This window comes from Corylus avellana, chromosome ca3, assembly GCF_901000735.1.
Source record: "Corylus avellana chromosome ca3, CavTom2PMs-1.0".
Taxonomy (NCBI): Eukaryota; Viridiplantae; Streptophyta; class Magnoliopsida; order Fagales; family Betulaceae; genus Corylus; species Corylus avellana.
Window position 1 is genome coordinate 14,386,148 of NC_081543.1, and position 144,179 is coordinate 14,530,326.

Consider the following 144,179-nt stretch of genomic DNA (forward strand, 5'->3'; position numbering starts at 1 on the left):
AAATTAATTCCACATTGATGAATTGTAAATATATGTGTGCTAAATCCTACATGAATTATATACAAGGTGAAACTAAATTAATTAATTGTAAATATTATGTAAATTAGCTTATAAAAATTAATATAAATAATGGGTGCTAATGTGCACCAAACTTATTTGGGTTCTCTTCCAAATTTGGACTCAATCTTGGGTATCATACAAGTGGATTTGGAGTAATCAAAATACGTTATAAACCAAAAATTAGAAATCAAATTTGTTTGGGCTTTGTTTTAGTGAGTTGTATTAAGCTACGGTTGGGTTGTTGGTTGGGCTACTTAATCTTGATTTTCTTTTTTAATGGAATTTAAAGGAATTTTCACAGGGATCCGGCTAAGTTAAATTATTATACAATTTGATTTTAATTTTAGGGTTGAATTTCTGTAAGAATACATTGTAACTATCATAAGAATAATAAAAATAAAGAAAGAATAAAAAATAAATTCAAATGAAGTAAATATATATTTAGAAAGTTAGATGTGTGGTGTTTTTGGAAAGTGATTAGTTAAAATAGCAAAAGTGAGGTTTTTAGATTAAATTTAGCTAAACTTTGGTTAATTCAATAGCTTATTCTTTCTAATTAATGGATAAATTCTCCTTTTCTTTTCTATTAGCAGCCACGTAATTTCATACCGTATGCGCATTTCACATAATCCTTTGGTTAAGTTGCAATTGAAGCCTCGTAGTCTTAGCTAGAGGTGGTTAAGCCACCCTCCATTTGGTCAAAGCAGGTGGCATGACTACCCTAGCAATTTTTGTTTTCTTTATGTATTTTTTGAACATATTTTATTTCAAATATTTGTTGGTCATTTTTTGGGAGAAGTCCACATATCTCCCTTAAACTACAATTCACTTGATAATGCCACTAACATTTTCAATTATGACAATATTTCTCCCCAAACTACGAAAAAGTTGTCAATATTCCTCATAATGATGAAAATACGCTTAATAAAATTAAAATAAAAAGAAATCAAAACATAAAAAACTAAAACTAACTTTAAAAAAAAAAAAGAAAGAAAGAAAATGAAGTGGAAAAAAAAAATCGATTTTGTTAGAGAAATTTTGTTTTTTTTTCCTCGAATTTATAAAGATATTTGTCTTATTGACAAAAAATTAGGGTTATTTTTATTTTTTTGCTGGCCTTTAGAGATATTGTCAATTTTTTGATAGTTTGGAAGGACATTGTTTATAATTGAAAGTTTGTAGAACATTGTCAATTGAGTAGTAATTTGAGAGAGATGTTTGGGAGACAAGTTGATTGGTGATAATGTGACACTTGTCAAAATAGCAAACTACATTGGCCAAAAATAAATTTATCCCTTGCTTTTTGAAAATAATTTTGTGATTTATTATAAAACAATGTATTGAAAGTTGGTCATTTGATCATATCTGAAAATTTATTTAATATTTAAGAGGAATTTTTCGGTGTTTAAAAAGTGAAAACAATTTTTTTTTCAAAAAAATATTCTATATCAATTATAAGTGAAAAAAGAAAAAGAAAAAGTGACAAGCAGTAGGGGTAAAATAGCGGTTGCGGTTAGCGGTTTAGTGGCTAAAATCGCTAACTGCAACCGCCTAGGCGGTTATTGCTACCCGGTTAGCGGTTAACCGCTTTGGGATAACCGTTTTTTAAGTCTTTTTTTGGCTTTTTTTTTGACCGATTTTGAGCTCACTTTAAACATTTTTTTTTGCTAATTTTAAACGTTTTTTTGGGAATTAAAACCGGGAATCCTGGGTGAAAGAGGGGCATAATTACCACTATGCAAACAACAACTTTTATATATATATATATATAAAAGCGGTTAGCGGATTTTCAAAACCTACTAACCGCAATCGCTTAGGTAGTTAGCGATTTTTACTAACCGCTTTTAAAATGATTAGGCTATTAACTGTTATAGCAGTTAGCAATTAGCAATTGCGGTTAGGGGTTTTAAATCTCACCAAAAAAAAAAAAAAATGCATTGACATTTGACAACATGGCGAAGGACTCGACGAATCGCACCTCCAACAACCGTCTTTCAATCCCAATCTCCAGCACGAGCTTCACACGTGACACGCCCAATGACATTTTTCAAGCGCAAACCCCCTTCCACGGTGCCACTCAATACGGGCCCTACACTCTGGTTTTCGCCCACACCCACCTACAGCCAATCAAATTAGCGCGTGAAGAACGTGAAAAATGACGTAAGCATTTCCCACGATTTGTACATATTCTTCACGCGCTCTCACCCTGCATGACGTCCACACACACACCCACACGCTCAAACCCATAACTCACTCTCCCTCTCACCTCTGTCTCTGTCTTTCTCTCTCCCTCTCTCTCTCTCTGTCGCTCTTTCCCCAAACCTCTCGCTTCTCTCTCGCTTTTAATTCTCTCACCAAACCCTAACCCTAACCCTAATCCCCTGCTTACTCCCAAACCCAAGCGTCCAACCCTTTTCCCCCAAAAACCCTAACCTTAATTCCACCTTGAATTCGAATTCTTCAACTCGGTGTACCGCCTGGTTGTCTTCAATTTCTCACAATGGATTCTCAGCCGAACAACCTCTTCGAAACGGCGTCGCAGCCGGACACGGCCAACGACGCCTACACCTTCCTCGAGTTCAACACCCAGGGCGAGGACTTCGACTACCCAGAGTTCCGCGACCCGATTCGCTCGTGGCCCACGCCCTCCGACTCCTTGTCCGACCCCACCGACCGCGGCCCCGGGTCGGACCACCCTTCCGACTCGTCTCCCGTATCTGCTGCTCCGGGCGGCGCCACCAAGGCCCGGGCAGGAGCCTTGGGCAGCACCAGTAATACTAATACTAACAACATCAACAATAACAACAGTAATAGTCATAGTAATAGCAATAATCAGGTGGTTGAAGCCCTAGCGGCCGGTATGGGAGGGCTGAACTTCGAGGAGACAGGAGATGATGACGGATACGAGTACGGGAAAGGGGATTTCACGGAGCACGCTTGCCGGTACTGCGGAGTGTCCAACCCGTCCTGCGTGGTGCGCTGCAACGTCCCGTCGTGCCGCAAGTGGTTCTGCAATTCCAGGGGGAACACTTCCGGCTCGCACATCGTCAATCACCTGGTGAGTGATGTGATTAGATAATTTGGAAATGTTATGTATTATGTATGTGAATAGGATTTTGTTTTTGTTAGTTTGTAATGTTGATCTTTGTTTAGCGATGCAAATGTTTGGAAGTTCGTAAATTTTAATGTTAAAATTGTAAACTGTATGTTGAATCGGAAATTGAGGGTTAGTAGGAAGTATTTTGGGTCTGAATTCATTAATATAGTGAGATAGTGCGCTGGTCATACGTGGTTGTATCCACAAAAGTGATTGTTACCTTAATGTGGGCCTGAGGTTTTCTGAATGGTTAACATGCATAAGATATGCTCGGGCTTAGTGTGGTTTGCATATTTTACTGACCGGCATAATGACTCTTATTAGAAACATGACGATCTGGAATATGTCTTTGATATTTTCCTACTAATTTTGTAGATTTTTTTTGGGTCTCTTAGTCTCAGTTCAAATTTTTCTTATTTGGTCATCATTTCTAATTTTCTATGTATGACACCTCAATTAGGACATTAAGAAATCAAAGATTCCTCGAGGATGCTCTAGGTTGTGTTGGAGTTGTAGCCTTCTGTGGATACAGTGAGGGTTTGTGATATAGTTCTTAGCTTCAATGGCAAACTTCAGCTATGAAGAATCAGTTTGATTATCAGTAATTGTGTGTGTGTATATATATATGAAGTTAGATTGATAACGATCTCTCTTTTTGAAGGGCTAAAATGGGTGATTTTATTGCACTAGTTTTAGTTAATATTGGAATATTGTAATTCATTGTAGTTTCTGGCCTTTAGATTCTTAAGAATTCAAAGCTTACTCTATAATGATGTCAATTTCTTGCCCAGAGAATGGTGATTTCACCTAAATCTATGTTCCTCTGGTCCTAAAGTAAAGGAGCATGTTGAGACATAGTTCTGTTATGGAGCTATGTGTATACCACAACATAAAGGCTTTCTTTTGAAGTTAGAATTTGAGTGTATGGTTTTTATTTTAGCAGTTTGCTTTCCCAGTTGCATTTTTTTTTCTTCATATATAATTATAGGACAAAGCTTACCTCCAAAGTTTATTAAACTGATATTTGGCTTTGAGCATGTGATTCCCATATGCATTTTTCCCACATGGATTTTTAATAAACTTTGTTCCCTATTAAAAATGCATGTCAGACTTGCATGCTTTAAGGACAAATGCCAGCTCAATAGACTGGACTAGAAGAATTCCTCCAACCCACTTTGGAAAAAAGCTTTGTCCATAATTATTTGCTATCTTCTATATGCGTATATAATCTTTCAGTTTTGTCTACCTACTTAGATGACTACTTAGTTGAATAATTTATAGGCATGTTTTCTTTTAATTATAGGTATTGTTAATAATTATTCAATTTGGGTGAAAAATAGTTGAATTTGCTTGATCATCTATTTTTGCTCCATTTGATTTGCAAGATATACCATTTTTGCAATTGGACAGGCATAACTGATATCTTTTCTTGTTACAATTGTAATGTTGGTTCTGTAGGTTCGAGCAAAGCACAAGGAAGTCTGTCTTCATAAAGATAGCCCTCTGGGAGAAACTATCCTTGAATGCTATAATTGTGGATGCCGCAATGTGTTCTTGCTTGGATTTATTTCGGCGAAGACAGAGAGTGTGGTTGTTCTTCTTTGTAGAGAACCTTGCCTAAGTGTTAATGCATTGAAGGACATGAATTGGGATCTGAGTCAGTGGTGTCCCCTGATTGATGATCGGTGTTTTTTGCAGTGGCTTGTCAAGGTTACTGTTTTTATATATTGTTTTCTGTTTTGTATATGAGGTGATTTATCTTTGTTGGACTTTGCTAAACTGTTGCACTTTTGCAGATCCCATCTGAACAGGAGCAGTTGAGGGCACGGCAGATCAGTGCTCAACAGATAAACAAGGTAGAAGAACTGTGGAAGACAAATCCTGATGCTTCTCTTGAAGATCTTGAGAAGCCTGGTGTGGACGATGAACCTCAGCCTGTAGTCTTGAAGTATGAAGATGCGTATCAGGTGTCTAAGTTTGCAAGATTGCTAATAACATGCTTGGTTTGCAACATTAGAAGGCTGTTGAAGTTACTGTTTATACATGGATATTTACTAATAAGTGGATGGTTTTGCCTTTCTTTTGCAGTATCAAAATGTATTTGCACCACTAATTAAGCTTGAGGCTGACTACGATAAGGTATGCTTCATATCTCTCTAGATCTTCTACTAGTTCTCTTTCTGGTTATAAGTTCCCATTATTCTATTATAATAGTGCTAAAGAAGATAAAACCTAGCTTAATTTTGCTGCTGTTCTTGAGTGATTTATTCTGCTTTCCTGAACAAAACATTTGCTTGATGCATGATTTTATGTAGAATATTTTGTCACATCTTATAATCTCAATGTTGTTGTAGATGATGAAAGAATCTCAAAGCAAGGACAATGTCACAATCCGGTGGGATGTTGGTCTTAACAAGAAGCGTGTTGCATATTTTGTTTTCCCAAAGGTGTGCCACTCTCGTTTTGCCACTTTAATTGTGACTATTTTCACATTGCCGTTAAATTATTGTATTGTTTTCCTGATTAGCTCAATTTTTTATGAGCATGCGTGGTTTTTTATTTTTCAAAAATTAAGCTACATATTTTGTTGTTGTAGGAAGACAATGAGTTGCGTCTTGTTCCTGGAGATGAGTTGCGGCTACGATATTCTGGGGATGCAGCACACCCAGCATGGCAGTCTGTGGGGCATGTGGTATGTCTCTTCTTTTGAGGGACATCTTAGTTAAATGCTATTTCTTTGTTTCTTTCAAGCATGCAATGATACATAGCTACAATATATGAATGATATGCATACTATTTTTGTTGTTTCAGATCAAGCTGACTGCTCAAGAAGAGGTTGCACTGGAACTCCGTGCTAGTCAGGTAGTTAAAAGTATTATGGATTTAGTTTTTTTTCTTCTTTATTGAGTTTGTCATTATTGGTATGCTTATTGTCAATATTCCATGCAGGGAGTTCCAGTTGATATAAACCATGGTTTCAGTGTTGATTTTGTATGGAAAAGTACAAGCTTTGATCGCATGCAGGGAGCAATGAAAACATTTGCGGTGGATGAGACTAGTGTTAGCGGGTAGGCTGGCTTGTAATACATTTGTTTATGTAGGTAATAGGTTCTTGGAAGAAGTCTTGAATGTTGGGTATGTTATTTTGTTAGCTTATTTTATCCAATAATTTTCTCAAAATATGATGGAAAGGTAATATAACGATGCTAATGCAGATGACCTTTTTTATTATTATTATTATATATTGTTTAGATATGTTTGACTTGTCATTGCTATAGTATTGACTCATTTCAGGGTTTGTGTTGGACATTATAGTATCCTGGTTTAATTTGTTTATGGTTAGTTTAGATTTGATTGGGCCAAGATGTGCCAAGCTCAGATCCTCCATCTAATATGATTACTTTCCGATTGAACTATTGTGATCATTTATATGCCCTGATGTAATCATCAATAGTGCCTAAATATCTCTATTTTGAACTGGCTTACAAAGGCCTGCCACAACCTGCTGTGGGCCTAAAAAATTTTATCCTGGGCTAAACCCACTGCTCAGTTGTGGCTCAGTCTGCCAGTATTCTGGATGCAGTGGACAAATATTATATCAGCCTATTCTAGGCAGTAGGCAGCCACGTAAAGAGACCTTGTATGTTTTGCACTTGAATTGTTTTCTTTTTAAATCTAAATGGCATCTTCCATGCAGTTACATTTACCACCACTTATTGGGCCATGAAGTTGAAGTTCAGATGGTTCGCAATACTTTGCCTAAACGTTTTGGTGCACCTGGTCTTCCTGAGCTCAATGCATCTCAAGTATGCTGTTCTGAGCATTCACGCTTTAAGTTTATCTTGAACTTGTTTTATTGATGTGTGCTATCTATGTTATTGTTTGAATGTTTTAGTCATGGAAAAATTTCAAAAAAGTAGTGAGGCTGTACACTTAGAATAGAGTGAGGTTATTTCAGCTACTAGTGTGAGTAGAACCCTATGAGAATGCACATCTTAATTAAATGGGGGAAAAGAAACAGGCATTACCCTATAGCAGTAGGCCTTCTCGACAGGCCTATTGTGTAAATACTCTTGCCTAGCTTTCCAAACTTCGTAATAATGAAGAAATCTACATTTTTTCACCAGCTGAGATTCTGTTGGACCATTTTTGTCTCCACATATGGGCCATCAGGCAAGGGAACATCACTTATATCAAGTGTTCCCAGTGTATATTTTTCTACATTTGACATGTGTATCATGTGACCTAGTTTGTTTACCTTCATTTCCTTCTTTTTTTATTATTATTAATTTTCTTCTCAAAGTTGCATTGCTCAGTGATTATTACTCTTTTGATAGGTGTTTGCCGTAAAGAGCGTCCTTCAGAAACCTATAAGCTTGATTCAAGGCCCACCTGGCACAGGGAAAACTGTTACTTCCGCAGCGATTGTATATCACATGGCTAAACAAGGCCAGGGGCAAGTAGGTCTAATTTCATATTTCCTATCATTAGCATCTCATTTGTTACTACACTTCTTATGATAATAAGTTCTTTTGTCAGGTTTTGGTTTGTGCCCCTAGTAATGTGGCTGTAGACCAACTAGCTGAAAAGATAAGTGCGACTGGGTTAAAGGTGATGAAGAGCTTTGCTTGCAGCTATGCTAACATTATTAAATTTATTTATTTGTTCTATCTTTTTGTTGTATGGTTTATATTGTCATTTCTGGCCATTATCTTTTCTTTTGTGCCTTACTTCATTTCTTTTTGTTTATCAGGGTCATTTAAAAAAAAAAAAGGTTAACCATGATATTTTCTCAAGATGTTTTTGATATTTTTTGTTAATTGTTCAAGAGACTATATACTAAAGTTGTGGATTTTTAATTATCAAAATTTATTTAGAGTATCCTATGTATCTGAGTGAATAAATCTTCAACTAATCTATATATAATTCTGAGGAGAGGTATCTTTTAAAACATGTTTTTGGTTAATTTGTTTTGCGGATGGAACTTTCTACTTCTTTCAAAGTTTATTTTGTGCTTGTCTGAAAAATTGTTGAAATTTCATAAACTTCTGCAGAATCTTAGGCATCAATAGACATGTAAGGCTTGTTATGGTCAGATTTATAAGTTGCTAAGGACTTGATTTTAATTCCTTGAGGGTCTGCTGATGCTTGAATATATAATTATACCCACAATTATGCATCATTATCTTTTGGGCTTAAATCAAGTGACTTGCAATGTTATTGTTTATTTCTTTTATTTAGTTGTTTTTAACTTTGCATTTAATTTGGATGTCTGTTTTTTTTTTGGCCGGGGGGATGTGATTTCAGGTTGTTAGGCTTTGTGCAAAGTCGAGGGAAGCTGTGAGTTCTCCGGTTGAGCATTTAACCCTTCACTATCAGGTTTGTTAGTTGTGACATCATTAAATACGGTCTCGTATTCCTCTTTTGTTCTACAATCTTAGCATGATTTACATGCTTACAGGTTCGACATCTTGACACATCTGAAAAGAGTGAACTTCACAAGTTACAACTACTGAAAGATGAACAAGGTCAAGCTTATTCTCTTATATTGCTTTATTATTTCTTTCCAATTTTTTTATTGTTAATGTCGGATATTCAATTTGGGATGTAATAGGATCAAGATTCCTTAGAATTCCTAGGGTATTCTATTGAGTAGATTTCCGCATATCGCAACCATTATTTTCTTTTTTTGATAAGTACACGTAATTTATTAAACAGCGTGGAAGGCATAACCTAAGTAGATTGGAAGTATACAAAAGATACACCTAACTAGAAGAAGAAAAAACATCAAGAAAAATATAGAAACTAGAAATATTTGAGTCAAAGGCAGTTGTGCAGAGGTAAAGAGTCTTAAAGAAAATAATCCTTTAGATCCCCCCATCATCCGCTCACGGTCTTCAAAACATCGATCATTTCTTTCCCTCCAAATACACCACATAATTTTCAAATTAAATTAATATTGTAATTATTCATCAAAAAATAATTTCCAAATTAAATGATAGGTCAATAATGAAGTGATAAATGCTAGTATGGCAAAATCTCCACCATTTAATTTGAAAACAATGGTAAGATTTGAAGAAATCTACTTGATAGAATACCCTAGGAATTACTTATCAAAAAAAAAGAATACCCTAGGAATTCTGAGGAATCCTAATCTGTCATGTAGAATGTCCATTTCTTCTAGATTGTAAATTAGAGCAGTTAGATTTGAAGGTTGACTAGCTTGGTTTGGCTTTTAATATCTTTTGGGAGGTGATGCACTCATGTCTGGATCTAAATCTTTATGGTCATCTTCTTTAGTGGCTTTAATTCTGCTTTAAGTTTTGTAAGTTCAGAATTGTTAGATCATTCAGAAATAAGTTATACAAGAGAATGATGTGCAAGCTGTAGTATGGTTCTTGTGAACATATGCAACTAGGCCAAGCCCAATGAAGTTTGAATTTTATGTTGTGTGCGTGTCAATATGCATATTCTGTTTAGTTAGGTTGAAACAACTAACTAGGGGATTAGCTTTCCATGGTTACCCATAGAGGAGCTAAGATACTGGGAGGCTCAAGGGAAAAAAGAAGAGGTGGCTAGTCAATTCAAGTTCCTCTGTGCGCTCCTTTATAGTGTCTTAGAACTAAGTACATGACATTGTTATATACTTGGGCACATGTTACACAGGGAACTGTAGGCATGAAATTAATTCATTTTTCTTAATCAACAATTTTTTTTTACCATTTCATTAAGTTTTAAAAAAATAATTTTTTCTTGAATTTATGGCTATGTGCCTAATCTCGGTGTCCAATCAAAAACCTGCAAGCTTTGAATTGAAAGTAGTTATTTGTTAATGGCAATTGTTTTTCATATTTCTTTTTCCAAATGTGTACAGGAGAACTGTCTAGCAGTGATGAGAAAAAATATAAGGCACTGAAGCGGGCAACTGAGAGGGAGATTTCTCAGAGTGCTGATGTCATTTGTTGCACATGTGTTGGTGCTGGAGATCCTCGATTGGCAAATTTTAGGTTCCGCCAGGTTGAAATGCATCTTGCATGTGGATGTTTGTCTAGGATTCACAACTTAAAAGCTTACACTTCATGCCCTTTTTGTTCAGGTGCTTATTGATGAGTCTACTCAGGCAACAGAACCTGAATGCCTAATTCCTTTGGTTCTTGGAGCAAAGCAGGTATGCGGTGATCAAATTTCAGTTTGCCATTTTACTCTACCATTTCATGATTGGTCTTCTGACAGGAAATTATATGTTAGGTTGTTCTTGTTGGTGACCATTGTCAGCTTGGTCCAGTCATTATGTGCAAGAAAGCAGCTCGTGCTGGCTTAGCCCAGTCTCTCTTTGAACGTCTTGTTCTACTTGGTGTGAAACCAATTAGATTGCAGGTAATTATAGAGTGTAGATTTGTGCTTTGTAGTTGTTAAAGTTTACCATATTCCCTTCTCAGATGATGGAGTCTGATTACTTTTTTTTTTTTTTTTTAAAGTTTTTTTTTCTGTATGAATGTATGTATTCCATTAGTTTTCTTCATAAATCTTCATAAATTAGCAGGGGCAGAGGCGACTTGTTTGTGCCATACTTGAACAACACCATGGTGTCATTTTTAAATTGATCTCTTAAATTATTTATCATAGAAAATAATGGCAAAATGAGTTACAATAATCTTAGAACTCACAAACAAAATATAAAATAATTAAGCAATGAAATAAATTAATTACAGAACTTAGAAACAAAACCCAAAATCACAAACATAGCAGGCCAATACCTTGAGTAGATAACACAAACATGAAATCCTCCATGATCCCGCCTTTATCTAGGGGTGGCAATTCGGGTAATCGGGTAGACCCGATTAAGACCTGCGACCCGATTACCCAGGACACGAACACGACCTGATTAGTTAATCGGGTTAACGGGTTTGACACGATTCTGACACGGAAAATACCCGGGTAACCCGACACGACCCGTTTAACATTACCGGGTGATATCGGGTAAACCCGACCCGACCCGAGAGTCAAACAGGTAATTTGACCCGACCTGACCCGAAAAATATGCAGAAAACTAAGAAAAGTCATTTGAGCAACTGACGTGCTTGTTTTGTTGAGCATGTAAAGAACTACAAAGGGGAATGGAGAAAGACTGAAACTGAAAGAGTGACCGTGAGAGAGGGAGATAGAGCCGAGAGGGAGAGAGGAGAGACAGTCTGGTGAGTGGTGACCGATCGCCGGTTTGGGTGGGGGGAGCTGGCGGATGCAGGGGAGATAGAGCCGAGAGGGAGAGAGGCGTCGCCGGTGGGGGGGGCTGGCGGCTGGCGGGGTAGTGGGCTGAGCTCGTGAGGCTATGACCGTGAGGGCGTGAGGGACGAGGGTGAGCGACGGGAGTGTCTGAGAGGGAGGGAGTTCGGGTTTAGGGAATTAGGAAATTTTGATTTTTTAGGTTTCACTTTCCCGTTTTATTTGTTATTCACTGAATGTCACTTATTCTTATTTTTTTAGTTGCACTTGCGGGTTGGCCAGTTTGGTTGGGCACTTGGGCAGCTGGGCTTACGCTTGGGGTGGGTTTTTTTTCTTTTTTTTTTTGGTAATAAGTTAACGGGTCTGGCGGGTCACCCGAGACCCGCCAGACCCGTTAACTTAAATGTGTCTGGTGGGTCGACCCGTCAGACACGATTTTTATCCGGGTCTTAATCGGGTAGACCCGATTAAGACCCGAACCCGATAACCCCAAACCCATTACCTACTAACTTCGTGTCGGATTCGCGGGTCGTGTCCAAATTGCCGGCCCTACCTTTATCCATAATATTCTTCAATGTTGTTCAATGGGTCAGCAACTATTTTCAGCAGCCTATTGCAGAAATGGCCCACGTCTGCGATTAACCATGGTAATGATGTGGGAGTTGTTTTAGAATCCTGTAAAAAGATTATTGTGGGAGCACCTTTTTTTTTTTGGTTAAAAAAGTGAAAGCAGTGCAGTTGTAGTTGGAAGAGATACAGGGGAATTTTTTTGATGTTACAAAGAAAAGGAAAAGGGAAAAAGGTTGGGGGGGGGGGGGGTGTTGGATTTCATATTTTTTTACTGGAAGATAACCTTTTGAATGCGACATGTTCAGGATTGGGAGATGGATTTGGTTGCTCCTTTTTTTGAGCGGTTGTACTCGTGCAAGATCTCTGTAGGTACGGTGGATCGTATTTGCTGGGCCTCGTCTAGGAAAGGTAAGTTCGAGGTTAAGTCGCTCTTCAAGGCCTTGTCTAATTTTGGCCAAGAGATGTTTCCTTGGAAGAGTATTTGGTGCACTAAGGTGCCTTTGAGAGTGGCTTTTTTTGGGTGGTCCGCGGCCCTTGGCAAAATTTTGACTCATAATAATCTGCGGAAGAGGAACCTTGTGGTGGTGGAGTGGTGTTGTATGTGCAAAAAATCAGGAGAGTCAGTAGATCATCTTCTTCTCCATTGCGAAACCGCAAGAGCTCTTTGGCACACTATTTTTACTCGGTTTGGGTTGCATTGGGTTATGCCTTGCAGAGTAAGGGATTTGTTATATTGTTGGTGGTCGGGAGGTCGTGCTAGAAGTGCGGTAGTGTGGAAGATGATTCTTTTATGTCTTATGTGGTGTATATGGATTGAAAGAAATGCTAGATGTTTTGAGAATTCTACTAGGACTATAGAGGAACTGACTCATCTTTTCTTCTTTACTCTTTACTCTTGGACAGTCGCTTGGCTAGCTCCTTTAGTAATTAGCTTCTCTGATTTCCTCTTTCATTTCTCTCCCTCTTAGGCGCTCTCTTTTATAATTCCCGTGTATATGAGTTGCGCCCTTCTGCGCTTTTGATATAAATTTATTACTTATCAAAAAAAAAAAAGATAACCTTTTGAATGCGGTAAGGTTTGGTAGTCAACAAAGATTACTCTAAAGGAGGAATTCCATTTACATGAACTTCATATCGTCATGGTCAGTATAATGAGTTGCATTAGCATTTGTTGCAGCTGGCCAGAAGCCCATATTATTGATTTTCAGATTGCATATCAATCCTTCTTATGGGTTGTGTGTGTGTGTGCATGTGTCGGAGCGTGTGTGCGTGCATGTGGGATTGGGGGGTGGGTGGGTGGGTGGCCGGATGTATTTGATATCAGATGCTGATTGCTGACATGATGTCTTACTCTTAATGATCATATAATTGGGAATATATATGGTTGTCCTGTGCTGATGATAGCTGTAACCTTTTATTTTCCTTTGGAAAGTTGTGTATGTTGTTCTGCATCATTGACGCTATTTGGTCTTGTGAGGAAATTTTTTAAGAGTTGCGACTTCGATGTGCCAAAGTATTTATGGAGTTATTCAATGTCATTGCCCAATATACAATGTTGCAAGACTGATTTGTTACTTTCTGTTTTAAATCCTAGGTTCAATACCGTATGCACCCATCTCTTTCAGAATTCCCATCCAACAGCTTCTATGAGGGCACACTACAGAATGGGGTAACTGTAAATGAAAGACAATCATCGGGCATCGACTTTCCTTGGCCTGTGCCCAATCGTCCCATGTTCTTTTACGTTCAGGTATTACAACTGCCATCAACTCTTTATTGTTAGATTTTGGTCACTCTTCATTCATAAAATAAAATAAAAAAAAGATAGATTTTAGTCACTGAGCATAAATATAATCGAGTGATGGAATAGCTAGTGCATTAGTTGATTTGATATCTAGCTTGGGTGTCCAATAATTGTTTTTATTCTCAGAAACATCATAAATTGATTTTGATGCTCCAACAGGTTGAGCTCAGTTTTTCCTTCTTTTTTGGTGCATGTGATTTCAATATCATGGCCTTATTTTCCCTACTACTGTTTTGATAACAAATAGTTTTTTTTTTTTTTTTGTAGATGGGACAAGAGGAGATAAGCGCCAGCGGAACATCCTATTTAAATAGGACTGAGGCTGCTAATGTTGAAAAGATTGTAACCACTTTCTTAAGGAGTGGTGTAGTCCCTAGTCAGGTAATTCTATGGATCTTTGCTTCTGAATTTCCATAGGTCTAGTTTTTTTGTTTGCTCAGTGATTGATTATGTCCCATATCTTACAGATTGGGGTGATAACACCATATGAAGGGCAAAGAGCATATATTGTGAACTATATGTCAAGAAACGGTGCTCTCAGGCAACAACTTTACAAGGAGATTGAGGTAATATTTAGATTTTTCTCACCAGATATAGGGTCCTGTTGATTTTTTCTTGCAGTTATGAGAAAATTGTGTTTATTACAGGTTGCAAGTGTAGATTCATTTCAGGGAAGGGAAAAAGACTACATCATTCTATCATGTGTGAGGAGTAATGAACATCAGGTTAGTTAATTTAACATGTACTCTATTTTCAGTGTGCAACGTCTGAATACATGAGATTATATTCCTGCCCTAAAGACTCAACATAATGTTTACCTAGACACATCTGTGTTTTTGGTGATTGTAGATTCTGAATGTTTGCAAAAGATATACCCAGTTCTGCTTTTATTATTTGGCAAAAATAACTTTGCATCTTATTGCTCGACTGCTGGACCCTTCTTTTCAGGGAATTGGATTCCTTAATGATCCTCGTAGACTCAATGTTGCTTTAACACGTGCTCGATATGGTATTGTCATTCTGGGGAATCCTAAAGTCCTGAGCAAACAGCCACTGTGGAATAGCTTATTGACACACTACAAGGTATTTCTCTGTTCTTCTATGTTACTTTTTTTATGCAATTGTGGGTTTTCTAAGCCTCTGTTTAATTGAACTTTCTATGTGCTGGAATTGTTTTTTTTTTTTTCTCCTTTTAGCATTTAAGGGACTCTTTGTATACATCTTGTGTATTAGGGTTGTACCCCTCTGCACTTATCAATGAAATGAGTTATTCATCAAAAAAAAAGTGCTGGAATTGTTTTTGGTGTGTTTGAAGCTAGCCAACTAATATTATCTCACAGTTGGCAGCGTTGTTTGTGCTAATGTTGCATGCATATTATGTTAATATTGCCTAATTAAGTCAAATGGTATTCTTCTTGGTCATCTTCCCTCAAATTTTGGACCTTGTGACAAATGAAGTGATTTAGTGGTTTTTGGTTGATAGTTCATGGTTTTGACTTGCTATTACTATTCCCTTCTTTGTTACTGAACAACTAGCCTTCTTTCTTTTTTGTCATAATGTTTCAACAGGAGCATGAATGCTTGGTTGAAGGGCCTCTGAATAACTTGAAGCAGAGTATGGTTCAATTTCAGAAGCCCAAAAAGGTAGGGCTACGACTGAAAAAAAAAAAAAAAAACCACACAAGTTGATCTAAGTTCTTATTTTTATTTTTTTTGGTCTTTGGGGTTGTCAATTATGAAGCATTTATGTGGATAAAAGCTGATGTTATGGTTGTTATTGTTTTGGCACAGATCTACAATGATAGGAGACTTTTCTTTGGAGGTGCACCTGGAGTTGGGTCTACTGATACTTTTGGTTCTGTTGCCTCATCTGGCCCAAATGCTGATAGAAGAAGCATTCGTGGTAGGGGTATGTTACTGCTATCATATATTAAATTTAAATTATTCCTCACATAAGTTCTGGAGTTCTCCTAGGTGCTTAGGATATGTATGTGTTTAGGAGTCCTATAATGACACTTTAGATCCAGAAGAGGATATGGCTTCAGTGTGCTCATTTTTCACTGTTAATATTATATCTTTAAGTAGTACATGATTGAGATACTACTTTGTTCCAATTGCAGGTACTTTTGTGTCTCCTGGTCCTCCTAATGGTACCCATAAGCCTGGGGTGCATCCTGCTGGGTATCCAATGCCTCGGGTTCCCCTTCCACCATTTCATGGCAGTCCCCATTCTCAGCCATATGCTATTCCAACTCGTGGAGCTGTACATGGACCAGTTGGAGCTGTTCCTCACGTCCCTCCACCAGGAAGTCGCGGATTCGGGGCTGGGCGTGGCAGTGCTGGTGCTCCTATTGGCAGTCATCTTCCACACCACCAGGGCACCCAGCAAGCTATCGGAAGTATTGGCTCTACTTTCAACTTTCCTGCCTTGGAGAATCCAAACAGCCAGCCATCTGTGGGTGGTCCATTATCTCAACCTGGGTTTGTTAATAATGTCTGTAATCTTTCTTTCTTTTTTCCATTTTCATGCCCAATTTCTATATTCTATCTCATGATAATGTTGTGCCCTGAGTATCTTTTTCTGTTTGTCAGATGCCAGTTCAAGGGCCAAGCCAAACATTTCGTGATGGATTTTCCATGGCGGGAATGTCTCAGGTACTTATTGTACTTTGCATAGATAACTATATATTCATTTATTTGTTTGTTTATGTGTTTATTCTTGACTTTTTGAATTTGTCTTTCATCTATTGTCAGGACTTCTTGGGTGATGACTTCAAAAGCCAAGGATCACATGTTCCTTATAATGTTGCTGATTTCTCCACTCAGGTACACATCAAGGAAATCCCGGTCTTATTATGTAATCGAGCATATGTCCTGAACATTGGCGAAATGTGTGTTTGGATATATTTGATGTTGGAAACGTATTGGAAACTCTTTACTTGGTTGCTATCAACTCAAATCTAGCTTCGTTTATCTTTTGGAATTTTTTCTTCTTGCATTAAATGTGTCTATTATAAGAGAGGTTCAGATGAAGCTTACAAGCAGTAGATGTGTATAATGTAATACTAGATATTTCTTTGGATGAGAGTTGTGTTTTTAGGGATTAGGTGTATTGATTAAGGAGGATGTTTTAGAAATGTTATTTTTCACAATATTTTCAATTTATTGTTTTCTATTTTTCTTTCAAAGTAATTGAAGTTTTATTTGTTGGGTGGCTTTTAAATGATGCCACTTTATTGTTTATCATGTTGTCATCTTGCTGGCATGTTATGCAGGCTTCTCAAAGTGGATATGGGGTTGATTATGTAACCCAAGGAGGACAAGGTGGGTTTCCAGGGAACTTTCTAAACCAGAATTCTCAAGCTGGATACTCTCGCTTTGGTTCAGGGAATGATTTCATGTCTCAGGTTTGCTCTAGTTGACATCATCAGATTATTTTTATACCTTCAACTTTCATATTTCCTGTGTTTTGGGGGAATCTTTTGTTTTAATAGCTGCTCTTTCCCAGGACTACATGCCTCATGGATCGCAAGGTCTATTTACTCAGGTTGGCTTCAATGACCCCTCGCAAGATGATGCATCGCAGAGCCACTTTGGTGTGGCTAATGCTAACTCTCTTCAGTCTCAGGTTTTTTTCCTAACACTGGGCTGTTTATTAGGGGGCTTTTATAGGTAGAATTATTAAAATGCCAAGGTGTAAGAAACATTTTGCCACAGAGTAGTTTGCCAAACACCTTGCTACCTGTTCTGCAAAGAGTTTGATGCGCTGTTCTTTTGGATGAATGTTTCTGCATCCTTTGGCTCGGTGACGGGCTGTTGTCTCATGTGAAGCGACTTATTTGCAGGGCATGATGAATTCTCTCTACTCTCAGCCCTTTGCCCACTACAACACACAACCACCACTGAACTTGCAGGCTCCACAGCAGCAGCCTCCACAGGGTCAGAGCTCCTCTCAAAACCAGAAAATCCATTATAATGGTTGAGAGACGCTGGGATTTATGGCTTTGATGGGTTATAGTCCTTGGCATTCAGCAACTTGGTTTGTGCTCTCATGTGTGCCCAAGCATATCTGCTGCCCTAGGTTGCGGAGGGGTCTGCATTTTGGGGGGAGGGGGTCCGTTTGATTATCTCCACAGCCCATGGTTGATTATTTTGGGGGTTGTGAATAAGATTTGAATTGGGCAAGATGACAAACACACTGGCGGCACATCCAGGGCTGAGAGAGAAAAGGATAAACCCCAATTACCTGCTTGAAGTTTTGTGTTGTTTTGAGAGAAGGCGAAAAAAAAAAAATTGTTCCCAAGAAAAGGAGCATTACATTACATGGTATGGTTTGGTGGAAAGGGTTTGGATGTTGAAGAAGCGTGAAGCAGCGGGGCCATTTATTTACCCACATACAGGGAAACCCATTATTTTATACAGGAGAAAAAAGTAACCACTGAATTTTTATACAATCAGCCGGGGAAAAAAGTAAGCCTAACCCTTTCAGCTCTTCCTGACATGTAATTAAACTCCACATTATTATTGAGTAGTCGATGACGATATTTAGGAGTGTCTACGGGTGCAAAATACTGCTGCCAGATTGAAAGATTGTGGTATATAAGAAAGGTGTGATGCTGGTTTCAATGTGTAATTTTATTTTATTATTTCTTTTTTATTTGTGTAGATTTCAATGTGTAATTTGGTTTGCCTTAATTATTGCCTTGCGTGTGGTTCACATGATGGATGGGTTTAGCTAAACTCACATTTTTCCAACCCAATTAAAATAATTGCTTCTTAAAAACAACACATTTGTAAGTGTCCGTTTGTTTTAGTGGCAAAAATAATGTTTTCAAAAATGCAGTTAAATAAAAACAGTTGTGGTCGAGTGTTTTGGTAAAATATGTGAAAGTGCTATTTTGTCGGTGTTTGGGGTGACATAATAATAACTATTTTTGAATTAAAAAAAAATAATAATAAAAATTATTCCGACATGCAAATGAAATCAAACTACTTGAACTTAAGGTAATCGGACTGTCACATCATTAATTTTTCTAATTTTTCACATCATTGAACTTAAGTTTTCTAATTGCTAATAAGAAATTAGATATTAGCATAATCGAACTGTTATGCTAATATCTAATTTCCACCCAAGTACATTATTATGGTCGATGTGGCTAATATCTATAAGTTGACTGTAGTTGATAAATTGCATCTTCCGGTTACTATTACTACCCATACACTAGAAATTTTTTACTTACAAAAAAACAAAAATTTCATTGTTCTTCACAAAAGCCCGAGAGTGGCAGGCCAGGTAGGACAACTTATCTGATTTTCTATGGCTCCGAAGCTTCCTCAGTCTTTTCCTAGAAAATCTCTTCAAGACTTTTTAGAACAAGGCCCAACCAAACCAAAAAAAAAAAAAAAAAAAAAGTAAAAAGAAAAAGCAGAATTATGTATTTTACTGAAAAAGGACAAAAGGTGAAAACTACAAGAATAAGGCGGGACCCATGCCTGCCACTTCCGTACCCTCATTCTGTGGAATCAGATGGAAAGCGGCAAAACAAATCCAAACTTTCTTATCGACCAAGTCGATTCGGCAACTCAACGATTCTAAAACCGTGACTCGTCAACACGCTGAGGCACTCAGCAGTCCATGGACGAACCTCGTACGCCGCCCAAACAACGGTCTCTTTCCCACACACTCTTTTCAGCGTCTTCGCCAGCGCTGCCATCTCCTCGGCGTCGTAGAACACGTCGGACATCAAAACCAAGTCGAATTCGCCCAACTCTCCGGGTCGACTCGGAAACTCGTCCGATCCCCAGACCAGTTCTCTCACTTCGACTCGGTCCTGGAGTCCGTTAGCTTCCACGTTCTTCACCAGCGCAGGGAGGAGCGGCGCAATGTCGGTGAGCACGACTCGGCTCGCGCCGAGCAGAGCCGTCGTCAAGCCGGGGAGACCCGCGCCGGCGCCGAGCTCGAGGACGGTCTTGTCCTGAAAGTGGAAAAGGAATCGGCCCTGAGTGGCCATCCACTCGGACAAGACGAGTGCGGAGCCCCATACCCATGACCCGGTGAGTGCCCGGCCCGTGACAGAGTCGTACACGTCATCGAGTTCGTTGATTACAAGGGAATTGTCTGCGACTTGGATTTCCCTGACTCTCATTGTCTCCGGAAAATGTAAGAAGGGTCGCTTTCCACTTATAAACGACTTTTAATTAAAAACAAAATCAATAAAATAAAATAAAAAAATAAAAAGAAAACTGTAGTTGAGAATATTTTGTATGCTAAATTGTGCTTATATTCTCTCGATCGAGCATAAATGCTTGTGATCAAATCCATCTAGATATGGCATATGTGGTTTCCCACTACATAAATTAAATGCGTGGATTTGAGCGTTGTAACCAAAAAAAAAAAAAACAAAAAAGCTACACTTATTCTCGTTCTTAATCTCATTATTTGAATGTGACAATAAAAATTACTATTGAATTCAACTTTTTATAGTGATTCATTTAAAATTTAATTATGATTTTCACTATTACATTAAAAAAAATTACACTTTCAAATGTAGGAGTGAGTTTCAAATGTAAGAGCGAGTGAATCTGTCACATTGAAAGAATGAGAACGAGAGCATATGTAGCATTTTTGGTTTTTAAAAAAACTATACCGTCAGTCGGTGATGTGATTTTTTCAATGGCCTAAAATGAAAATTTTAAATTAACAATAAAATAAAAAATGAAAGATGAATAATTCATCTATGAAAAGTGAAAACCATTGATATGATCATTCTTTGAATCTTTGGGTTTGCTCTTTCTTTTTTCTTTCTTCCCCCTTTAAAAAAGTGAAGAGAAGTAGATAGACATGAAAGGGAAAAGAAGCTTTTCTTTTCTTTTTTCTCATCATATTTTCGTTTCTCCCACTTATTTTTTAAAAAATATTAATGACATATTTTTTACGTAAATTATTAACATATATTTATTTATCTAATTTTTTATTTTTCTTCAAATTAGGTTGAAGTAGTCTATAAAAGTGATATGTGTTCATTAAACATGTGAGATGCACATATTTTTTTAATAGCAGGAACAAAGTTAAAATAAATTTTATTAAAAATGTATGTACATCCCATATGTTATTAAATAAATTTTTATCCTTTTTCATATTAAACAATTTTAAACACATTTGTTTAATAAAAATATCATCTATGTAAGAGAGTGGGGAGTGGGGTGTGGGGGCTACATGTGGAAAGGTCATATGTATTCAAACAACTTTTGAAAAGATGAAGAAGGCCATGGCCCCTGCTTTACTTGTCCTCCGCTACTGTCTATGTCTGTACCACACTCTTCTTCAACATTTGTTAATTAAATATTTGTTTGTTTGTTTGTGTTTTTTTCAAAATAAAGCTTGCATGATTTGATACCATTACAATGATATAGAGTATTTATTCCAGGGATAATAAAAAGTAGAAGGTATTCATATATAGAATTATAAAAAGAAAAGAATTACTATATATCGAAATTATCTTCAACATTCATGTGGTATTTATCCAAAATAATCCCAACTATTAAAAAAAGAAAAAAAGAAAACAGTTAGACACACAGTATATCCACCTCATGATTAATCACCTATTGTGTATATCAAATAGAGATGCTATAATGTAATAAAATGACCATTTTTTGCCCATAAAAGTCTTAGGTGGCAAGAGGTTACAGGATCCATCAATAGGTGGAGCCACAACAACTATGAATGGGACCTGTGATCTCTTGCTACCTAAAATTTTTATAGGCAAAAAATAATATTTCATTATACTATAGCATTTCTGTATCAAATAAATCATGTTGCTTTATTAAGTTGACGTGACAATATCTATCTGTTTTATTATTATTATTATTATTATTATTATTTTATGATAGAAGGGAAGTTTTTAGCATGAGAAATGTTAGGCTCACTCTCATTTTGACACACTTACTCTTACATATTACTTTTTAAAATTATTATTTGACCAAAATTTAATATTAATTCATCTCATATTTAATATTAATTTTAAAACCCAAGTAAGGAGAGTTAAAATATGTTTTAGCGTTAATCTTTTACATCCCTTAAAAAGTCCACTTTGTTAAAAAAAAAAATGACACGCCAACATCTTGCCTTCAACCAAAATGACACGTCCTCATGTAACAATTGATGCCGCAAAATCTTAAAAAAAAATTAATTTAACAAGAGAAATAATTAGTGTCAATAAATTGTCCATATTTTTTTACAAATTTAATAGATCAACTATTAGATTTGTGGGGTCTACTATTAACTTTTGTGAGGTTCAAGAGTGTTAAGTAAGCGAAACTCTCGCGAGTGAGCTCGAGCTCGGTTCGATTATTAAATAAGGTGTTTCTTGAACACAAATATTGGTTCGAATACCAAACGAAGCAAGCTCCGCTCAACTTGGTTAAGCTCATGAAAAGCTCGTATAATGCTTAAATTGGTAGTTGTTCACATAATTACAAATTGATGATTTTTTTTTTCTTCTAATAGCATTTTTTTATTATAAAAGGATGCATATCCTCTCTTTGAAACTAAGTGCTTTACTATATTGACTCAGACTTCATACTCGGTTTGCCAGGCTAAGCAAATGCTCATATGCAAGCTGGCTTCTTGAGCTGTTTAAGAGTACTTGAAATTTAAATTTATAATAAAAAAATTAATTTAAATTAAATATAAGAGTCAGCTCGCGAACTGGCTTGGCTTGATTTATTATGAGCTCGAGTGCGATTTTTTGGATCGTCCTTGAGTTCGAATAAAATTTAGACGAGTCGAGTCTAAACGAGCTCCAAACAAGGGAAGCTCGTTTACACCCCATATAAGTTCACAAATTTAATAGTTGATTTATAAAATGATATGGACAAAATATTGACACCAATATATATATATATATATATATATATATATATATTTCTTATTTTGAAAATATTTATCTCATCAAATATATTATTTAAAAATATATGATAATATATTTGTGGAAATCAACAGATTTGTCCAAGCAAACATAGCACACCCGGAACGTGGGGCCCAACTTTCAAAGCAAAAGGAGAATAAAAACGGTTGAGAACTTGAGATTGAGTTTGTTGGATCTTGGATGAAGGTCCACTCAAATGCATGTCCCTATCTCCACGTGAATTACCGTTTCAACCTCATACCCTTTCTTCTTTTTTTTTTTATTTATTTATTTATTTTTTTTTAAATGCCTATTACAATCGATCTTTGGTAATATATCAATATATATTTTTTAAAAAGTAAAAAAAAATGTAGCACTTATTTCTCGCTTAGTTTTTAAAAAATAATATCTATCTAGGACCAAGAGAACACTTAACACTTTCATTTTTTCAATATATCAATATATATTTTTATACCTATTATATATAAAATTCAAACTAAGGATCGATTCATGCAAACATTTTTTCTTTAGCTACCTTTGGTATACAAAAATACAAATGGTTGGAAATGGTTATTTCAAGTGTTAATATATAATATATTTTAACTCCAAAGTTATTTTGTTCCACCATATTCTATTCTTAATAAAAGCTATTTTTGTTCTTGAGGAATAGCTGAATCGGCTGTGATTACGCTTTACAGATGTTACTAGTTCGATTTCTCATTTTCCCTTCTTATGCGGATATGTGTAAAAAAAAAAAAAAGCTACGTTTTTTCTTAATAAAATAATCATTTTGCTTACCAAACATATGCTTAGTCTTTTTAATCCTGTGATTTCATAACTCAAAAGGGCATTTGTAAATAAAATAGAAAAAGTATTTAGTTTGAAAATGCAGTTTTAAAATGTAATAATTTGAAAACTTAAAAAAAAAAAAAATCCTTTTTTTTTAAAAAAAAAAAATCACAAGCGAATGAGTGCATTATTTATTTATTTTTTTAAAATGCCAATGTTAAAAGTTTTTTACCAAACATTTATTAACTACATTTAAAAAAAAAAAATCACGTTTTAAAAATATGATATTATGAAATTACACGTTTTAAAAGGAGATCACGCAATTTGAAACGGCAAAAACAAAAGGACGCTTATCCCAAACCATATTATAGGAAACGCGCGTCAATCTCCATCAGAGTCCAGGCTCCAGCTATGCAAAAACGTAGCTTGGACTCGTAAAGAATCTCGCACTTCGCTGGCTTTTCTCTGCTCATTGCTGTATATTTGATATAAAGAACGAAAAGCAACGAAAAGCAAAGAGACAAAGCACAGACCGTTTCTGACCCCCGCAGATGAGTCTTAAAGTTTCTGAGAGAGAGAGAGAGAGAGAGAGAGAGAAAAGCGAAGCTTCCTGTAGATTCAGTGGAATTTTCCAGTGATTGCTCTCCGTTTCTCGCTGGCCAAAAGGTGAAGTCTCTTACTCTCAGTCTCAAGATTTTGGAATTTGATCTTTGCTGCGGATGTTTTGTTTTTTCTCTCAAGTGCGCGAGATTTTGGTGTGTTCGTTGGAATTCCGTGTAGTGGTTCTTTATTTTCCGTGGTCGAAACGTGAAATTGGTAATTGAAATGGAAAATCGATTACCAATTGCTCTATTTCTTTTTTTTGTTGGAGGAACTGTGATTTGAGCTTTCAGTGAGAAAATTATAATTGAGCTTATATATATATATGTGTGTGTGTGTGTGTGTGTGTGTGTGTGTGTGTATGTATGTATGTATCATGTATGTATATGCATGTATGTATTTTGCCTTTAGAAAGATCAACATTGGCTTTTGAATGTAGGTCATTGCATGAGTGATTGACTAATTATTTAATACAGTTATGCGCGACTCTTTCTCTTCCCTTCTGGTGATTTTTTTTTTTTTTTATTTTTTTTAAATCACTAGTGTCTTAGCGATCAAAACTGAAAATTATTAAATAAAAGTGTTATAAATATTGAATTGTGGTTGATTCTCGTAAATTCTGATTGAAAAGCAAAGAAAATGCAGAAAACATTTGGCCAAAAGAATGATTGATTATATATATATATATATATAAAATGATCACTTATTGAAATATGGTTCTGCAAAATGATTCACAATCTCATGCTTTGTACTGGTTGCAAGTTATATTCTCTAGACCAGATAGTGAGATTATATTGTTCAGTTTACTGCTTGATTTTTCATATTCTCATTTGCAAAGTTATTTCTTGTTGATGGTATTGGTGCCAGGATTGAACGCATTGGATTGTAGGAGTGGTAGTGTCAAGAAACAATCCCTGTTTCTGAACAACTGGGAGATTTAATGAATGCTGAAGATGGTTTGAAGTAACTTGATATTTTACTGATAAATGCATGATGACCTGCTGAGACTGAGTTGGAAACCAAGATTAATGTGAAGTTTTATAAGAGTTTGACAGGAATTCTGATTTTTACTTGTCTTGAGTGGTGATGCATCCTTTGCTAATGCATGGTTACCTTTGTTGGTGCATTCTGTTGGGGCATCTTTATGTGTCCGCCCTTAGTCTTGGTTCAGGGCAGTATAGAGTAAGGGGAACTGGGACAGAAAACCAGTTGCGTGATTTTGGTTCGGCTTTAGATGATGGTTCTGAAAACAGCATCTCTAAACATGTCACAAGATCAATCTTTTCATCCCCATACAATAAGTCGGTATCTTGTGATGACTTGGAAGGCGTTGGCTCATTTGATACCACCTGCTTGCTAAACTCAAATTTGTATCTGAATTCTGATCTTTACATTTATGGTACTGGAAACCTAGAGATTCTCCCGCATGTTTCAATTGAGTGTCCTATGGAAGGCTGTACTATTGTTTTTAACATGTTTGGCAATGTTAAGGTGGGTCAACATGCAGCTATTTTTGCTGGTTCTGTAGTATTTTCTGCTGCCAATCTGACCCTGGAACACAATTCTTCTATAAATACAACATCCTTGGGTGGATCACCGCCTTCTCAAACTAGTGGTACACCAGTTGGCTATGATGGTGCTGGTGGAGGGCATGGTGGCCGAGGTGCCTTCTGCTTGAAAAATAATCTGACGAAGTTCTGGGGTGGTGATGTTTATGCTTGGTCATCTTTGTCTGAGCCCTGGAGTTATGGGAGTAAGGGTGGCGGCACATCTGCTGAAAGACCATTTGGCGGGAATGGTGGAGGACGTGTTAAGATTCTTGTGAAGGAAATTCTATATTTAAATGGATCTATAACAGCAGAAGGTGGGGATGGAGGGGCAAAAGGGGGAGGAGGATCTGGTGGAAGTATCTTTGTACATGCCGTAAAGCTGTGAGTACAAAATTGATGCCTTTGAATTGAAAACCAAAACCTACTTCATGAAACTGAATTGTTGGTTCTCACACAATTACCCTGCATGCACACACTCCACAGATAATATACACTCTTCAAATGTAGAAATCAAATATTTGAATAGAACTCTGAAAATGTAGCTTATATTGATATTAATAGCTACCTAGTTATGATGGACAATCTCATGAAGTTGGGGTATTATTTTTCTGTAAACACTAGTCTAACAAAGATTCTGTATTTAACTAAAGTAGTTAGCTTTGTATAACCTGAATACAGTCAATTATTGTTACCAATTTGGATTGTCTGCATAGATTCAATCTGAGGTGTCCTATTTGCATTGAAAAACTCTGTGCCTATAGCAGCAAGCAAAATGGGAGCAGGCCCTTACAGAACAAACACTCAAGACGTTTAATGTTTTTATAAATGCTGTCTGCTGTTATAATATAATTTTTTTTTTTTGATTGGTAACAAATTCTATCAAAATACTAGTGGAACAAATACATCAGGAGGCTTACAAAGTATATGAAAGCTTATAAACTTCTGCCAATACATACTTTCTTGGTGCAAATAGAGTAAGATAGATTTTACTCCAAAGCTTTTGATTATGTCTCTTTTTGCGTATTTTTGGATATCATTTTTCTTTTTTCAAGAATGTTGCCAAAGATGAATGATCTAATATTTTTATTGCACTCATTTCATTACAATGGACCTATATTTTAGTTGCAGATAAGAAATTTGTTCTATTCGTACTTATAAATTTTTTGTTAACTGTTTCTCTCATGTTTGATTACGTAGGAAGGGGTATGGTAGAATAAGTGCAGCAGGTGGGAGGGGCTGGGGTGGAGGTGGTGGCGGAAGAATATCTCTAGATTGTTACAGCATACAAGAAGATGTAAAAGTTACTGTGCATGGTTTGTACTGCTCACAAATCTGTATCTGGTAGTAGAAGCAACGATTAGTCAACTGCTAAATATTTCATTTTTATGTAAGAGTCTCAACTTGCTTTATAGATCTAAATTGTTAGACAACAAAAATTGTTAACCACGGGGATAATTTGTTTTTTGGGAAATTAATGAAACAAATTATTTTTGGCTGCATAATTATATTTAATAGTTACTAAGTTGGTGGGATTGATGCTAACTTTGCCTCAATGTGGAAGGTGAACTCTTATAGGGCACCATGGCGTCTGTCAAACTTATTCTAATTTTTTGTTAAGCTGATGTGGTATCTTCTTGATGTGAATTTTAATGAGTAAGATGCATCACTCTGAGATGAGTTTTCAACGTTGGTGTTCTAATTTTAATGGCAATAAAGAGCTAATATGAGCTTTCTCTGCATTTTGATTTATACTTTAGGTTCTAATCATTGATAAATATAGTCCTATTCACCAATTCATTATTTGGGGAAGGTGTTTGATCTTGTCCACATTTCTGGAAAAAGTCTGCAACTTTAGAAGTATGATTTGGCTGAATATTTCTTGGGTTAAATTAATAAGAATGTAAATATATTTATCCTAAGTGTCGTTGTTGTTTTCCTGCAACTTTCCTTTGCCCCTATTATGCATGACTATTGATTCACATACATGTATGGACATACTGACACGTGCTTGTGTACAAGGACACACACATACACATATGCCTATGAATCAAAGAAACACAAACTTTATTGAACGGAGTAGAACAACAAAAGGCAGGTGAATTCCTGCAAAAAAAAAAAAAAAAAAAAAAGAAGAAGAAGAAGAAGAAGAACACTTGCTATGTCACCAGTTAGCTGGCTTTGATGCCAATATCTCCACAACTGTCCAGCCAGTCTCCCCAAAAGTGAACAATTAAGTGGACTATCGCAATCATTTTTTTTACATTGCTACAGACCATCTTAGGTTTCAAATTTTCATCTATCCACTGTAGCTAGAGTGGGTTTCCCTAAGCTTTCAAAATCCTCTGTTCCAAGCAGTCCTTATTCCCAGACCAGGTGTCCCATGCCACCTGCCTATGACTTTGATGTGGTGAAGTTCTTCCTTTGTGCCTGCTTCTTCTTGTGGTTTTGCATAAAATGTCCCACATCCTTTTGTCTTCTTCTGCCATCTTTAAGTAAGAAGAAATTGTTGGGAGCTTCAGGTTGGTTCTCCCTCGCTCTCTAGCTATAGCTTTGTCTTTGCTCTGCCTCATGTTAATTTGTTAAGTTCTGTTCCAAATCAAAACACTTCTCTTGCGGCAGCTCCTCTGCTGCTATCAGAACCTGAATTGCCCTGCCCTTTGGTTGAAGTAGATTATCTTGTTCTCGTTGCCACAACTTGTCTACTACTTCGATTGCTCTGGAGCATGGCATGATTGGCGATATGTTTTAATAAGAATTTTGTTTACTTTTTTGAAAAGGATGCGTGTATTCTAAGAAGATGTTCAAAGTAAATGTTTCTAATTTTGGAAAGTATATATGTATCTTGAGATTTTCTAAAGAGGAAAGTAGATGTACCTTTTCATTGCCTTCAGTATTTGTTTACAATTCATGAACAGCTTGCTTATGTTTAAAGTCATTATTGAACCATATGTAAAATGGAAAAAGCCTGCTTTGCTTAGAGCATACTTGTAAGATGGGACTTTCTACAGTGTATGCTTTATTTTTCTTTCCTGGTCGCAGGTGGTTTGAGTATTGGCTGTCCAAGGAATTCAGGAGCAGCTGGCACATACTTCAATGCAGATTTACTGAGTCTAAGGGTTGGGAATGACAATGTCACCACAGAAACTGAAACCCCTTTGCTTGATTTTCCTATCACCTCCCTATGGTCAAATGTTTTTGTGGAGAATAATGCAAAAGTTTTAGTTCCTTTGCTTTGGACCAGAATTCAGGTTTCCAGATCTGCCTCCTTCATATAATTTACATATTTGTGACTCTTTAAATGTTCTTGTCCTAATGTTTGTGAGAAATGATGCGGCATATTCCCTTCATATATTTATATCTTTCTTCTTCTTCTTCTTCTTATTATTATTATTATTATTTTTCTATCCCTGTATTATCTGCGGAAAATGTGTGCTTCATCATATATGATTGCAAAATGCACAATGTGGAGATTACTGCTGTTAATATGTAGTTCTTTGTGTGATATCTCTCTGTGCTTGGACAACATTATCATTGATGTTTTCCTATATATTCTTCCTGCAACAATAGCCAGAGCACTAAAGCATCCGAACTGAATTGTTGCTTGATTTTTGGTTTATAGTCCTGTGCTTAATCTCTCTTCTGAAATTGTCCTAGACTATCTTATGTGTTTCGCTAAAGATAAACTTGTAATGTCTGGTTTATTTGGGGTTCTAAGCTGTATATAAATATAATTGACATGCATTCTTCTTGTCTTTCAAGATATAATAAGTTGATGCCTCACCAAGTTTTGTTGATAACCTGTTTGTAACTTGACATGTGGACCAATAAAAAAATGCCCATGCAGAGTAGTTCTTGGGACTTGATATATTAGCATAAGATAAACATATCAGTAGTTGGGTTGTCATATCTGTAGGCAGAATAATATATCTATGATATGATTGGCGGAGGATACCATGATTTTTTAAGGGTTCTGCAACCATTCACTTGTGCCATTATAGAACATTGGCCCTCAAGAAGTTTCAAAGCTTATCAGTTGTATGCATGCCCTCGATTTTGGAGAATTATATTACCAATGTTAGTTATGTCTTTGTGCTGGCATGAAAACGAATAATGATACCATGTGTGTTTTTAACAGTCAATTAGATTCTCTGGAGAAGATGGAAAAGTGTTAGTGCTATTGGGTATACGAGCTTCAACCTTGGTTATCTGGTCAGAATAGGATTGGCAGGAATGTTTAGGGGGGCATGTAGATATTTGGAATGATTTTGGATGTAGTCCGATTAGTGCTTTCTAATTTATCTGTCTCTAAGGTATTTGAAAGCTTGGCTTTTTTTTGGTTCAATTTAAATATTGGGGAGCCTTGATAATTACATCATCTGATGGGTGAAGAGTGTGATGTAGAAGGCTATATTGTTTGGAACGCATGTCAGCTTATATAAACCGCATTGGAGGGATTTTCTTGGGAACATTGTTTTAAGGCTGAGCTCCTAGCACTTCGATGGAGCCCTGAGAGCTTAAATGATGGAAGTTTGTTGAGAGAATGTCGAGGTACATTTCTAGGGTATAAATTAATGAAAAATCATGTTAATTTTTAGTATAATTCAATGTGATCTGTTAATGCTGAGTACTTTGAAATACTCTCAAATTTCGAAGGAGATTTCGTACATTGCTTGTTGTTCAAAAGGATTGTTTGCTGTTAAATCCTTTTATAGTGTTCTAGTTCATTACGAGGGCGGTCTTTTCCTGTTGAAAGTATTTGGCGGACGAAAGTTCATTTGAGGGTGACTTTCTTTGTTTGGTCAATGGCCTTAGAGAAGATCCTTAACATGGACAAAGGAAGCAGCACATCATTATGATTGATAGGTGCTGTATGTGTAAAAGGAATAGAGAGTCCGTGGACCATCTTCTTCTTCATTGTGAGGTTGCTTGTGCCATATGAAATATTTTTTTAGGTCACTTTGGACTGTCTTGGGTTATGCCAAGACGAGTGGTTGACTTATTTGCTTATTGGTGAACTGCTAGTAGTACTTGGAGTGCAACTGTGTGGAAAATGGTGCTCGCTTGCCTCGTGTACCTTTGGAGGGAAAGGAATGACAGGAATTTTGAGGACTGCGATAGGACGATAGAGGACCTTGAGTCTTTTTTCTTCTATACTCTTTATCATTTCCTTGTTCTTTATTTCCCTTCTAGCTAGCTAGGTGTTTTCTCTTGTATACTTCTTATGTGCTTGGGGGCGTCTTACGCTTTTTATAATAATTCGATTACTTATAAAAATAAAAAAAATTGTTTTTACGTTAGGTAGTAATATTGGGGAACTTGGAAGTGAATTTATTCCTGATAGGGGCCTTTTCCTTCCACTGCCAGAACACAGTGACATTCATTCTAACCTAGAATTAGCCAAGGCTGGAGTTCTTTTTGAATTCTTATCATGTTAGGTATTTTAACTAGTATATATCATAGTTTTTTTTTTTTTTTTTGGATAATTGAGTAACTTTTATAGCACGCAAACAAACACATTACAAGCAAACATTTGCCATAGCTAAAGACAAACTCTAGAATATATATATATATATATATATATATAGTCTTTTGGGTTAGATATATTTATATAATTTGTTATATAGTTTAAATTCTATAGGAGTTTCTAGCTAGGTGTTTCTCTTGTATACTTCTTGTATACTTGAGTAGCACTTTTTGCTTTTTAATGATATTTTGATTACTTATCAAAAACAAAATATGTAGGAGTCTATTTAATCTTATCTCTTTGGTACAATTGCTCTTCGGGAAGCTTAATTTGTAATATCTTTTTTAATTCTTTAATTGTGAAGGTGAGAGGCCAAATTAGTCTCTATCGTGGAGGGACCATTGTCTTTGGACTGTCTGAGTTTCCAGTCTCTGAATTTGAGCTTGTCGCCGAGGAACTTTTGATGAGTGATTCTATCATAAAGGTATGTTAAGTTTGAGAATTAACTCAAAGAAGTAATTCAATCGGCTAGGGACCACGCCTCATGAAACGGAGGTCACTCGCTCTAATCTCACCTTGCCCTTCCCCTTGAGGCCAATTGCTTATATAAAAATAAAAATAAAAAAACGCTCGAGAATTTTCTTTTGTTCCTTTTAATAATTGTATTGTGCACTAAGCATCTTACTCGTTTAGAACTGACTAGAAAAATAGTATCCTTGTAAGATGACCCATTTAGTTAAGATGTGAGACTTATTTATGTTGAGTTTGTTTAGCCAACCAAGCTCTTTTACTTGAAATGGAGAGGATCCTATTCCAAAATATACCTCCTTTTTCACTAAACATGCTGGCATTTGAACATCTAAAGTGAAATTTTTAAAAGCAAGTCCTCTTTTTTAATTCTTCCCTCTTGGTCATTTTCAAAAGCTCCCGAACGCCACAACCTGAACATAATGTCAGGCCCTCCAAATCTAATCTTCCCATGTACTCAGTTGAAGATTCAATCTTATTTTTCATCCTATTGATATCCCCAGTTCACTTTCCATTGTCTTCTATGATGGAAAAAGTAATTTGTTTTTGAATTTTTGAAATTTTTTTGGAGATACAGATTGCCAATGGAATTCCCATAAAAAAAAGAAAAAAAAGAAAGAAAAAAAAAAGAATAGCAACAAAAATGTTTTTACAGCAGAAACAATGGCAGAATTTAGCAAGCATTTTTAGTCAAATATTACAGCCAATGTCTAGGACTGAATACTATCTGACAAAACCCTCACAAAATTCAGCAACTTGAATCATTTCCTGGTCTAGATTTTATTTTGTTTTATCTAGCGGTGTATACGATACCACGTGGTGAATATGTTTTCACGTCATTTAAAAATTTAAATGATGTGGCATCACATACACCGTTAAATAAAATAAAATAAAATCTTGGCCGTGAAATGACGATATGTGTCTGTATTTTTTTTCAGAAAAAATGTGGAACCATTGCTAACCTCCATAAACCATGTTGGGCTCAGAACTCTCCTTTTCTACATCATCTATCCCTTGCCGGCCTTGGAACATTGGAAGGGATGAGTATTAAAAGCTTAATTTGTTGTGCATAATATAACTTGTCATGTAAATTCTTCCATTTTTCTATTTTCTTCAATCACTTTAAAGTTCTAGGAGATTATAGGGATGTCATTAGCTTTGTTATGGTGAATGTCCAAGTGTTATTTTCTCGTAATTTTTCATATGGCTATATGAATGTCATTACCTTGTTACGACAGATTATTTCTATTAATAGTTCTGAAATGATGGGTATAGAGAATACATGTTTTTCCATTATTGCTATGAATAGTTTTGAAATTAGTAGAGAATACATGATTTTCCCTTGCAAGTAATTTTTTTCTTAATTCTTTTTTTGGCTTCTTTCTGTCCGTTTAAGAAACCCTAAAGACTGCCTTTTTATTTCTTTTTTTCCAGAAAACACCCTAGCTTTGTCACTATAGATTTTAGCTCGTAGAAGGTACATGTCATAGTTGGAATTGAGGTCTAAAGTACTTTTGTTTTATACCTGAAGGTTTTTGGTGCATTTAGAGTTGCCATCAAAATGTTGCTCATGTGGAACTCCAAAATTCAAATCGACGGTGGCGGAAATACTGTTGTTACTGCTTCTGTCCTTGAAGTCAGGAATCTGGTTGTTCTAAGGGTAAAATAGTTTAGACTTCATGGATATAGCTGATTACTGTTCCTTGTCTGTTAACATCTATCTTGTTTGTGGATCTATTCAAAATAGAGGACCAACTCCCCTACATTGTTTTTTGCAGCATTACTCTGTTATTAGTTCAAATGCAAACTTGGGTGTATACGGTCAGGGACTGCTGAAGTTGTCTGGTCATGGTGACACAATCAAAGGCCAGCGACTTTCCTTGTCTCTTTTTTATAACATAACTGTAAGCCATCATCAAAAAATATATTTAGCATTTTTTTGATAATAGCTATCTGGGGAACTATTGATTTTTCTCTAGTTCAATCTGACATTAACTCCCATTTGTAAATTCACGATCTTTTGCAATGCTGTTACTAGAATTTCTTTTACTTCATTTCCATATTTTTTTGTTTGTGTATTTATTTCTAATGCCCATCTTCACATGGGTTTTCATCGGGCGAAAATGTTTCAAAATTCCTTGCACATTACAGGTTGGCCCAGGTTCTTTACTTCAAGCTCCATTGGACGATAATGCCAGTAGAAGCTTGTGAGTTTAAAATTGTGATTCATTATTTAGGAGTTCCAGGTTGTTTCTTTTATTCAGCATCTTTGAAAATGGTCTAAATATAAATATTTGAATACTTTTCTTATAGGGTAACGAAGTCCCTTTGTGAGAGTCAGGCATGCCCAGTGGATTTAATAACTCCACCAGATGACTGCCATGTCAATTATACACTCTCCTTTTCACTTCAAGTAAGACTCATATTTTACATTTAACCTTATTGTCAATCAAATATTGTTGTTAGGAAATTAATGCAATGGAAAATTCTTGGCCAAATGGCTCGGTTTCAGAGTTCTATATTGCTGACAATCTTTGTCAAACACCTTACCACTTACGTCCTTAACTATCTATCTGGGACAGTTCCGGTTCAACCATTCACATTTTGGTGCAATGTGTGCTTTGATGTTTTTACTTCTCAACCGTTAGGACACAATGTGAATTTTGTGTACTATCTACTCCTTTTTCCCCCTGTTCTGTCATTTGGGCACACAATGTGAATTTTGTGTACTATCTACTCCTTTTTTCCCCTGTTCTGTCATTTGGTTGTCCTTTCTTGTATAGGTCGTGCACTAGGGAAGCATCCCCTTGGTGCCTCTTCACTGGAATTTCTTATTTATGAAAAATAAGATGCTCTGCCTTGGAATTTTCAGTCATAGGGTTTTCACATAGTAAATATTTGGTTATAAAATGAATGCAGTCCAAATTAAATGCTACTTGTTTGTGAGGTACTTATCATTGTGAGGTACTGTTTTCGATGACAAGTTACCATGAGAAGATCATTTGTAGCGTTTCATGTAGCATTATTTAAAAAGAAATGGTATCTCCTGACCCTTGTCAGATCTGTCGTGTTGAGGACCTTCTTGTGAATGGACTTATCAGAGGAAGTATTATTCACATCCACAGAGCGAGGACTGTCATTATTGATACAGGTGGCATGATGACTGCTTCAGAATTAGGTAAAAAAGTATATTCCAAGTATCACTGTCTTTAGATTGTTGTCTCCTTCCCCTTTTGTTTCCCTTGTTGCAATGTTGTCGTGCTAACAATTTGTTGATTTCTTGGTAAGAGGAATCACAGTGTATATTATGCTTTAAATAGACTCAAGCCTTTTTTTTTTTCCCTTCAGGTTGCAGTGACGGTATTGGAAAGGGAAACTATTCAAATGGAGCTGGTAGTGGTGCTGGACATGGTGGCAGAGGTGGATCTGGGAATTTCAATGGGAGGGTGAGCAATGGGGGTAACAAGTATGGTAATGCTGATCTCCCCTGTGAATTGGGAAGTGGAACTGAAGGCCCTGATCAGTCATATGGACATGTTGGAGGCGGGATGATAGGTAATGTTTCTACAAGTAACACAAGTTTAGTCACCAAAAAGTTCTCCTTGGGTTTTGATTATGTAATGTGAATGGGGTGCTTTGATGTTTAAAATTAACGAGCAGCCACCTTTTTGTCTTTTTCTTTTCACGTGTCATGAATTTACATCAATCAACATGTATTCTCTAACATTATACCTAGATCATGTTTTACTAGTAATGGGATCCATCCAGTGGCCACTTGTAAGGCTTGATATTTATGGATCTTTGAGGGCCAATGGTCAAAGCTTTGGTAGAGGAGCAACAAATCGCAATGGTTCTTTGCTTGGCGGACTTGGCGGAGGTTCTGGTGGGACAGTACTCCTTTTCCTTCAAGAGCTCCAGCTTTCGGAGAACTCATCTTTATCTGTTGTTGGGGGTAATGGTGGCCCTCTAGGTGGGGGTGGAGGTGGGGGTGGGAGAGTTCATTTTCACTGGTCTAAGATAGATGTTGGAGACGAATATACCCCGGTTGCAACTATAAATGGTTCCATAAACAGTAGGTAAGTGTATTATTATCATAATGACTTTCATTTCTGGAGATACATTTTAAATCAGTCCATGTACTTGTGCTAACAAATCTGTGAATATAGATTTTTTTTTTCCCTTATTAACTGAAATATGTAATGCACATTGGGGGATAAACCTGTTTCAACATACTATTCCATGTTATTCTACTACTGGACCACACAATGTGCATGTTATATATTATCAAATTTCATGGTCCTTCACTTGGTGTGCATACTCATAAAACAAGTAATAATAGGAAGAGTACTTTTTTGTTGTAGAGACTTCAGTAGAATGGCTTTTCTCTTCTACATATATTGTCCGCCATTTTAAGGTGGAGCAGTATGTGATATAAATTTCAATTGAATTTTATAATAATTTCAAAATCTGTAGTTTACACTTTATCTGTTTTCAACATGCACATTGGGTGGTCACTAGTGAATTGAACTTTATGTACCCCTGGGTATACTGAGACTGCATCTATTTAGGCCAAGCAAGCATCTTATCCATTGTTGCCTACTTGCCTTGACAGCACCATGTTTATTGAATGCAAAGATCATGGGCCACATAAACAGGGAAGCACAATATGCACAGTTCTCAACTTGAATTCCTCCAAAATTAGTAACATTCTTTTGAGCCAAATTGTGCTATTTCAAAAGGAAGTTTTTTTTTTTTTTTTTTTTTTTTTTTTTTTTTTTTAAATCTCATGGTAATTAACTTATGCAAGGATGAATTTAAATTTGAGACCTCACCACCCCATAATTATATGAAGGTTCGAAGTGCCATTAGGCACATAGGTCATTGGCATTTTTTTTACTGAAGGTTGTTTCTTTTAAGAAAAAAAAAATTATCATATTTTTTGAATGAATATTTCATGATTATTTTTACAAGGTAAAAGTAATGTTGGCAAGTACTTTGTTGTTATTGTCAACTATGTGTCATCCAAATAATACTGTAATAGCATGTAAGATCATGTGATGCTTCATGTAGTGGAACTATTTTGTGATTCATGCGGACCAAAATTGACATATTACCTGTTGAATTGCTTCATTATGTGTTTATTCAAGAATTTCATATTTTGTACATGCATAATTTTTCTAGCCTAATCGATCAGGATTAAGGTGTAATAGATTTGGTAGAATTTATATATATGTGTGTGCGCGTGCGTGCAGACATGCACAATCATGGTTTATTGGCCAATATTGAGTTTTGCAATGTGATAAAATCCAAAACTAGAAACATTAGAACCATCACAACAATTAGGGATTTGTAGACTATCAAAGAATAATGGATCCACTTTTCAAATGAAGGATTAGTCAATAAGTAATACTAAAAGGCCAAAATAGATTTGGTTTTCTGCATCGGCTTAGAAGAAAATAGCTGCTTTTTGAGATGCTCAAGTCTTTTATTCATTTATGCATTTTTTCTACAATGTGCTCTTCATGTCTCCATTCAAATCCTTTCCTTGAAGCCTTAACATGTTGTCTTAGAGCTCTTTAATTTACTATTAACAAACTTATATTTTGGTATTATCTTAAAAGGATCTTGAAAATATGGATTTAGGACCCCTTCAGGTAATAACAGCATATTACTTGTGTCTAACAGTGGAGGTGCTGGGGACAATGGTGGTCTTTTTGGGGAGGAGGGTACAGTTACTGGAAAACAATGCCCAGAGGGCCTCTATGGCACTTTCTGTGAGGTATGTCCCTTTTTTTTCCCCTTTACATTCTATGATGATCTGTAAGATTCTGCAAGATCTTTCTAGATTCATAAAGAGCTTTTACGGTGGAAAGCTTCAGTTTATTGATTTTTAAATTTCAAATGGTAGTTTTTGGGGAAATTTGTGTATACTTCTATTTGCATGAGTTTCCTCCATTTCCGATAAAATATATTGTTAATTATCAAAGAAAAGAAAATATTGGAAAGTTTGGTGTATCTTCACTGAAACATTTTTGTTCGTGAACAAAATTTTGTGCTGTAAAATTCATATCCACACTCAGGCTTATTGCCCTAGAGTAGCATCAAATGGATATGAGAATAGCCTGTAAGTACTCATCTCTAGGTAACTATTACAGGTTGATAAGGTTATAAAAAATGAAAAAAAGAAGGAAAATGTTCCCTAAACGATGCTATTTAGAGAATATCACAAATATTCAAGTGCCACATGAACCCTTCTGTGCATCATGGGCTCAAGTAAACACCTCAGATGTTTAATTCCAACTAAAAAAATTATGGAATTTTATATTTCATTGCTCTCACAATGAATTGATGAAGAGGGCGGACTGTATCTTTTTGCTTGGAGTTCGTGCCATAGCCTACTTTACCTTGACACATACATTTCTGCAATATTCGGATTCTCATTCTTCCATGTCACCTGATTACATTCAATGATACTACAATATGTTGATTTAAAACTCTAATTCTTGTGGCTACCAATTCAATCTTACGGTGTTTAACTTCTATATAATGATTTTATCGGTCTAAATGATATGCACCATTTTGAAGCATTCTTCATGAACATGAAAATCCGTTCTGAGTTGACCCCACTATGAACCAAACATAGTTGCAGCCCTATTAACGAAACCACTACACCAAGTGTTCATATTTTGTGGAAATATAAGAAATGTCTTACCAATTTACACAACATGGGGTCTACTATGTAAAATGACAAATGACAGGAGGTTACTATGTAATTATCTGCTTGGTTTCAACCATGAGACACTAATTAATCAAATGGAAGGATATGACCTAATTGTGACATCTCAGAAAGTTAGTTTCACATTAGAAAGATGGATTGTCCATATTGAGTGGGTGGATTATAAAGGTACTCATTAGTGCTAAATCTCACATTGATTCTTTACTAAGTGAGATTGGACTTTATAAGTGATGAAAATGAGCTCCAATTGTAACTTGACTAGTCTTTTTGGAGTGAAAGCGTTGATACGACTAGTGTTTTTCCTGAGTCATTACAAAATCCTAGGGAAAACCCTAGTCATAGATGTGATGTCACTCTAAAAGGACTAGTCAAGGTACATTTGGAGTTCCCGAGAATTACTTATAAAGTCCAGTCTTACCTAGTAAAAAACCAATGTGAGATTTAACACCTAATCTAGCCATTCAATATGGGCAATCCATTTTCCCAATGTGAGATTAGCTTTCTAAGTGTCACAATCTCCCTCACTCAAATCCCTGATGTCCTTGTCAGGGTCCATGTCAGGCAATGCCTTAGTGCCACATGGTGTTACTAGGTTGCTCTGATACCATTTGAATTCTCACTTATTCCAAAAGTTTAAGCTAATAGGAAATAATTGATTTAATAATTTAATGAATATTCTAACACTTCCCTTTAATAAGGGAAACCCAACGCATAGAATATTTAATTAAAATGGGAGGTGAATGATGAAGACAAGGTTTGAACTCATAATATTTGCTTTGATACCAATTATTGAGGGCCTAACAATTAATCTAAAAGCCCTAAGATTGTTGGATATTGATTTGGTTAAACCTTTAAGATCGTAACATTAATCCGATGGTATCCCTTTCTCTTTTGGTGGCTCCACTCATATATCAATATTCAATGACTTAACACTATGCTCATATATAACACCAAGCCATTTTAATTCGGCCTATAGGCCGCCTCTTGTTATACCAAAAGAGAAAGGGGTTTGGGAACCATTGTACAACTTAGTATTCATTAATACCTTTATAACCACCCACTCAATGTCAGCAATCCATCTTCCTAATGTGATATTTTCTTGGATGTCACAACTTAACTTACTAGGCTAAGTGGAGTATATTTCATCTTAGCTTGCCATGAAATGAGGATAACTTATTTCATATGTTTGGAAATATTTATATTTATGTGTATACATGTCGGCATCTGTAGTATCCATTTCATATTTGTAAGTGTTAATGAGTAATTATAAATGTTTTCTTCTTATTTCTCACACCAAATACAAGTTTCGATATTTCCTTTGATTGTACATGTCATTCTTATTCTACTTATGAAAAAAATGTCATTCTTGTTACATGTTTGGACTTGTGAACTAGTCTTGGTATGTTAAAAAAGTTTGGATAATGCAATATCATGTAGGAATGTCCTATTGGCACTTACAAAGATGTTGGGGGCTCTGATGATCGTCTTTGCACACCATGTTCTCTTGATCTTCTTCCCAATCGTGCTAATTTCATATATGTGAGAGGTAATATTGATAACTGCAATTCGACTATAAACTAGAAACTCTCTCTCTCTCTAAATTTTCTTTGGGCCAACATCTCACTTGAGAGCTCACTTTCTTCAGGAGGAGTTAGTCAGCCGTCTTGTCCCTATAAATGCATATCTGACAAGTATAGGATGCCAAATTGCTACACACCTCTTGAGGAGCTGATATATACATTTGGGGGGCTATGGCCTTTTGCACTTCTGTTGTCATGCATTTTGGTGCTTCTAGCTTTGTTCTTAAACACTTTGAGAATCAAAGTAGTTGGATCAAGTTCTTATCACAGGGCAAATTCAATTGAACCCCAGAGTCATCGCCATTTTCCTTATCTTCTTTCTTTATCTGAGGTACATTGGTGATTATAAGGAGCATTCCTTTGCCCAAGTGCATATTTCTATGAATATGATTTGTTTATCATATATGTTTTAAACCTAGGTGCGGGGAACCAGAGGCGATGAAACTCAAAGCCATGTTCATAGAATGTACTTCATGGGTCCCAACACTTTTAGAGAACCGTGGCATCTTCCTTACTCTCCTCCCAATGCAATTATTGACGTTGTGTAAGAAACAATTTCAACTTAGAAGGGAATGTGGTGGCATAATCTAGTTTTAATGTCATATTATGATATTTCTGAATGGCTTGTCCTAGTAATCACAGCCAACTGCTTGATGCTAATTATTCAGAAGTTGAACTTTTAATTTGGTGATGTTGACTATCAAAAGAAACTATAATTTCTCTTTTAGCATCATGCAATTGGCGTAGTTGTTATTCTGAGATACACTTATTAACAGATTTTGATTAAACAACGGTACAAACTATGAAGCCCAGAACATAGGATGGGTAATATGATATCAGCATCATTTTATTTTTCGTCTTGTCTCGCAAATTTATCTATTATGTACACTGTCTTGGTCTGCAGGTATGAAGATGCATTTAATAGATTTATTGATGAGATTAACTCTGTTGCTGCATATGATTGGTGGGAAGGGTCAGTTCACATCATACTTTCAGTTCTTGCATATCCTTGTGCCTGGTCCTGGAAGCAGTGGCGACGAAGAAATAAAATCCATCGCCTTCAAGAATACGTAAAGTCTGAATATGACCACTCGTGTCTGCGCTCATGCAGATCCCGAGCTCTATACAAAGGGATGAAGGTTTGACTTATTATGTGTTTATTATTGAAGAGTCAATTTCTTTTCTGTGTAATCCATATCAATTAAGTATTTTCAAACTCATTAGAAGCATCTCTGATGTTAACTAAGAACTCCCAATCAATAATACTGGGTTCATCGTGTTCACAACATTAAGTGCTTGTAACCTCAATGTTATCTGCAAGCTCTTATAAGTACAACGGTACATTTATTGATTTTTAGCAATGATCCGGTGGAGTTTTCTTCCTCAGATGATTTTGGCACCCCAAATGACTTTTAGCAAGTCACCTCCCCCCTCAGTCTTGGACAGTCAGCAGATGAGATGCCTGTGTTCTTAATCCTTTTTTTTTTTGAATAGGTAATCAGATAAATTTTATAAAAAGCGAAGGTGGCACTAATCATACGGGAAGTATACAAAAAGGACAAAAACAGGAAGAGAAAAGAAAAACAAGAAAAAACACCCGCAAAAACCCAACAACAACCGAAATGCCAAACACCCCAACAGAAACCAGCCCACAAGCCCTACGCAGCATTACATTACAGCAAGTGTTCCCAATCCTCTGTAGTTTATTAAAAAAATAATGTTTATAAATCCCTTCAAGTGTGGATTTCCTTTCAGTTGTGACTGTCATACAACTTTGTTTTCTTTATCATGTCTTTATTTAAGTGGACATCGATACAGGTTGGGGCAACACCAGATTTGATGGTGGCATACATTGATTTTTTCCTTGGTGGTGATGAGAAGCGTTTGGACATGGTATCAATTATACAGAAGAGATTCCCTATGTGTATTATTTTCGGTGGAGATGGTAGCTATATGTCAGCTTATAATCTTCACAGTGATACATTGTTGACAAATCTTCTTGGCCAGGTCTCTTGGTTCTTTATGATCTTTTAAGTAGCTTCAAAACTTTTGTTCTTTTTATTTTTTCAGTAGCTCTAAATATCATTTTTAATGTTATATCTGACAAAGAAAAATGTGTTTTGTTACCCAGCATGTCCCGGCAACTGTTTGGACTCGTTTGGTGGCTGGTTTGAATGCTCAGTTAAGGACAGTGAGGCATGGATCCATCCGTTCTGCACTCGTTCCTGTGATTAACTGGATAAATAGTCACGCAAACCCTCAACTTGAGTTCCATGGGGTCAAAATTGAGCTGGGATGGTTCCAAGCAACGGCTTCTGGTTACTATCAGCTGGGTATTTTGGTAGCTGTTGGTGACTATTCATTTCACCATGTGCACCCACCTGATTTGTTGGACAGAAGTAGTGATGAATCTCCAAGGTAAATTTGAGAGTTGTGCCAACAAGATTGCTTGAACAAGAGTATTTACTGAGACTTCTTATACATCGTGCAGCTTTCATTTTGTGCATGTCAAGACTAATATGACATAAATTGTCCATCTTTTATTAAAATTTTGTAGTGCCCATCCTGTGTCAGATGCATGCCACTAGCAATTAAGTATGTGTTACTTTCCTATTTTCTTGCTCTGATGAAGAAGGGTAGTTTTGCTTTCTTTACTATGCCATGTAATGTACCAACAATTTTGTATGCTGTGTTGCTGAGAATTAAGTCACGAGGACGTGTAATGTTGATAAATCTGATTACCCCTCAAGTGGAAAAATGAGGATAAAAGAGAATAAGAAAAGAATAAAAAGAAGTTATGTGCACCCTACAAAACAAATTAAATATCAATTATGTTTGTGTCTTAGTAATGCCATAAAATTTTTCTAATTACTGTATGGGTGCAGATACTATTCCACACCACTTACCTGCATGGCACAATAGTTCAGGACCTACTTGGCCAACCCTTGCATGTTGGGATAAGGCACTTTTGATCAATGTATAATAATCCATGTACATAGCAGAATGTCATCTGTTGTTAGGATATATAGCAAGTTTTCTCTCCTAGTACCTAGTGAATGTAATGATAATTATTGTAGGTTTAATTATTGATTCTTTAGTTCTGTATATATGTTTTTTAGTCCGCCATCATTAACTCGTTTGATCATTTTATTGATTAATATTTCAGGAAAATGGTTGCATGCCCGAGAAAAAGTCTTAAGCAGCAAACTTTGGCATATACAGGTCATGCATTATCTCTTAAAAGGATAACTGGGGGAATTAATGGAGGACTTATAAATGAGGCTACGTTGAAATCTTTGGATTTTAAAAGGGAGTTTGCCTTTCCCCTTTCTCTCTTACTGCACAATTCAAGACCTGTTGGTCGTCAGGTACTTTGATATGATACAAATATCACCTCTACAGCTTTCTGAGTAATTTGCTACTGTTCATCATCTAATACTTGAAATTTCTGTTTACAGGACGGCCTGCAGCTGCTGATAACTCTCATGCTTTTGGCAGATCTTTCTGTTACCCTCCTTATGTTGCTTCAGTTCTATTGGATATCTCTTGGGGCTTTCCTTGCTGTGTTGCTCATTCTTCCCTTATCCCTACTTTCTCCCTTTCCAGCTGGCTTGAATGCCTTATTCAGCAAAGAATCTAGAAGAGTTTCGCTTGCTCGTATCTATGTGTTGTGGAATGCTACATCTGTATCGAATATTGTAAGTTATGCCAAGTGTGCAGTACAATTCGATAAACTTACCAATTGCCTTTTTTTATTCTTCTGTCAGTGCTAGTGAGAAGCAACTCGAGTAATTAAAAAATGTTACTTTTGGACTTATTTTATTTTCAGAATGGAAAAAATATTTATCCACAGCCACAAGCTGCATTGGATCCCATCATGTTTATATTCATAGGATAATACATAAGATTGCCTAAATTTTTGACATTTTTCGTTGAAATGCATTTCATGCGATGTATAGTTTGTGGTATAAGCTACTCATGCTTATTGTTATAGCATAATGTTAGATGACAAATAATTTAATTTTGTATAGTTGAGAAGTTCACACACCAATACTCTCAGGGTAAACAGTGTATTGCACAGGGAGGGAGTTCTGGATGCTTAGATCAAGCCGTGAGAGCCTTAATTTTTTTTTACTGTTAATGTTTCTATTGATTGAGGCATTTTTTTTTTATCAATTTGAGAGGTCGTAGTTCCGTGAAAATTTGTTGTACTAAACCTACAAGCTCTGATTTGTACAACTAAACTATGCTGTGTAGACGACTTGATTTTTTGCAACATCTACTTGTTACTCTTGATTCTTTGACAGTTCTCTATGTTTGTCATTCCAAAAGGACTGCAATTCAGCAAAAAGGAGAAATTGTGCCCAAAGCATCTCTGATGGATTTAAAAGAATTTGGCACTTTCACTGCTATGATAGATTGTTTGTTTAGTTCTAGACATGGTTTGAAAGGCTTATATCTTTAAACATTGATATTCATCTGGTCGTATCAAATATTTTTGCCAGTGTCATACGACTAGTTTGTTTTCTGCAGGCTGTGGCTTTCATTTGTGGCGTTTTCCATTATGGATTTTCTTCTTTCCAGCCTCCTGATGAGCGAAGTGTGTGGAACACTAGAAGGTGAGCCTTTCAACATTACATTACCAAAAAAAAATCTTTAGCAAACAACTGAAATTGCTTGTTAAATCACAATCAAGATCTAGGAAAGCATCCTAGGGCAGAAATAGCTTTCCTTCTTGTAGTATCTTTCAAAAAGTGTCCTATTTTAGCAACTCAGTCTGCAATCCGATTCCTTTCTGTAGATATGATGAAAAAAATCTTACTTAAGTACTTTACATAAGGCTCCGCTGTTTCCCTAAAATATGGGCCTTACGCTCTAAGGACCCTTGATAATGACATGAATCACACACGGATCCAGCTTACATGCTGTAGTCTAAGCAACGGTCAAGATTAAATATCTTAAAATCTCTCTTCATTTTCTCTCAAATATTAAAAGCTTCTAAAAGTAAGTCAACTTTGAGATTTAATTTTAACCGTTGCTTAGATTACAACATCCAACAGCATGTAAGCCGGATCCATCACACACAAGGATGAAACGCCTTGTTAGTATCTCACATAGGTGCTGGGACAAAGCCAAGATTTTTTATCAGAGGTGAGTCCAAAGTATAAATGAGAGGTCAAACCTAATTTTTAGGCCCATATATATATACTTTTAAGAGAGATTTTCAAAACTAGGGATCCCGGCTCACCTGGTTCCGTTCCTGCATAGGTGAATTAGTCGCCTTAAGGATCAAATGTATTTTTTGTTAATCTTAAAAATTGATCGGGCAATGTTTAGTTGTTTGGGCTTTTTTCTTTCTTGGATTTGTTTTCTTTTAGAACTTCATTTCTCTTTGGTGAAATGTCTTGCTTGCCGACAGGGAAGATGATAAATGGTGGCTTCTGCCAACCATCCTTCTGCTATTCAAGTCAATACAAGCTCGTGCTGTTAACTGGCACATTGCAAATCTTGAAGTGGAAGATTTTTCCCTCTTCTGCCCAGATCCGGATGCTTTTTGGGCTCACGAGTCAAATTCATGAGGTAAGAAGAAAGAGGTATTGCAATGTGACTCTAAATCTGTTCGGCAAAGGCTTCATCTTCTGCTTCGGCAAAGTTATAGCTTTTCTGCATTGTAAATGTTTTCCAAGTTTTGTAAAGGCATCGAGTATCGTGTGCAGTTTTGTCCTCTGTATCCGAAGTGACACAAAGACGATTCAGAGCAAGTTATGTAAAGGAGAGAGAGGATAGGTTCTATAGTTCATTTTTCACAGAAAATTGCTCCAATAGTTGAAAACTTTCTATTAATACAAAAAATTTTGGCCTCTCTCTCTCTCTCTCTCTCTCTTTCTCTCTCTCTCTCTATATATATATATACATTTTGATGAATAAGAAATTTCATTAAGCTCAAAACTAAACCAATCAACAACTCAAAACCCCATTACAAGCCTTTATAAAAGGCCACAACCAGCAAGAAACCTGCAACCCAGCTTACTGCAGAAAACAACAAAAAACCCAAAACAGACTTAACAGAAGACCAAAACAGAACAAAACCAGAAAACAGAACCAAACTACAGCCCAGCAACTAATTTAGAAGTTCTGTAGGTAAGTTCCACAGAGAGCAAAGAAGAATAGTTCTAGGAAATTTTCCTTTTCTAGCAATACGATTTCTAACTTCCCAAACAATATTCTTCAAAAGCTGCTCCTTTGTACATGGCTGGCCAACATGAATGAGTTCATTCCTAGTAAGCCAAAGATTGTAGACAACTGATCCCAAAACTAATCGGCAGAGTAAACACTTAAGAGTTTTATGAATCCAAGTATTGCAACCTTGCTGAACAATATCATCCCAATCCACAGAAATATTTCCCACTCTACACTTCATTATACAAAATCTCAAAATTCTGTAACTGAAATTACACTCAAAAAATAAATGAGATCGAGTTTCCAATTTATGATGACAGAACCAACACTGGACGTTACCTTGATAACCCTATTTCAGCATTCTTGAGCCTATCTTTCATAGCAAGCCAAAGAATAAAAGCATGTTTAGGAATAGCAAGAGGAAACCAAACCAATTTACTCCATAGAACCTCATGTTTCTTTTCCCTAAGGACCTCCCAAGTTTCTGAGCAAACATAAACTTTTTTCCTTGAAGCATCCCAAATCGGCTTATCACAAGATCCCAAACCAACTTCAAATGATCTAGCTTGAATCTCAACCAATGCTTCTGATCTAGCTGGTCTCCAAGTCCAATTACCATTTTGAATAACATATGCAAGTTTTGCTTCCAAACTACTTTGGGCATCATAAACAGCCCTATAACCAAATTGCTCAAGCAAAATTGCTCAAGCAAAATTCCAGCAGGATGCCACCAATCCAATCAAAGATGAATGTGTTCCCCATTTCCCACCTCAAACCTCAAGAATCTTTTGGCAATATCCCTCAATTTCATAATCTTTTTCCAATTCTAAGAACAATTTTGAGGAATTCTAACACTCCAAAAACTTTTTCTTTCCAGTAAATTCTTCTTCATCCAAGCCACCCAAATGGAACTAGATCTAGCAAAAAGACTCCAAACATGCCTAAGCATGGATGATTGATTCCAAACATCAAGCCTCTTCAACCCCAAACCACCCTCCTTCTTAGGGAAACAAACCTCAGCCCAAGAAACTTTGGCCTTGGCAGTCCCTTCATGCTTTCCATTCCAAAGAAATCTATTGAACTTTTGCTCAATATCTTTTAGAACCTTTTTAGGAAGAATAAAAATACTAGTCCAATATAGTTGTAAGTTGTAAAGCACAGAAGAAATCAATTGAAGCCTGCCTGCATAGAAAGATTGTTGGACAACTAGGAATCAATTCGACTAGTAATTCTATTTAGCAAGGCCTCACAATCTATTGCAAAAAGCGTAGAAGAAATGAGAGGAACCCCAAGATACCTCATGGGAAATTTACCTTCAATCATTCCCAGATCATCCAGCAAAGAATGCTTAATTCTGTCAGAAACACTAGCACAGAAAAATGAACTCTTTGAGGGATTAGATTTTAGAATATATATATATATATATATGTGTGTGTGTGTGTGTGTGTTCTTCTTAGTTTACAAGAAATTATACTATAATCTGGATTGTTGCTAAGGTATTACAGTTTTTACTATAAGTCTCTAACAATGACACTTGCTATGTCGGTTTGTAAAAGGATTGGAGTAAAAAATTGCGGTACTCTAAGCATTTTCCTATGTTTTGATGGTAACTTTATCCAAATTCACCATTGTTAATAGTCCCCATGACTGTGGGTTTGATTCATAGATGAAATGAAGTGTTCATTTAATTACAACTTTTGTCCTCATGAATGTTATGTTCTCTTTAAACTTGGGCCAAAACTCCATTTATTATAAGAGAGGAAATATCAAGGCTATGTTTGGCAAAGGAGTGGACTTGAGGAAGCGGACCGGAACTGTAGCAGATTTGATTGATGTGAGAAAAAAAAAGTAAGAATGCTTTGTATAAAAAAGTGAAAAAATTTATTTTGCAGTGATTTTTTTATTTGAATAGTAATAAAAAGTTATTGATGTGATATAAAAAGTAAGAATGTTAAGGTTGATTTTAAGATGAATTTTTTGGGCTTTTGGGTTCGATCCGGTCCACTCCTTTGCCAAACACACCCCAAATTTCTGGCGCTCTAGTAAATTTGCTGAATAATTCATTCTTTCACTTGTGCCTAATAATGGGAAAATTTGAAGTACCTACATAAACTTCGCGTGTGCAGGAAAAATGCCTGGGGAACACAATTTTGCTTCTCCTGTAGAATTCTAGGCAAATTGGATGTATAGTATCAAGTGACATCTAATGGACCTAAAAACCCTGATCGGATCAATGATTTCCCAGAAAGCTAGTAGAGAAAAATGCTTGTCTTTTGGTACATCACTGACCGTCCAAAATTCATTTCCATCCAAGCAAAAACGTTGAAGTAGCTGAACTTTACCCATTTGATGCCTATCTGAAATTCATTCATAATCTACAAATATAAGGTGCAGCATTAAAACTATTTATGTATAGAATCCTCATATTCTCATTCCCATTACTACATAAAAAAAAAAAAAAAAAGATTTGGCACATCAATTATGGTTGCCTCACTTGCTTGAATTTGTATTATCGTGAAGGATTTGTCACACTTATTTGTCTTACTGAAAATAATAGAGTGGGTTCTTCTCTTTTTCTGTAACTACAAATTTATTTTTTTCTAATTGAAAATGGAAAGGGTTACAATTTTCTTGCCATTTCAATTTCTCAAGAGTGGAAACTGTTATAAGTTTGTGTACTTAGGTTTATATATTTATATGCTCATTCAGTATCAACAAATCAGAGTGGCGCAGCGGAAGCGTGGTGGGCCCATAACCCACAGGTCCCAGGATCGAAACCTGGCTCTGATATCTTAGAGACAAGCTTCCATGTTCCAACACTTTTTTCCTATTTTCCTTTCTGTTTTGCTGTTTTTACTCGAGTGGACGATATAAAATCCTTAGGAACCCAGAAACCCGTTTATGTGGAGCAATATATATGAAAGGGAACTTTGCTCAGATCCAATATATATATATATATATATGTCTCATCAAAATACTTCAAACCATTCAAAATCACTATCCTCCTCCACAGGGGGAAAGGAAGGCATCTCACTAAAAGAGGGAAAAAAGCTCTCACACAGGAGAGAGATAAGAGGATAGAGTTTTGCCTCTCTTGAAAGTTAGATAGAAGAAATGACATCTACTTGTAGCCAGCCGTAGGCCCGTAGGGACTAGATTTTCTGTCTTTCCCACCCAACAATAATCATGTAATGTAAAGCAAAACATACATATAAATTGGACCATCAATAACAAAGGCAAAAATTGTCTACCTTATCTCAGTTGTACACACTCAATTGATGAAGTGAAATAATAACGAAAAAAAAAATCTTTCTCTCACTCTTAGGACTATAAACGAGCGGAGCTTAAATAAGTAGTGATTGTGTAAGGTTGGTTCGTTTACTTTTTATTCAAGTCCGAGCTCAGGTCGGCTCACCAAAGAAAAAATCTTATAAGAGCTCAAGCTCGCTCATTAGTCGAGTCGAGTGCCTTATTGAGTACTTGGCTCAGCTCGGCTTATTATTTCAAATTTTCTTAAAAATAAAAATAATAAGAACAACAACAAAAGGATAATTAGAAAAAACCGTTGTCATGATAAGCATACTACTATCTCCCTGTATTGATATGGCAGTGTCAATTCAGCACATTTAAAGAATACATAATGGTGGATAGTAAGATGGTAGTGCATGTATAACATTATTTAAAAAATAAATAAATAAATGCCTAGAGACTCAGAGCGAACCGGTAATTAGTAGTAACACTAATACCCCAACATTTCCAACCTTGAAGAAACCAAACCCGAAAAGCGCAGAAGCCACCACCAAGCATTGACCATGTTCCGGCAAGCTTCACGCCACTTGGCTCGAACCCTGAGGGCTGGAGCGAGACCCTTCTCTACGGACCTCTCGGCCGCGCCCACCACGGACTCGGCCTTCGTCGAGTCGTGGAAGAAGGTCATACCCAACATTGAACCTCCCAAGACTCCTTCCCACTTCATGCAACCCCGCCCGCCCACCGCCTCCTCCATTCCTTCCAAGATCACCGTCAACTTCGTCCTCCCCTACGCCTCCGAGCTCTCCACCAAGGAGGTACCTCGCTCATCTTCTCTGATCGGTCTGTTTCTCTTTTGATTCTTTGATTTTTTTTTTATTTTTTATTTTTTGGGTTTTCTCATCTGGGTTTTTCTTGGATTTGGTGGTTGGTTTAGGTTGTTATGTGTATCCGATCGGCCATTTTAGCTTGGATTTATTGTTTGTGGATTTTTTTTTTTTCATTTGGGTGTTGCGTACATTTGCATACAATGTGATAAAGTCAGGAGTTTTGAGTTGACGCTTTTAGCTCAGATTCTTTGGTTTCTGGGGTTTTTTTGTTGTCTCGTTTTTGCATCTTTGTCTTGTTTTATTGATGGGTTATGGTGACTAATTTGGGATAGACTGCAGTTGTATAATTGCTTCTTTTAGCTTGGATTGTTGGTTGTTGAGGGTTTCTTTTTTGTTTTTCGATTTTCGTCTGGATTTTGTTTAAATCTGTAAATAATGGTGATTGATTTGGGAATGTCGTATATCTGATTGGCCATTTTTAGCTTATGAAGCTTTCGGTCTGTATGCTTTTCTTTATGTGTTTTGTTTGGATGTGTAGGGGCGATAGATTGCAGGCAGTTTGTTTTTGTTTGGATTATTATATATAAGTATGTGATGGGATTTTGTTTTCTGGACACCAAATTTATCTAATGAAATGAGAAGATCAGTTACCTCATTGTATAATATTGTCTTTCTGCTCGAGTCCAATCGACACTGTGCTTGCCATCTTAGAGTAAGCATAGGATCAGCTGAAGATGTACTGACCTATTCAAGTATCTGTGACATTAAGGTGTAGCTAAAATGTGCACCAGAATGTTGGTTATTTTGGTCCATTAACAAAAGAATGGTCCTTAGATATAATGAAGTAAATAACTTATCAAAAAAAAGATATAATGAAGTAAATAGAGACATTAAACATAAATAAAAATATCGATCAGAAAGGGTTGAAATATAAGGACTTTATATGAGTACCTTTTATATCCTCCACCTCCACACAGTATTCACCAAGAGCTGACAAATATAACCCTTATGAGAACCAAAGACCTGATCCAATACTTAACAAAAAAAAAGTAAGTAGAGAGACTCCCCTGTGGATCTTGTTGTTGGCAAGGCTGATTGTCCATAGATTGTCAACGTTATTTAGGAATCCTAGCTCCTGAAAATTTATGCCTCTTTTTCTTTTTGGCTATTCAATTTGTAGCAGGAAGTTTTATTTCTAGTGTAACAATTTATTTAGTCTTAATAAATCATGAAATGTTGATGGCAGAGGCTTTTGGAAATGATTGTTGTATGCACCCTGGGGTGTTTGGATCATGTAAAGGTTCTCATAAGGGTTATATTTGTCAGCTCTTGGTGAATATTGTGTGGAGGTGGAGGATATAAAGAGTACTCGTATAAAGTCCATAAATATTTTTATTTATGTTCGTATGTAGAAAACAGATAAATATCCAAACCAAAAACAGACCACCTAGCACACTAGGAAACCCAGTTCACTGAAACGGGAGCAGAGAGACAACAAACACCCACTAGTAGCCTAACCCTTTTAATTTACTCAGTTTGTATTGAGGCATATAAGAGGATACGTCGGTGTTCATTATATTAGAAGAGATATCATGAGGAGAGGAAAGAGTTTCCCACCAAGCTTCGGTGTTGCTTTTGAACAGTCCCACTTTGCAGTGAATGTTGCAACTACCGTCAAGTGTTTCTCTGCAAATGAGTTTGCTTTGCTTTGTGAAAAGGTAAGACTTAAAGTTAAAACTTACCATGCTATCAAGCTTTATTAGATTTTGTGAGCGGTTAACAATTGTTAGAATGTTGTGATAAAAACAAAATTCATTGCAAGAAGTGGTTTCATCATAAACTTCTTTTTGTGCAATGAGATATAGGGAAAGATGGGTTTCAATGTTCTATACTACAGATAATTTGAAAGTTTTTCTCGCCTGAATTATCCCCCGTCTAAGTTTTATGCCTTTCCACAAGTATGTATTTAGAATTTACTCAAATCTTTTCATTAAAATGATGTCATCCTTAACTTTAGTTTTGCGCCATAGTGCACGAACTGCTGAGACTGGTCCTGTGTGGCACTTACATTTGCTGTTACATTGTTATCTCAAAAATCTTGTAGGATCCTTTTTCAGTCTTATTTATCCCGCAGTCACTCATCAATAAAGAACAAAAATTTATCATGCACTCATGTTTGCTTTCAGGTTGACATGGTCATAGTTCCGGCAACAACTGGGCAAATGGGTGTTTTGCCCGGACATGTGCCTACAATTGCAGAGCTGAAACCTGGAATCCTATCAGTGCATGAAGGAAATGACATTACAAAGTATTTCCTTAGCAGTGGGTTTGCTTTTATCCATGCTAACTCTGTTGCAGACATAATTGCGATAGAGGCCGTTCCAATCGACCATATTGACCCCAGCTTAGTCCAGAAGGGCCTTGCAGAGTTCACCCAGAAGCTCAGTTCGGCCACAACCGACTTGGAGAAAGCTGAAGCCCAGATTGGTGTCGATGTTCACAGTGCTCTCAACTTTGCCCTCTCAGGCTAATGGGGTTATTGACATTTCACCTCCGCCAACGCTTTTGTAGTTCTGCTTCAGTTACTGTTTGATCTTCCCTCTTCTATACATTGTTTAGATCTGTCAAGATATAATCACCATGATTGCCAGGAGTGAAATAAATATTTTCTAGAGATGGTCAAGAAGATGCCTCTCCAGTTGGGATATTACTCTTACTTTCCTTTTGGAATGTTCATTTCATTATAAGTTGTTTGGTTTTGATACCATACAGAAAGGGAAGCACTCTTATCTTGTTTTCGAGATTTCAAATTCTTGAAATGATATTTGAAAATTCGAAGTATCATAGGTACTTTGTTTACAGTTAAGGCAATTAAAAATTTTCAGGTGCCATTTTTGCTGCTGACTACAATTTTAAGAGCTGTGTCAACCGATTTAAAAGACGACGATTACATGGTCCAGGAGGTGCCATATATTCCAATGGCAAGATGACAATAATCACCTACATTGTGTCAAGTAGGCATGCAATGCTTTTCTGTGTTACGTAGTATTGAAATATTATAATACTCTATATATGCCTTATTATTGAATGGCAATTTGGGTTTGTGTCTCAAGTTTGGATTGTGTCAAGTCATAGATTTAAAGCTATATAGATAAACTTTAATTTGACCCAATTAATTAAACAAGTAAGATCTTTTAACCCTAATTAATTTTGTATTGAAATCATGTTGAGTTTATGAATCATGTCAAAAATTGCTAGCTTTTAATGTCACATGTTATATTCAAGCCATGTCGAGGTACAACTATAAGACTATATAAATTAATTCTAATTGAATTCATTTAATTAAATAAGTCAGATCCCTCGACTCTAACCCGCTTATTCCGTGTTGATTTGAGTTGAATTTGCAAGTCACGTCGAAAACTAAGTGACATATTAACTCCAAGCCTCAATTCTTTACTAGTGGGAAAACATTGCTGATTTGTTTGCTTGATTTTTATTTATTTTTCGTCCAATGACAATGAAAAGCTTGCCTAAATGAGATGGAAGAGGTGCTTGAGGCTCAATTAAGTATAGGATTGAAATTCTTGATAAAGTATAGGCTCAATTTTTGTTTCTTTTTCCCCTTCCCTTCTATGTATTGGCTCGAAAAAAAAAAAATCGTGGTCACTGAGACTCAGAAATTTGAGAATAAGATCTCATGCTTTCAAATGTATACCTCCCTTTTTCTTGGCTACCCAATGGAGCAAACAAATTCTTCCATAGAAGTGCTAAATGAATCTTTTAGCAGGAACAAATGAATCGGATGGGCAGGTATTCTCTCGCTCAAATAATGGTATTTATACATCATAAGAAATCAATTAATTTATTGTTACAGATAGAAAGCGATTGAGAAAACAGGCCGAAAAACAACAAGAAAGCAAGCTGCTCACCTCAATACTTACAGATTAGTTATACATAGAGGAGAGAGATACACTGGAAGAATTTCCATCCAATGCCCCAACACGAACACAGAATCAGTGAGTCCCTCCACATCAAGTTAGAACTCCTTTTCGCCAGAGCATGTCGTCGCTGAAGTCAGTTTTTCAGTCTCTGATTACCATGGGCGGCAGCCAAATGCAAGGGAATCTCGTACGCCGAAGGGATTTGGCAACAAGCGGAGAAATTTAATTACCAGAGATTTTGTTTTGTTTTGCTTACATGCCTCGAAGGTCCTGTCATAACTTTGAGTGTTGTCTCCAGGGGCACCCGCCTTCAAAAGCCTGATCCAATACGTCTTCCATTCGCTTAGCAAGTAAAATCTGTTGCCAAAATGTAGAAGTGAAAAAGTATTTAACATTTTTAATATTCTTACAAATTCATGCGGTGAAAACAAAGACCTAATCAAGCACTACAAGTAATGAGCAATCTACGCATGCGTTGAAGCAGTGAAGGAAAAACTAGTCAAACATTTGATCATCAAACCTAAGGAGCTGAGAAGATGGAAAATCATAATCAGTCCATTCCCGGTCAATCCCTGATTATTGCCTTCCATAACTTGATATAAACAGGTATTTTCTTCCTATTTGCATTCAAGTCCAACTTTGTATTACATATTTTGTATCTCAAGTCCAGGCCTAAGAATTAACACTGGAAAGAACGCTCCCACAATGAAATATTGAAAAAACCTTGGTAAAATGAAAACAAAATACCTCCAGACTGGCAAGGACAGCTGCTGGTACTTCAACTAAGTCTTTCAAATTTCTCTCCGGCAGGATAACTCTTGTGATACCACAACGGTGTGCTGCCAAAATCTGCAGTATATATTCAAATAAATAAATAAAGATAATACAATACAATACAATTCCGTTGTAGACTGCCACGTATGAACTCATTGGCTACATATCTCATGCATATGTCTGAATGTATGCATGTATGTATAAAATTTGTAGCAAATTTTCATGGTCAAGACAAGGTGGTCCCTTCCAAAAGCAAAAGCTTAAATACAGTTTACGAGAAATGACGGAAAGATCTCGTTGATACATGTAATAAACCTGTAAAATCCTTTCTTAAACCGTGGTGTACAACAGTAATGATTATATGATCACCTGTGTGGTTCCACAAACCACACTTGCACAATGGCAGCGCAGATCAGACATGCACATGGAGCACAATGATCATAAATACATAAAATAAACAACACAAACTATTTTACATTGATTGAACTTTGTATTTATTTCAAGTCATTCTGAAAGTTGAAACACTATGCATTTCACACAAAACCTCCATTTTTAATTTTGAAAATAAAATCAAATTACTAGATAAGTTATAACTACGGTAATCAATTTGCATCCTATGGTTTATATAAAAAAGATAGGTAGGACAAGAAGTGACAAAGATCATGATATAACTTCGACCTGATAACATATCCAAAAGGCATTCAAGTCAAGGTATTTCACAGGGCAATTAGAAAGGGAAAAGGTTAATAATGAAACCTTCATCCCATAATCTTTATTATACATCCAAAGAGACTAATGTAGTAAATCTCGCCTATTGCAAATGAGACTAGGAAGACATGGAGTAACGCGTACAGCATACCTTATCCTTGACACCACCAACAGGTAGCACAAGACCCCTCAAAGTCATCTCTCCAGTCATTGCCGTATCTGCTCTCACTCTTTTCTGGCTGAACAGTGAAACCAGTGCTGTTACCAGAGTCACACCAGCGGAGGGTCCATCCTTAGGTACAGCCCCAGCAGGAAAATGTATATGAATATCCCGGCCCTCCAGGATATTGATTTCATCAGAAGCTGCTAACTTAAGATCTGCTGCCCTGGCTCTAACCTAAAAGAAACAAGGAAAAGTTTGAATGTCAATAATTTCAAACCAACAATTGCATGAGACAGAAACAAGCTGTGTAGCAGTGGAAAAGTGTTTTGTGAGTACGTCTGCAATCACATAAGGGTATGCTGCACATTGGCGTGTACTACAGTACAACATGTCTGGTCCAACTAGAGAAAGGAATTGAGCTGGGTTTTTTTTTTTTTTTTTTTTTCTAGTTTTCTTCCTTTTTCTGAAGTTGTGGGCCAGGAAAGGGGGGACGTAGGGATTACAGCTTTTATTCTTTAGTGTCATTAGTTGTCTCAGGTTGTAAATGAAGATGCAAAAAAGAGGACGAAAACTTTGTGAACTTTTTGAGAAAAGTAAGAAAGTTAAACTAGATGCAATTGATATTGAAGAGATACAATTGAAATTCTTCAACAAATTATAAAGAAAAAACACCTCTTACATGGATACACATACTTTGGTCGTTCGAACTATCAGTTTGAAAATTGCATCACACACTAATATTTAATCAAACAATTCAAGAGCACACTCAATGAGGCAACAGCAAGACTTACTAATTGATGATTAATTGGGAACTAAATAATTTACAAAATAACTCAGAATAATAGATTACCCATGTTAGTGCTATTTGTGCTGATTCTTTGATAACATCACCAAGTTGCCCTGTGAGATGTAATTCACCAGTTCCTACCATAGATGTAGCCTCTACAAACTGGACCTCTCCACCAAATGTGGTCCAAACAAGCCCAACAGATACCCCAGGAGTTGCAACCCGTTCTGCAGCTTCTTTATCATCGAACCTTGGAGGCTGAATTACAGTAAAAAAAAAAAAACAAAAGCTACTTAAATATTGAGAAAAACCAAGTATTTTCCGTTATACAAAAAGCTTGCTCTAGTTTCTGGGCCACATCATACATGATGAGTTCATGGTTATGTAAAGGCAAGTTGCAGGGCACGATATAACCCAAAACTCCAGTGAATAATAATTCTAAAAAACACATACTTTTAGCTATAAGGATCCTTCAATCCAAACCAGCTTGATGGCTTGGCCATTAAGGCAGTTGCTTAAGGTCCCCTAAGAAATAAAACCCCTTAATAATAGCATATTTTAACAAATGATATGCTTAATAATAGCATATTTTAACAAATGATATGCTGTTACATAGCAAAAAACAATTAATTACCAAACACATGAGAGAGAGGAAGGCTTCATTTTGAGCATAGGGATTTACTTTCTTTAGAAGGATAAATTAACCTACTTAATGTGATATAATTCTAGAAAGCAATTTCCAAAAAGTCTATTCATTTTAATAAGACTGATGGTTACTTATAAAAAAAAAATAAAAAAGTCTATTCATTTTTTAATTCTTTTTCCTCCTCTTTTTCACTGACAACTCTACTCCTCTACTCTATCAATCTCTCATCTCACTCTTAGCCCCTCTCCCACTTCTTCTCCACTCACAAAAACTACGACTTCTCTCATACATTATCTTGATATACTGATTTTAGTTGAAAATCTATCAAAAGGTCTTATTTCTTATTTGAAAAATTATAGAGATAGTAGATTTACATTTGTTTTGATTTCTGAACAAATTGCAGTTGAAATGGAAATAGAATCTATATTTCATATAAAAATATATAATTCATAGAAATAAACAATTTGATAGAAATATTAATGATGAAACGACGAAACTAGCTAAAGAATCTTTTAGAATAAATTATTTCATCAACATAGTAGATCGAACTCTTTCTTAAAAAACAAAGACATTTTCATATATGGTTGGAAAATTAATATCTTCAAATGATTGGAAAAATTATCTTAATCTTGAAACTTTTCTAAAACATGACATATATTCTATATTAATGGTCTAAATTTGATGTCAGATTTAAAAATGTTGAAAGAAATTTGCAAACATAAGCTAATAGTCCAAATGAACACCGAATATTATAAAAAGATTTAGATTCTTCTCCAAATATATGCATTGCTTATAGAAGATTATTAACAGTACCATTTTCCAATACATGCATTACTTATGCTATATTATTGACAATACCCATAACAATTGATTCTGTAAAAAGAAACTTTTTCAAAACTAAAATTATTTAAATCTCATTTACAATTGACTACATCACAAGAAAGATTAAATGAATTAGTTATATTATCTATTGAAAATAATATATTAATACAAAAAATTTGATTAGTTATTTCGCATATCAAAAAGAGATAAAAATGATTTTTAAATTGAAGTTTAAGAATGCATTACATTTAATATAAAATATTATTATATTTTAAATTAAAAATATCTCATTTAGACTTTGCTCCTTAGGTTTTAATTTACAGAGCCACGCCTACCTCACTCCCATGTTAAAATTAATTTTATAACACCAATTTTGTAATAGTTTCTTTTAAACAGAAGACATTCTAAGAGGTAACTTAGATGAATCACCCTAAAAAATGCACTTCCAATCCTTCAATTTTATTATTTTTTCTTCAAGATAAACCTTTTAAAACCTTTTAAAGTACAAATACAGAATAAAGTTCTCTCGCAAATCCCTCTTAAGTATATAGATATTCAAATAGAGCCCTGCTGCTGAGATGCTTCAATAGCAAGCACTACTTCATAGAGAAGTTGCAGCAATATGGACACAACAGACGCATTTACGCAGCTGACGAGTCCAACAGCACATGATCCAGTTTGCATTAAATGCAAATTGACCAACCAGTTCTAATTTCTATAAAAATCTGAAGTAATCTCAAAATGAAGTATCCAAATAATATAAAATGCACCTAAAAGAAAAACAATGATAAGAAGATCATTACCCCCAATACTTTTTCCAGCATAGCCTCATCCACAACCAAGGGTGAAGCGATCCTAAATGTATTTGATAGCTCATGATTATTTACAGCCATTGGAATGACCTCCATTTCCACTTCACCTCCGTCAGCAAGTCTGTTTTCCAGCAGTGGTGAAGTAAGCTGGTGCACATCTTTGCTTAGCGGGACAGCTTGTTCCTGCTCCGTAACTCTTACGGCTGCTGCACGAGCCAAGGCAGCCAAGTTCCTCTCCAAATTCCGAACACCAGCCTCTCTAGTGTACCTCTGAATAACAAGTTTCACCATATCCTATTACAGTAGAAAGGAATTAATGACAATAGATCTCCTGTATGATGGTAAATTGTGATAGAACCAAACAACAAAGAAATTTTTTTTAATAAGCAATCAGAACCAAACAGAGACATTAACAGATGATCATGGTATATAATATTGGGAAAAATACACTTTACCTAAACTATCACCCATTTTACACTTACACCTCCAAACTTTAAAAAGTGACACCACGGCCTCTCATGCTACCACCACACATTTGCCTTTTTCTCCCAAAACTACTCTTAAATTTATTAAAAAATAAATATTTGAATAAATTAAAATTATTACAAATTTAAAAATAAAATAAAAATAAAAATAAAAAAACACCAAAAAGGGGTGGCCCTTTTTATATTAGCCCCCTTAATTTTTTTTTCAAATGGTTATTTTTATATATTTTTTAATTTATATTTATCAATAACTTCAAGGGTTTGGAAAGAAAAATTGCAGAAGTGTCTAATTTGACACACAATGGTAGTATGTATGGCCTCAATATCACTTTTTAAAGTTTGAAGGCATAATTGCAAAATAGGTGATAGTTCGGGCGGCTAAAGTATACTTTTCCCTATAATATTTTAATACAAGACCTGAAACCATGGTGCCATTTTCAGATTGAAATAAGATGTGATAATCATCAAAATTAATTTTTAACCAAATTGGGACTTGATAAAAACACCATATAAATGAATTCACTACCTCTGGAATTTGAAGGAACTCAGAACTCAACCCGTGCTGATCCAGAACTCTGGGAATTAAATGTCGCATGGCTATTTTAAGCTTTTCTTCAGGTGTATATCCAGGCAACTCAATGACTTCCATCCTGTCTAAGAGTGCTGGAGGAATAGGCTGCACCCTATTTGCAGTTGCCACAAAAACCACCTTTGAAAGGTCAAATGGAACATTCAAATAGCTAAAGGTCTTCGTTAAGGAATCCTTGTGAATACTACACGTTGATAAGAATTTTATGGTGTGACGATGCTTCCAGTACATGTATATACTCTGTGCAATGCATCACAATACAATTTACATGTTTAATATAGTCCGAAATTCTATCATTTTTTCAATACTTGCTAATAGATTAGATTGAGATAAAATATAGCTGTCATAACTGTCACTAAACACATCCTGAAGAAATAGGATACTGATCATTGAATGTTTTGTTTTGTTCTGGGTCAAGAACCTCTAATAGAGCTGAAGCTGGATCCCCTCGCACATCAGAACCCGTTTTGTCAATCTCATCCAGCAGCATGACCGGATTACAAACAGCTACTCTCTAAAACATAAAATGAATAAGTATTTCAGTCTACCCATCACCCCCATTAGGTTCAAATTACGAAATACAAGATGAAAAAAAAAAAAAAAAAGAGCAAGCAATAAATAATCCCTGCGCAATACAAAACAATCACATATAGAAGCCTGTCAGCTGGCTGCCTAGACCTATTAGCGGGTCCAAAGATGTCTCCTTATCCAAATTAAAAGTATCAGGATCCAGATGATTTGTCTCACATAGAAGGGCATCATTTGCCAAAGTCATTCAGATTTTGTTCATCAGCACATGGCTCTAATTCTCTAAGCTGTATAATTTCAACTATTGACGATCTAAACAAACAATCTGCAGATGGTACAATACTGAACAGTCAATTGAACATGGTCAAGAATAACTTTTTAGCAGTTTCTGCAGAAAATAATCATTGCAATGAGTTGTAAGCCACTCCATGGGGGCCAGTTCATGGCAAGTAAATGAGGTTGCTACAATTTTGCTCGATGATAGTGTGACAAGAAATAGATTAGTAAAGATGCTTACTCATGACTACACACACAACATTGCCAGTATGCATTAAAAACCTCTAAACTGAAAGAGGACGAAACTTCAAGGTTTATACGTCAATATAAATCACAACTAACACCATTTACAATGAACTGACCATGCTGAGCATGAGAATAAATAATTGTGGACATAGGTCCTTTACCTGTTTAACAGTTCTAGAATTAACCCAGGGAAATCTACTACACATTATCGGTATCTGCATAATCCTTCATTGACCACAAAGCATGAGGATTTCTCAGATAAGAAATTGGGCTCTCTTTAATCTAAACCATCTGCATTATATATTTGTAAAGGTAGGGAGGATGAACCTAATTCACAAATATTGATTCAACACTCTTCTTTTTTTTCTTAGCACTTTTTTTTTAGTTGGTAGGTTTACTCTAAAAAAAAAATCAATGCTGCTAGTCCCCAATTAAAACTAAAACAGCAGATAGAAGTTTAGCATATTCTACAATTTATCAATTGGGTTATATGATGTTAGCTCTCAGTATTTGGGTCCTATCAAACTGCCATTCAATTTCCTCAAACCATTAAAAGGCAGCAACACCTCATTGCAAGCATATGATAAGGCATATATCAAAATAAGTAACAAGAATTCTAGATAAAATTCTACAAAAAAAAAGAAAATCCACCTTTAACCCATCAATAAGACGCCCTGGCATGCTCCCAATGTATGTTCTCCGATGCCCCCTAATATCAGCCTCATCCTTAACACCACCGAGGGATATGCGCATAAATTTTCGGCCCAAAGCAGCAGCAATAGATGACGCCAAAGATGTTTTCCCAACACCTGGTGGGCCCACAAAGCACAACACTGGACCTCTTGCATCTGGTTTAAGCTGTAGCACAGAAAGAAATCACTCCAAATAAACATCAAATTCAAGCTGAATTTAAAACATTAAAACACTAGTAGGCAAAGTTAACTAACCTTGCGAACAGCCAGATATTCGATAATCCGTTGCTTGACCTTGTGTAAACCATAGTGGTCACTATCAAGATGTTCTTTTGCAGCTTTTAAATCCAACTCATTTTCTTCAGTGGCCTTCTGCCACGGCAGATCAGCGAGAAGCTCCAAGTAAACTCGTGAACTATTATATCCAGGTTGCTGAGGTTGCATCTTTTTAAGCCTCCTGAGATTTAAAAAAAAAAAAAAAATGCACAAAATAATTAAAAGCAAGTCCCCACTTAGTTTCTATAATTTGATATATGAGAACTCTGCTACTTGATCAAAGCATAGATGAGAAATAAAACTAAAGACAATTTGACAAACATCAAGAATTCAGCAAAAGCAATGAAAATACAACCACTCAATGTGGGCAATCCTCCCACCCAATGTGGAATTAACTCTCTTAGGTGTCGCCGTCACACTTATTATATGTTTCAAGCAATGAAAATATGTTCGTCCAAGACTTGTCTTCAACTTTTTCTCTATTAAACAACACGTGTGCAACACAACAGAGGTAACCTTCCTGTCCCAATTATACCTCTAAATAGGTCCTATAAAGCTCAAAAATACAACCAAGTCCTTGTGAATTTGTATGTTATCCCATGGCTTTTCTTCTTCTTTTACTGATTCAGAATTACATAACTAATAAAATTTCAAAATTTAGGTGAATATTAAGTCAAAACTCTACTAATATCCATAGTATGAAAAGAATCAACTACTATTACCGCCATACTATAATATTATTTGTCCACCTGTCAGAAGACAGTCACCCTTTATCTACATTTCTGAACAGATAATACCTTAACTCCCTCTGTGCATGCTTCCAGATATTTGAAGGCATTCCTGCACTTTGCATCTTTCTCTCCAAGGCAGCCACATCATCCTCATCATCATCATTGTCACCTAGCTCCTCTTTTATAGCTCTCATCTGGAATATGTTTGAGACAGAGTAGCCAGGGAAGAAAAATAATTAGGGTAGCTAAAGGTAAGACAAGAACAATATAAATCTTATGTCAATGCACAACACAATACAAACAAATACAAAGATAGAAGCAATAATTATAGTTATTCTAAAACAATAATAAATTAAATTAAACTAAACTAAAAAAAGTAAAGTAACAACATATTGAAAGGGACAAGTTTTAAGTCTCTATTTTCTGGTGGATATGTAGAATTAAGATGAAAAGTATGGCAATGATCAGAAAAGAGGTGTGACTTCATAATTAAATTACAGCCTGGTGCCTACTCTTCAAGCAGTTAGGCTAAATCCCTTGGTCACTTACATACAGAGCCATAGTGTGGATACGAATACTAAAAGAATTAATTCGCATGCACCTTACCTCTGAAAAATGGAACAACATTTGACTTGAAAGGTTCATTTTGCTAAATCGGTTTCTTCTTTCTAAATTTATAAGGCAAATGCTTCACAGTAGTGTTGGACACATGCATTTAATAATTGGAGGTTTGCACCTCAAGAGATGTGGAAACTCTAAAACCACCTTTGTTTTGCTAAAATGTTCTTGACAGAACAAGCATTTGCAAGTTCTAAGCAATCAACTTGAAATTAAAAAATATCCCTCCACCTTTATGGGAATGGGCACTAGGGGCAAAACCCCATTACGATTTTTTTTTTTTAATGAGTAACCCCCATCAAGAAATGTGGGGCCTAAGGGGAGGGGTAGGAGGAACAATCATGGAAATTTTAATATCTATTTTCTCCTATATATTTATTTTTAAAACTATAATTTTTGTGAGAAAATGAACCTGCTGACGCAAAAGGAATTCTTTCTGTGATTTCGATAATTGTCCCTCAACCTTCTGCGTAATCTTTTCTGCTACACGTATTGACTGTCACAAATAACCATTAACATGATTAAAATAAAAGCTGAAGGGGAAGCATCAAAACGACCAGGACGCAAATGCACTAGATGTCAACCTCAAGTGAAGTAAGAGTTACCTGTAAATGCCTGTCAACTAATTCAGTAGCTTTTGAAAGCCTTACTTTCAGATCAACTGAATCTAACATAGATAGTTGCTCTTCAAAACTTATCTCAAAGCTAGCAACAAAGATATCTGCCAATTTGTGAACAGGAACTGTCTCTAAAAGAACTTTTGTCCTTCCTCCTGTTTTTTGTTTCTATGGGCAGATATGAAAATGTGAGTTCTAGACAGATACAATAGCAACATAAATATGCATACAAGAAACAAGAAGAAAAGTCTCTTCGAATAAGTGAAATTCATATACGAGAGCCTCACAAAAAATTGATACCAAATAAAAGATTGGAATCAACATATTTATACAAAAGAGTTTTGTCATCACAACTAAGAACTCACTAATGATAGCATATTTATCTTAAATTTTTTTTTATAAGTAGAAGAAATGTTATTATGAAAAAATTTCAGATATTTAGAAAACTGCTGCTAGAAATCTAAGACAGATGCCCCTAGACATGCTTTTCCTATTAAGAAAAAGATAAAAAGTTCAAGCATTTCCAAAGCTCACTTCAAAAGGGTTTCCAGAGAAGTGAACAGATTCTAGCAAAAAATTTACCTGCTCAAGAATAGAAATCAACTCTGTGGCAGTTGCTTTGAATTGACGAGACAATGTTATGAAATCTGGATCTTGCTCCACTTGCTCCATGTCTAGTTAAGATTTTAGAATTCAGAAATGATTCAGCATTTCAGCAGACAAGGCAGTTGTAATCTCATGATAAGCAAGTTTGTGACTGGGAACAACAGCATAAACCACATGAAATAATCAAAAACAAGACAGGTGAAGCAGCAGCAAGGATTTAATGTGCAAATCACCATCCTAAGCAATAATTTCTATCTAGCACCTAAGCCACAGGCTTCACCTAAAACCAGGGGAATAGAAGGATAAAATTCTATGTTTATCGGTCCCCTAGTATAATGGCTTGAACTTTTTATGTATATTAAGCATTTGAAAACCCCTTTCTAAATATTTGATGTTAGGACCTCTGACTATAGAGCTAGAAATCGGTTCAGGTTTGAGGAGGCATTATTAAGTCAAAGTCATAAAGGAACAATGTACTGAGAAAAAGAAAGAGAGCTTGGACTGAGAACAAATAATACAGTTCTGATGTATGGCTATATATTCAAAGAACTGCCATTTGAACAAGAAATTACTACAATTTTGGGCCTGCAAGTAGAGGGGGCATTAACAAACATAGTTGGCTTACATCCTGATAGTTTAAACTTACTGATGCCTAAGTAGCCTTTAAGTCGTGACCTTTATATTTGAACTTAAAACAAATTCTTCCTATAAACCACAATTAAAGAATCATAGAGTTCCCAACAGGTCAGCTTTGGGGCAGTCATTATTCAGCGATATCCATGTGCATGTGTGTGTGAGAGAGTGAGAGACGGACACAGATTATTAGTCAGACCAAGACTGATATACATAACTGCACATTACTTGTGTCTTAAAAGTAGCTTTGAACATCGATTTAACATACGAACACTATACTCACTACTAAAACCAGGGGAAAAAAAAAAAAAAAAAACAACAGCTAGATGTTAAAACCTTTCATCTCTTGTGGGTCAACCAATAAACCATAAAATACCCCCATGTACATATTTTCATCAACATACTTACACAGGGGAGAACGTAACCAACAACTTACCAGCCTTTGTCATTTCAAGAGGAGATATTCGTGCAGTATAATATGTTCCTCTGGTGCTAAGTTCCTGGACACTGAATCTGCATAAACCTTCAAGGACAACTATGTATGTGACCCTCCCACTCGGTTTTTCCACTCCTCTTGACAAATGTAAAGCACGAGCTGCAACTCCCCTGAGAAATAAGATAACAAATCACAATGATTTCACAGTTCACATTCTGCCTTATGAAAACACCCAACATTAACAATGCTAGCAAAACAATATCCACTACAGAACATGATAGATGCTGCTGTGAAACATACCTTGTATGCCAATGAATAATTTCCTGTTGATTTTTGACATCAAGCCTCTGAGAATCAGATGTACCCACTTGAATTCTTGAGCTCCTCTCTCCGGAATCACTTCCCACGCCTAAAAATTCCATAAAAAAATAAATAAACAAACTCATAGATAACAAAAGCAAACTCATAGATACCCAAAGGGTCAATAGGTCAAAAGATCACCTTGAGATAACACAGGGCCTACAGCTGTTGTCGACTCGGCAGCATCACGAACTGGAAGAATGCCAATTAATCCCTTCTCTTCCCGCTGCCACAGCTCTTGCTCCACCAATTTCACACTACATTAACGCCAAAGTATACCTTGTGTTAAATTAAGCAATAAAAACCCATATTCTCCACTTGGTTGCATATCAAATGCGATAAATACAACAAAACTTGTCAAATTATGGATTGAGTCATTGAAATTACAAATTTATTATAAAAGTTTCACGTTTTCCTTCCTTTTCCAACCACTTCCAAGCAACCAAACGCAGAATTACTCAACGACTAAGTTTCGAATAAAAAAGGAAAACTACAAGCGTCCGTTTGGTTTCCGAGAAAACCGAAGAAAAATAGAACGAACTACAAAACTTAAAAATCTCATATCATGAGAAGTTGACTTCCAAGCCGATTAGTTGTATTAAGCTCAGCTTAGCGCAGTTGCAGTCTCTGTTTCCTCAAGTTCCCAATCAACAAAGAGAAAAGCTCGAAATGTTAAGAATCCATATTTTCCGAATTTTCTAAGCAACCAAACGAAAACCACAATCATAGCCTCCAAACTTTCCAAGAAAAACAATAAATTCAACAGAGAAATCTGAATTCTCAAGGAAAACAAATACATAGTCGAATTTTGAATAACAAGAGAGAGCGAGAGAGAACCTGCTGGGCGAAGTGCATCGAATTCGAATGATGGCGCCAGGTAAGAGGACCTTGTTACGGAAGGGAAGGATGCCGAGGCGACTCGGTAGCTCCACCGATTCGGCCATGTTTGCAACTCAGGACACACTCTGACAAAAAATTTCTTTTTTTTCTCCGAAGAGATCCGGCAGAAGAAGATGAAAGGTAAGGTGGGCACGTGTGGGTTGGTTTGGTTCAGTCAGGAGTGGAACCTAAACAAGACGTCGTTTGTATTTTTTCCCCGTATTTATATCAAATTTATTTTTTGGTTAAGTCCCTTGTGTTTTATGGTTTTTCGAACTACCCCTCTACTAATTCGCCTCATGCAAAACCCCCCATGATAATTCTCAATTTCTAATTTTCGCCTAAAAAATCTTAAATGCCCCATGATGTTTATTATTTTAAAGAGAATCAAACAAATGTCTATCAATTTATATTTGTATATGGAATTTGAGTTATTTTGAGATATGGGATTTATATTATATGGTCAATTCTAACTCAATTCATGTAATTAAACGGATCAGATTTTTCAACTTTAATTCATTAATTTTATTTTGAATTTATATCTGAGTTTATATATCGTGTCAAAATTTTCAGTCTTTATATTGCGTGTGGGTTCGAATTATATCAAAATATAGTTATAAGATTATATAGGCCACGATACATAATTAAACCGACTTTTTAACTAGCTAATTTTATATTAAATTTATGTTAAATTCACAAATGATATAAAAATTGTCAACCTTTTCACACCTTTTATACACTTTTGATGATAATGTTTGGACGTCTTGTATGGTTGGTGTTGGTGATGATGACGTGTTCTTTATTAAAATAATTAAGTTATACTAATTTTTTAAACATATAATTACAATGGTTGTAGACAGGGGGCGAACCTATCCTTAGGGGTGGGACGAATGTTCTCCCAATATTTTTTTAAAAACCTTATGAAAGTAATATTTTTTTTTTAAAAAAAATGTTATTTGTTAAAATTATAATTGTAATATTAATCAGCAAGAATATAGGTAATTATGAAGCATCATTTTAAATGGATTAAAAAAAAAACAAATATCATTTCCCTTTACCATTATTTTACTAAATCATTCAGTTTAAAAGAGTTGTCTTATTGATTATTTAGTTCTAAAATACAATGTCAATATAAGATGAAACCATAATTTTTTTTATTTAGAGGGGTTAGAATATAAACGAAAGTCAGACTCATTTTTAATAGCAGTCAAATCTAATTTGTAAGTTTAGGCTTCTTTTTTTTTTTTGACCAAATAAGTTTAGGCTTCTTAAATTGACTGTAATGAAACAAATAGATAATAATTATTGACTTTCCCAATAAAACAAATGACATACGAAGAAAGTTATCAAAATCATTGAGTAATTGTTTTTCTAAAATTAGATAATATTCAACAACAATCTAAATCGATTAAAAGCCTGTTTGACTATGCGATTTTAAAGGTAAGAGATATATTTTTAAATAAAAAAAAAATTTCTTGTTTGATTGTGCACTTTTACAAATGTATACAAATTTACATTTAAGGGTGCGTTTTTTAAAATACAAAGTTTTTAAGATAAAAATATAACTTATATTTATAAATTACATATTTTAAAATCACTTTTTTTTAATTTTTTTTTTTTTTTATATCACACGCTTTACTAAATAAACAAACAATATGAAACGGGGCAGCATTATTAGAAACCGATATTGATTTGATGAAAGAGTTTATGCTTATTTGACTATGCTTTTATTTCCATTTTTGTCATTTTTATTAAAAAAAAAAATTAAACTTTCAACATTCTTATTTTTTATATTATATTAATTATTTTTTATTATTATTTTAAAAATAATATATATATATTCTTGTTTGGCCATTAGATTTTTTTTTTTTTTTTTATATGTTCACACAAGATGGAGTGGTGGACTGGAATCCAGCTGACGACTTCGGTGCTACGCGTCACCGACGAACTACCCTTTCGAAAGACGCTTATCAGATTCGACCGCCGCAGTACAGGAAGCCATTGCATGCCTGCAAGAGATATTTTGAAACCAATTAATAAACATGTGTTTTTTTTTTTTTTTTGACGGAATTAGAAAATATTTTTTTCATGCTTTATTGTCGCATGACAGTGGTGAAGCCATTGAGGTCTCCGGAGAATAACAAGGGAGATAATGGAAATTTGGAAAACAAAACAAAAATGGAAAAACGTGATCGGACTGTCGACGTCGTTTTCTCGCCACTTCTGAACCGTCGGATCCTGCGGATAAGGTGTGTGATACGCGTCATTGCTGCGTACCGCATTAGGATGGCTGCGTCAACAACGCAAACGTCAGGCAAGTAGGATCGGCACGTCGGCCAACTGAATTCAATGCCACGTGGGATATGAGGATAGGGAATGGGAGGACACGATGGATTCGATTGGGTGTACTTTCGTAATTATATTTTCGGGACCAAGCTGATGAGTGTCGACCATACAAACCAGATGATATTACCCACGTTTCTTGTCTGGTCTTTTTTTCGCACAAGTTGGTACGATCTAATAAGAGATCGCTTTCCTGTTTGCCGACCCTCACTTTTGCCAAATCCAAAAACATGTCAAATTCCCTCTATATATATATATATATAACAAAAGAAAAATCTTATTTAAAAAAAAAAAAAAGAAAACACCCCATATAACAGGTAATTATTCTTTAGACCCTAACTATCATCATAATTTCCTGGATAATGTTAGATATTTCAAGGGATTTTTTTTAAAATGCTTTCTAAATGATGTAGCAAGCATTTTTTTTTCTTAAAAAATTCTCATTCTCTCTTATTTGTTTCTAACTCTTTTTCAAAATAATGTTTTTTACATCATTTTAGAAGGATTTTAGGACACCTAACAGCCCTCTTATTTCATTTATGTCTTTAAAAGGGAAAAATTCATAGTTAGTCATTGAGTTTTCATTTGATTCAATAATAAAGTGCTTAAGTTTTCCCAAATTTTAAATTAGTTCATTTATGGTCAAAATTAACGTTTTTCATTTGCCAAGTGTGAATAATTTGACATATTATGGTTCATGCCGGCACCTAATATCAATGTTAAAGTTAACAGATTTTTCCTTTGATACTACAAATCCAAAAGATTAATTATGATGATGAAGAAATATGATTTTTGTTCATGTAGTTTCGCCCTTTTTTTTATTTTTTTCTTTATTTATTTTTTCAATGAATGAGTTGACACTTAATGATGTAGTCTTGATATTAGATGTTGATATAGACATTGATGTGTCAATTGAGAAACAAGTGACTTAAGAGTTATGACACCATTAATTTTGATGGAAAACTGACAAAGTGCCTTATTTAAAATTTGAATCTATATTCAAATTATATAAAAAGTAAGTAACTTTAATTCTATTAACCAAGTGAGCAATCACATGCCATACGTTAAAAAAAACAAAAAAAATTTGTTATTAAAAAAAAAAAAAGTATATGATTTACATTTAAAAATTTAATATAATGAATTATGACTCTTTTATTCTATTTGTCTCCTTTGTTTTATATAAGATTAAAACATCATTCCATTGTCTATATATATATATATATATATATAGATTATCTCTCTTTCCCCTTGCGTGGATTTTTTTGTCATTTCCACAATGTATCATCGTCTTCCTTTTTAATAAATATATTTATTTATTTCTTAATATGAATCTATCATTTAAAATGTGAAGTGTGGATCGGGCGGTGGATTTTTTTATCCAATGTCGGTAAACATAAAACAGGCTATGAAACAAGATTACTAGAATAGGCTCGTGGGCCCTTTTTTGTTATATGAGAAAGTCAACAAAACGACAATAGATTGGATAGACAATAATGTAATGATTGATTGCCTTATTTTTCTTTTTATATTAAAAAAATTAAGTTGACCTCTTCTTAGTCTTTGTAAAATTACATCACATTCTTTGTTGTTTAACTTTTCAATTTATAAAAGGGAGTGTTTGACAATTTTTTTTTTAAAAAAAAATAAAAATTAAAAAAAATCTCCGTCTTTAAACACTAAAAAAATACTTTGTAAATAATAATTATCGAATTTTTATTTATTTATGAATTAATAGAGAAAAAGATATAGTTGGGTAGTGGCTTCCTTAATCAAAGTCATGATTTGCTCACACTGAACTTTGATTTCCACTTTATTTTGTTTAAAAAAGATGGAGCTACACAACGTCACATCAAACATGATTAAACATAAGAACTCTAGTGAGATGCCTAGAAAACCTTTTTGGAAGCAATAAGCGACCACATACACTTTCCTAACCATGAACCTTCCAAGAAACCACCCCCTCCCCCAAATTGTCTTTAGCGTAAGCTTGTCTTTAGGGTTTGGATGAAACTGTTTAAGAAAAGCCCATTTTTATACTAATCCAGCCCTGCAAACACGCGTCCTCGGCCAGTGTTATTAGCGCTAGTAATTTTTGATATACGTGCAAATTGGACGCGAAATTGGCGAGATATATTTTGTACAATTGGATTTGAATCTACCCGAATTAACTCCATTCAATAAATGGGTTAAACCGCTTAACCCATAGCCATGAGTAACCCGTTTGGCTTATATTATTATTATTATTTTTTTTTTTTCATTTTTACAATAAAGTGAGAAGTGTTACACTTTCTTTCTTTTTTTAAGTTGGTTCCCAAATGATATGTCATTATTCCATGAAAAATGTGTCACCAATTTATGAGATGGTAACACAGAATAAACTTTTAGAAAAAAAAAATTAAAAAAATATACGCATTTCTCAAAGTAAAATATACATTCAGTACCTAAAACTGAGGCCTTTCTTAAAAGTATGCTAAGGTCTACAAGCAAGGTGGTTATCACAACTCACGGTATCACACCAAATAACATATTTTATGTGACTTACCATATGGCAATCACTTAAATAAAATAAAAGTATAAATTACTTAAAATATGTCATATAAGTTGGTGTGACGTGTGTATAGAGGTGTAAACGAGCCGAGCTTGAACGAGCTTCCAATGTTCAGGCTTGGCTCGTTTAAATTTTACTCGAGCTCGAACTCAAGGGCGAGCAAAAAAAAATCGAGGTCGAGCTAATAATAAGTCGAACCGAGCCAGCTCACGAGCTGGCTCTTATATTTAATGTTTTTGTTTAACTCTTAAACGGCTTAAGAAGTTAGTTTACATATGAGTATTTGCTTAGCCTGGCTAGTCGAGTATGGAGCCTGAGTCAATACAGTTAGGCATTTGGTTTCAAAGAGAGAGGATATGCATCCTTTTATAGATAAGCAAACTTGGAGATTGATGTTTTCTTAACAATGTGGGACAAGTTAACAGGTTGCATTCAGACTGCATTGGGACAATGCCCCTACAAAAAAAAAAAAAAAAATTTAACGTCTCTCTCTCAATCCCCCTCACTAGTCACAACGGATCTTCCACCTGAACTCTCATTTCTCACTCTCTCACTCTCGCTCACCAGACAGGTAGTGATAGTGTTTGGGTCTGTTTGATTCTTCAATAGTTTATGTCTTTCGCAATCTCCCTCAATAGTTTCTGCTTGATTCTTCTTCTTTTCGTTTGTTCTGCTCTAACGAACGAGCTTGATGTGTGTATAGGGGTCTTTTTAATGCTTTCCTTAAACATTATGGAAGCTACAGTGCTACCTATATATTGTGTAACACTCTAACTTTATTTTTCATTATTTTAACACAAAATATTTCTTTTTATTTTCTCCTCTCTTAATTTGCTTTTTATTAGGGATTGTGTTGAAATTCTATTTTAACACCAAAAAATGTCAAGGTACTTAGGGAACTTGCATTTTGCAAAGAATTAATATTTGAATAGTACAAGAAAAAATAAGGGAAACTTTTGTTTAGTGTATTTGGATAAGGAAGCAAAAAATAGTTTTATTTCTTAAATTTAAAAAAAATAAAAAAGAAGCTGTTGAGAGTATTCTAACTGTAACGATAACAATAACAATAACGAAAGGAAGTTTCACTTATAAAAAATTGTAATGATTTATCTACTGCTCTTATATAAACATGTGATTCATTTTCTTAGATACATAGTTTATATAAAACACCAAAAAAATGGGGTGGCGTAAAACTGTTAAGAGTACAAAACTTTCAATATTAGGGTTGAGACATTTTCCTTTATAAAATACTTACCATTGATGTTGGATTACTTTCCTTTTATTCATTCTGCCAACTAATTTTTCTGTAAATATGGTTATTTGTATTATAAATATATTAAAGTCCATAAGAGCAAAATATAGCATTTTGAGTAATTCTTAGAGCCTGTTTGGGATTGCGATGGAAAATAGAGCTTTTGAATATGGAGCTTTTGCCTGTGAGCTTTTGTCAAAAGTGCTATTACTGAAAAACTGTTTACATGTTTGGTAACCGCATGTCTTAAGTGTTTTTTTGATGTTACTGATATTTGGTAACAAAACAAAAAAAAAGTGTTTTTAGTTGAAAAAATGACAATAAAGGACATGTAATGATTTTTTTTTTTTTTTAATATAGGCCGAAAAAAAAATCATTATGTGACACCAACTATATGTCATTTTATGTAAAATCATTACATGTTTTTCAATAAAGGCCTAAGGTTGGTAATGATTTTTTTTTTTTTTTTTTTCCATTTTATACCAACATTTTTATATAAAAATGGTTAATGTTAGATTTCACAAGTAAAAATTATTTTGTAATGGTTTATGTAACAAAACGTCAACATATTCTTTCTTTTTTTTAAAAAAAAAAAAAAAATTTATTTAAATTATTTAACACTTCTAATTATTTAACACACTTTTTAACACCACAACACTTAAAAGTATTTAACACATAAAAAAGAACAACATTCAAGAAAATCCTTACAACATTTTAAGTAGTTTATAAAAATAAAATTAACGAGTCATAAGTAGATTAGCAATATGATCACGCTCAATGTTCATAGAATTTTCATATGATGTATCTGATTGTTGTATGCTTGACTCATCTTGTGCTTCGCCATCGCCTATACTGTCAGTAGGTAGTAAATCATCATCATCATCATATGGTTGGAACTCAGCATCCTTTATTGCATGCTTCCTAATGAAGTTATGAAGAGCCATAGACGTCACCACGATTTTCTCTTGTTTATCATAAGGAAAACTCGGCATGCAATGCAATAACTTCCACTTATTTTTCCAAACTCCAAATGTTCTTTCAATAGTGCATCTAAGTGATGAATGTGCATGATTAAAAATTTCATGCATACCCCTCGGTTGGCTTCCGCGACGAAAGTCTGGTAGATGATACCGCTCTCCTTTGTATGGCCCCATGTATCCCTTCATATGAGGATATCCTGCGTCTACCAAGTAATACTTTCCTACAAAAAATATAAGAATAACAGTCATAAATTTTCTTTTTCATGTATAATTTATAATTATTATTTTTATTAAATACAAACCTCTAGGTGGGTGTGGAAATCGCAATTCTTCATTTCGAATAGCTTCCAAAAAAATGCGTGTATCATGTGCAGTACCTTCCCATCCAGCCCAAACAAAGGTGAAACACATACGAAAATCACAAACAGCCATAACATTCTGAGTAGGAGTCCCTTTCCGACCAATATACGGTATTTGGTTTGATGGAGAAATTTTAACTGGCACATGGATTCCATCAATGGCTCCAATACAATCTTTGAAGTATGGCCAATAGGATTAATAATGTCAACCGTCATTCTTGAAACAACTATTAAAACATGAGTAAAATGTCTACTAACTGTTTCTCCTGAATGTTGAAACCTTTATTGCATTATCCTATTCCCAAACCCATGGCCTAAAGTAATCAAAAACATAGCTACCAACTTTTCAACAGTTAATTTCCTAGTACCTCTTAAATGATATTTTCCTTCAACTCTTTACACAAGTAAAGGAATACGTGTATTTCCATTCTGAAATTTTGTTTGCACCTATGAGGATTACCTTGTACAATCTCCATAACCCACTTATAACCTGTTTGAGAAGAGGTCCTACAAGGTTCCTTTGCAATATATGGCATATAATAGTTTTCAACAAATTCTACTGCTGCAGCTGCTAGAATAAAAACATCATTTTCATTTTCATTTTCCTCTTCACCATAATCACTATCACTTGTATCATCTTAAGTGCTATAATTACTATTGTCCATGTCTATAAGGAAAACAAATAAAGAAATAAACACAAAATAAATATATAAGCACCCATAAAAATAAGAAAAACATCATCCAAATATAGTTATGAAATATTAAAATATACTCACCTTAGTACACAAATCAACACATAAAAAAATAAAAAATAACACTCAAATAAATCCTTACAGGTTCTCAAATAGTTCATAACAAAACAACATTAAAAAATAAAAACATTAATCCATGCTACGACGGTTAATTTTTCTATTTCCCATTCGCTTGATAAAGTCAATCTGCAACCATGGTTCTTTAATAGTCACAAACATCTCTCTATGTGATCTCTTAAGAAATACCTCTGTTGCAAACTTAAAGATATCAATGTCATTTTCTCTTTCAGCAATCCCCCGAACAACATCCATGACCTCTTCAATATTACATCCAGGCTTATTGTAGCTCTTAGATGTTACTGTATTCTTACTTTCTATTACATCACAAATACGACTCAAATGTTGACTAACAATTTGAACTCCTTTTTTTCTTTTCTTACATTGAACCGCAAGACCAAACTTCTTATTTCCTTTATCCCGCGTATCTAAATTAGCAGGAATATCACCAATGCCATGTGTATTGAGATTTGGTTCATCATCCAAAACATCTAAACCTTCTACAACATTGTCATCTTCATTAAGCAATACTTCTGCACTATCTATGAAACCAATATCATTAGGAACCAACCTTATGAATGATCCCCAAAATCCCTCCCCAGTGGTAGTTATATCTCTAAACAATATTTATACCTTCATAGCATAAGCCAAACCTGTCGTGCAAAACTTGGTTGCTTCTGGAACTTCCTGTATTTAGGTATATGTAAAAATCAATAATAAACATTTGTGCAAATCATTTAAACAAAAAACAAACAAGTACAAATATAATACCTGCAATTTTTTTCCCACCAATCATCGGGTGTATCAATTGTCTTTTTCACCGGATCTTATCCAAGGCCAGTTTCCTTCCCTATCAATCTCTTCCAAATTTTCCACTCTTTTTTCAAATTATCTCACTTGTTCTTTAGTTGTTTATAGCAATATTGTTTTCCAGTTTTTTCATTAAATTTATCTATCACATTTTTCCATCGTGTCCTATTGATATGTGTTCCTGGGCGGTTACCAGTATGAATTTCAGTAATACATATGTCAAGATAATCTTCTAGCATTTTTTCAGTCCAAACTACTTTCATTATCTGAGTATCTGCCGTAGCAGCAACATTGCTTTGACCTTTTTTACTCATTTTGTCACACAATAAATAATCTGATAAAATTATAAATAAAAAAGTGTGTTAAACACTATTAACAATTAAAAATTTGTTTAAATTGATCAATTGATAGAATGAAAAAAATCATATTTACATAAATAATATGCATGTCCATCAAACAAAAGGGCAATATCAAAAAATAATGGAATCAAGTTTTTGCAACAAAAAAAAAAACATTAAATAATTCACGTGAATTAATTATTTTTTATGCCATTGTCACTTTCCCATTTCATAAATTTCATATATATATATATTGAACATGTTTCAGAATCAAGTGTTGCAAAGGACAAAAACATGAGTTGGTGGTGAGAGACAGAAATAGATTATATATATAAAATGAAGTTGCTGGAATCAAGTTTTGCAGGACTGTTTTTGCTTAGGAAAAAAAAAATTAATCGCAAAAATGAAGGCATGACTCGGTGGTGTGTGTTAGAGAGAGAAAGAGATTATATATATATATATATTGAGCATGTTTCATAATCAAGTGTTGCAAAGGACAAAAACATGAGTTGGTGGTGAGAGAGAGAGATTATATATATAATGAACAGAGTAGTGGAGAATTGGTTTTGGTCAACTTAACCAAAACATTGCAGGAGCATTTTATTTATATAAGTTTACACAAGAACAATAGAGTTGGAAAAGATACACCATACAGGGAAAGTTCTTTAGACCTATTCTATATATAATACAAGTCACATTAAAATAAGGTAAATGATGGTAAATCAAATATACACGAATCAATTGAGTGGCTCTCTAATGAGAACTTGAGCAACACGTATAAGTATATATGGCAGGTCTTGTGCAACACGTAGAGGCATGTAAAGAAGGTCTTGGGGAATCATTGACAGCTGGAGTATTAATCACCAAACCTTTCCTTGATTTCTTTCTTGTTTTCTATTGAATTAATGTCCATTATTCTCGCAGCAGGATTTGTATGAGAGCTGATTTCCATAATATCAGTAGCAGAATCTTCATGAGGTGAGGTGGCTGCTGCTATCTTAACATTTCCCCGCAAGCTAAGGGGTCTGGGCAGAACCATTAGCTTGGATCGTAAGAGGGCAAAGCGAGCAGAAGATAGCCCTTTGGTAAAAACATCTGGAAGTTGGTCACCCGTGGATATGAATTTAATTAGGATATCCCTATTCAGAACCTTCTCACGTATGAAGTGGTAATCAACTTCAATGTGTTTGGTGTGAGCATGAAATACAGGATTGGTAGCCAAAGCTAAAGCACTGACATTGTCGCACCAAAGCACAGGAGCCACATCCAAGGGAATACGTAATTCCTAGAACAACATACGGAGCCAAAATAATTCAGCAGTAGTTAGAGCCATGGAGCGGTACTCAGCTTCCATGCTTGATCGAGAAACCACTGCTTGTTTCTTGGCACTCCAAGACACTAAGCAATTACCCTGAAAAATACCATAGCCCGATGTTGAGCGACGATCGTCGGGGCAGCCAGCCCAATCAGAATCAAAAAAGGCTTGGAGATGCAACTGTCCCTTGGTATAAAGAAGCCCATGGTCAATAGTATGTTTCAAATACCTGAGGACCCTTTTGGCAGCGGACCAGTGAGATGAAGAGGGGGAGTGCATCTGCTGACACAATTGATTGACAGCATAAGAAATATCCGGGCGAGTAAGGGTACAATATTGAAGGGCTCCCACCACTTGACAGTATTCACTTGGATCAGCTAGCAACTCACCATCAAATTTAGAGAGCTTTGAACCAGAGGAGCAGGGAGATGTGGTAGGCTTAGCACCAAACATGCGTGTGCGATGAAGAATGTCTGCAATATACTTGGATTGTGATAAGTGCAAGCAAGCAATGGAGCGGGTAGCCTTAATGCCAAGAAAGAAGCCCAATCGACCCAAGTCTTTTAAAGGGAACCTCTGCTGGAGCTTAATAATAAGAGATTGAATAACAGAGGGTTGATTTCTTGTGGCAATTATGTCATCAACGTAAACTAACATGAAAACAGTAATGTGACCATGAAAGAAAAGAAATAAGGAAGAATCAACCAGTGAAGCCGTGAACCCCAGCTCCAATAAGACAGTAGATAAACATGTAAACCAGGCTCTTGGAGCTTGCTTGAGTCCATAGATGGACTTGTGGAGCTTACATACAAAATTTGGTTTGTCACCATCAACGAAACCTTGAGGTTGCTCCATGTAGATCTCCTCCAACAAGGTACCATGCAAAAAGGTATTGGAGACATCCAACTGCTTAATTGGCCAGTCAAAATGTACAGCCAAGGCCAAAATAATTCAAATAGTGGAAGGCTTAATAACGGGACTAAATGTTTCAGTGTAATCCACACCACTTTCTTGTTCAAAACCTTTGGAAACTAAATGAGCTTTGAACCTATCAATAGAACCGTCAGCCATTTGCTTAATTTTGTAAACCCACCGATTCCTTATAACACGTTGGTGAAGTGGACGAGGACACAATGTCCATGTCCCATTAGAGATTAAGGCCTCAAACTCAGCAGTCATAGCAGCCCTCCATCGAGAATCAGTGGCAGCTTTGGTGAAGCAGGATGATTCAGTTTCAGTAAGGATGAAGGGAAAGGCTTTGAGAGGAGAGTGCTTTGTAGTATAGTAGAGATGGAAATCATGAAAAGGATTTAGGCTTAAGGGAGCCAGTCCTAGAGCGTGTGGTCATAGGATGCACATGGGGAGCAAGGCTCTCAGATGGGGCAGGTGCAAGAGGTACAATGGGAAGATGGGCACTCTCGGATGGGGCAGGGGCAGGGGATGTGATGGGGAGTTGGTCAAGAATAGTAGATGGTGACTCAAGGGAAAGACGAGGTGAAGAAGAAGGATGATCAAGGGAAGCATCCAGGGAAGAAACAGTAGATGAGAGAGAAGAAGAGGTCGTGGCAGTGTGGTGTAGAATTAAGAGACAATGAAGGACATATGGGATGAGAGATGCTTACCGAAACCATGAAAGGAGCATCAGATACTGCATTAATCTTGGAAGCACTTGAAGTCGAGCATGATCTTTGGCTGGAAAGGATTGCTCATCAAAAACTACATGTCGAGATAAATACACACGGTTAGTGACAGGGTCCAAACAACGATATCCTGCATGATTGTACACAAGAAAAATACAGGCTTTGGATATGAATTCTAGTTTATGAGAAGTGTATGGTCGAAGCAATGGAAAGCATTTGCACCCAAAAATTCAAAGAAGGGTATAATCAGGTGACTTAAGAAACAGCTTCTCATAAGGAGAAGTGTTGTTCAAAACAGGGGTGGGTAGCGAATTAATGATGAAAATAGCGGTCATGAAGGCATCTACCCAGTAACGATTAGATAAGCCAGAGTAGGCAAGCAAGGTAAGTCCAGTTTCAAGAATATGACGAAGCTTCCGTTCAGCTAAGCCATTTTGCTGCGAAGTGTGTAGACAACTCTTTCGATGTTGAATGCCATTGCTGGATAATAAATTTTGAAAGAGGTGGGAGGTATATTCTCCCCCACCATCGGATTGAAGTTGCCGAATCTTACAAGAAAATTGTGTTTCAACCAGAACTTTAAATTTGACAAAGCAATTGTAAGTATCAGATTTAAAATGTAGAGGATAGAACCACGTATAGCGTGTAAAATCATCTACAAAAATAATATAATACTTACAACCACTAATAGAAGGAATAGGTGATGTCCATAAATCCGTATGAACGAGTTCAAGAATAGAGGTAGTGATTCTATTTGATGCAGAGAAAGACAATTTCTTACTTTTTCCTAATTGACAAGAATCGCAAAAATGCTCTTTATTAGAATCATTATTCAAAGTAGGCAAAGAATGTGCCTTTATTACACGATTGACAGTGGAAAGGGAAGGGTGACCAAGCCTAGAGTGCCACACTAGAATAGAAATTTTTAATACTAGAAATGCAGTAAAGACAAGAGCATTTTTGGATGAGCATCTTTGCAGCCTCAGAGGATAGAGCCCATTTTCACTCTTGCCTTTCAGGAGCAGTGCATGAGTTCGAAGGTCCTTCGTAAAAATATGAGAGGATGTGAGAATAAAATAACAGTTATTATCTTGATAGAATTTTTGAATTGAAAGAAGATTTGTGGTGGTAGTAGGACAATGCAATATATTCTTAAGATGAAAAAGAATATTTGATGAGTGGAGAATGGTTGAACCAGTGTGCTCAATGTTCAAGCCTGCTCCATTTCCAACAGCTACTGATTCAGGGCCTTGAAAGGGTTGTGGCTGAATAGTTAAATTTTCTAGAGCACTTGTGATGTGGGCATTGGCTCCACTGTCCGCGAACCATGATTGTTCCTCACGGGTGCTGTTGGTTTGTGCCACCATTGCAGCCAATTGAGGAGGAGGGTGGCGCCCTTGATAGGCGTAGTTCATTCGGTGAAAGTAGTCAGGGGCTTGATGGCTAGTCTTGCCACAAATTTGACAAGAAGCAAGAGGAGGTTGATTGGAGGAACCACCATTGTTGTTGGAGGAGATGCCATTAGTGTAGGAGGAAAATTGTCATGATGCAGGACCACTAGTGCCAGGAATAGAAATTCCTTTGGATGTGCCATACTTGGGAGGAAAACGATTGAACTGAGGAGCCTTGCCTTTTTTGTTGAAGGAATGGAAGTTGGGTCTAGAAGGACCACCACCTTGGCTCTGCATGAAGAGTGCAAAATTCTGAACATCAGTAGTGGCATTCTGCTGCTGCTGGTTTAGGAGCATCTCATGATTCAGGAGCTCATCCTGAAAATCTAAGAAAGAAAGTGGATTGTCCCTGGTAGCAATAGAAATAGAAGTCACAAATGAATTAAATGTGGGATTGAGTCCACTGATGATGAAGGAGATCAAGTCCTCATCATCAGTAGGTCTCCCTATAGCAGCAAGTTGATATGCCCAACGCTTGGCAGTACTCAAATACTTAGAGCAGGATTTGGATCCTTGATTGAGGCTTTGAAGTTGGTGTTTCAAGTATGAAATACGTGACCGTGATTGAGAAGCAAACCTACTTGCCAAAGCAGTCTACACTTGACGTGAGGTATGAAGGCCATAAACAGTAGCCAAAACAGATTCAGCAAGATTGACATTGATCCAGTTGAGAAGGAATTGATCTTTCTTAACCCAAATGACATAGGCAGGATTAGAAACATACTTGCCTTCTGCATCAGGTATGGTTTGAGGTGGGCATGGGTCAGAACCATCCACTATGCCCATCAAGTCGTGGCTTTTCAAGGTAGGAACAACTTGTTACAGCCATAGCAAATAATTATGCTCATCGAGTTTGAGAGCAGGGAGTTGAGCAAAGCTTGGTAGAGTGAAGCAGGTTGCAGTGGTAGTGTTTGAAGAGGAACCCATTGAGAAAAATAAAGAAGAGGCGTTGGCCTATGAAGGCTTTGATACCATGAACAGAGTAGTGGAGAATTGGTTTTGGTCAACTTAACCAAAACACTGCAGTAGCATTTTATTTATATGAGTTTACACGAGAACAATAGAATTGGAAAAGATACACCATACAAGGAAAGTTCTTTAGACCTATTCTATACATAATACAAGTCACATTAAAATAAGGTAAATGATGGTAAATCAAATATACACGTATCAATTGAGTGGCTGTCTAATGAGAACTTGAGCAACACGTATAAGTATATATGGCAGGTCTTGTACAACACGTAGAGGCATGTAGAGAAGGTCTTGGGGAATCATTGACAGCTGGAGTATTAATCACCAAACCTTTCCTTGATTTCTTTCTTGTTGTCTATTGAATTGATGTCCATTATTCTCACAGAAGGATCTGTATGAGAGCTGATTTCCATAATATCAGTAGCAGAATCTTCATGAGGTGAGGTAGCAGAATATTCATGAGGTGAGGTGGCTGCTGCTATCTTAACATATAAAATGAAGTTGCTGGAATAAAGTTTTGCAGGAGTGTTTTTGCTTAGAAAAAAAAAAAAAAAAATTAATTGCAAAGAAGAAGGCATGACTCGGTGGTGTGAGAGAGAGAGAAAGAGATTACAAAATATCTCTGCCAAATCTCTGTTGTTCGCACATGTTCTTGTCCTTTCTGTTAACAGAAGGGCAAGGCTATGTGACGTGAGAATGCAACGTGTGAGAGAGAAAGAAATAGTGAGATAATTCAAACAGGGCGTGCTCCACGTGAAGATGCAGAAAAAGCAAGCGGAAAAAGGGGCCGCATCAGAAACAATGCAAAAAAAAGTGATTAGAAAGAAAAAAGAAAATCCAGAAAAAAGCAGAGTAATAAAGCCAGCTGAGTAATAAAGCCATCGTCTCTCTTACTCTGCTAGTCCTCAAAGTATATCTCTCTCCCTCAATATTTTCTTCCATCTCTCGCTCAGTAAACCATACACTCAAAAAACAACCCAAAATACAGAAATCTCGTCTCTCTATCACTTTGCTCAAAAAACCATACTACTCACCATGATTTTTCTCTTTCTATATAAACACCTTCTCTTGGTTATGTTTTTTGTAGCCAAGAACGTCAAACTTTCGTCTCTCTTTCTCTCTTTGACCCTCAAAAGAATAAGAGTATATAGAAATCAAAAGAAAAATCAGACATACCACAACATGTAGCTCTCAAAGACAGGCGACGGGACTCACCAGCTCTGAAATTCACAGAAGGGTTTGCAGCTCTCAAATTCGCGGAGGAGGCGCAAGGCATGAAAAAAATTTGTATATATATTGGTAATGTTGTAAATATGTGAAATATTTTGGAAATATGTGAAATATTTTGGATATTTTTGGCATTGTGTTATTATCATTAAACAAAAACTGCGGCGTGTCTTTTCCATTTGAAGTGCGTTTGGTCAAAAGCCCCAAATTGGAGCTTATGGCTAAACGCTCGGTTCAACGTTTGGGAGGACGAAAAGCTCTTTATTAAAAGAAACCCAAACGACCTATTAGTGATAGATGTAAGCTTCTAAAACCGAACCACCCAAAAATATGTAGTGTCTCTTTTTCCTCTTGCGTCCGTCATTTTCTTTCATTCAATAATTATAGATAATTACACTTAGAGTAATGTTAGGTACCATCTTTTTATCCTTCTAAAATCCTCCTAAAGCTAATGTGGCTTTTAAAATCACCATTAAATTTTAGATGAATCATACTTGAATTTTGATCAAATGCTGATTTTGAAAGTCACATTAACTTTAAAAGGATTTTAAGATGATAAAAAAATGGTACTTAGCATTACTCTTACACTTAACCCCCACATATTATCACCTCATTTACTGATTGCCTTCACGAACTACTACTTGTGATATATGACCCTCTTCAACTACCAATTATTAGAAAGAAAGAAAGAAAAAAAAAAAAAAAAACCCTTTTGTTAGCCAAACACATTGAATCAGAAGAAAAAATGAACACGTGACATGTTTGGGCACATTTTAATACTTGAAATAACAAACGAGACTTGTTATATATCTTCCTTTGGGTTCTAAGGGGTAACTCAATCCGCTGGGGACCATGCCTCATGAAACGGAGGTCACTAGTTCCAATCTCCCTTTCCCCTCTTGTGTAGCCATGTCTCAAAAAAAAAAAAAATCCTCCTCCGGTCCTTCTCCCTTCCTTAAAAAATTTAAAATTATAATTGAATATGTGGGGTTCATGTGGGTCCTACACATGCGCATACGTGTTAAATGATAATTTAAAAAATGAAGAGGTTGATTTTGGGTTCAAAAGCAAACCCACCCCCACTCACTGTTGACCAAACATAGACGGACCCGGCCCATAAAGAGCCCTAGCCCGCATATAAGAAGCTCACCGCAAAATTGATTTGCTGTGCTGCCGATCCCTTAATTTTCCCATCGGTGCCTGAACCCATAAAACGAGCGTTCCCCGAGCGCCAAAAGCAACAAATTGAGTCATTTTTTAAATTTCTCTCTCGCTCGCTTCGAAGAAGAAGAGCACGCAAAAAGCTCCAACACGCAGCACATAGATGGCGGCCTCATCGCCGGCCCTAGCCAACAACGCAAACGCCAGCTCGGCGCACCGTACGGACACGCCGCCGAAGACCCTTCGCGGGCTTAACAAGCCCAAGTGTCAGATATGCGGCAATGTCGCTCGCTCCAGGTATTTTGCGTATTTTCCCTTCGAACTCTAGTCTCAAAACCCTAGAATTTTGTCATAAACTTGTGTGTACGTGTGTGTGTGTGTGTTTTTGTATTCTTATTTGCTGGGTGTTGGGTAGGTTTTGTTAATTTCTAGAACGTTTATTTTTCCTTGCTTCAAGCTTTTTTTTTTTCAAGAAGAAATTGAAAAGCAAGATAGTTAATTCAAAAATCGCGAAGACAAGTAACGTTTTTTCGATATTGACTACTGGTGTACATTGTGTGCATATTCTAATTTTTGGGTATTGGGTAGATTTAACTAATTTCTGGAAACTTTTTTTTTTTCTCAATGCTTCAAGCTACTCTTTTCTTTTCTTTTTTTTTTTTTTTTTGAGAGCAAGAAAATGAAGTCAAAAAGCGCCAAGACATGTTTGCGGTTTTTGGAATTTTTTTTATTAGTAGTTTTTTGGATATTGACTAGTGGTGTACGGTAAAGTACACAGAAGTTCTATAATAGAAGATGTAGATTGAGAGGAAGGTCCTTCTTTGGGACCTGAATTAGAGATTAAGCTCTACAACATTTTAACAAGACAGAAAAGTGCGTTGCTTTGACTTGGACCTGAGCTCTTAAGTAACAAAGGACGTGGAGTTAGACTCTATAAGAGTATCAACCAGAACGCAAGCCCTTTAAATCCATTTTTCTCTGATGAACATTTGGAAGATTTTACTGCTTATTCATCAAATGGTGGCTCCTAGGTCTTTTGAAATAGAGAAGGAAGCATATAACGCAGTATATTGGAACCCAAGTGAGCATGTTCCTAGTGCTTCTAAGAGAACCCCTTTAGAATGAAATTTGCAAATTGGGTTTTATAGAAAGGATGGCTCCATTTGTTAATTGGGTCTTATAGAAAGGATGGCTCCATTTGTTAATGTGTTTCGTTGGGTGTTTTTTTTTTTTTTTTTTTTTTTTTTTTTTTTTTTTTTAATGTTTGGTTTGAAAAAGTGTTTTGATGTGACATAAAGGTAAAAATGGTTTTGAGTGTTTTGTGTTTAGGTTGTTCGTTAAGGTTTTTGTTTTGAAAATAGAAAACAAAAGTGAAATGGGAATGATTTAACAAACAAAGCTGATATTTTTTATGGGTTTATTTGGTAGAAGAAGTTCTTTAAAAGGGTCTTTTAGAATTTCTCATTTATATTTTATCAATTGAAATTATATATTTTCCTAAAGAAAACTAACTATGCAGGTGTCCATTCAAGTCATGCAAGAGTTGCTGTTCAAGAGATCAAAATCCTTGTCCTATTCATGGTAAGCTAACCTAAAATATATATTTAGTGTTGAAAATTGGTATATTTTGTCCCATAGTCATCGGTTGACAACTGAGTGTCATATCGAACATGCTCAATATTGATATATTTTTAAATACATATTCAGAATCTGAGAATGCTCCTTTGCTATTGATTCACCTTTGTTGTCTGCCGCTTACATTAAAAACGGAAGCGTATTCCTATGCCACTTTCTTTTTGGCTAGTGAGAGACACATATAAGTTTTCCTCTGAGAAAAAAACTAAAAAACTGTGACCATGTGTTTTTTTTAATATTTGATACTAGTGGAATAAGCTTTATACTTCAAATACTATAATACGTATATTGGTCAAGTTGGTGATTCCTGCATTTTTGTTTGACTTAGAATTTGAGGTTTTGAAACTTTTAAGTTGTTGAGTTATCGGATTATTCAAGGCTTTAATGTGGAGGTAACTTGAATACTAGTGGAATGAAAAATAAGGTGAAGAAGGTAAATTGAAGGTTGATTGTAATGGTGATAACCAGTGCATGTTTGTAGCAGTTCATTTTGGCGTCAAAGGTGCCACCAATCTCAGGTTGTGAACCCAGGCAAAGGTAGAGCCCAAACTTGGGTTCCAATCCAGCCTCCATACTAATGGCACTAGGGGTTGCCTTGCACTAATGGAATTCTGCAATGCTTAGGGTCACATCAATCAATCATCTGTTGATGCACAAATTTGGTATAGAAAGGAAACTTTGTAATCTTGGTGTATGCATGTAGTCTTTATTTCTTGGTTTGGGAATTGTCTGCCTAGATCATTTACTATGTTTGTTATTGGATTATTGAAAGTTAAATTATCACTAATTTATTAAAAGAAAAAGGTTTTAGCTTAGAATTGTTCTCTCATATTTTGAAAACTTTATTTCAAATTGATAGGAAGATATTTTAAACACTCGGATAATTATATCTTGTATACAAGTTAGAGAGGCTAAATGTCAGTTGAGCTGTTGAGCATGAGGATAATGGTGTTTGCCACTTACAATAGGCTATAAGAAGTTGTTGAGTAGAGTTTTGACTCTCCTACTTTGGACTGTTGAAATATTCATGTGTTAGGAGTATGGTTGGGTAAGTGGTTGAGTCTTGTATTGGGTAGTAGTGAAAAACATGAGTGGTTAATATGATATTGTTGGATCCAAACTCACTAGTTTAAGTTCTTGAATTAAACTGGTGTTCGAAAATGTTGTATCAAGTCCCCTCTGAATTCTCACAAACCCAAGATATCAACAAGTTGTATCGAAGACCGATTCAACATGCGTTTCTTGTGTCTTGGTGGTTTTCTTTTTTCTCCCTCTAGATTGGCGTTTCTCATTTATACTTTATGTGTACTTGGGTTGCGCTTTGCGCTTTTAATGATATTTCAATTATATATATATAAAGACTGATTCGACAAGATAAGTATTCGATGCAATTGCATGTTGTTGATGCTTTCACAATAAGGTGCTGGTGACTTTTGTGGAAACCTATGGTTGAGTAAAGGCTCTAATGGTGGTGAGTTGAAGCAATTGTTCATGTGTCTTGGTGGTTTCCAGAGTTGCGCGAGATAACTTCCATGTTAGTTCCACTCGTGGTTTAGTAAAAGGCTTTCTAATGGTGAACATTGGACTTCATGGTGACATGTGACACTTGGATTGTAAAAGATGCTTCTATTCAAGGCAAATGCTAGCCATGTAGCTCATGTAGTATGATAGACTCACACATGAAGGGGGAGATTTATTAGAATATTCACATGTGAATTCCACATTGTAGTAGTGATAAGAGTGATTTGTTATAATTTGTTGGGTCTAAACTTACTGGCTTATGTTTTTGGGTTAAGATGATCTCCCAACATGTTGTATCAAGTTACTGTTAGAAAGGCTCCTCAATTTGTTAACTTTCAACTCTCACAAACCTAAGATTCCAGCATAGACTCGTAGGATTTTTTGTGCCAAAGCATTTTTTTGGGACAAGGAGATTACAGAAGGTAGTGTATCAGACTTTGGGCCTTGTCATCCAACACAATAAATAATCATAGTTGAAATTTTTCATAAGTGACTATATATGGTCAGTTTGTTATTTTGGTATATGCATGAAGTTTTATCTGTTTCTTTTTTGGAACTTGTCTTTTCCAACCATGATGTTGTAGTCGTAATGACAGTGCGTCTTGAAACAAGAAATGAAAAGTTTTCTGTAGTCATGATCAATGTATAATGAATAAACACAATTTTTCTTTAGGGGAAGAATGCCTTATAATTTAAGTTTATTATATCCCTCTAACATGTATGACAAATTAGCAAGTATAAATTTTCTGCTGTGAGAATATTAGTCTTTTCTAATTATTGCAATTAGATTAAGAGGTTATTGAGTAGTATCATAGACACTATGAAGTTACTACACTAGATATGGTTGGCTTTCCTGATCCAAAAATTACTTGGTATATATAGGGGTGAAAGAGTAATGATGGAAAGCACGCCTGGCGTGCATCAACAGTGATGCACGCCAGGCACAAAAATTTTTTTTTTTATTATTTTATTATTTTTTTTAAAAAAAAAAAAAAAAAAAAAAATTTTTTTTGCACTGGCGTGCGTGGGCGTGCCACGCACGCCGCGTGCTTTGCATCATTACCGTATATATATCAGAAGTTGCATGGAGGGTTTAAGTCTCATTTTGTTTAGTTGAGTTAAGTATATGTATTAAAGGAATGCATCTAATAAAGCTAAACTCTACTACTTCTGTGAGGTTGATAAGAGATTTATGTCTTTTTGCTTGTTTCAGCTTCTAATGTTTTATTATGAGCATGACCTCGTTTCTTCTTATATTGTTTATTGAATGCAGTTCTGAAAGCAAATGCAACCGTTCCCGACAAGACGCCCAGTTCAAGCACTCCTATGTTTGACCAGCAGGCGACTGAGGCATCTCCCTCAGGGTAAGTGATGAGGATTAACCACTCAGATCTGCATATAATTCCATCTCACATATATAATTTTATTTATGCGTCTAGTGTTTAGGACAATAGCAGCGTATAAAATAATTTTTCTTGAAGAATTTCGTTGAGCTCTTCCATGTTTGACTCTGTCAGTTTCTAAATGTCTGTGTTTGCATTTTTGCCAAGTTTGAAGGGTCTACTCCTGAACCAGAATTGATTAGAGGTTTTCAAAACTTACCCTATTTGATGATTCAAGTCTTCGTATGTCATGTGATTACGTTAAGAATTTAGTTGGTTCACTTCTCTGTTTTATGTAGTCGTTTAAATTCACATTTCCATTTGTGAAGTGTTTGTTTTTCCTGTTCTGTTAATGCTTTCTTTCCTGAGGTTCCTATATATGTTTCTAATACCCCTATTTCAGCAACTGCTTTGACATGCTTCTCTTTACAAATCTCTCCAGTTGTATCACTAGTCTTTTAAGTTTTTGCTGTAAACTTTTTGTTTTGGTTTTGGGATTTATTTCAGATCTACACTAAGAGTTGCATCACTTCGGCAACTTTCCAACAATTTTGCCCAGTTCAATAATGTGCAACTTCCACTCCGTTCGAGAAAGCCGTTGACTAGAAAGGTGCATGGATTGAATCAATATATTTTTGTTCATATTTATGATATGGCTGTAAGAATTACTTGTCCTGATATAGGAAGTTATCTCAGGATGCTGCTGCATTAAACGATTGGAGATTTTCCAAGTTAAAGGAATACAAGGAGAGAAACATTGAAGTGGAGAATGAAGCTTTTGACCGATACATGCAGAATATCGGTTTACTAGAAGAAGTATTTTCTGTGAAGTCTATTCTTGAAGGTTCCATTGAGATTGAGTCCTCTGTATCAAACCCTAACCCTACTTCTATGGAGGACAACCCTGAGATGATGGTCTCAGGACTGAAGTTGCAGCTACGATCAAACTCAATAAGAACAGATAACTTCAGGCGGAGGATACAACAAATTGTTGATCAGGGATTAAAGAAGCTTCATGAGCCTGAGTTGGATGATGGCGTTAATGATCTAAGTGACCAAGATGAACCTAAAGAAGGACCCAAAAAGGCAAAAAGTTGGAAGACTGAGAGGGCTTTGGGTATAAGTGATCTCATTGATAAGTTAAACAAAGCCCGGAATGAGGAGGATCTGAGATCTTGCTTGGACATGAAATTCCAGCTCTTTAATCGGGGCACAGCATCTAATCAAACAGAAATTGAAGATGCTGATCCAAAGGATCAGATTCCTCAAATTGATTCTGAACCCAGCAAAGAATTGCAATATTCTTCGAAAAAGTTGATTAGCACTACAGAAATTGATCAAGAGACTCTCAGCAGGATTGATGAGCATTTCTCTTCCCTAGAACAGATAGAAGATTTATGATTTGTGGAGTGAATTTTCAACTGGGGACAGACTTAGGTTAGCTTATCTAGAGGATCAAATGTCTCAAGGTAATTATGAAATAATGTAGTGTAATGTGTAATATAGTGACTTGTAATTTTCTAATTTTCATCCTCCATTCTCTCCAATGCAAATCTCATCATGGGTTTTCTTTGGTGCAAATTGCATTTGCAGTAGGTTTATTTTCCTTTTTAGAGTCTGTTTAGCCTTGCGATTTTGTAAGTCAAACGTGCATTTTAAAACAGAAGTGTAGAAAATGTGAAAATACTCATATTTTTCACATCGTTTGCTAATAGGTCATATTCTGTGACATACACCTTTAGCCTGTAATTATGTCACTTCGAAAGAATAAACGATTGCATATTGCAAGCTGCCAATGGATCAAAATGAGATATCCGAATCTGGTACAAGTTTGATTTGAATGAGATCTGGATGTAGTTAAAATAATTAATTATAAGGAAATTATATATTTATGTATAATTTTATACAAAAACTTAAAATCGTTTTGAGATTTTGTATGAAAAATGATATTTTAGTACCATCTTTTGTTACTATCATTATTATTTTTTTCTGATTTCTCTTTTATGATGGGATTTCACCTGAAATCTACCCATATGAGAGAAGTGGGAATATGAAAAGGAAAATGTTTGGGGTACTACAACTTCTTACAAACTAACGTGACAGTTTATATGGCACTAGTACATCAAAAACAATTAAATCTAATTATTTAGTAGTTAACGTGGTAAGTGCCACATGAACTTACAAGCTAATGTGATGGTCCACACGACACTACCAGGCCAACCACAATCAAATTTAATTGTTCAGTGACTGACGTGGTAAATGCCACATTAGTTTATAAGGGACTTATATATAAAAGTTGTAGTATCCTTAACTACATTCAAATTAAAATGAGATAAACCACTCTTTTTGTATTCGAATTCTATAAAAAATATAAAATGCAATTGATTTTCAACTTTATAATATAAGTAATGCTATATATTCAACTTCTATCTCGTTGGGCTTCTTAAAAAGGGAATTTTTTTTTCTTTTCAAAAGGCTAAAAGATACTGTCATATCATCTTAGTAAAATGAAAGTGTTGAGTATTTATAATTACTCTTATGATATTACCTTTCTATTAATGGTTTAAAGAAAAAAAGAAAAGAAAAAAGAGCGAGTTATTTTGGTAATTTCAGCGAGTGGAGCCCAAAAGAGAATTCCTTTGATATCAAGCCCATTAACTTCCGGCCCATTAAATCTTGATCCAGTCCAAAAAATCTTGCCATTCAAACATGGCAGCCTCTCATCCACCAGGCACATCGAGACTCTTTCTGGGCTAAAGAAGCCCATTGGTCAAGTATGGGCCAACTTTGTTCAGCCCAGGTAAATTTCTTTTCCTATTCCAAATCAAACTTCTAATTATACAGCAAATCAGTTTCAAAGCCTACACTTCTTTCTTCCTTCTGAATTTGACATTATGCCCAGCAGAAATTGAACATGTTGTGCTGGGCCGGCAATTTTTTATATGATTCACTAATTTGACATAAAATTAGACGGTTAAAGTTAAGAGATTTGACCCGTTTAATTAAATGAGTTGAGTTAAGATTGACTTATATATTCTTATATTTATACGTCAACATGATCATCCCAACCCGACACGTGAACATGAATTAGCAGCCCTACTTTCAAGTTTTTGACAAACTCAAGATCCCATCTAATTCAATAGTTTAATATATAGTGGTGATACAGTTGATCGCACGGCCAATACGACCTAGACTTGTCGAGCATATATCTGGCTTGTCAATAATTTGTAGACATACACAATTTACTATTTATAATTAGCATTTCTAATAAATTTATATATTGAATATAGCTTTTGTAAATCCTTTGGATTTGGATGTGAATATAAATTTGCAATCGAATCCCACCTGTTTCACACAAGTCTAAGACATGGATTATCCTAACAAATACCCAACAAATCGTGCAATTTTATAAAGAAAATATGATGCAGCCAACATGATGGGATCTAGAACTGGTTCTTCTTTGGGTGCTAATTAAGAGTTAATTCCATTAGACAATAAAACCTAAAGGACCACCCAAGTTTTGACTTTTCTAAATTTGACTTTTAAGGTAATACACCACCATCTTTGATGGGAAAAAAAAAAATATATATATAAGAAAAAAGAAAAACCTGCTGGCAGCCTATTTGGGCTAAGAAAGTGGGTCAGTAGCAGATAGAGACTTCAAATTAAGCAGGCCACATAAATGTAGTCTATTATATATTAATTTCTATTGATTTTTCATATATATTCTCAACCCTTGCAAGAAAACTCAATTTGGAATATGTGGTTTTCAAGTGATATCATGTTTCCTGATGTCTCTCAAAGCTTCTTTCCATTAAATATTGCTTTTTGTTTTTCCTTGGTCATAATTTTCGGTTTGTTTGGATGCCAAAGAATCATAAATCTACACTCTTCATTGAAAAAGAAAAAATAAAAAAATAAAAAAAAGGTTAAAAAATAGAGAAGAAAAATGATCATCACCATCTATGATGGTTATTGAGATTCTGAAATGATGTGATACCTTTCTAGTGTTATTAAAACTGTTGTTGTGGGTGCAGCTTGTTTCACAGCCAAAGATTTCCTACTTCATTATTTATCTTTGAATCAAAGTCATATTAGCTCAGATGGGTTATTGGTAGTGCCTTATTTATAGAGGTTTAAAAAATAAAAAATAAAAATAAAAATAAAAAGAATCCTAGATGGGTTAACCTAAAAGCACATACCATTATGACAAAGAAATTCCATCTTTCTGAGTTTCTTCGCCAGGCTTTTTTGAAGCATTAAGTTGTGTGGGTTACTTAATGGGATGTGCTTTCTTGCTTTATTCTCCTACGTTCCTCTCAACCCACAACCAACTTTCTTGGTGGATATCAATCTTTCTAGGCCATTTTCCCTTGAAACAAGGCTATCAATACTTTCAACTTCAGTGGCTCTACTCATCTCAACATCAACTTTTCGATCCCCTTTTTCAAATTAATCAATCCCATTATCATGGCAAGTGCTCTCAACCTGTTGATCTTAATCATGATTCTTTCTAATTAATTTTAATTCAAATTTAGACTAAATTATTAGCCTACCAAAAGAGAGAAAAGACATATAAATATATTATCCAAAAGAGTGAAGATACTACCAAGGAGGATCCCAATAATGCAACATACAAATCATTTCAAACTTAAAAAGGATCCCTGGAAAATATAACTAATACAAATGGGTGCACTGTCATTAGATTACATAATATAAGACCGATTTCACTTGCCTCCAATGAAAGAATCACCATAGATCTCCTATTTAAAAAAAGAAAAAGAAAAAATGAACGGCTAAGATTGCAAGCCGTCGAAAACCTACAATTTCATTCTCACAAGCCATGTATTGGGAATTAATTAATTACCTTAATTTAGGTCTAGGCAAGGAAGAAGTATAATGATGTTGGTGATAAGCATTAAAAAAAGCTAAGAATATCACATGGTAAGGGTGTGTTGCATTTGCAAAGGGCATTAAGTTAAAAAAGCAAAGATACAATATGCCCCCAATGGCTATCAAGAAAGAAAGCTCATCAGATTGACAAGGGGAGCATCATGTTTGGTTTACATATATTCCTCTAGCTTTTTAAAAAAGTCTTCCCCCATGTGTGTGTATGTGCGGCCAAGAATCATGGCTTCTCTATAATTGTGTATTTGTACTATTTAGACCTGTAATTTCTGCCATTCCAATGCCACTACTTGTTTATGGCTTAAACTGTGCTGGAAAAAGATTTCTTGTTTGCCTGTCAACTCCCAGACCCCCATGTGGTTCTGCACACTATTCTAGATTTCCTTCTCACATCTCTTTTGGTGAGGACATGCATGCTTAACTAGCCTGCAGAAAAGTTTGTACATGGACTGCCAATTATGTGTTCTTCTCTCTTGTGGGGCAAGGGTTAATTACAAGTTGAGAGAACATTTCAAAACATATTCAATAAAGAAATTGCTGGCAAGCAATATTTCATAATGATCGATTTCCTCTATTATGGGATATATAGGGTGGTGATTAGGATTAGGGTATTATGGGATATATAGGGTGGTGATTAGGATTAGGGTTAGGTTTAGGATTAGGTTAGGGCATTTACTATGAATATGGCCAAACAAAATAGGGAAAATAATGGATGAAATGTTTGAATTGAAGCTAATTTGATTGGATAGTCCTTGATAAGAAATGATTATCATTTAACTAATTCTTTAACACCCCCTCACATATAGGACGGTCATACAACATGTCAACTATTTTAATTAAAATGGGAGATATATAAGCTCCATGTAGAGTCAAAGTTTGATCTTATTATCACCTTATATTAAAAGGTAGGGCTGATAATTTTTTATACGATTTGTGAACTTGACATGAATTCAACATGAAATTAGCCAGTTAAGATTAACGGGTCTGACCCGTTTAATCAAATGAGTCAAGTTATGGTTGACCTAACTATAATATAGTCTTATAGTACTTATGTCTCGATACGAATTGAATCCGACACACAAACACGAATTGTCACCCATACTAAAACAAGGTTAAACTAATAGATAGATAGAGGAAATGATACGTATAGTCATTTGATTAAATATATATAACATGTTATACAAGTCTAGCTTATATGGCACTTCTTTTTGGAATATATGCCACCAACAGAACCTAAATATCCTAATGATCAAGTTCAACATCTTATGCCCTAATGGTCCCTACTATATATGGCTTTAATCACTCAACATCTGCAAATTTGTCCCTCCCTCCCTAAAACCCATTAACCCAAAAGAAAAGATGATCCAATTAATTAAGTAGATCGGCTGGCTTATCCTTATATATAGGTTGAAGAAATGTTTATTTTGATTAATTAATGCTTCAATGACACGGCACAAATGTTGGATGAATCGGGTCAAAGCAGGCAAGCAGGAGGAAACAAACTCCATTCCACGTAATTATATTGCTTTACGTCGTCGTACGCACAACGTGTTCCATAAAGGATTCCAAGAGACACTTCCAAATAAGAAATGCCAATTAACCCCGCCATCTGATTAATTTTCTCAAATCTTATGTACATACGTAAATATGACGTAGTAATCTACCTGCGTATGTTAAAATATTAATTTAAATGATTTAATATGGTGTCAAAATAACGCTCATATATGAATTCGAACTCCAAATTTACCGTCTTAACCCATTATTTTCTATCAGTTTAAGCTAATAATAATGTGTTGATTAATTAATTCCAATCTTATCCACATATACAAACTTTTTGGGTTTGAAAGTGTGTACTTTTCTTTGATGATATGAGTGTTTTCTTTATGAAGTGCAACAGTTAGGGATAGATTTGAGATCAACTTTAGCTAAATTTCTTTGAACCTCCCGAAAGCAAGTAGGCCCATCTAGAGATATGTAAGACAAAATTAAATGTAAAAGATAATTATGATTTGGCAACCCCCTTCCTTTTCTTAAATTAATGGTGATGCTCGATCCCCACCTAATAATAAGAATATAGCTACTATACCACTTTTCTTTTGTCTTGGTTGCTTGATTTTTCTCGACTCTTGCCCTTGGATAAAGACACCCCAAATTCATTCAATTCTTACTTAATTAATCTGAATTAATAATTTTTTATTTTATTTTGTTTTACTCAACATGAGATGATCAAAGGTGCTCTTTCATATTATTATTGGTGGGCCTATAACCGAAAAGCCCATCTCACCGACCGATGTATCAACCCATCAACCCGAGTTCACCGAATCAATATTAACACACATAATCCGCCACTTTCGGGCCGGCCACCTTGACAATTGCCATATATGACCGCACCCTAATTTCACGACCGTCGATAAACAGTCAAAACACATCATTATAGATACAAGGAAATATGACAAGTAAAAAGGGACTTCATAATTTTCTCTAGATACGCTTTACTTTGTTTTTCTTTTTTTTTTTTTGTTTTTTTTCCTCATAGTTTCGTGAATATTCTTTGACTTAAACACCGCTCCGACAAGCTCTTTTACTTACTTCTCGCAGATCAATCGGTATTTGACACTTGGAAAACAGGAAATTAACAATTATAATTCAAGAAGAGTTAATAGTTTCAAAGCGAGATGGGAAGTTGTTGGTGCTTATATGTATTTATGAATCCAGTTGGGGGGGAAAAAAATAGTGTTTGGCCATAATACCAGGACTGTCGGCTGTCGGGAAAGGTTTGAAGTTGCACATAGCTAGGAATGAAGATGAGTCTCCTGTTTGGAGGAACATGCATGCAAAATATGCAATAAGTGAAGGATGTCGGCATGTGCAAAAACGCCAAAAATTAGGTTAAGGCCACTTGGGGGTAATGTATTCTTGTACCCTATTATATATAGGGCTCATGCCCATGCATTAATCATTTATGTGTATGCACGTCATTTCATAACATATCCTATCAACTTCGATTTTAGGCACTCCGATCCATACGTGGTGAGGGAATTCATCTCATTTCTTTCTCTTTTTCATCTCATTTCTTCCTATTATATATATATAGTGTTAAAAAATGAATGGACAAAATTGTAAGATTTGAAGGCAAGAATACTTATATTTTCACTAGAAACAATCTTGTCTATTTATTTTTAAGTAGGAGATCTCTATTGAATATTTTACAAAAAGTAATTAAGCGAAACCCATATAATATACCCTATTAAAAATAAATCTAAAAATCACATGCTTTAGTAAATTGAATTAAAAGAATTTACTCCAATTCAGTTTTTTTTTAATAAACTTTGTGGGTTTGTATGTATCTCATTTTTATCCTTTGCTTGTTATTAATTAAGTTATTCATTTGGACTGTAAGATTAATCACAAAGATTTAAAAGAAAGGATATATCAAGAAAAAAAAAATCCTTTTAATTAGTTGAACCACATATTTAGTTTGTCAGACTGATAGCATGTTTGAGATTGCATTAAAGAGCTTAAAAAGTACTTTAAGTACTTAAAAAACTGTGACAAACAAAAAGATGACATGTCTGATAAAAAATTTCAAAAATATTTCTTTGATTTTTTTCACTCTAAAAAGGGCCAGAACACACTTTTGAAAAAAAAAAAAAAAAAAAAAAAAAACTTAACTATATATGAAACTCTTTTTCACTTTATAAACTCTATTTCTCAATGCAATTTCAAACCTGCTATAATTACTTTTGTTTTGTTATGATCCACTTAATTGGTTAATTATGAAGGCTCTCTTACTTTTTCCTTTTGAAAATAATTAGTGTTCTGATGGGCACTAGAGATTTTTTTAGCAAAATCAAATCCGTCTATCTCGCTATCGATTTGAAAAGGAAGGTGTTGAATGTTGATGATAAAATTAAATTTTTGTTTACTTGTATGGATGCTCCAAAATAGCAGCCATGACTGTAGGAGCACAAACAAGAGTTTTAAATCGTGAAGAAATTAAAGATTTCATTATGACTGAGTAGACTACATGATGATGCCTGCTGTGATTAATGCTGTTGGCCTATGGGTTTAATTTTCACCACATTGGCTAATATTGCTAGTGCAGCCAGCTCAATGATCAATGGACAAGGATCATTTCAAATCTCTGGAACTTACTTCAAAAGATTCACAGTGAGAGGTTTTTCCTAGATTTTAAGGATAAGAATGCTCAATCAATTAATTTAGAATGACAGGTTTAATTAACATAAAATGTTTTCGGTTAAAAAATGTTTTTAGTTGAAATCATTTTTTACTTTCTTGGTGTTTGGCTCGTACGAAAAATCAACAAATATTTCTTATATTTTCTTATAATCTGAGCTATGAGAAAGAGATCGAGAGACAATAAAGGGAAACTGTGAAGGAAGAGAGTATGTGAGAATAGAAAGCCTTTGACAATTTGGACATACAAATTAATTGTGAGAAGACTCTTGTAAGGCCCAGTTGGCCGAGTAGGTATTTGAGTAGCCTGATGCCTACTCAGGCAAGTAAGACCCCAAGGGGTGAGTGAGTGGCGGAAAATAGTTTATGTAAATGAGAAGCTAGCGTAAACTATTTTATGCTTGATGAATATTATTTTTCTTGGTCCACTAAAAGCATTTTCAGGTTGACAAATATTTTACGACACGTATAAAAGTAGTTGTGAATTTTGATTAACTTAAAAAAATCCAATAGTTTGACAAAGATTTTAACTAGTATGAATTCGGGTTATGCTGAACTTTTATTTACTTCTAAAAAAAACTCAAGAATAAATTTTAGAAATGGTATGTTCTCATTAAAATTATTATTATTTATTTGTGGGTAGGGTATTATTAATTCCTGGCTCCACCCTAGTCTCCCTCTTCACATGAATTAAATAAATACTAGCATCTTCTTATGAAGGAGGAGAGATGCCAATTTCCTTTATAGGCTATTGAGTGATAAGTTTGATGATAGGACGTTTGTTATTGGAAATAAATCTTCTCCTTGGCATATATATATATATATATATAAACAAAGAAAAAAAGAAGAAGGGTATTATACTTTTCACTATCTTTACAATTAAATTAAGGAAACACACTTTCTGGATTTCGTGGTTGATATAAGCTTGGCATAAACAAGACGTAACCACTGTTAAAATATTAATTATAATTATATAATTAAATTAAATATTTGTTATTAGTCTAAAATGTTGAGATTATGAATCCAAACTTTGACAAACTCTATAACAATATTCATTTAAATAATTAAGTCCGGCCTTTTTCTTATTATCAATTACCACACATAATCTAGTTTATAACAGATAATTTATTTTTAGCTTATTCTACTACTAAAAGAACCGACCTTCTAATTTGGGTTGTTGAAATAATGGAAGGTGGAAACAAGGCCTAATCCACCATGGTGAATTCCCCTCCCCCCCCAAAAAAAAAAAAAAATCAAATCTTAAAGAGAGAAAGAGAGATTAGAGATTAGGATGTGGGATTTAAAATATTAGAACACAAATAATGGCCATTAATATATACCAAACACAAGTGGAAATAGATTGATTGGATCGAAATATATGTATAGGAGTCTAGATTTGTACTACAAGTGCATGCTTGCTTCATGTGTCATGTAGAGGCACATGAGATGTGCTTGATTTTAAGTCTCACCCAATATCTATAAATATTGCTGACAAAGACTCTAATACACACATGCATAAAGAATAGGGAAAGGAATTGGGGCCCTTTTGGTAACAAGACAAAGCATGCCCCATTAATTAAGTAATGAGAACCTGCCAATGGATCGGGTACAAGAGTACCTTCCTTGGTCCTGTAAGGGTAGCCCCACTATAATGTATGTGGGCCTCCACCTGTTTTGTCAAATGTCAAATTCCGTTTTGGGTACTCCAATCTGTCCTTTTAGACGGTGAAAAATAAATAATTAAACAAAATTAATGACATCACTGTAAGGTGGCCGTGGCAAAGTTTTCTTTCAAGTTAGGAGAAACTTGGCGAAACCTTTTTTTTTTTTTTTTTTTGCTTTCACGTGTTTTAAAATTACTTTTTTGAAGTTCAAAAACTTAGTTTATGATAATAAATTTTTAATTTTTTGCAATGCCTCACTTCGTTAAGATTTTTTGTTAAATATTTTTAAAATTCAGGTGTAGATATTTTTTGCAAATTTTGTTCAATCCTAACCAACGCCTAATATTTGTAATTTTTTATTTTATTTTATTTTTTACGTAAAAAATAGCGGTGTTTTGAGAATTTTAAAAATATTTAACGGAAAATCTTAACCGATTGAAAACATTGTAAACAATTGAAAGTTCGATACCCTAAATTGAGAGTTTTTGAGTTTCGGAGGAGAGAATAATTTCAAAACATGTGAAAGTTCAGAGGAGTGAAGTAAAATTTCCCTTCAAATTAAGTTGATATGTGTTCAAAATGCTGTGATTTAACAAGATAGAGATCTCCGACAATTTTGCTATAGCAAATGCGAGAGTTTTCTCATGAGACCTACCTATCTAAGTAGGTTTCGAGTAATCCGCCTACCTGTTTGGACTTGTGAATCGTATAGAAGTTCTTTCATATTTACTTCAAATTTGAACGAAAAATTACTAGAGATCTGATTTCACATGCATTTTGAACTTCAAAATATCAGTTAAAGGAAAACTAGATTCATGTGCCAAAGCTAGCTTGCTGATTAAATCTTAGGTACTTGTCCCACGAACTTTAAATTAATGATCAAAATTTGCTACCGCCAAAGTTGGGGTTTAGATACATAGAGGGTAAGATGCTCTCCTTGCAGAATGCTAACTTTTCATTAATATGAGAGAGAAAGAGAGAGAGAGAGAGAGAGAGAGAGAGAGAGATTTTTCAAAGGATATTGCATCGATCATGCATGTGAAGGGAAGTAGGTTGGGTAAAACTGGTTTGAAAAAAACCTAAGAAAAAAGATTGGAAACAACATGCATGAGATAAGATTAGATGAGATGAGAGAGCCTATTGAATTTAATTAATTAATTAATTAATACCTCCAACAAGAAGAGATCAAGATTGGAAAAAAGATTCAAATAAAGCAATCAAGGTCATCATCTCCATCTCCCCTCATTACCCTTTTTCTTCCTTCTTTTTTTCTCATCCTTTTACTAGGGTAGGTGAACAAGTTGAAGAGGATGGCCGCGGGGAGGCGATTTGAAATGGGGATATGTGCCAAAAACAAATAAGTGTGTGTGGGAGAGAGAGAGAGAGAGAGAGAGAGAACAAGGCAACGTGGAGGCAAAGGAAAGAAAAAACTGGCAGCATATATGGTGGGGTGGGAGGTTGTACAAAGGGAGACTTTCCTTGCTGCCTCCTTTCATAATAATGTTGGTTGAGGTTGTGGGAGGGGTGAGCAGAAGATACGCAATAGTTGAGAGAATTGACCCAACACAAGACACCATGCCTTCTCACATCATCTATCTATCTAGCTATATATCTATATACCTATATATCTTCCAATTCCCCCCATAAACTAAAATATGAAGAAAAAAGTAAGAGAGAAAAGTAAAACATCTCTCTCCAAAAGTTAATATGCCCACTACCCCATTTCACGGGTTTATTCAAAACCCATCTCAATGAATCTATCTTTCACTTGAAGTTTCTCTTCTCCCTACACTTTTGAATAAAATAAAAGTGACAAGTTTCAATCTTTTCCCCATTACAGCAATATATAATAATAAGTTTTTCTAATTCATTTATTCATTTATTTATTTATTTTTGTCTCTTATTCGAAGTTTCTTTACTCTTTTGAGTGCAACCAAGATAGGGGCCGGGAGAGGTTGGGCTTACATGAAGAATATATTTCTCTGTGGATCCACTGCCAAACTTCCTTTAAAGTGTTTATAATTGCTGTGCGTGTGGAATTTATTCTTACCCTGCAGCCTGGTTAAAGGTGCTTATAATAATTCTAAAAACGTTATTTCTACAATCAAATCAAATTACCTCATCCTAGTCGTATAGCAGTAGTATATAAATATGTTTCAAATAAACATTTTTAAGCCATTGGAAAATGTTGTTTTTTTTTTTTTTTTTAATATATGCTTGGTTTTTATTAGGTGACGCATCAAGTATTTGTAGTATATGTTTCCTATTTGGCCAAATGGCTCACAATAAACCATCCAATTAAAAGGTCAGACTTTCTGTTGCTACTTCCAGTACTCAACGGATATTTTGAAGAAAATGGGGGTTTACGCATTCTTAGCTGTTCATTTGATTAGTCAAATATGGATGATCATCACCATTGAAAATGACACGGCAGGTGAGAACATTATATATATATATATATATATTATTTGAACTTGTTTGCTGAAACGTTATAGAAGTTAAGCTGATGATGTATTTCTTTTTTCTTTTGCATGATAATGTTCAATAAAAATTTGAAGAAAACATGACAAGTACTGTGCCCCACATGCTATATATATATATTTGCTTCTATTTGTTTAGTAATTCGAGGCGAGTGTACATGTTTATATCTATTCACTTCCATGATAAAATTTGAAGTTTCTTTATTTTTTAATTTACGAAAATGACTTGAACCAAACATGTCATCTTAACCCATACGAAAATGACCTTACCAATGTAATCAACCAAAACTCACGGGATCGAAAAGAAAAAAAAAAAAAAAAAAAAAACTGTTCTTACTGCAGACCACCTCAACAAGAATCAAACGAAAACAAACAAGAAAAAAAAAATGAAAGCTCTAGAGAGAGAGAGAGAGTGATTGTTTTCAATATTTTTTTTTTACCCTTTCCACATGCAACTTCGAGATGAGATAAAAAAAGAAAAAAAAAAAAAAGATGCCAAGATTTTCATGAAGGTACCAGTTTCAAGTGATTATTGTTTGTTTGCAAGCTTTGTTGGATTCTAACCATAAAGGCTGTGAGAATCATTCATGAGAGAGAGAGAGAGAGAGAGAGAGAGAGAGAGAGAGGCTATCTTTCTTGGTTCTATGTATGTTATTGCATGTGTGTGTCTGACGCGTGAACGTTATTAATATGTCTCGTTTTCCTAGAGACAGAGAAAGTATGAGAAAGAGATATATGCAGAGAGAGAGAGGGAGAGAGAGTTTTTTGTTGCAATCCAGAGTTTCACACGTCTCTTCTGATCTTAGCAAAGCATCGTTGTTGTTATTATTATTATTATCATTCAATTGAAATTGAAGATTGGTGATGTTCCATGGCATTCTTCTGCCCGCCAGAAGAGGCAACTTGGAATCCTATCCTGCACTACCTTTTCTATGTTGCGCATGCCAACAACAAAGTCGTCTTCACAGAATTTTTTACCTAATTAATATTTTTCTTAATCCCTTTTTATTATTTGATCGAATGAATTAAACTAAACACACCCATATATAATATTTAATCCTTTTTTTTTTTTTCATCTTTATGTTCCCACTTCCCACCTCAGAGTAATCATCATTCTTTAACCCCAAGAATAGATTGTCACAATGGTTTGGATTATGAATATAGATTGACAAGCTTTTTTCTTTTTAATGTGAGCGTAATAATTTATCTCTTATTTCAATTAAAATATGTAAAAATCGAAGAGTATTAAAATTTATAATTTTCTATCGAATTAAGCTTAATTTTACTATTATGGACAAGTTCCAAAAGGCATACGATCATTGTTGATTAGAATCGTAGATTGTCGTCTAATTTTCGTAGTCCAGAATTCCAATTTATTCTCCCATCCCCACAAAAGAAAAATCCAAATTTATTGAGAAAAAGCAATTAAGTCGGTTGGCTCGGTCCACCCAATTTTTTAAAAAAGATTTAAAGGCTCTGCTTGATTTCTATGCATGCATGATGAAGTTGTGATGTGGTGGAACTAATGAGAATTGAGAAAAAAAAACACATAAGGGATGACGACATATATGTTGTTGCATTCCTTAATACAGTGGCGAAAAAAAGGTGTGCTATTTGGCTGTCGACAAACTTTCATTTAAGAATATTGCATCATGCATCAGGACATATATGTTACATACTCCGATCCGCCTCTTTCGACCTTTACTTTACTGGCCGAGTTAATGAGAGATAGTGTCCATTAGCTCTTGAATATCTTTTATTTATTTTTTTTATTTTTTGAACAATTAATAGCTTATCTGTATTACGGCTATTGCCACATTAGCCCAGTGAAATTAATGAGAGTGTGATGAAACTGTAGTATACAGTATTACTCTTGTGGGTACGTAATGCTATATGCCACTTTTTTATTCTATAATTATCTCACAACACCGACGCGATAGTCACAACAATTTTTTTTTTTCCTTAAATAAAATTGACTAATTCAAGAGGTGTTTGGAATTGTCACGTTAGCATTGTGGAATAAAAATGTAGTTTCTAGATTTATTGTATCATTTTTCTATTTCTTCTTTTAATTTTCAAACTATATTTACCTTTGAGCTATTGGTGATCGATCGATAGCCTTTTTTTAAAATTTGAAGACCAAAGACATTGAATAAAAAGTAAAACCGTTAAATCGTCGCTAATAGGAAAATATGAATTTAATATCATAACAATTCAAGACGTTGGTTTGCTTAGAAGAAGTTTTGTTTCATTTTTATAAACTTAAATTAATTTCTCTATTTGATTCAAATCCGGCCCGATCGAGTAATGCTATATAATATGCTTTTATCTTACAAACCCTGATCATTTTGCTGGGCTAATAGAATGAGCATGTAATATGTAGATTACTTGTTCGGCTGGCGTCATTAGGTTTGAAAAAATACGGTATGAAAAAGACAATGCCTCTCTCTGATTCCTTACCGTAAGGAAGAAATTAAAGAGATAAAAAAGTGGGAAGCTAAGTGAAATAATTATATTCCAATGGCACCTTTGAAAAAGGAGAGGAAGCTTGGAGATATTATTTGCATCCAAAGTCAATATAATGCCAATTAACAAGCAGTAGTCATTCCAAAGAATGCCAACCCATGGATTCAATGCTTGATTCCTCCCCCATCAATCCTCCTTTGCCTGTTCCCATCTGGTCCCCATGATGGAGAAACTTTCAAATTAAGAGGGAGAAAGAAAGAGAAAGAGAAAGAGAGAGAATCCATGTGTTGAGATTAATTAGTGGGCATATTTTGCTTCTAAGTGTGGACAAGGCAAATTCAAAAGAAAATGGGTCATGGGTCGTGCCTCATGCTCTCTAGTGGTTAGAATTGAAAAGGGTTGCGATAAACATGAGCTCATATGGTTGGCTCTGCATCATAATCTTCGTGGGTAGCTCATCATTTATCCTATTTATTATCCCCAAATCGCTTTCTTTATACGTGTTCCCCAAGCCTCTATTCTCTTGTTCCAATATATTCTTTCATGATCCCACACACACACACACACACAGAGACATATATATATATATATAATTGTTTCTTTCTTCACCAATAAAGAAAGAGGGAAACTATTTATATTTCCTAGCTAATTTACTTAATTCTATGATCATTTCTAAACATCTTTCATATATAATATATGATCAGCTTAGATCCAATGGATTTCAAGGATTAATATGAAATTTATTGGATATAATCTTTAAATGAACTCCAATTATAAATTAGGTTAAAGGCTGTTTTTTTTTTTTAATAAAATTTTTTCCTTTTCCAATAATTCATGATATCATTATTTATAAAATAAAATCTAAGCATATCAATTATCACCCCCATTGATTCTTATCTTCTAAGACTAAGTGCCAAATAATTTAAGATTAGGTTTCTCAATTGTTTTTTTTTTTTTTTTTTTATAGTAAAATTATCTTTTATTTTTTAAGCTTTGTTGATAGTGGATTATTCCATGGTGCAATTCTATTCGTGTCAACCTTTTCCTTGAGGCCATCAAATGAGTCACATCTTGATGAGGTCATTTTGGCTAAATAAATAATTAGAAAACTATTATTTTACATAATTACACCACGAATTACATAATTGAAAATGAAGAGAAGTGCTCAGCATATATATAGCAACACCCAAGCATGAGGGTATATATCATTGCAAAAAATAAATTAATTAAAATTCCCAAATTCTAAATTGCTTGCAAGGAGATTTTGGAGACCAAAACATTTGATGAACATGTAAGGTGTCCCAAAGCAGACACAATTAGTCACTTCTAGAGCCATTATTGCATGAACCATAACGAAGCAAGCTACAACTTGTGCATCATGGCATGCTGTTAACACCCAATAATTTGATTTTAATTATCTATATTCTTTTTATTTTGGTCCAAGAAAAAAAAAGGGGATACAACTTATGAAGGACCAAGGTCTCTAGAGACACTTATTTTAGAGGTCTTCCAACATGTGTTTGAATATTGTTTATACTTTTGTGTTAGAATATTAACTAAAATTATTAAATTATTTAAGTTTTTAAGATAACGAATGATTTAACATAGTATCATAGCAAATGTTTTGAGGTTTAACATTGTTTCTATAATTTACTTTTTATTTCAATTAAATATTTTATATATTTATAAGCCTCGTTTATTGAGAGAAAATGTTAAAATATTAATTAAATAATTAAATTTATTCTTTACTGTTAGCTTAGGCTTTTAGGTACTTATTTAACATTTTAAAACTTTTTAATTAGGGCTTCTTCAACTCGTGACAAATGCACTAATTAACATATATATGATACATGCTTCTTTCATACATTTCTTCAACCGTAATAATAGCATATATATATACAATTAATTATGTTTATAAGATATAATAATAATCTATAAGAAAGACTTTCGGAAAAAGAAGCATAGCATGCAACCATTTGTTTATGTATTTGGGAGAGTTTGACCTTATAATACTACCTAAGTAAATTAATGTTAAAGTATAAGATATGAAAATATGTATAGGCATATTTATACACACACAAAGGGGCAGCCCCACGTGTGTGTATTTTATAAATATATGCATATCTATAAGATATGAAAATATTTTTAAAACAAAAATGAGTTAAAAACCCCTAGGGTTATTTATTTATTTTTGTTGATTTTGCTCCCATTGTGAAAGTAGCTTATTTTTTATCTATCCCCTAGCATGTTTTGAATGCTATGTGCTTTAGTGCTTATAGCGTTATAGGTTGCCACCTCCCTATAGCACATATCCTAGTTTTGCCCTTTGTACACGCGCATACACACATACATATATTCTCCGCACCATATCTTATTTATTGTGAGAAATGTCGTATAGCATATATTTCATATCGTTCAAGTGCTCCAAGTCGGTGGTTAGATTTGATATATCCTCAGTCAATTGAGCTATCCATGAGAGACGATTAGGTTTGATAGTTTCACACAAAGATTGTGAATTTGTTGCACAAAATTTGAGGAACCTTTGAAATAAGCATGTAGCAGGCTTCTTACAATTCATGATTAATTTTAAGTTAACGTTTTATTATTGACAAATATTAAACGAATATGACCAAATAACAAGTATGTATGATACAAAACGGTCATATAATTAAACTTGCTTTTAGGCATGTCCAAATTGGTACTTCTGAAACCTAATTTTTTTTTTTTTTTTTTTAGATAGAAAACCTAATAAATTAAGTCAACTAAAATATGATAAGCAAATATATATATATATTGTGAAGAACCGTCGTGAAATATTAGGTAATAAATAAATGTCAGAAGACTACCCGAAGGTAGGTTTAAACTCATGACCGATCGTTGAGATTAATAATGAGATATCCGTATATGATATATCATATGATGTATACCAACTCAAACCCCTACAAAATTAATGAGTGCGACAAAATAACTTGCAAAACTTTTACTTTTATCCTTCATTTCCTAGCTACATATATCGCATATATGGGCCAACCCCTAGTTGTATATATAATAACAATCAAATTTTTTTTATTCTCTTTTTATTAGGACCAAAGTATTTAATGTATCATATATGATATTGGTTTTGGTTGGTCATTTAAACTACTTCTAGGGTTTCTTCCACGACTAAAGATAGCATTTAACAATCCTGAGAATGTGTTTGGTCCCACAATTTTGCCTATTTGAATAAAAAAATTGACAGTTTGAAAATGTAAAAAAAAATTATATTTAAATCGTTATTTTTTCAAACCGCACGTTTTGAAACTACTAAACTAAATGGATACTTCTACAAATAAAATCACGATATCAAGGGGGTATAGTAGTAATATCTAAAGAGTGTTACAAAACATACTTTTTTCTCACTTTAGTGACGTGGTAGTGTCAGTTGATTATTATTTTTAACCAATGACCGATTTAAGAGCTGATGGACAGAATCACGTCAATAAAGTATGATAATAATAAGATAAAAATGTAATTTTTAACGCTACTCTATCTAAAATATTTTACTTTGAATATATATAACAAAAATGATACCCTTGAGAATATACTGAAATATTCCAAATGACCAAGACAGAAGAGTGATGATCATGTGAGCAATAGTAGTAATTGTGCATCCCAAAATGTGCCAATGAAGGCCACTTTGTGGACAATTTTACAAAAGTCAGTATTCCTGAAAGTTGGTCCCAAGAAGATGCACCCTAAATTAGGAGTGGGTGTCAGATTGGGTGTCAGATTAGGCAGCAAAAACCATAGAGTGCCTCCCATTGGCGGTTTACTTGTTTACATTTATATGGGAATTTGTGACCTGTACAAAAAAATAAAAAATAAAAAATAAATAATAGAGCCATTGCATGATGTGATGGGTGCAGTAGTATTTTATACTGTTATGCTACCTCTGCTGAGGTCCGTCGGATTAGGGGACCACTGATCTTCTTGTGTATTTCTGACTTTTGTTATTAACCAAAATTGCTCCACATTCATGATCATGCCGTGGAACTTGCAGTGTTTTCTTCCTCTTCACAATGCAGCAGAATGTGATCATTTTTGGAGGTTTTTTTTATTAAATTCCAATGGAGGAGATCCGCTGTCAGGGTCAACTTTTTCTGTGGGCCACTCTTTGTTTAACTGAAAATTTCCCATCATTTATTTTTTGGGCCCTATTCTAAATTCCCTACATTGCTCATAAAAAAACTCTATAGAAAATTAAGTGAAAAATATCTATATGTATCAAAATAATAATATTTCCTTTTCTCAAAAATAATAATAATAATATTTCTCACTGACTTTTGCTTATTCTCAAAGTTTTTTTTTTTTTTTTTTTCATATTGGGTTGGATTATTATTATTATTATTATTATTTTTTAAAAAAAGAAAAGAATTGTATGTAAAAATTAGGTGTTTTAAGAATAAATATGAATTCAAATTTAAAAGAAGTTTGTCGGTAGAGGATTTTTCAAGTCTCCCATTTGTCCAAATTTCCAAAAGTTATAAACAGAGAATTCCAATTAAGTATCAAAGTTAATAATAACATTTAGATTGATGATATTTTAGTCTCAACTTTTTATCTTACCATGTTTCACTGCATTATGATCTCAAAGAAGAAAAAACAAGTGTGGAAATAACATTACCTAACATTTTAAATTCCAATATTGCCAACTTTATGCAAGAGGGCTCCAAATTCTACAAGTAAATCATTTCCCGTCATTTCCCGTGAAGCTACCATAATCACAAAATGTGAATCTCTTACTTAAAACTGGGTTTTAACATAGACAATAAATTAAATAATAATAATAATAATAATAACACAATGCACGCTCTCGGAATCGGACATATATCTCCAACAATTTTAGATATTTCAATAATTTTACTCTTCAAATAATAAACGTGAGAAAACTCTTATAAAATCTACCTGTACCCGAGCAAATATCAAGCAACCAAAGGTACTTCTTGGTCAGACAAATTAATTTTAGAGGGCTCTCTCATATTTGCTTTATGAATTAATGCCCTGGATCCCTAGAAATCAAGGGCAGAACTACACTAGTACTACAAGAAATAGACCCTTTTAAATTTTTTTATTTTTTTTTTTGGGTATCTTTTCCCTTACCTAAAACTTTAATTCCACCCCTACTTACAGATGGTTCCAAAGGTGTGCCCACAATGAATGAAGAGGAGGGGTCGGTTTCTGCAGTGTAAGAGCTTTGATTCTTTTGCAGCAAAAACAAATAAGAGACCACCCCCACACTCTGATGTTGCTTCCCCATTACCCTGATGGGGATTTTTCTTTTTTCTTGCTTGGCACTTCTTCTCACTTCATTTCTGCTTCTTCCTGTGACTGCCATTATCATCATCATCATCATCATCACCAGAAACTGATCAGGGTAAAGTACTAACACATAGCCTCATAAATTATACACCACCCACCTCCCCTCCCACTGACAATTTTCATAAATAAAAACTCTACCTCTATCTTTCATGCATCATTATTTTTATTTTATTTTTCAATTAATAAAACTTTTTTTTTTTTTTTTTGGTTTCCAATATATACATCTAGCTTGTACACACTTTCGAGGTGGGATCAGTGATGAGTCCTTATTGGTTTGATGTCACTCAGTGGGTTGAATCATTAATTTATAACTCTTTACAATTTTTTTTTTCAGATATATAAAAATAATTGTACTCCTTTTTGGCTATAAATTCAAGGGTTGCAGTAGCACCATGTGCAACTACATGTTAAAGAGATACGATGATGACATGCAAAAAGTACTGGGTGGACCGAGCACAAATAGTGCAACACATTCTTTGTCTTTATAGAATTTCTATGGTAAAGAGTTGAAGAAAATAATACAGTTTTTACTTTTTCTTGGATATATATATATATAACTATCAAATATTTGATGTCTTCCATGCATCCTCATGCACTAAGTAAGCTGTTAATTAATCACACAAATTAAAATATTTTCGCTAAAATATATCATATAACACTAGCTAGATCGAGTAATCCCACCCCTTAGCTAGTTATAAATATGTATGAAATTATGTTAAAATAAGTAGAAAATGCCTTCTAATTAATCACCATTCCAGAACCCATGTCATTGTTCTATAATTAATAAAAAATAAAAAAGAAAAGAAAGTTGATCTTTCGAAAATATATATAAATCCCCATTTTATCAATAATTAGATAGTCTTCCTACTCCACCTTAATTATTTTGTTTCGATCTGTTTATCTTTTGGTAGGGCATCCGATATAGTATGTTTCTTAACAACAAAAATATATACATTAAATATTGATATTAATTAATTAAGGACGTATATATATATATTCAATTACTTCCCTTCATTCCCTTCCAAATGCTTTAATTAGCGACATAATAAAAAAATAAAAAAAAATGCATTATGGGTGATGTGTTCAGCCACAATGAATGTATGAAAATGTCAAAAGTTTTTAGGTAATAGTTAAGTGATAATTGGTTTTGTTGAGGTGATAGCTTACTAGGCTGACATAGACAATTGAATTTGTTACCTGTGAATGAGTTAGCATTATATAATATGCAGTATATATATATATATATATTAATTGAATTGCCATAGACGAATCTCCATTACCTTGTTTGTTAGCTCAGATGATCTCCATCAAAGATAAGATAATTAATATAATTAGGAGATTGTAATAATTGTGATAAGCTAGCTATGAGTTAGTAGCAGTCCTCTCAAAATAATTTAACTAACGTGGAAAAAAGATACCCTTTTAAAACATAATCGAGTATGAAAATCTGCTTTAATTCAGAGTATGTGATTCTCACATGCATTATTAACAATTTACGTAAAAACAACACATTCTAATTAAGCTTTATATATATATATATTAGTTTTCTTGGAAAATGCATAAGAGTACTGTTTTATTTTATTTTTAGAAAGAAAAAAATAATAAAGAGAAAAATAAATTGAATATAAAATGTTGCTAGCTAGACATGTGGGTTGTGATTAGGGAAGGTTAGGAGTGCTTTTGGTGTGGAAAAAAGAAAGGGTATTGGTAGTGGGTAAACTGTAGAGAGGTGGTGGAGGAGGGATGGAATTAATGAAGGGATAGTGCAAGATTAACAAAATAAAAAGTCCAACAAACTTAACTGTAAAGAAAAAGAGAGAGAGAAAATAATTAAAGAAAAAAAAATGAAAAGAAGTTTTGGGAGTGTGTGGGTCAAGGAAATAGATGGGGAATGGTTGGATTAGGATTAAAGAAATGTCTTAAGTAAAGTGGGTGTGTCTTCAACCCAAGAAAATGCGCCTCATTTCATGATACTTCTTGGAAATGATGGCTCACATTTGATTTGGACTTTAATCCCCAACACCAAAAATAAAAAATAAAAATTATTGACTAAATTTGCATTATAGCTTTTATTATAATTAAGCTTGATTTTTACATGGTATTCATCAGATTAAGATCTCTTATAATTTTAAAGAAATTGTAGATTTTTAAATTATATAATTTAGGCCTTTCTTAGGTATCAAAACATTTCAAAAATGTCACATATTAAAAATGTGGCAGGTTACAATTGGATATATTTTCATCGGGTTCTTACTCTTTACGTCGTAAAAAAGCGTTGAACCAAAAACTATATTTTAGTTTTTTTAAAGAATAAGCGTCTCTTCAAAATTGAAGAAAAAATATTTTGGGAATGAAATGTTTTCAGGCTACTTTGACAACTTGCCACCCTTTTGATATGTAACATTTTCAAAGTGTTTCGATGCCTAAAAATGACCCAAATTTTAGTAATTGATCGACATGATAATTCGCGTGACACTGTTCAAAATAGTACTCAAATTACTGTGTTTTGCTCAAATTAATTAGTCTTAAAATTGTTAAATTAATTAGTCATGGGAAATGTAAAACTACCCGCCAGAGTGACAAGAAAGCCAAAATCGATGGATACTTTTATCAAAACTACATCTCTTAGTAATTCACAAAGTACATGAAGAACTGGTTTCCTTGTCCCAAGCCCCAAGCACAAGTCCATTAGGTTCCAGGAGATAAAACCAAAGGAGGATTCAAAAAAGGCTTAATTTGTAGAAAAATATTCTTCATTATTCCAAAGTTTGTACGGTTAACACATGAACGCGCGTGTTGACTCGGCCAATTATTTATGACTTAATTGGTCCTTGTTTACATCAATCTTTGAAGTATTCCGGATGGTCATTAATCTTTCTTTAAATTAATGAACATGACGTTTAGGTTTTTAACCCTTTTTCTTTTTTTTTTTTTTTCTAGTCCTATATATTCTTTACTACTCCATGTTGGTTGTAAGTTATTATAGAAAATTGTAGTAAAAGCAAGAGTAAAAAGAGAGACAAAGAATTAAGACGGTTCCGCTTCAAAGACCTAATTCACAGCTAGAATTACCCTAATGACTACATTGATAATGTAAAGTACTCCAAGTTAGCTTGAATATTTCTACAAAAGAACAAAAAAATTAAATTCCAAATATATATCTATTGATGTTATCAAATTTAGTTTTACCGAATCTGGGTATATATATATATATATATATATATATATATATACCTGGTAATATAATTACGTATACGATCATCTTTATTTCAATGAGATAAGAAAAATATTAACGTGAATCATTTATTTTATATATATATATATATATATATATGAAGATGATGATGGGTAGACGTGGTAAAAGAGTAATAGAAAAGTTAATGATGTTTTGTGAGAATCAAAGGAGAAAGATTAGGTGGTAATGAAACAATAAGAAAACAAAAGAAAGAAACAAAAAAAAGAGAGAAAAGGAAAGGCTGTCTTTAGAGGGAGAAGAAAACAATGAGTTTAAGAGAAAGAGAGGGTCGTATTTGCATGGCGTGCAGGGCTGTATTTGAATGCGAAAGAAAGACAGAGAGAGAGAGAGAGATCAGAGATGATTAATAGGTGGAGGAAGCCGACCGTAAGTGGGACCAAAACAAAGACAAATTGCGTGATGCCATTCCAAGCACTCTCTTTCACAATTTCCTGCTCTTCACTTTCTCTTTTTTTGGTGGCTTCCCCTCTTTCTTTGTCACCTCCATTACTTAAAGTTAAAAAATCCTTCTTGGTTTTGGGGAAGATCACCAATACCCAACACTCAAACCCTTTTTTTTTTTTTTTCATTCATTTTTCTTTTTAATTTGTAATATCAAATTGCCATTTTTTTTACATTAATTAATATACTGAATAATGATACTCTTCATACATATTTTATATCGGCTAACGTAATGTGTTTTAAGTGACAGATGAAATGAGTGTGATAAATGTATGTAAAGAGTAACCTTACTCTTGTATATTAAAGGAATTGGCGAGTTTCAAAATAGTTAATTTCACCAAATTAAATATCCTTTCTATTACTAATACTAATACTAATGGTAAAATTACTAAAATATAAACTTGTCTCCCACTTTTTTTTTTCTCTCTCTCTCTCTCTCAATTTCCTTAATTTTGGCCATTTTCCAACACATAAACACCAGATTGAGTGTTGAATTAAGAATATTTGTGTACAAACTAATAAAAATTAAGTTATCCATTAATATAGGCAATGAAAAAGTTAGGAGCAAATTCACGAAGCTTTGGATCTCAATTTCAAAGAAAGTTCTAAGTTTTTAAAAACGCGCACCCTTTTACATGCTATGTAAATATCTTTTTGTTTGTGTGCATAAATGTAGATTTTTTTCACATTTTTAAACTAATTTATATTTTAACGTACTTCCAAACAAAATAGTAGTAGGGTGGATAAAAGCGAAAATAATTAAGTAGTTTAGCCATTTTTAGATAGATGAAAGGAAAGGAGAAACTAAGAGGAAAGTGAGGTTTTTAAATATCTAATATGGATTATATATTGAGAGGCTAGGAACAAATTGAATATCATATTCTATATCACTTTTAAAAAAATAAATTCAATTTTCTAATTATTCTAAACAAAGGCTAGGTAATTACATTTTAAGATTCTCAATATTTAAAAAGAAAAGGGAGTGAAATTAATTAATCTAAAAAATACAAACGGGCTTCACCCAATAATTAAAGAAACTTGTTATCAATAACAATAAATGAACCCTAAACCCTATCCCACCTTATTACGAGACATTTCACTATAGAATCATACAAGCCCTTTTTTAAATAATAATAATAATAATAATAATAATGAATCTGTCTTTTTGAGCACCTAAATAATTCAGCCATGTGAAGTCTCCCATTCAAGATTCTTCTTATAGTTTTCTAAGATCTTATTTTAGAGTTATAGATTTTCTTTTTCTTTTTTTCTTTTTTATGGACATATTTGATATATTGAAGAAAATTGAGAAAAATCCCCACCATTCATTGAAGTGTAACTAAAGCTACAACAAAGTACTGTTGATAAATATTCAGCAATTTTGATTTATTTTGGAAACCATTTTTAGTAACTAATTTTTTAGGAAAATCAGGTCACCCACTCTCGTGCTTTTTGTCATTTTGATTTTAAAATCAAAGTTTTTAATTTAATAGATTCAAAACTCTGAGTTTTAGACTCATTCTAAATTCAAGAACTCATCACTTTTGTTAAAAATACTGTGAAAATACAATAATACTCCTTAAATATATTAAATAAAAAAAATTAAATAATTAAAAAAAAAAAAGAAAAAAAAAGTGACTATACTGGGTCAACCGTTCATCCACCATGCCACAATGGCTCGCGGCCACTCCATTAAAAGTGGATGGTAATTATTAACATAGGGGTGGCTCGCGGCTACCCTTAATAGCTCTTAAAAAATGTCCTTGAATAATCTCTATCAATGCACAAAACATATATGTCCACTCTTAATGGCTCTTAAAAGAGTAGATGTCTTTAACTTTTTATGCCCTTGCGGTCCAATAATACATGCATCTAAGTTGGTCATATTTAAATGGAAGTGTACGAACAAATGGGTTAAAAAATTTATTATATTTTTCAAATGAAACTTGGTTGAGATCTCAAATCTATTGCTTTTCCTTTTGATAAACACACACACACACGTTGTCATAATTATGGAACCGAGCAACTAAAGTGCTTCCTGTTATAAATCCTAGAGACATTTTCTTGGTACTTAGTACTTATACAACAAGCCTTGCTGTGAGAGTCATGATCTAGTCTTCTAATATACCTACAAGTTGATTGGGTTCTTCAGAATGCACCCTTCTTTAATCTATATTTTTTTTAAATTAATCACCATTTTCTTTTCCTCTGATTTCTTTTATTTGAAACACTCAAATGAATAACAAGGGTGTTGGGTGCTCTGTCGAATCATCGGCTGTGATACCATTGTTAGCATTCAAAGCATGCATATATATATATATATACAAGAAAAATATCAATAGCAAAAAGAAACAAGATTTTAACTTGGTTCAACTAGATTGCCTATGTCTACAAGCAACGTCGATCAATGATGTTTCTTCTTCACTAGTATCAAGGAAAAATACAATGAACTTATCTTTCCTCTCTCTCTCTTCTTCTTATGAAATTTCAAACTGCCTCCCAAAAAGGTATTAGGGTTTTTAATCCTAATTAAAACCACTAAGGTTACGTTTGGTACACGGAATAGCTATTATATTAGGAAAAAATGTATAGCTTTTATTAAGAATTGAAGAAGGTGAAATAGAATAGCGTTTCATTTTCTTAATAGAATAGCTATTTCGGATAACAAACATACCCTAAAGATTTGTTTGTTTCCTGCTCTCTTTTATTTCTATTTTCAAAACAGAAACATTAACAAACAATCTAAAACACAAAGCACTCAAATTAAAGAACCGTTTTGACCTTTATGCCACGTTAATTTTTTTTTTTTTTTTTTAAATAAAAACCCAAAAACACCCGATGAAAAACACATGGAGTGTACCGATAAGCAAGCAAGGTAATTAATAATCGGCACAGCAACAATAGCTGTACGTGGCAATAACTGTATTAACTATCAAAAATAAGCATTACACAACCCTCTAGATCTAGAAAGCCTATGTGTGGCTCAAAGGGTTTTATGGCCATTGGTTATTAATGCTGTTTTTTTGTTGAATCTTTGATAATGATCGATGTTCCTGTTTTACCAAGGAATTAATTAAAACAAAGCTTTAATTAAAGAAACATTTGAAATTCTCAATGCCTTAATCTTAGAGCAAAAACGTTAAAAGACTTTCTAATTAATCCCACATTTTTTGTGTCACTTGTAAAGTTTTGACGGACAAAGTTTTCCTCATCCATGAAAATCACATATGCTAAAGGTAGACGTCAGTTTGATGAACTGAACAGTTTGCCGAAAAATTTTGTCCATATTTTGTGGCCGTTGCAGACGATCATAAGGTTTAGAAAATTAATTTGTGTCGATAAAAAACAATATAGCTGTAACCAAGTTAATTTAAATAGGGTTTTTTTTTTTTCTTTCTTTCTTTCTTCTTTCACTCGTCTCCTTAAATTTAGGGTTAAATGGCTATATTCATTTGACATAGTCGTAGTTGAATTCTTGATCAAACCACTCAAAACCTCGTAAAAAGGAAAAGGGAAAACTCAACCACCAACCACGGCAATTAGGTTGGAGGTAGGGTGATCTGTTCTTTATTTTCTAAGATAAGAAATATAAGCAACAGGAAGCATGGGTAGCTGTTGATTTTTGAATTAATCTTCAAAACCAAGTAAAATTCAACCTCTTTTTTTTCTCTAAAAAAATATTGACCCAATAAAGAAAAATGGAACTTCAAATCTAGATTAGAAGAAACCTCATTTGGCACATCAACTGCTGACATTTTTTTTTTCTTATATAAATAGTATTTTTTTTTTGTCCCATTTTCTATAATATTATCCCTTCTGGAAAAGTAGATATATATCTAGATTCTTGGAACCTTTCCAACATGATTTAAGTGGCAAGATAGGAGATTATTGTAGACAACTAAGAGAAGAAAAGATTGTAAATCCCTAGAACCTTTCTATGTCAAACCTATATATATATATTATATTTAGCATATTACATTTCGATCCTCATATAATTAGGATGACGTAGTAATGAAAATTTGCTATTAGTTTTTCTCTTTTACAAGTTCTTTTTGATTCAAATGTTAATTTTTATTGTCACAACATTCCAATAATGTGATAGACGTACAAGAGTCCACTCAATAGCATTAGTATTTAAAAATAAAAAACATAAACCACAATAAAAATTAATTTAGTAAATTTTTGTATATGAGTAATGTTATTTAGTAAACTCTTATATAACTATCATATAACTTGTTGATGTAAAAATCAAATTAACACTATTAAAAAAAAAAAATCAATGGCCAATTTTTACCGTCAAGTCATTATTAATATTATTATTATTATTATCAATTCCCAAATGCCCAATTATCCATAATAAAAGCTAAGCATATTGGAAATAAAAATAAAAGAAATCGAAAAAATATAAAAGTAAACTAAGAAAATAAAAGAGAGAGAGTGAGAGGGACAGATGGGCAAAGGTGGCGAGAGACGGATGGGCCAGTGAGGCCACATACAAACAATCCCAGCGGCAGCGATGGCGCGGCAGAGACCAACACGCCCAACAACATCTACACCACTCCAACAACAAAACCTTCAACCCATAATTCACCATTCTCTCTCTCTCTCTCTCTCTCTCTCTCTCGTTATTTATTTGAACAACTTTTTAATAATCAACCAATTTTTTTATTATTATTTTTTTAAAAAAAAATAATAATAAATGCTTATTAAAGTTAAATATTGGTTTTGGTGATAACGAGCACGAGACTCCTCCTCAAGAAAAGCCAACCCCACGCGAAGAAGAAGAAGAAGCAAAGGTAAAGAAAGAAAGGCAAGAGAAAGAAAAGAGCAGAATAAGGTGTCTCTCTCTTGGACTGATTCCCTTCAATCGCATCTATCTCTTCCTCTCCCTATTCTCTCTCTCCCCTCTTTTACTTTCTCTCTCTCCCTCTCTCTCTCTCTCTCTCATATATATATATATATATATATATATATATAGAGAGAGAGTCTAGAGATATATAGATATATATATATATATATTACTCAATACAAAGCATATATAGAGAAACAAGGCAAACATACATAAAAAGAAAAGTAGGTGAAAACAAAGTGGCAGAGAGAGATAAATGGCAACAAGGGTAAGAGGATGGTGGTGTTGATGTTGGTGGTGGTGGTGGCCTCCCAACAGACATAATTTCAGCTCATGTCATTTTGATTCCCTTCTCTCTCTCTCTCTTTGTATCTTTCTCAAGTTTTTTTTTTTTTTTTTTCCTTTTCTTTTTTCAAATTTTCTCATTGAAGAGTCCGCCTTGGCTTTGTGGAAGCATCTTCCTTCTCTTTCATGCTTCTTATGTGCTAGCGTTTATTGTTGGCCCTTCACATTGCTCCATAATATCCTCCTCCCCTCATATATCCTTTGCCCTCCTCAGCTACCCACCCCATCATATTCATACATACCCCATCCCATCCCATCCCATCCCTTCCTATCCCATTTCATTTGCCTCCTCACCTTCTCTCTATCATCATTCTATTCTATTCTACACATACAATCCATTATAATGGCGGTCCAGGCTCAATACCCTTCAAATGTCCTCCTCCTAAACAGGTTTGCATTCTCTCTCTTTCTTTGCCTATCAAAATCTCTGCTTTCTTTTCATATCTTTTTCTTTCTTTGTCTAACCCCTTCTTCTTTCGTTGCTTAATTATATGTATATATTTGTAGAAACGGACAAGAAGGCCTTGATTATTCATTACAACCACAACCAGGAGGATTTCTTGATCAATCCCATATGTTATTGATCAACAATGGAGGTACTGCACACTTTTTTTTTTTTTTTTCCTTTTTTTTTGGTTGGCCAATATTTGAGTTCCTATGCCATTGGAGTGAATTCAGTTCTTGAAACGGGCTGTCTTTGTGATTAAATCACAGGGGGGAGTACTAATAATTCGCGGAAGAGAGGAAGAGAAGTTGCACCAGCTACTGGGGTGTCATCATCGGCTCCAATCAATCCAATTTTCTCTTTGCAATCTCAAGCTTCTCAGCTTATAGACCTCTCTCAGCTCCACAACCACCACCACCACCACCACCACCCCAATGTGGTCTCCACCGGCCTCCGCTTGTCTTTCGGGGACCAACAACAACAACAACAGCAACAACAACAATTACAACAACAACATCAACATCAACAACAGCAACAGCAACAACATGTTTGTCAATCATCGTCTCCTTTCCTATCGCTAATAGCAGAAGACTTCGCAAGCCAAATCAAACAACAGCGTGACGAAATCGAGCAATTCCTTCAAGCCCAGGTATTCATTTCGTCTTTGCTCAAATGGGTTTCTCATAAATTTAATTAATTTTTTTTTTTTTTTTGGGGGGTTCGGATTTGAAGGCTAATTTTGTTCTTTGTGGAACTGGGTAATAGGGAGAGCAACTGCAGCGCACATTAGCAGAGAAAAGGCAGAGGCACTATCGTGCGCTGCTGGGCGCAGCGGAGGGGGCAGTGACCCGGAGATTGCGAGAAAAGGAGGCGGAGGTGGAGAAGGCCGCGCGCAGGAACGCCGAGCTTGAGGCACGCGCGGCGCAACTTAGCGTGGAAGCGCAGGTATGGCAGGCGAAGGCCCGGTCCCAGGAGGCCCAGGCGGCGACCCTGCAGGCCCAACTCCAGAAGGCCATGATGAGCGGAGTTTCCCCCGCGCAGGATAGCAGGAGAGGGGAGGATCCGCTAGGTGGTGTAGAGGGCCAGGCGGAGGACGCCGAGTCGGCGTATAACGACCCGGACCGAGTCGTCGTATCGGGTCCGAGATGTAAAGCTTGTCGGAAACGCGTGGCGTCGGTGGTTCTGATACCGTGTCGGCATCTGTGCCTCTGTACAGAGTGTGACCAAGTGGCTCAGGCCTGCCCACTTTGCCTCACATTGAGAAGCTCTAGCGTTGAAGTTTACCTTTCTTAGGGCCCAATGCCCAAAAATGTCAATAGCCCAGGCCCAGTAAGAGGCCCCACCAGATGAGTGCCAGTTTTCTTTTTTCTTTTTTGAAAAAAAAAAAAAAAAAAAATCAAAATAATATCGAGTATAATAAGAATTACTTCTTCTTCTTTTTTTTTTTTGGTTCCCCCTCTTGGATTGGAAATACCTAGAGGTGATGATGTACATGGGCCACATGGGTAGTGGCATTTTTTTTTTTTTTTTTTGAAATTTAATTCATATATAAATTCTTTTATTTGATAATTACTTTGCCATGGTGTTTTTGTCCAAGTCCTTTTTTTTTTTAATGATGTTAATGGTAGTGGTATTGTTTTGTGTTTAAAGGAATAATAGTAGTAATATTACTTATTTGATTTTAATTATCTACTAGGAAACCCATTTCTCTCCAATGCATGTGGTGTGTACCATTTTTTCTACAATGCTTTCTTCCACTCCTTTCATTTAAATTTAAAATTCAAAATGTAGTATGATTTTATAAGAAATTATTTTTCCTAAATTAACTTTACCAAAATTTTATATTTTTGGTGCTTGTTAGACCTAATTTCTATTATCATCTATGCCTATAATGGTGCATTATGAAATGCACTAGTTTTCTTGAAAGTTGACATTCTAAATTCCCACCATAAGCACTTTTGAGAACAAAATCAAATTAGCTTTTGCCATAGATTATTAATAGGCTTCAAAGAAACAAGTAGCCATGTATAGATAGTGGTTTTTTCTTTTCTTCTTTTTTTCTTTTTCTTGTTTTAAAAGGACTTTTATTGGAATAGCATAAATCATATAATAACCTAGGAAACTCGGTACCAAAATTTTAAAATTGCCTCTAATTATTTTATTTTTTAATAAAATATTTTCTTAAAATTACCACTCGAAAATTTTATAGAAAAAGATTGTCCCCTCATACTTAAATGTTTAGTTCTGCCCCTAAAAATAACCTTTATTTTTATTTTATTTTTTTAGGGGGAGGGAAGCCTTAATCTTATAAGACGTTTATTTTTTGTTTAGTTTAGAGATTTGCCATTAATCAACTTCTTTGTCGAATGAAATGGCTAGGTTTTCATTATTCAATGAACACTATGGCTAGGGTTATACATCGCCCTATACAAGTGGTTATTAGCCCAGAATCACCTCCATAATTGCCCTCAAATGAGGGGCTTTTTGAGTCACTGTTCACCTATACAGGGCTGGCGAAACCACCTGTCATCACCATGGACAAGCGGATTTTTGGGCTATCCACCCATTGCATTATATATATATATATATATATATATATATATATAGTGTACTTAAGTGTAATATACCTAGTTATTTAAGCTTAAATGTCAAACATGGTCTATAATTATATGCTAGTTACTTGTTTTTTTGAAATCATACTAGTTACTAGTTATGCGCTTAGTAATCATCCTACATTCCTATGTAAAATGTAAATATATAAAATATGGTATAATTACTAGTGCTTACTTATTAATTAGTTAGTAGTTAGAACTTAGCAGTTACGTACACTAGTAAGTAGTAACCATGTATAGTATGTTAATATATACTATTGGAAGTGTATGGTAGTAACTATGAGGATCGCCAGCGAAGACGTTAGGTTTCAAGAGAGGGTGATTGTAGCATCTCACATCGCCTGGGTATGGATATGAAGATGTGATTATATGTTTACTTACACCATTCATAATATCAACGTGTTTTAAAGTCGTGATGGTCATGACCTCATCAAAACTCTCCAGTTAAACGAGTTTATGCGAGAGTAGTATGAAGATGAGTGACCTCTTGGAAAGTCTGGTTCATGAGAGTTAAAAGCGGACAATATTGTGTGTCAATGGGGTAAGGTGTTACAATTGGGATCACGGGGACCAATGTTGACAACTCAAGGGATGGGTTCCGGTTTGGCGCCATGTGGTTGTGCTCGGGCTTATTGGTGATGGGCCGGGCACTTGGGTCGGCAAGCCCAACCATTATAAGAGGAAAGCTTGAAGAGCATAAAGTACAATTGAAAATTTGTGTTTAGCTTGGTCAAAATATTTTAAGCTTGACATGAGGGTAGACAGTTTTATATGATTAATGGATGCCAAGGCCCATATGGTCTCTAAAAATGCCTTAGTAGGAGATTATTGGAAGTGGCCCAATTAATTAAATTTAAAAATGTTATTAACATATAGGGTTTGAATTATGATTGTGATAGGAAAATTGGCACCACTTCTGTGCTTGATTGGTGTTAGCTTGCAAAAGCCAACCTTCTAATTAAAGGAAAGCAATTCTTCAAAACGTTGGCCATGCCCATGATGCCCCTTAGACCGTTGAATCTTGAATTTAAAGCAGTTGAGTTTCTTAGGGCATTGAAAAGGCAGCCACCTTCATGTCTCTTTCAATCAACATATATATCCAGTGGATGCCAATTTTTTAGCAAAAGAAAAGTAGATTTATTCTTGTTCTAGAAAGATAACAAATGAAAACAAAGAAAGATCCTCGTGACAACTGCCTCAAAGATATTGTCTACGTAATTTCTATCATTTTATAAATTATATATATATATATATAAGAAATTGTATGTATATATGTAAGTACACAAAAAAATGGACCATGGATTTAATACTTTTTTCTTGATAATTATCGAAAAGATTTACTTTAAAATTAAAATGAGAAAAGTGAACATTACATTAATATTTATTTAACACTCCTTAAACAATGTGTCAAGGGAATTAGTCAACAAAAGCCATCAAAATATAATTTTAAAGTAGACAAACCAAACTATTTTGTGGTCTGCAATTATTTAGAAAAAAAAAAAATTGAAAGGTACAAAGATATTTTAAGAAAAAACAGGTAAATTGAAGATGCCATTCTTCTCTTTTCTCCTCTTAGTAAATTTCACAAAGGGAAGCACAAAAGTTACTCAAAATGTGAAAGCAATGAATGCTCTTTAGTAGACTGTTATATGACTGCCATACAATTTGATGATATAGCAGTAAAAATGGCTGATTTTTATCACTACGTCATCTCAATTATATGACAGTCGTATAATAGTCAGTCTTCTACATAATATGATAAATGATGAGACGGGATCATTGAATAATTAAGCATATGTAATCACATTTTATTGTACAACTCCCAACTATTGCTGACTTTTCAGATAAGCTGGAATCTGATTATTGTGATCACATGGCCATCACAGCACTTTGTCCATTGCTGCAACATGTATTAAGGGTTTGCTTGGAAGGTGTCAAAATAAGGGCATGTCACACTCAGTTCCTGCTGACCCATGAAAAGCTTTCAGAAGATTTATGTATTGGAAAAACCATGGCATTGAGTTTCTTGAAGGAAATTTCCAAGTGGTGTGTATGTGGGCTACATCAACCAAACAGAGCCTCTCCAACTTTACATTTCAACCAAAGTAGAAGCTGTTGGATTTATGGTTGTCATGGTTCCAGAACAAATTTTGAGCTGTCATGTATATCTTCAGGACAAGTGATCAGATTCATTTCATATTGGTAAGTCATCATTTACTTATTTCAATTAAATTAATGTAATGGATTAATTGCTTCTTAATTTGGAGTACCTAGCTAATTAATAAAAACTTGGGAGGAATGGTTTACTCTAGGTCGGTAAGATTTTTTAATTAATTCATATTTTTGCGTGATAAGCAAGGAAGTACGTTTTAAAGAATGTACAATTTTATAGGATGAACTGCGTTTGTAAAAATTTCATTTTTATTAATTGTGTTTTGAAATTGTTACCGCTAAATCAAACGGACTTATCAAGAAAGTAGTAAGGCCAAAAAAAATAAGCGCTTTCAGTTTGACCAACTTTGTGAATTAAAACAAACATTAAAAACAAAAAGCTTTCAAGCCACACACACATTTTTAAATAAAGAAAACGTGAAAAATTAATGTTTACGAGTGATAGAAAATGGAGTGCATTTAGAAAAGATAAATATTGTATACTGTACAAGTACCTGCACTCCATCCATCAAATCTAATGTGACATGGTCCGCATAACATTTGGTGAATGGAAATGAGTTTCATAATTGGGGGGAACACATCACATCAGCTTTGATGGATAGAATGTAAATATTTATTCTGTATTACTGTAACATTGCTCTTTTAAATTATACACGACTTTAAACATCGAACCGTATATATATATATATATATATAAAAAAAAAAATCTCAGTTTTATTGATTGCAATTTGAAATTGTTGCCGCTAAATCAAACCGACTTGTCGAGAAAGAAATAGGCCAAAAATAAAAAATAAGGCTTTCAGTCAGCTTAACCAACTTTGTGAACTAAAGTAAACATAAATCTGTTATTTCTAGGGTCGCATTTAGAGCTCTTGACCATATTGTGGAATTTATTTATTTATAATTTTCCTTTTTTCACTGTATATATGATTATGGAATTTGGGTCCTAAAGAAGTTGGATATGTTTGAATAATTGGTACTAAATGTCTTAAGTATGATTAAACAGGATACGTAGATGACTTTGAATTGCTGAAAATAAAGCTCATCAATGACCTTTTTTAATTAAGTGCATGCACTTGCTTGAACAAAACTTTTAACTTTATCCACAATTCCTCCCCAAAATTTGTGTTTGATTGACTATCTTAACAAAGTTTTCTTCAAATTGACATCTTATTCTTAAACCACGTGTTTTACACATGCATTTTTGAAAATACATACGAAAATCGAATAAGTTTGAATACTCAGCTTTTATTACACTCTCATACAACTGAGCTGATGTGGCATTATTCATCAGCTCTTAATTTTCTTTCTTTCTTTTTTAATAGAGGTTGATCCAATTATTTATGGGTACTGTCACATTAGCCTAATACTGTCACATCAACCTATTATTCACATTCATTTTACAGCAACTGACTTGTAGTGTTTTAAGTGATTATTTTTTGTTTTAATTTTTTAAGTGACGGACATGAAAAACTATTTATAACGAGTCACGTCAGCTGATATGAAATAGATGTAAAATGAAAAACTTTATCGCTATCATGATCAACCTAACCAGATCCCAAATTTTCAAATCTCAGACCTATTCATATGGGCAGTAGGATGGGACAAAAAAAATCACGTTTAACACAAGAGAAGTGTCCCAATGGGCAGTCCAAGATAAATATATATAAAGGAATGGTGTGGCTGGTTGATTAAGCAAGTATTATATTGGGCCTAGAGCTTTTGAATGGGACCAAATTTTGGGTTGAAAGTGAGGTGATGATAAAGACTTGATGATGGGTGTCATAGGAATTACCATGGCAGCAAACTATTCATGAGTATTTGACACTATATACAACAAGAGGGCAAAGGGGAAAGGGAAAGAAATGGCCGTCCATGCAAATTGCAAGCACATTTTGCTTTGCTTTTACCTTGTATTCTCCATATGCTTTTTCATCAATGGAAGTGGAGGACAGACATAACATCCTGTCTTCTTGCTATTATTGTCCCTATTTTCTACCGCACTATTTTTTTTTTTTTTTTTTTTCCATTTTCATTCAAGATAACTTCAATGTGGGAGCCTATTCTATGGGCTACCTAGATTTAAAATTAAAACTTCCCTTTGTTAGGTTTTTTTTTTACAATAAAAAATTAGGGTTTGAGTAAATTCTTTTAATTCAGTATATTAAACTGACATCTATTTTTAAAGCATGTAAAAATTACTTGCTAAGAATCGAAGGTGCAAGTTGATCGAAAGTCCCATCTTATGGGATTTTCCTTAAGATCGACATAGACCAATCATGTGCGGGACAAAGTGGCCTTATGAATAACAAATACTCACTCCTTCCCAGCACCTTATTGCTTAACACCCAGACTAAATGCTTCAGAGAAATATGTCGGTTTAATACATTAGGTTAGAGGAATTTTGTCTGATTTTTTATTTTTTATTTTAAAAAAATAAATAAATAAATAGAATGTTTTCCAGCCACTTAATCCTATACCCAAAAGTAGAAGAAGAGTGGAATAGAATCCAAATCTAATGGGCCATGGAAAAATAATTCTAAAACGGTCATATATTTCTTTTGCATCAAAATTTGAAAAAAAGAAAGGCAGAAAAGCTTCTCTCAGTCCTTTTCAAGAATAGTTATTAAAGCTTTAGACAATATATATAAAGCCATGAAAAGATAATGAATAAAGCATTACATGATATTAGAAGGGCTAGTCCTTGGGGGGTATTACTTTCTCTAAACCCTATGCCTTATTGCCTGCACTTGGGTATGTGTACCTATGACTAGTGTAGGTGTAGGTATGATGGTTTTCAAGTAATTTTTTTTTTCTTTTCTTTTTCTCCCCTTTATCTTGAAATCATTTTCACATTGAATCATGGCTACCAAACACAGCCTAATTGCTATGTTTCAGCCCAATTCAAGTGATAAAGCAATGTGTGGAAGTGGAAGGGCCCCTTGATATGATGCACTATGGATTGCAATTTGACAAAAGAGAGACATTGATCGGATACATTATTTGGTGTACTTCTTTATCATAACATGCATGTTCTTTGGTGCAGCTCTTTGGCCTTTTCTTTTCTTCAATTCTGTTAGGTGAGAATCCACATTCCCTTTTCCCTTTTCTTTTTTCCTTTGTTTTCATACTTCCCAAACAAAAATAGTAAGGAAAATTGAAATAGACATTTCTTTTCACAGATGCTGATGGAAATTTTTAACCACAATCTCAAATGGTAGAAAATTGCCATACAATGCAACTTCATTTTTTGACATAAACCTCCAAGTGCCATTAACCTAAGCTTGTACGTATTCATTTCTCTAAATTTGCAAGCGTGTCTCAAAGCTCATCGGGTAAAACAGAGAGGACCCGTTTCGTGGTTAGAATTTAATTTTAGTAATTTTACAAATTTAATAGTGTGTATATTGCCACATGGTCAACAAAAAGAAATCTAAATCGCGTGATAGATCCTCTTCACATCCTCATGGCCATCTAGTTATTAGATTATAGAATTGAAGAGACTGAGTTGGACTCTTCCCAACTCAATTATGATACTAGGAATCTAGGGAAGAAATGAAAATCTTATAGGAGAGTGAGATACTGAGATGTTAATGTATATGCAAGACTTACCATCAATGGGCCAGTAATGGGCTTGGATTTTGCTACACTGACTAATTCAAGTGACCCAACCCTATCATCTTCTCCCTTCTTTTCCTCATGTTTTTGCAATGGCCTGGTACAAGGAAGGCCCTGATAATTATTAATTTTCTGACATGCACTACCCTCAGAAATGAAGGGGAAGGACCACCAGAACAGCAAAGCATTTCACTCCTAACAAATCTAGCATGCAAGTGGCTGTGGGGGACCCTACACTAATGTCTAAGGTGTCTACATTTAGAAAGATTGGTTTCACTTAGTAGATTCTGACCCATCAAAATTTTCTTATTTTTTGGGACAAAACTGACCCATCACAACTATACCATTAATTTTAGTGGGTGGGTAGAAGGGTGTCAACACTCAACAGTGCTGTGAAGAAGCTCATCAAATGTATATATCTTTTTCCAATGTCCTGTTCTTACATTCATTGACCTATTGGGACAACACCATCAGTACTGAACTCTCAGCTTTTTTCACTTTCTATTATTTTCCCTTGGGGTGAGAGTCCTCTGCAGTGGGTTTCTCTGAAACTATGACAGTGGTAAATAGGCCCATGATTTTAGTGAGAGAAAATAATGAAAAAAGTCATTAGGGCTTGTTTGGACCCTTTGTTGTCTGTTTGGATATAAAAGAAACTTGTGATGAGACTGTTCTTAGAGTCTATATTTGATTCTATCCACCAGAAATGCATACAAAGTGAGTCTATGTCTTAGCCTAGCATGATATTTTCCATTGCAGCAATGCTACTACAGCTGCCATTTGAATACCAAATATGCAGAAGTGAAGCTTCTTCTCATTTTAGATCATTATTCTGTTGTACACAAAATTGGTCATCATAATTCAAGGCTGTGGTAAATAGCAAGTTGTGAGATTCCCCTGCTTTGTTGTCCTTCTCCCATTGTGTTTCCAACTTCAGCAAGCAAAGATTTTGGGTAAGAAGCACTAATGACAGAAAAAAGTGATGTGAAAGGACTCAAAGGAAGTCAAGACATTAGGGGAACCACAAGAGAGAGCAAAAGATCCTCTTGAATAACAAGATATCCACAAATGTATGGAAATGTCAAGGGAAACAATTAGTAGTTCCCTGTCTTTTTTAAAGTTGTCACATTTGCTTTCTTTATTAAAGAGCAAGGTGGTGGTGGTGTTATACTTAACGATCCTTAAAGGTCTTGGAAGGCCAAAAAAGCTGCTACAAATTGCTCAATGGGGTAATTTTTAACTCAAATGACATACCCTTCTATAAAATGGAGGATAAAACTGAGATTTTGAATTTAGAAAAGTGATGGTATACATGTGTAATGTCAGAAAAGTCCTGAATTTGAATTCACGTGTGAGGGAAAGTGTTAATCACTACTTTTCATTAGCTTAAGCTTTTGAGACAGATGGTAATTTAGCACGGTATTAGAGCTGAGGTCATTCGTTCCTATTAGCTTAAACTTTTGAAATAATCGGCGATTTCGCATGTAATGGCTGATTAAAAAGTAGTTGAAATTACATTAGTACTACTATGATTAATGCTTTTGGTAGTACATTAGATTCAAATAATTGTAAGGATAAATAAAACAAGCATAATAAATAGATGCCCCATTTACAGTTGAGAACTTGAAGTTGTCCCATGAGGCATTGTACAAAACCAGCTGCAGATTGACAACCCAAGATTCGTAAAATCAAAATGGTACATGTAGATGTACCATACATGCATGTATCAGTAGCAGGCTGGCATGTACATCTTGTTTCTTATGCTGTCTTTTCTGTTAGGTGGGGTAGAGGTGGAGCTCTGCCACTTTCTTCTTCTATGGACATTGCCTACCATATTGGAGCAAGATAACATTATCACCCATTGCCTGGTCGTTCGGGTACTAGCTGTATTCTCATGGGGACACTGTGGGATAACTCCAAAGGGGCATTTATCAATTAATAATGATGATGGTGATGATGTCTTTGCATGAAAGATAATAAAATTACCTTCAAAAATTTAGGGTTTCTCCCCATCAGATCTATTAAACCAATATCCATCTTATTAATTGACTGATTTTTTAAAAAATAAAATAAAAAAAATTCTTCCAACCCACTTCGAATTTTCCAAAGCCATATACATTTGTTAAAGTTAAATTTGCCTTTCCTATCTTTTACCGAAAGGACAAAATTAGTCAAAATAACTACAAAACAAACATATGAACACATGGTTTTCTTTGGTAATATAAGAGGGGTCTTTCTCACGGTCGAACTTAGAACAAGGTTATGAATTGTGTTAAAATAGTAATTAAATGATTAAATTCATTATTTTTTTATTAGTTTAAACTTCTAAGATAAGTAATGATTTAACGTGTTATTATAACATAAATCTGAGTTTGAACACCATCATGATGAGTATGAAGTAGGATAAAAGTCTCTAGGATTTTTGACATTGGCTGCTTATATTATTGCATCCAATGTATCAATCTTTGATGGCCCATTAGATACTATATTGTCTTTCTTCCAGGGGGTTCTGGGCCAAGATTGCAGTGAATTGTTAAGGTTTTGAAGTAGCGCCCAAGATCGAATACTAAATTTGGGCACATAACTTCTGCTGGGAGTAAAGTAGAAGAGCATGCAAACTTGCACCATTTGACCCATTCAATTTATTGTGCATGTTTCAGTAAGAACGAGCCACAGCTAGAGCCCATTGGGAGCTTGTTTTACCAATAAAATGAAATTGGGCCTATAGGTGGTTCGGCCACCCTCCTATTTGGCTAAAGGTGGTGGCTCGGCCATCTCCTCAACTTTTTTTTAATTATATATTTATATATTTCTATTGTAGATGACATATACCATAATATGATTTACACGTGTCATTTGACGATTTCCATCATAAATTTGGACGGAAGTTGGATTGCCCCCACTTTTTTTTTTTTTTTTTGGCTTACCACAAGGAGCTGTCACTAAATAAAACTTATTACAAATTGGTATAATCACTTAGAATGATTTTACAATTTTTCCCTTCAAAGTAAATTGCATGCTTTCTGAAATTGTTGGATAAAGCAAAATTTGCTGTTGAAATCATCCCTAATAATTTTTTGACGAAGGAGAGTTGATTTAGGTAAAACTTAGCAAACATTCTTTTTGGACGGTCGAGGTACAAACATGATGTAACATTTTACTACAATCGAAGAGTAAGATGTTGGGATTGTCATATTAATGTAAATATTTTTAGATGGGCAAAGTTTCAATCTTAACCTATTGAATTGACGTTTGTTCAAAATGTATGTGATTGTCTCATATATTTTTAAATATGTTTATTTTGAACGGATGTTAATTTAATAGATTTGAATTGAAAGAAACTTCTTCAATCTAATTTAAAGAAAAACTTTTTTCCTTTTCTAGATGTTGCTGGACTCTCTTGCGTGTCAACCATATGCTCTTGGATCGTATGGATTATATATTTTAGATTTCTAGATAAAATGGAACCAAATTCCTAAAATATATCGAATATATGTTTAGAAAATAAAATAAAATAAATAATATTTAAATGATATAGAGAAATAGTAGATAATTGGGGAAGAGGGAGCTCTCCCTCCTCCTTTCCCCTCTCCCTTACTCCCCGCTTCTTTCCTCCCCCTCCCCTACTCTTTTTTTTTTGTTTTTTTTTTTCGACTAGTCCAGTTGCTCCGCCCATCCCTTTACTTATGATGCGCTGCCTCTGTCCGCTCTCCACCATGTTGCACTGCTCTTCGCCTCTCCGGAATCAGTTGGGCTTTAGATCTAGTTTTTCAAATCTAAATCTAGTCTTCTCAACTAGTTTCACTCAGCCGGCCCACCGTCGTGCTAGTGCACTTCGCTTCCCTCACCCCGGCTGTTGTAGTTGTTTACTGGTTTTTTATTGTGTTTTGTAAACATTTTTATTCTGGCCTTTGGGTTGAGGAGGATTAGTTTCTGTGTGAGGGTTTTATTCCCATAGCCGCGAAAATAAAAGTTGGGAATATGGGTACCTATGTATTAGATTGAGTCTACCTGAAGCAGATCTATTCTATAACTGTAATTTGGACATGAGTTAGCGAATATTAAAGTCATAGATAGGACTTGATTGTAAGATTTTTATATTTATCTCTATGACGTTGTAACCTCATACTTTGGCTATGATTTATCAGAGCTTTATACTATTTGATGTAAAAGTTTTACGCTCTCGATATTTTTTCAATGAATGAATATGAATGATCCCCCTAAAAACAAAAATAGTAGATAATTGAATGTAGAATATATTTAAAAAGTTAATTAGCTAAAATAGAAAAATAGCTTTTGATTAAGTATTTGAAAGCATTCTCACCTGACTAGCCAAGATATGACCAAAATGAACTACATCTGGCCAGTGCCATGCTGAAACATTTGGTGACTTCTCACCAAACGTGAAAAAAAAAAAAAAAAAAAAAAAAAAACATTAAAAAATCTCTAACATTCTCTTTCTTTTCAAATAAACTAGTTTAGAGCTCGCGCTATGCACGAGATTATTCATTATAATTTGATTTTAAAGCTTAAAACACATCTCCATTGTATTTTTTATTATAGGTCAAAAAAGTTGTGTAAAAAAATCTATCATGCCTATTTCAATAAAAAAATAAATAAATACTAAAGGTTATTCAACAGTATATTGTTGAACATAGTGACACAATTACACATAAGTTTGCTTGAATATATAAATCACATAAAAATATACTATCAAAAGAACCATATATAATTTTAGTTTTAATCCATATAAATTAAAACATATTAAGAAATTCTCATATGTGTAATTTAAAACCAGCTAGAATGAGTTAAAACATAAGACCCATAAATCATAAGACCCATAAAACATATTAAAATATATCTAGGAGTAGTTTTATTTCTTTCATCAAAGAAAGACATATTGTAGAGGGAATATTGGAACACAAAAAAAACATAATGAACAACAAAGTCAATTAAATTTACAAAGAACAATAAGAAATTTGAGTGAAAAATAATATATAAATTAGAACAGAAAATCACTCAATATTTAATACAATCAAATAAATCATTTCAATCTTCCCTTAATCTAAAAAATAAATTAAAACAAACTAAATTTGTTCCCATATGTGTAGTTTAAAATGAAAAGAATAAAAAAAAATAAAAAAAATAAAGCACGAAAAAAGTATACTAATTTTCAACCGTCAACTTCTATATTTCCATGAAACTGATCAAATAAACTTTGTACAACCATCAACTTCTATAGGAAAGTGTTTTGAAACGTTGTTACCGTAGAAGGAGAGGGTGAGATTAAAAGTGAGAGAGACCGACGTGATTTAGAGTGAGAAAGATAAATGTAAGTTAATAAAACGAAAGGTCAACAAAAAAAAAAAAAAAAACTGAACAAAATACAACAAAAAAATCCTTAAGAAACAAACTAAAGATCATCAATTCACAATTGCTAAAAATTTATACATAAAAGTACAAAGATACATTCATCTAGAATATTTCATACCTCAAATCATAGTTCGGAGTCGCATATATTTCCATGAAACTAATCAAATAAACTTTGTGTAACCGTCAACTTCTATAGGAAAGAGTTTTATAACGTTGTTGCCATAGAAGGAGAGGATGAGTTTAGAGTGAGAGAGATAAATGTGAGTTAATAAAACAAAAGATCAAAATGAATTAATTAAGGAAAAATTGTGTTTTAATAAAGGGAGAGATATTAATGAATTAAGACACTTAATTTATTAAAAAAAAATCGTGATTTAGGGTGAGAGAGATAAACATGAGTTAATAAAAAGAATGGTCAAAATGAATTAATTAAGGAAAAATCATACACTTAATTCATTAAAAAAAAATAGAAAAAGGAAAAACCCCTTTCAATATTTGCACGGTTCAATTATTAAAATTATGAGTAAAAAAATTTAAATTTTTTTAAAAAGAAAGGTCAAAAGGAATTAATTAAGGAAAAATCGTACACTTAATTCATTAAAAAAATAGAAAAAGGAAAAACTCTTTCAATATTTGTACGGTTCAATTATTAAAAATTATGAGTAAAAAAATTTAAAATTTAAATAAAATATTGTTGGAGTGAAAAAAAAAAAGCTATAATTTAATTTATATTATTTGTTTTCTTATTTGATTCAGACATTAATAATATTTAATTTATTGAATAATTTATGTATGAAAAACTGTTAAAATATAATTAACACAATTAATTACGCTAATTAATGACCGGAGGTAAAAATAAAAAAAGGGTTCAAATATTAAATACATGGACACGTGTCGCAATTCTAAGCACTCTTAGATATTACAAAATATGGACACGTGTCGCAATTCTAAGCACTCTCTACGTCAAAACTCGGCTGATTTAGGGTGAGAGAGATAAACATGAGTTAATAAAAAAAATGGTCAAAAGGAATTAATTAAGGAAAAATCATACACTTAATTCATTAAAAAAATAGAAAAAGGAAAAACCCCTTTCAATATTTGCACAGTTCAATTATTAAAATTATGAGTAAAAAAATTTAAATTTTTTTTAAAAGAAAGGTCAAAAGGAATTAATTAAGGAAAAATCGTACACTTAATTCATTAAAAAAAATAGAAAAAAGGAAAAACCCTTTCAATATTTGCACGGTTCAATTATTAAAAATTATGTGTAAAAAAATTTAAAATTTAAACAAAATATTGTTTGCGTGAAAAAAATAAAAAAAGGTTATAATTTCATTTATATTATTTGTTTCCTTATTTGATTTGGACATTAATAATACTTAATTTATTGAATAATTTATGTATGAAAAACTCTTGAAATATAATAAACACAATTAATTACGCTAATTAATGATCGGAGGTAAAAATAAAAAAATTGTTCAGATATTAAAAACATGGACACATGTCGCAATTCTAAGCACTCTTAAATATTACAAAATATGGACACATGTCACAATTCTAAGCACTCTCTACGTCAAAACTCGGCTTATATATATATATATATATATATATATATATATGATAATAAGAAAATCTTTAAAAATGAATATGTAAATAGAATAGTGAAAGCTAATAGCTAAAATAGAAAATTAGATGTTAGTGCATGCTTTAGAAAAATGGGTATTTAAAATCAAGAAATATAATTTTCTAATTAAAATATAAAATAAATTTGTTGAACGGAATATAAATGGTCATTATATATGCCGTGTAAAGTAACATAAAAGGAAAGGTTTAAAAAATAAAAGGAAAGGTTTAAAAAATAAAATAAGGTTGATTACCTTACCTAGCTTTACCTTTTGAAATTGAAGCAATGGAGTTGGTAAAAAGGAATGGTGAATATTGTGAAAATCTTTTACATATCTAATGCAATCCAACTTTTTCCATGATGCGATCAATTCACATTAATTCTTATAATTTGAACCGTAAACTTCTCAATCAAACTACATATGAAAAATTATCTTATCTTATAAACCTTAATTCTAAAAGTTTAATAAACTATTAAATCAATTTAAATCAAAGCATATATATTATATATACTCCATGTTGGCAAGCTAGTGTGTTAGGTGCGTTGAAAGGCTGCACAAACCTACTGCAACTCCAAAAACTCTAGAAAATAAATAAATAAAAACAAAAAAAACAAAAAAAAAAGAGCTTTTTTTAATTAGAAAATAATAATAAAAAATAATAAAAAATCTGTAGAAACATAATCAAATAGATCAACCCAAAAGGCACGCAACGTAAGAAAGAATTGGTCAGAATCTAATTCACACACAATGATATCATTTTGGTCACACAACGTGTCTACAAGACATTTTATGATGGTGTCAGCAATCTTCCAAGTGCTTCACGAACCTTTGTTAATTTATTAGTATCAAGTATTAATTTATAATAAGGAAAAAGCATACACTTTATCTCTTCAACTTTCACTTTAATTATAATGTTGCACAATTTATTTATTTATTTTTTTTAAATTACAATTCACCCTTCAAATTATTAATGATTTTCATTTAAACCCTAACGTTATCATTTTTTGCTAATTTGGACAATAAATTAAGGTCATAATTCATATTTACGTGTCGCGTTCAGATCATATTAAGACATGCGTATAAGACTATATAAGTCAATTCTAATTCAACTTATTTAATTAAATTGGTCAAACCCATTAACCTTAACTCAAAAAAAACCTTAACCTACAATAAACGCGTGAAATATCAATATTTGGGAGCTATTGTAAATTTGTAATTAGGGTAGAAGTTAAAGGACATACCACATAAACATCTCACAAAAATGTTTCAAAGTTGACTGACAATATTTAGTAACCATTGAATATCTTCATTCTTTTTAATAATGATTGATCCAATGACTATTAAATCCTTATACGCCAACTTTATAAGACGTTTATGATATTTATAAGAAAAATACTTGGTTTCCATATTTGCTGATCTTTTGTCCATATCCTTACAAAAGATTGACAAATTTACTATTAAATTTGAGATATTATATATTAATAAAAAAATAAATATGTAACACTTCTCTATTTATAATATATAATATGTTTGTGTTATATAGAGCATTACCCAATAATTATTACTAAGAGAAAGATGCTTGGGAGTTGGGAATCCACTTAGAGAGGCTAATTAAAGGCCTCGTAAGAAAGAAAGGAATTTCATGAAATATATGGGAATTGAAATGGACCGTTAAATTTTACAAAATAAAAAATTAAACTAAAAAATAAATAAATAAAAGAATCAAGAAAAGAAAGGAATTTTATTTAAATATTCGAGAAAATGAAACATAAACATGAGCACGTTCAATTATCGAATAAAAATAATAAATTAAAACACATTCAAGAATTACACGTGCTGACACCAGAATCAAGGCTTCACGTTCTAGAAGATGACGTGTGCATGGGGAACACACGTGGGGACCCACGTATGCTGTACCACACGGCAACACTGTGCTTGCAGGTGTGTCCTCTCTGTTCTGTGCAGAGCGCCAGAGCCTAATTTTTCTTCTATTTTAAATTCATTTTTATATTAAAAACATGAAAACTTTGGCTTTAAATTTCTAATTACCACATATTTTTACGTGTTCTCAAACTTTAAAATATTTTAATTTGAACCATTAAACTTTTAATTACAATCAATTTAAACTTTTCAGTAGATTTTAAACGTTAAAAGCTAAACAATAGCATTTATATCTCTAATTTTTTTTTTATAAAATTTCAATTAAACACTTAATTTCAAATTAAAAATTAAAAATAAATATTTTAAAAAAAATCACAAGGTGACCAACGGTTGAGCCACCTTGTGACATTTTTTTTCAATTTTTTATTTTTTATTTTTTAATAAAAAGAAAATTAAATGATAATTTTCTCTTTTTAAGAGTTTTAACGGCAAAAATTGATGGAGATGTTTAAATTTACTGCAATTGAAAAGTTTAGAAGTCCAAATTAAAAAGTTTTAAAGTGTGGGGAGCATGTCAAAATGGGTGGTAATTTAAAGATTTAAAGTAAAATTTTCCTTAAAAACATTAATGTGAAAAATTTTAGTTGAAAAATATGAATTAAAAAATATAAAATAATAAAAACAATTTAACACCTTCGGTGCTTCTTTGACACGTTGGGAGTATTTATGAAGAAATGCTTCTCTTCATTTCCAAGACCATCTACTCACCATCTCATGTAAATGCATCTTGACTTTTTCAAAAAATAAAAAATAAAAAATTAAGACACATAGATGGTGCAGAGAATGCAAAGGAGCATATCTCGTATTTCTGATGATGAGTCATTCGTAGAAGTTGTGGAGACTCAACGGCTGAACCCAACGAGTAAGATTTTTATTTTTATTTTTATTTTTTTTCAGTCCCGAAATGATTATTGGGTAGAACAAATAAGCAAGCTTTAGCAAGAAAAAAACGTATTTTTGTTGTTTTTATTTATAAGTATTAAATGAATAAAACATAAGAAAAGACCTCTTTGAAGTTGTGATACCGAATTCACAGACATCTTCAACGTCCAAATGAAAATCAATGGTCGAGATTAGGCCATTGTTATCAACTTCTCCAATTTGGAAGAGAAAAAAAAAATGAAGAAAAAAAAAATGCTCCAAGTTTATATATATATATATTGACTAATTTCATCTTACAAATCAACCATTATATAATATATTTATGAACTTATGCAAACCTTACATAAGTCAATGGTAGAATTTATCATAAAATGGTATAGTTAAAGAAGCCTAGGATGTATAATTTACTGTTGAAATTGTTAATATACCAATTCAAATACAGCTCGTCTCCCTCTTGACAAGCAGGCCTCATAGAACTCTCATAATTACTATTCGAATGACTAACAATCAATTCATATAGTAAAGATTGCAGAGAATCCAAATTTTAATAACAATTACCATCACCCAATCAGAGATGAGGTTGTTGTATTGAATTTGTCAAATTTCTTCAAGATTCCTAATAAAACCAGAGGCTTTTAATTACCTGCCAAAAAAGCTGGTGGTTTGGGAAAGATGAATATAACAGCAATACACTTGTATATATATAGGTTGCATTTAGGATTACAATTTCAGAAGAATAGTTTGCGTTTTAAAAATATATCGCAAAATATAAGGCATTTAGTATTACGATTTAAAAAATACTTAATTTAAAATAGAAAAAACATATACATGTGATTTCTATAAGCATGAATGCTTATTTGAAAAAAAAAGAAAAAAAAAAGAAAAAAAAAAAGGCTAATTTAAACCAAATTATGATAAAAAAATAAATAAATAAAACTTTTTAAAATGTTTTGCCAAACGCTTTTACAATTTTAAAAAGTATCAATTTCAAAAATATAATTTTTTAAATCAAACTTATTAAAATTGCAATTTTAAACAAACCCATAAAAACGTTGTCGTATTGGCCCATTGGGCAGCCTAGCGGAGAAGAAAACAGAATGAGAGAAAAACAAAAAAAAAAAACAAAAAACAAAAAAAAGAGAGAAAAATCTTGTTGATGAGTGGGCCAGCAAGTAAAACGAGTGCGACAAATCCGTGGGCGCTCCTCCCATTCCACGATTCCAGTCCACTTGTGGAACAGAAGAGTCAAAAGCCCTCGGCTTGTTTAATAAGTTTGTAGGTGCATGTAAATTTACTCCCTCCAAAAGACAAAAGTGCATAAATGTTAAAAGTCCCCAAAGCACCCACCAAAGAACAAAAGCCAATAAAATACAAAACTTACAAGAAAAATGGTATTCCAACAGTTTGGTCTCTGCCAAGGAAGTATGAATTTATGGAAATATAATATTTATCGAATATAAAGAAGGAAAATGCTTTCTTTCTTCCTTTCGTTGTTCAACTTGTTTGAGCATGTATTTAAAAAATAGATATTTTAAGTTAAAATAATGTGTTTTTTTAAAAAAAACTTTATTTTTAAGCTTTTATTAAAATGCATTTTGATTATTTGTAGGCTTTTAAACTTTTAAAAGCACTTTTAACTTTTTTACCAAACATGTACTTTTTTCTTCAAACACACTTTTTGAATATTAAAGGCACTTTTATACCCGTCAAACTTATACCCAAACAAGCCCTTATTCTATACTCCCACTTTATAAAATTTTCATTAAATATGTAAGACCACATGAGTTTCAAATCCAATGATGGTTTTGAAAAATGAAAATATGGGAGAAGAATGAGGAGATGATGAGTAAAGCATTCGAATAGTTTATAAACAAGCTCAAGTTTGTTCAAAAAATAAATTAATTGAATTTGAAAAAAGTTATTTAACTCGGTGAAAAGCTCAAGTTCGGCTCTTGTTTGAAATAAAATTAAACCAACTAAACATGAACATTCAATACCATAGTAAAGAAAATAAAAAAATAAAACAATTTATTTGCATCGAAACACTTGAAAAATGCTAGCTATATATTAAAATTGTGACATGTTATCAATGCAACCATAAATAATTTTTCTCCAAAAATGTTTTTTCTTTCACTTTTATAGATACGCTTATTCTTCAAAAAATCAAAAGACAAATTTTTTACTGAAAGATTTTTTACCACATAAAGAGCAAGAACCTGATAAAAATATACTCAATTTTCAATTGTAACATGCCACACTTTTAAAAAATAGCATTTTCCAATCATTTTGACGTAGAGAAATAACTTAAATTCTGTAATTTTAGAATTTACAACGAATCTTATAGCATGTTTAGGTGTGCATTTGAAAAGCCTTAAAGTGTGTTTATTTTTATGTTTGGTAAAAAATACTGAAGACGTTTAAACGTATTTTTGACAAAAACTTAAAAATTAAGCTTTTGTCAAAAAAAAAAAAGTTTTTGACTTAAAAATTATATTTCTTAATGCAATGCTAAACAAGCTCTTAATCGATTTTACGCAGAAGTTTCCCCATAACACTATTATTTCACCTTCAATCCTAACATGTCCATTTAGTTTGAAAATCCAAGGATTTCGTTAAAGATTTGTTTCCCAAATATTACGTTATGTTAGCTTCCCAAGATAAAGTGGTTATATTGCATTATCGAGAAAGATTCACTAAGAAATGGTTAAAAATAATTTAAGGTGATGGGAGAGTGCTACTTTTTTGTTTAAAAATAGACTAGACTTAGTGGACCCAAAATTCCGGAAAATCTTTTTACTTTTGGAGCATGCATGTCACTAAAGTTAATAAAGAAATGGACAGCACTTAGAAAGATTTTTATTTTTATTAAAATAGGGAGATTGTCATTTCATGACACAATTATTTCATGAGAATCAAATCACACTTTAATAAAGCATTTTCTCTTTTCCTTCTAAGCTACTATACAAATTACAATGGGCTTTTTTGCCTAACATTATTCGTCCCATGTGAGCAATTTATATATCTTATTAGGAACTACTAAAAGTGTGGCAAATTATGACTCTAAACATCATTCATCACCCTATTTTAGTATTATAGAATTTGTTAGACGATTAAATTTATTATTTATTATCAGCTTAAATTTTAATAATATGTTTCACGTGTTTTGTCTTTTGAATTTTCAGCGTCTTCTTTTTCCAGCGGTGAAGCACACCACTAGAGCGATGTCCATAATATTCAGAGTCCAAGTGCTACACACACTCACAAAACCAAACAAGAGAGAGATTTTCACATGCTTATTAGCTGTAACACATTGTGTCTTACGATGTACTACTAATTACACACTACATGTCTCACTCGAGAAGACGTTATCTACAGCAAGTAATGGGCGGCTAATTGTAGTCGCCATCAATTATCATAGAAGTTAAGTCATAAATTTGAATCCTAACTTAAAAAAAAAAAAAAAAAAAAAAAAAAATCAGTAAATGGATCCGACAAGTTATTTCAAAATAATCAAAAAGCTTGATGATTGTAGTAGTGCAAGAGTGGTGTGACATGAATAGCATTTCTTATGCTCCCTATGTCAAAGACAGTATGTGCATTTTGTTTAGTAATATATGAAGGCAATTGATTCTATTGCACATGCTTTGCTTACCCAATAAAAAACATATAAAAGGCTTACTTCAATTTTTTATTTTAAGTTCCACACTTATTGAGAATGATAGAAAATATTTTCTATGTATTAAAAAAACGTTAGCATATCTTATGTCACAAGTTTTATTTATTTATTTAATTTTTTTTTTGGGTCTAATTATGAAGTGTGGACGTGTATCATTGTGCTCCCTAAGAGTCTGTGAAAACTTTTATGGTGCAGGGAATCTCCAAATTCCTCGAGAAACTCTCTAAAATCTTTTTGTGAATAAGAAATTTGATTGAGTGGATCCGTTTGGTAGTTTTTTTTTAGAGGGTGTTCTTGAGTATTTTATATTTTAAATTATTTGTTAATATTTTAATTATGAAAAAGATAAAATAAAGGACAAGAAAAAAGTTTTTTTAAAGAGAGAGAAGAATATATGCATTTTTGGTCTTTATATTTTGACAAATAAAGAAAAAGAAAAAGGTATTTGTTGATCATTTGACACGTGTCTTTTATAATAAAAATATTTAAAAATTATATATATATATATATATATATATATATATATATATATATATATAAAAAGAAAAAGAAAAAGAAGGGAATCTAGAAAAAGCATGAGGACCAAGAGTGGTTTCATGTCCAAGAACATGCTGGGTGCTTCAGAAACAAATGTGTACTTACAACCAAAAAAAAAAAAAAAAAAGTGGGGATACTAATATTCCACGTGGAGGTTTAATTAAAAAATAAAAAATAAAAACCCTCGAACATTGAGCAGGAACTGGAATTTTCTTGAGCGATCGATGCATGCATTTTCCTCACAATATTCCATTGTAATTCAAATTTATAGTAATTTGTATTTGTATTATTTATAGTAATTTGTATTATAGTAATTTGTAAACTATTTATAGTAATTTGTATTATTTATTTATTTTATGTAGGTAACTATGAACTCATTTTTGATAATTTGTGCCTTATAAAATGGGTGGTTCATGGAAATGACGAAATGTGATTGATGTATTGCATGCATCAAGTATATATTCTTGCATAATATTATTGCAATTCCCCTATGCCCCTTAGGTTCTATGCCTAGTGGTGTCAATTGATTAGTAGAAAATTCATTTTCAATAATTGTTGGAAATGAGAATCTTTGAATTTCTTTTAAATTTTCCCCCATTTTCATATATAATTATAAATTTAATTGACCAAAATAGTTGAGAGAAAGGAAAAGTGTGTGAGTATTTGTGGTAAAAAAAACTATTATTACTATTATTCCTATTCATAGAAAGAAACGGGAATGTCGACATAAATGACAACTGTGGTTGGTTTCTTTATGGCCCTACGAAAGTGTCACGTGACAGCAACAAATCTGTGAGCCGTTTCCATTCCGGAACCCATTGCTGGGAAAGTCTTTCCCAGATCTTTTTATTGTGTCTCCATCAAAGGGCCACAACTCTTTCAAATAAAAGGGCAATTCTTACCAAACTTTGAGGTACTATTCCTTCTTTTATAATTTTCTTATAAATTGATCGTATCGTCGTTATCATACGGTATTTGTGTAGATGGTCACATCCAAATGTCCTTACAAAATAATTTTATGGAGTTTAATAAAAATTAATAGGGATTTGAAATTTCAAAATATTATAATAATGCTCTACAGAAAGAAAAGAGTTGCCGGAACGGAGTTGTTGGACCGGGTATTGGATGAATAATGTCAAAATTCTTTTAAATAGTTTTCGGTCATGATTTGTATTTACTAATTCAACAGCTTATGATCTAGCAAAGATGGTTGTATCCCGGTCTCTAAATTAGGTTCGGATGGAGGATTTTTCAATTTTGATTTGTTATAATGTACTTGGTGAGCAATAAGTTTTTTGATTAATGAAATCCTCGAAAATTTCTTCAATTTTTTTTTTTTTTTTTTAAAAAAAAAATTATTCGTATAGTATATTGTGGCACTCACGTGGTTTGTAAAAGAATTCTAATAAAAAAAAAAGTATCATAAACAAAGTAGCAAATAATTTGATAAGTAAATTTTAATATTTAATAATTAATATATTTATAAAAAATTTATAGTAAAAATTGCGGTGTTGTTTCTAATAACACTTCAACTAAAAAGAACAAGCAAAATAATGTAAAAATAAAAAATAAAAAAATTAAGAAAAAGAAAAAAACATATCAGTCCCCACAACACAAATTAAACAAAGGAAAAAAACTAGCCGACTAACTTGACCTCTCCATCTTTCATGAGTAGGTAGGGAAAGTTAATTTATTACCAAAAAAAAAGTAGGGAAAGTTAATAATTTAATAATTGTCTACGTCACAAGGGTTTCTATAGAACCAAACTCATACAAATTGTTTAAGTAAAGTCCACTTTAACTCTTTTAAACTATTACCTTAATGATAATTTATCCCTTAAATTATCAATTGCCATAATTTATTACCCAAATTACTAAAATAATGATAATGTACTTCCGATTTTAACAAAATTATAAAATTACCTTCACTAAAATAAAAACAAAAATATTAAAATTTATTATTTTTTTCAAATTTTAAGGGTATTTTAGTCTTATTGAAAATTTTATAGGTGTAATTCAGTCATTTTGCTAACATTGAGGGGTATATTGTCATTGTTTTGGTAGTTTGTGAGGCAAATTGTCGTAATTGATAATTTGAGGGGTAAATTGTCATTAGGGTGGTAGTTTAAGGGAGTTAAGTAGATTTTACCCAAATTGTTTTCGTCTTAGTGCAAAAAAAAAAAAAACAAAAAACAAAAAACAAAAAACAAAAACAAAAACAAAACAAAAAAAACAAACTATGAATGATTTTCATAATATTTAGCACAAAAATCAACCAAGAACCCTTTTTAATTTGTAAATTGAATTCGTGGACTTATTGGGACCATTTGGCAGTGGACTTTGTTTGCTTTGTGGCTTAGAACTGTAACAAGATTTGATTGATACCGAAAAAAAACGTGTTTGATATGAAAAAGTAATTTTTTTTTATTTAAATAATAGTAAAAAATGATTAATATGATGTAAACAGTAAAAATATTATAAATTGAATTTGAGATGAATAGCAGGAGATTTTTGTTGTCCATTGACAAACAAGCATGAGAGTATCAAATTGTGTGCCCTGGCTTCAAATTACAAGAAAACCTAGATAAAAAAAAGTTGCAAAACATTAAATTAATTTAATGAAAAATCTTAATAACAAAAGTGTCGGTATAATAAAGATCTAAATTATTATTTAGCCTCTGTACATGAGAAAATCAACCCATTTATCAATGAGGTGTGATAAATGCACAACTTAAACTCAACTCTGGCCTAACTTATAGGCCAAATTTCTCTCTCTCTAGTTTAAGGCCCTCTCTCTCCTC

The 144,179-nt window shown here is 34.0% G+C and overlaps 7 protein-coding genes and 1 non-coding gene across 11 annotated transcripts; 6 read left to right on the forward strand and 2 right to left on the reverse strand.

The window, feature by feature from the left end:
- Positions 1 to 2,316: 2,316 nt before the first annotated feature.
- Positions 2,317 to 18,449, forward strand: LOC132173675 (regulator of nonsense transcripts 1 homolog). 2 transcript variants are annotated; one of them, XM_059585238.1, is made up of 29 exons: positions 2,317 to 3,118; positions 4,616 to 4,867; positions 4,954 to 5,124; positions 5,246 to 5,296; positions 5,512 to 5,604; positions 5,754 to 5,849; positions 5,969 to 6,019; positions 6,107 to 6,225; positions 6,855 to 6,963; positions 7,495 to 7,617; positions 7,697 to 7,768; positions 8,465 to 8,536; positions 8,619 to 8,685; positions 10,032 to 10,174; positions 10,254 to 10,325; positions 10,406 to 10,534; positions 13,545 to 13,700; positions 14,022 to 14,135; positions 14,222 to 14,320; positions 14,402 to 14,479; positions 14,703 to 14,837; positions 15,324 to 15,398; positions 15,546 to 15,663; positions 15,875 to 16,248; positions 16,347 to 16,409; positions 16,509 to 16,580; positions 17,030 to 17,161; positions 17,263 to 17,382; positions 17,600 to 18,449. In XM_059585238.1, exons 1-29 carry the CDS (start codon positions 2,561 to 2,563, stop codon positions 17,735 to 17,737), a joined length of 3,852 nt encoding a protein of 1,283 aa, XP_059441221.1. In that variant the 5' UTR covers positions 2,317 to 2,560; the 3' UTR covers positions 17,738 to 18,449. The 2 variants fall into 2 exon arrangements, with proteins under 2 accessions (XP_059441221.1, XP_059441222.1); XM_059585239.1 differs by having other exon boundaries at positions 15,546 to 15,657.
- A 736-nt stretch (positions 18,450 to 19,185) lies between these two features.
- LOC132176582 (uncharacterized) lies at positions 19,186 to 19,900 on the reverse strand. The gene has a single exon (XM_059588828.1). The coding sequence runs from the start codon at positions 19,898 to 19,900 to the stop codon at positions 19,313 to 19,315; it is 588 nt and encodes a 195-aa protein (XP_059444811.1). The 3' UTR covers positions 19,186 to 19,312.
- Positions 19,901 to 23,837: 3,937 nt separating this feature from the next.
- On the forward strand, positions 23,838 to 45,772 carry LOC132175547 (uncharacterized). The gene is made up of 24 exons (XM_059587515.1): positions 23,838 to 24,115; positions 24,917 to 25,980; positions 26,797 to 26,912; positions 28,639 to 28,847; positions 31,428 to 31,547; positions 33,123 to 33,251; positions 33,370 to 33,495; positions 33,743 to 33,798; positions 33,905 to 34,004; positions 34,652 to 34,769; positions 34,940 to 35,146; positions 35,343 to 35,667; positions 37,277 to 37,370; positions 39,765 to 39,873; positions 39,973 to 40,238; positions 40,327 to 40,451; positions 40,812 to 41,046; positions 41,726 to 41,914; positions 42,039 to 42,325; positions 43,074 to 43,275; positions 43,366 to 43,605; positions 44,441 to 44,526; positions 45,327 to 45,487; positions 45,625 to 45,772. Exons 2-23 carry the CDS (start codon positions 25,136 to 25,138, stop codon positions 45,484 to 45,486), a joined length of 4,344 nt encoding a protein of 1,447 aa, XP_059443498.1. The 5' UTR covers positions 23,838 to 24,115; positions 24,917 to 25,135; the 3' UTR covers position 45,487; positions 45,625 to 45,772.
- A 3,033-nt stretch (positions 45,773 to 48,805) lies between these two features.
- TRNAM-CAU (transfer RNA methionine (anticodon CAU)) lies at positions 48,806 to 48,877 on the forward strand. The gene has a single exon. It is a non-coding gene; the product is annotated as a tRNA-Met (tRNA).
- A 920-nt stretch (positions 48,878 to 49,797) lies between these two features.
- On the forward strand, positions 49,798 to 53,007 carry LOC132174832 (ATP synthase subunit delta', mitochondrial). The gene is made up of 2 exons (XM_059586525.1): positions 49,798 to 50,154; positions 52,353 to 53,007. The coding sequence occupies exons 1-2, from the start codon at positions 49,900 to 49,902 to the stop codon at positions 52,695 to 52,697; spliced, it is 600 nt and encodes a 199-aa protein (XP_059442508.1). The 5' UTR covers positions 49,798 to 49,899; the 3' UTR covers positions 52,698 to 53,007.
- A 959-nt stretch (positions 53,008 to 53,966) lies between these two features.
- On the reverse strand, positions 53,967 to 66,967 carry LOC132173809 (lon protease homolog 2, peroxisomal). Of its 3 annotated transcripts, none has more exons than XM_059585419.1 (18): positions 66,750 to 66,967; positions 66,054 to 66,169; positions 65,853 to 65,961; positions 65,553 to 65,722; positions 64,460 to 64,551; positions 63,866 to 64,045; positions 63,673 to 63,756; positions 62,709 to 62,836; positions 61,891 to 62,092; positions 61,595 to 61,801; positions 60,277 to 60,407; positions 59,831 to 60,044; positions 58,811 to 59,113; positions 56,603 to 56,797; positions 55,741 to 55,986; positions 54,855 to 54,956; positions 54,364 to 54,464; positions 53,967 to 54,234 (listed from the first exon to the last, which is right to left on the reverse strand). In XM_059585419.1, the coding sequence occupies exons 1-17, from the start codon at positions 66,854 to 66,856 to the stop codon at positions 54,381 to 54,383; spliced, it is 2,670 nt and encodes an 889-aa protein (XP_059441402.1). In that variant the 5' UTR covers positions 66,857 to 66,967; the 3' UTR covers positions 53,967 to 54,234; positions 54,364 to 54,380. The 3 variants fall into 3 exon arrangements, with proteins under 3 accessions (XP_059441402.1, XP_059441401.1, XP_059441400.1); XM_059585418.1 differs by having other exon boundaries at positions 54,338 to 54,464; XM_059585417.1 differs by having other exon boundaries at positions 53,967 to 54,464.
- A 17,031-nt stretch (positions 66,968 to 83,998) lies between these two features.
- Positions 83,999 to 90,318, forward strand: LOC132175247 (uncharacterized). Its single transcript, XM_059587121.1, has 5 exons — positions 83,999 to 84,293; positions 85,516 to 85,577; positions 88,426 to 88,516; positions 89,042 to 89,144; positions 89,231 to 90,318. The coding sequence occupies exons 1-5, from the start codon at positions 84,160 to 84,162 to the stop codon at positions 89,933 to 89,935; spliced, it is 1,095 nt and encodes a 364-aa protein (XP_059443104.1). The 5' UTR covers positions 83,999 to 84,159; the 3' UTR covers positions 89,936 to 90,318.
- Positions 90,319 to 118,322: 28,004 nt separating this feature from the next.
- On the forward strand, positions 118,323 to 120,523 carry LOC132175037 (BOI-related E3 ubiquitin-protein ligase 1-like). Its single transcript, XM_059586838.1, has 4 exons — positions 118,323 to 118,888; positions 119,006 to 119,094; positions 119,213 to 119,592; positions 119,709 to 120,523. Exons 1-4 carry the CDS (start codon positions 118,842 to 118,844, stop codon positions 120,234 to 120,236), a joined length of 1,044 nt encoding a protein of 347 aa, XP_059442821.1. The 5' UTR covers positions 118,323 to 118,841; the 3' UTR covers positions 120,237 to 120,523.
- The last annotated feature ends 23,656 nt before the right edge of the window (positions 120,524 to 144,179 follow it).

Excerpts from the sequence above, each read along its gene's own strand:
- LOC132175547 (XM_059587515.1), top strand. The coding sequence starts at position 25,136 with ATGCATCCTTTGCTAATGCATGGTTACCTTTGTTGGTGCATTCTGTTG. Across the intron at positions 28,848-31,427 it reads TGCTTTGGACCAGAATTCAG|GTGAGAGGCCAAATTAGTCT; the intron begins GTTTCCAGATCT and ends TTAATTGTGAAG. Across the intron at positions 35,147-35,342 it reads TGTTGGAGGCGGGATGATAG|TAATGGGATCCATCCAGTGG; the intron begins GTAATGTTTCTA and ends ATGTTTTACTAG.
- LOC132175247 (XM_059587121.1), top strand. The coding sequence starts at position 84,160 with ATGGCGGCCTCATCGCCGGCCCTAGCCAACAACGCAAACGCCAGCTCG. Across the intron at positions 84,294-85,515 it reads GGCAATGTCGCTCGCTCCAG|GTGTCCATTCAAGTCATGCA; the intron begins GTATTTTGCGTA and ends CTAACTATGCAG. Across the intron at positions 88,517-89,041 it reads ACTGAGGCATCTCCCTCAGG|ATCTACACTAAGAGTTGCAT; the intron begins GTAAGTGATGAG and ends GATTTATTTCAG.
- LOC132173675 (XM_059585238.1), top strand. The coding sequence starts at position 2,561 with ATGGATTCTCAGCCGAACAACCTCTTCGAAACGGCGTCGCAGCCGGAC. Across the intron at positions 5,850-5,968 it reads GGCAGTCTGTGGGGCATGTG|ATCAAGCTGACTGCTCAAGA; the intron begins GTATGTCTCTTC and ends TTGTTGTTTCAG. Across the intron at positions 16,249-16,346 it reads AACCTGGGTTTGTTAATAAT|ATGCCAGTTCAAGGGCCAAG; the intron begins GTCTGTAATCTT and ends TCTGTTTGTCAG.
- LOC132174832 (XM_059586525.1), top strand. The coding sequence starts at position 49,900 with ATGTTCCGGCAAGCTTCACGCCACTTGGCTCGAACCCTGAGGGCTGGA. Across the intron at positions 50,155-52,352 it reads CCGAGCTCTCCACCAAGGAG|GTTGACATGGTCATAGTTCC; the intron begins GTACCTCGCTCA and ends GTTTGCTTTCAG.
- LOC132173809 (XM_059585419.1), bottom strand. The coding sequence starts at position 66,856 with ATGGCCGAATCGGTGGAGCTACCGAGTCGCCTCGGCATCCTTCCCTTC. Across the intron at positions 66,170-66,749 it reads CGATGCACTTCGCCCAGCAG|TGTGAAATTGGTGGAGCAAG; the intron begins GTTCTCTCTCGC and ends GCGTTAATGTAG. Across the intron at positions 64,046-64,459 it reads TGATTTCTATTCTTGAGCAG|AAACAAAAAACAGGAGGAAG; the intron begins GTAAATTTTTTG and ends ATCTGCCCATAG.
- LOC132176582 (XM_059588828.1), bottom strand. The coding sequence starts at position 19,900 with ATGAGAGTCAGGGAAATCCAAGTCGCAGACAATTCCCTTGTAATCAAC.
- LOC132175037 (XM_059586838.1), top strand. The coding sequence starts at position 118,842 with ATGGCGGTCCAGGCTCAATACCCTTCAAATGTCCTCCTCCTAAACAG. Across the intron at positions 118,889-119,005 it reads AATGTCCTCCTCCTAAACAG|AAACGGACAAGAAGGCCTTG; the intron begins GTTTGCATTCTC and ends ATATATTTGTAG. Across the intron at positions 119,095-119,212 it reads GTTATTGATCAACAATGGAG|GGGGGAGTACTAATAATTCG; the intron begins GTACTGCACACT and ends ATTAAATCACAG.